Source organism: Equus quagga, chromosome 11 (assembly GCF_021613505.1).
Source record: "Equus quagga isolate Etosha38 chromosome 11, UCLA_HA_Equagga_1.0, whole genome shotgun sequence".
Classification (NCBI taxonomy): domain Eukaryota; kingdom Metazoa; phylum Chordata; class Mammalia; order Perissodactyla; family Equidae; genus Equus; species Equus quagga.
In genome coordinates, this window is record NC_060277.1 from 97,869,640 (window position 1) to 98,007,933 (window position 138,294).

The 138,294-nt window shown below is 52.3% G+C and overlaps 6 protein-coding genes and 2 long non-coding RNA genes across 15 annotated transcripts in view; 4 read left to right on the top strand and 4 right to left on the bottom strand.

Moving 5' to 3' along the window:
• Positions 1-19,585: 19,585 nt before the first annotated feature.
• Positions 19,586-32,251, bottom strand: LOC124246267 (uncharacterized). Of its 2 annotated transcripts, XR_006890455.1 has the most exons (4): positions 32,118-32,251; positions 21,711-21,809; positions 21,385-21,599; positions 19,586-20,448 (listed from the first exon to the last, which is right to left on the bottom strand). It is a non-coding gene; the product is annotated as an uncharacterized LOC124246267 (long non-coding RNA). The 2 variants fall into 2 exon arrangements; XR_006890454.1 differs by having other exon boundaries at positions 19,586-21,599.
• Positions 32,252-33,106: 855 nt separating this feature from the next.
• Positions 33,107-60,204, bottom strand: DCAKD (dephospho-CoA kinase domain containing). Of its 2 annotated transcripts, XM_046674787.1 has the most exons (6): positions 60,000-60,204; positions 58,150-58,257; positions 42,015-42,236; positions 41,438-41,641; positions 37,354-37,441; positions 33,107-34,418 (listed from the first exon to the last, which is right to left on the bottom strand). In XM_046674787.1, exons 3-6 carry the CDS (start codon positions 42,124-42,126, stop codon positions 34,127-34,129), a joined length of 696 nt encoding a protein of 231 aa, XP_046530743.1. In that variant the 5' UTR covers positions 42,127-42,236; positions 58,150-58,257; positions 60,000-60,204; the 3' UTR covers positions 33,107-34,126. The 2 variants fall into 2 exon arrangements, with proteins under 2 accessions (XP_046530743.1, XP_046530744.1); XM_046674788.1 differs by lacking the exons at positions 58,150-58,257; positions 60,000-60,204 and adding an exon at positions 53,100-53,164.
• Positions 60,205-60,412: 208 nt separating this feature from the next.
• Positions 60,413-89,643, top strand: NMT1 (N-myristoyltransferase 1). Its single transcript, XM_046674785.1, has 12 exons — positions 60,413-60,573; positions 72,030-72,138; positions 75,072-75,216; positions 80,461-80,579; positions 81,155-81,246; positions 82,113-82,229; positions 83,005-83,175; positions 84,030-84,138; positions 86,394-86,564; positions 87,176-87,343; positions 88,384-88,521; positions 89,279-89,643. Exons 1-12 carry the CDS (start codon positions 60,443-60,445, stop codon positions 89,297-89,299), a joined length of 1,491 nt encoding a protein of 496 aa, XP_046530741.1. The 5' UTR covers positions 60,413-60,442; the 3' UTR covers positions 89,300-89,643.
• Positions 89,644-94,725: 5,082 nt separating this feature from the next.
• Positions 94,726-113,397, bottom strand: PLCD3 (phospholipase C delta 3). Of its 2 annotated transcripts, none has more exons than XM_046677119.1 (15): positions 113,105-113,397; positions 103,186-103,347; positions 102,858-103,086; positions 102,393-102,522; positions 101,203-101,431; positions 100,689-100,890; positions 100,375-100,519; positions 99,549-99,668; positions 98,266-98,409; positions 97,986-98,136; positions 96,991-97,107; positions 96,240-96,406; positions 95,850-95,985; positions 95,593-95,742; positions 94,726-95,381 (listed from the first exon to the last, which is right to left on the bottom strand). In XM_046677119.1, exons 1-15 carry the CDS (start codon positions 113,253-113,255, stop codon positions 95,293-95,295), a joined length of 2,322 nt encoding a protein of 773 aa, XP_046533075.1. In that variant the 5' UTR covers positions 113,256-113,397; the 3' UTR covers positions 94,726-95,292. The 2 variants fall into 2 exon arrangements, with proteins under 2 accessions (XP_046533075.1, XP_046533074.1); XM_046677118.1 differs by having other exon boundaries at positions 99,549-99,701.
• Positions 113,398-113,852: 455 nt separating this feature from the next.
• Positions 113,853-121,125, top strand: ACBD4 (acyl-CoA binding domain containing 4). Of its 5 annotated transcripts, none has more exons than XM_046677121.1 (13): positions 113,853-113,921; positions 114,631-114,692; positions 115,059-115,137; positions 115,241-115,389; positions 115,500-115,629; positions 115,888-116,008; positions 116,078-116,162; positions 116,432-116,552; positions 116,800-116,886; positions 117,215-117,285; positions 117,374-117,453; positions 118,176-118,315; positions 120,842-121,125. In XM_046677121.1, the coding sequence occupies exons 5-13, from the start codon at positions 115,542-115,544 to the stop codon at positions 121,006-121,008; spliced, it is 960 nt and encodes a 319-aa protein (XP_046533077.1). In that variant the 5' UTR covers positions 113,853-113,921; positions 114,631-114,692; positions 115,059-115,137; positions 115,241-115,389; positions 115,500-115,541; the 3' UTR covers positions 121,009-121,125. The 5 variants fall into 5 exon arrangements, with proteins under 5 accessions (XP_046533077.1, XP_046533078.1, XP_046533082.1 ...); XM_046677122.1 differs by lacking the exons at positions 113,853-113,921; positions 114,631-114,692 and adding exons at positions 114,084-114,198; positions 114,728-114,733; XM_046677126.1 differs by lacking the exons at positions 113,853-113,921; positions 114,631-114,692 and having other exon boundaries at positions 114,752-115,137; positions 117,377-117,450; positions 118,174-118,315; positions 120,845-121,125.
• Positions 120,960-125,207, bottom strand: LOC124247633 (uncharacterized). Its single transcript, XR_006890782.1, has 3 exons — positions 124,711-125,207; positions 123,645-123,758; positions 120,960-121,037 (listed from the first exon to the last, which is right to left on the bottom strand). It is a non-coding gene; the product is annotated as an uncharacterized LOC124247633 (long non-coding RNA).
• A 402-nt stretch (positions 125,208-125,609) lies between these two features.
• HEXIM1 (HEXIM P-TEFb complex subunit 1) lies at positions 125,610-127,757 on the top strand. Its single transcript, XM_046677120.1, has one exon. It carries the CDS (start codon positions 126,295-126,297, stop codon positions 127,372-127,374), a length of 1,080 nt encoding a protein of 359 aa, XP_046533076.1. The 5' UTR covers positions 125,610-126,294; the 3' UTR covers positions 127,375-127,757.
• Positions 127,758-135,323: 7,566 nt separating this feature from the next.
• HEXIM2 (HEXIM P-TEFb complex subunit 2) overlaps positions 135,324-138,294 on the top strand; it is a 5,009-nt gene continuing 2,038 nt past the window's right edge. Inside the window, 3 exon segments of the mRNA XM_046676316.1 lie at positions 135,324-135,384; positions 136,314-136,351; positions 136,353-136,427. Coding sequence (XP_046532272.1) covers positions 135,324-135,384; positions 136,314-136,351; positions 136,353-136,427 — 174 coding nt within the window.

Below are 138,294 nucleotides of genomic sequence, written 5' to 3' on the forward strand. Positions count from 1 at the left end.
TCCCGCTATAGATCTGCTCTCCGGGAGAGGCACTAGTCGGCTGGCTTAGGCTCTGGCTGGGCTATTTTAGGAATATTCTTAACTCTTCCCATGCCACTGCCATCACCGGACCTCTGCTCCAGAGCACATGCCAGCTCCAGTCTCCTCCTCGTGATCCCTCCTCCTCAGTCCCTGCTCTCCCTCTGGCAGCTGAGAAGGTCAGAGTTTTCTTGCGGGTGAAGCCAGTTACCTTTCCCCAACGAAAGCTCTCATCTCTGGCCCCTGAGCCCCTGTTTTGCCCTGCCCTGTGACTTCTCCCTCTCCCCCTCATCACAGCTCTGGCCTGCAGAGATTGGCAGATTTCAGCACTGCCCAGCCTTCTTCTCATCTTTTTGCAATTTGGATTGTTAGACTCTGCAACCCTAGTGAAAACAGCTGGCCTGGGCCCCACGAGAGGAAGCTGGGAAGCCACAATCCCGGCCTCTATTCTCTGGCAGAGCAGCAGCCCGTGTCTGCCTGACTTTGGTGTCCCATTAGGGCCGAGTTTCCAGCTGGCAGTCCCACACAAGCAGCCAGAGCCCCACAATGTCATGGGGTTCCCTCTCCCTATTTTTTTCTCCCACGCCAGTATCTGACTTCTTGGACAAACCTAAGCCAGGATACAGGGATTACCTGGGCAAAGCCAAGGCGAGTTCCACTGGGGACTGGGAGGGTCCAGCATTAATAAATCTGAAATTCTAGCCAAGACAGGGGAAGAGGACTCAGCTCACTCAGGGTCAGGGGTTCCTGTGTCTGTGCTGGGCCTGCCTGAACTGGGAGACTGAGGACACCTCGAATTTTGGTGCTATTCCTCAGGCACGTGCCTTAGAGGACTAGGAGTTGGGAGTTGCCACCAAGTGCTGTTGGGAAAGTTTGAGTTGGAGATGCAGGCACACGGCCGATGACGTGACACAGATGCTCAAAGGTGTGCCTGACTCTGTGCTGGGCCCCGGGTATAGAGGATCAATAGTCAATAATCAATCTCTGCCTGAGAGAGGATACTCTCTTAGGCTGGTTCACCGGGCTGTCTTGATCACCAGCCTGGGCCACGGTGTTGATGGACTGAGGCAAGTGAGCCCTCTCCACAGGTCCCTCCTAACTCCCCTTCCTTCAGGTTCCCACAACCAGCCCAGCTCCAGAAGTGACAGGGCTGGCTGGGAGCAGAGAATGAAGCCAAATGAAAGTGCTTTAGCTCCCCTCAGGGGCTACAGAGGGGACTCTTGCAATGGTGGTCACTGAGCTGCAAGTCCTTCAGCCTCCAAATTAGAAAGATCCAGATGGATTTATCAAGGTGTCCTGGGGAAGATTTTGAGTTCAGAGAGACAGTGCCCTCCAGGGACTCAGGGAGAATTCTCAGTGTCTTTTAAAAAGTAAGAAGACCCCTGCCTTTACCCCTAACTGGGAGGCCTGAACGGGAGGCAGGGGGGTGGCTGTACAGGGGTCCCCATCTCCATCAGTTAGGGGTGGGGCAGGCTTCCTGAGACAGAGGTGGGGAGGGGGAGATTTGGGGCTGCGCAGTTCCTGGTGAGGACACACTGGGGCACTCAGGCTAGACTTTGGCAAAGTTAGGGGCTGAACCCAGGAGTCCTGGCCACCTGCCTCTCCGGTGAAGCCCCGCCTTTCCGTCCCCATGTTCCCTTCCCACCAGCTTCTAGGCTGGGAGCCCCAGCTGGCAGAGGATGCCTTGCTCCTCAGCAGCTGGGATTTGTAAATATTTATCGGAACATGGAACAGATCAGTGGCTGACAGGCCCAAGGAGCAGGCGGGGGCCCTGCCTGGAGCTCAGCAGCTTCGTTCCCCCTTCCACAACCTGACCTGATTTGAGGGAGCCCAGGATGACAGAGAAGGGGGGAACCAAGCAGGGCATGGGGCCTGCAGCCTCTGCATTCAGAAACACGAGTTCGGAGGATGCCTCTGTCTATTTGCCCCTGGCTCTGCTTCCACACTCAGAGTCACTCACCTCCTTCCACCCTCACTCCAGCTCACTCATGTGCTCACAGACCCATTGCCACACTGACCCCACACTCACACACCTGCTTTCAACACTCCTGTACATTCACTGTCACACTCGTGCATGTATACACATGCTTTCTAACTTCCACATCCGTGTTGATGCTCACTCTCATGCACATGTGCTCGTCTTTGCACACATACTAGCTTACACTCGCAAACCCATTGGATTCCCAGATCCCAGCCACTCCCCACAGGTCTTAATCACAGGTCCTGGGAGGGAACCTTCTGTTTCCTGTCTGAGGTGGAGTATACGTGTGTGTGTGTGTGTGTGTGTGTGTGTGTGTGTGTGTGTGTGTGTGTTCAGGGAGCAGGAGGGAGTCAGCCCTGAGGTCAGGGGTGAGGAAGAGGGAGGGGTGGAGAGAGGTGTGGACCAAGAGCCATTCAGAGCTGATATCAGCCCAAACAGAAGCAAGACAGAGACAAAGGCCAGCCGAGGAAATGGAGACTGACAAGGGTTGAGGCAGAGGGGGAAGGATCTGGGGACAGAGGGCCCCCCCGGATGAGAAGCTGTCACATTGCTGCTCCAGTGGCTTGTGAGACCAGCAGCACCCCCAGCTGGAGCCTCTCCCCTCTGGATCTTGTCACTGTGGCTTTGCTTTGCTGCTTGGGCAGCCGGGAGTGGTGACAAGCAGGGAAGACAGTGCCCAGGGCAGCTGGCTGTTCCACTCCGGCCCAGCTGCCAACTCACCCATCAGTGCCTATCTCATCCCCCAGGGGCTCAGATGAGACCAGGGACCGACCCAGCTGCCCTTACCTCGCAGAGCCACGGCAGGGGGAGGAAGGCAACTGGACCCCCCTCCCTGAAAGGTGGGCATGCTGGGCTTAGGAACCACGGACCAACTCTGCTCCCAGACACCCAGCACCCCTAGACAGACAGGAACTGGTGCATGAGGCAGGGGCTTGAGGAGGGCGTTGGGGAAGTTACCAAACATGTTTTTGGCATAAACTTTTGATTTCATCTGCTTCACCACGCACAAGAATGATGTCCCCACACCCGGTGCCCCTGGGTGCTATGTTAAATAATCATCCTTCTCGCCTCTGGTCTGTCTCAGGGTATTAGTTCTGGGGCATCAATCAGTCAGTTTGTGCTCTGCAATCTGGGAACAACCATTTCTATAAAATCAGAAAGGCAAACAAATAATAATAATAAAAAGCAGGAAAGTTGCATTGACTGCTGCTTTCCTGTTTTTTTAATCATCAGTGCAGCTTTCCACCAGCTTTTGACGTCCTGATTGATTCATGCTTTCACGGGTTCATTCATGTATTTACTCAACAACCATTACTCATCCAGGTGCCGGGCCCCGTGCTTTGTCCTGGGAGCCAGTGCAAGAGCCAGACAAGGTTCTTGCCTGCATGGAGTTTAGAGTTGATCAAAGAAGACAAACAAATGCACAACAAAGCATGATACCTCCAGGAGGCCACGGAGCAGTATCCGGGTGTCCTGCCTGAGGACCAGGATGCCCTGCTCTTCCAGCTGAATGCTTGAAAATGATGCAGAATCCCTCTCTCATCCCAGGATCAACATCGCCTTCTCACCCCTCCCCTGCCTCTGTAGGTCTGCCCTCTTGGGCAGCCAGGCCATCTTAAAATGCTGGAAAGAGTATGAATGTGAGACTGAATGTCAGCTTGGACACTCACTGGGTGACCTCAGGCAAATCACTTCATCTCTTCAAGATGCAGTTTCCTTCTCTGTTAAAACACAGTGACTAATATCCATCACAGTGGTACCATCAGCATCAAATGAGATTAACGATATAACACACCAAAGATGGTGTCTGGCTCATGCTGGCCATTCCCTTGCCCCTTTGCCAGTGGTATGTACTGCATCTCTCCTCACTGGCACGGGGAGGAAGCTTGGGCAGGGGACTGGGAGTGCAGGAGGACCCAGCAGTCCAAGCACCAGGAATCTGTGCTTCATGCCGTCCTACAAGGAAGTTGGGTTCTTCTCTGGAGGGAGCCTCTATTTGGAGGGAGGAGGGTGCAAAGGCCTGGCATTGCCTCCTGGACCACCTGAACATTCCAGAGAAACAGCGTCATTCTTCACCCTGTTTTCCTTCTCTCTGGGTCTCAAGTTGAAAAAAGCATTATTTTGTGTGTGGTGGTTGTGGGATAGTGGTAATGGTAGTGGTGGTGATGAGGTAGTTGAGGTGACAACGGTATTGGTGGTGGTGGAGGTGGTGGTGGTGAAGGCGGGGATAATGGTGTTGGTGACAGTGATGATGGTGATGGTGGGGGTGATGGAGGTTGTGATGGTGAGGGAGGTGATGGTGGAGGTGGTGATCGTATTGGTGGTGTTATTGGTGGTGATGGTGGTGAGAATGGAGGTGGTGACTGTATTGGGGGTGGTGGAGGTGGTAATGGTGGTGGTATCGGCTCATTTCAGAATCCTATGCTCAACTTTTGAGAGCTAGAAGAGAGCTCAGTTCCAGCTAGTCCATGGAGGGCCTACCAGGTTCCAGGCTGTGTAATGCTCACTTCATTTCCATAGCAATGCACGGAGATTACTGTCTTCTTTTGCAGATAAGGACACTGAGGCCAGAGATAACAAGTGACCTGACTACCAGCTCACAGCTAGTAAGACAGGGAGAGGTATTTAAGCCCTGGATCCTTTGACTCCTAGCCCCACACTCCTTTTCTATGCCATCCTGAAGCCGCCCACGTTTCACAGCAGGGGAAATGGAGCTCCAGGGAGGTTCATTGATTGCCCAAGGTCGTGCAGCAGTTAGAAGCAGAGCCTGGCTGTTTTCTCTGCACTTCTAGCTAGGTCTCAGCAGCCTTCCCAATCCCAGGACCACCAGCACGTTCCCCCTCACAGCCCTGACAGAGGCCCAGAGCCCAGACCTCCTCAGGCCCCGGGGCAGGCTCTGTATCTGCTGTCCTCCTGACCCTGTACCCTGTCAACTCCAGTCTCCTCCTCCAGCCTCAGAGTGAGAGTGACAGGTGCCCAGCTGCTGCCTGACCCTTTATACTTGACACCTCCTCCCCTAGATCTGACTGTGGGCCTCCTCAGGACTGCACACCATGCTGCAGCAGCTCTGACTGGCAGTGAGGCAGAGTGGCAGGGGCTGGCACCCCTCTGAGCCCTGAGGTGGTGAGCTTGGGGTCCAGTTGTCTTGCTGTCCTCATCCTTTTTGGGTCCTGGATCTTAGTCTCCTGCTCAAAAAAAAAATGGGTATCTCCACCTTGACCCCCCAGGAGTTAGTGAAAAAGGGAAAAGAAGAGAAAGGACTATGCCCAGGCTGCACATTGTCCACAGGCTTCCTCTCCCAGGAAGCCTTCTGGGACTCATCCCATATAATTCTATTCTCTCCCATCCCTCTGATCATCCCTTCAATCTCAAAGCTATGTATCTGACTCTAAGTCTGAATCATAGTAATGATGGTTGTGGAGGTGGTGGAGGCAGTGGTGATGGTGCTGGGGGTGGTGGAGGCAGTGGTGATGGTGGTGGAGGTGGTGGAGGCATTGGTGATGGTTGTGGAGGTGGTGGAGGCAGTGGTGATGGTGCTGGAGGTGGTGGTAATGTTGGTGATGGCAGTGGAGGCAATGCTGATGGTGGTGGAGGTGGTGGTGATGGTGGTCATGTTGGTGATGGCGGTGGAGGTAGTGGTGATGGTGGTGGTAATGATAGCTCTGGAATGGTCAGAGTACAGTATGGCCTCCTGGAGGAAAGAAGGTTGACTGGTCACTACCTTCCTATACATGTTTCCCCACCTCCTTGATAGTAGTTACTATTTATTGAGTGTCACTCATAAAATAGGTGCATGCTCTGTACTTTATATGTAATAATTCATTTAATCCTCCCAACAACCTTATGAAGCAAGTACTAATATTTTAGAGATGAGACAGCTGAGGCACAGAGAGGCTAAGTAACTTGCCCAAGGACATACAGCTAGCAAATAGCAGAGCCAGGACTCAACCACAGCCCCACAGCAGAGTCTTGACACCTGCCCTCTACTTCTGCCTCCAGAGCAGAGCTCTATACATAGGAGGAGAAGTACGTATATATATGTGTGTGTGTGTGTGTGTGTATGGGACTTCAGGAGCCTCCACTATATTGGGGTTTTCCCAGCCAAGCAGTACCATTCTATGTTCCTGCCTCCACCTCTCTCAGGAGCGAGGTGGAGATTGTGGATGTGTGGGAGGGGGTAGGTTCCATCAGGTGGTGGTAACAGAATTGGGGGATGCAGTTCTGCCTGGCCAGTGCCAGGCAGCTCACCCCAGCTCCTGGCTAGGGCTTCCGCTCGCCCTTGGGAGCTCCATCCTGCCGGCCTCCCTCCCTCCCAGGATCTCATTATATCCCTAAGAGAAACTGACAGCCTCAATATCTTACTTTGCAAATATAGTTTATTCCTTCAATAAAGCCGCCTGCGCAGGGGAATGTTTAAGCCCCGCTCTCCCCCGAGAGCCTCATTTGAATTTCTAAAGTCTTTAGCCGGTTCCTCCAATGGGGTAGCTGGGTAATGAAAACGCAGCCGCTTATAGCGGATTCATTTCCTGTCCGGTCTGGTCTGTGCCGCCACTGCCTATGGAGGAGCTGGACTGACCGAAAGAAGAACCGCTGGCTACCTGGAAGCTGATGGGAGGGAGCAAGGAGGCCTTGGCATGGGACCGAGCACCCAGGGACCCCTCCGCCACGTCTCTATGCCCAGGGTCCCTAGACAGGGTGCTCCCCACAGGCCCAGCCCACCAGCCCCTGTGGGTGAAGCTTCCTGCCTGGCTGGATCCCCTCACTCCAGGGCAGCCCCTAGCCCAGGCCCCCATGGGAGTCTCTAATTAAAGGATTGGCACGCCCCTCGGGGACTCATTAGGCCCGCTGTGCAGAGAACATTTAATCATTGCTCAGAGCATCGATTGGAAAATCAATTTCTTTGTCTCTCCGCACGCGGCGCTGGAGAAGTGGGGGGAGCGCTGACCTCCTTCTGCTGCCATGTAAAGTGCTGCACATTTAATCAGGGAACAGAAATCAATTAGCCACTTACGAGGCTGGCTTTAGTTACCGAGCCAGCCGGGCCCGCGACACTGCTCAGCCGCTGACAAGAGCGAATCTCCTCACACCCCACCCGCTCTCCGGGGTCCCCTCCCCACACTGGGCACCTGTCATCCAGACAGAACCCCAAAGGAGTCCGGGGAGGTCTCCCCAAACCTCAAGCTCACAGTCACAGCCTCCCTGCCAACCCCCTTTGCACTAACCCTGACCCCCTGCGCTCAGCTCTCCAACCCTGAGAAACCACAGACTCAGCGGAGGCCCACTCAATCTCAGCTTCGCTTCCTGCTGGCTTCTGTGATGTCAGGGGAGTTTCTTAACCTCTCTGAGCCTCAGTTACCTCCTGAGCGCTTTACTCGTGAAATGGGAATCATGCTAGTCCCTGCCGCACCAGGCTGGGCTGGGAATTCAGTGAGATGGTGGAAGTGCAGACCTTGGAGCGGAAGCTCCAGAAAGAGGTCTTTGCACTCCCACCAGCGCACCAGCAGGGTGTGTCCTTCCAGCCCCACGGTCAGCAGGTCAGACAAGGGACAGTGGGGGTGTGAGCTGAGGGGCTCTGGCCACTGTTCCCCTTCCCTTCAGGACAAGGCAGGTGGGCCCACTGCCCGCCTCACCCCTCCAGTTTCCCTGTCACTTTCTGGGCGCTTGACTCAGAACCAGCTCTGTCCCCATTCTCCCCGCTCCTATCCGTGCACCCCCACACGCCACACCTCTGTCTGCTCCCTCACCTGTGATGACGGCCCCCCTCACCCCCGTGCCCACCCTGCACAGCTCCAGAGGTACAAGCTTTCCAGCAATGTCTCACGCACCCAGAGTTATACACACCCAATTACACAGAGTTGTACAGTCTGCATGCCCCATTACACACAGTTTTGCAGAGTTTCACCCACAGTTACAGTGGCACGGCTCCCAGTCCCCTCACGCAGCCGCACACATTGCCTTCTTCATACACACACAGCTGCCCCCATGGCTGCTTGCTCACACAAGCCCCTTTACCCAGTGTCACACACACATGGGCTCACCCGCGGGTCCCCCACCCTGCAGTTGCATGCTGGAGACTCACGTGCTCACACGCACTCACACGCGCACGCACACTCATTCCGTAATAATATTAGACATGCCATTTCTTTTGCATGACAGTTCCAGTGGAGATGCTCAGAGCTGTCACTTGGATGAAAAATAATGCATAATCCTCGTCTTCCTTCCTTCCCTTCCCTTTCTTTCTTCCCTGTTTAATGAGCTCCTAAAAATATTCCTTGCTGTCTCGCTGAGGCTGTGGGCTAAGTGTGAGTCAAGCCTCTCTCCCCTTCCCCTCCCCCTCCCTCGTTCTCTCCCTCGGCCTCCTGAGTGGGCTGCAGGCTGAAGGGTCACGGTCAGTCTCGGTGCTTCGCCAAGCCGGGGTCAGGCGGAAGGGCTCTCGCTCAGGCCTCTGCATATCTCTGACTCGCCATCCTCCCCTCCCCTGGCTAGCCCAGCAGAGCTGGAGATGAGAGGCAGGTGAGACACGCGTGGGAACAGGAAGAAAGGCAACAGCCCTCATCTGGTTCCTGACCACCCCTTGGTGACCCCCTCCGCAGCTCCTGACCAATTTCACACCAACTGCCCCATCCATCATCCCTCCGCACTGAGGAGGGAGAGGCCTGCGTTAGCCGTTAGCCAAGGTCCCTTCGCCACCTCCCGGGCACACCTGCTGCACTCTCCCTCCCAGAGCCCAGAGGAGAAAGGAGGAAGGGCCTCCCTCAACCCCAGCTTCTACCAGCGCCTGAGCCTGGCTCTGCCAGGACGGTTGCAACTGCGGCCTCTTACCACACTCCCTTACACCCCTTACACACTTATCAATACATTTAGTTACAGCTGTCCTCACGGCTTCCTCCAATTCATCCTTCAAGCCCCAGATCAAGGTCACCTCCTCCCTGGAGTCTCCCTGATTCCCATAGAGGAGATATTTGTTCACTGTACATATCAACACACTTTAATAACATTAAATTTACAGAGGAGAGGCAATGGCATGTCGTGCCCAGTGGGAACTTTGTCTCTCTGTAGAACGCTCTCCACCCTGTGTTTTAGTTCCTGTTTTACGTGTGTCACTCTCACTATGTCTGAGCTCCTTCAGGCTGGGAACCCAGCTTGCCCACTTGGATGGGTGGATGGGAGGATGGGAGGTGATGTAGAGGGAACAGTCTGAGTCCTGAATGTTCACCCACTTTCTGGGAACACACTGTGCATTTGGGAAAGGCAGAAGCCCTGTCTGGGCCTTGGTTTCCCTCTCTGCAAAATGGGAGAGCTGGGCCAGGTGGCATCTGAGCTCTCCTGCAGCTCCAGCAATCCTCATTCTGTGATTCTCCCTAGTGTCAGATGGAGTAAACTGGTCGACAGCCTCTAAGGTCCCGTCCTCCTGTGCAAGGGGCTGGGGTCCTGTGATGAACGTGGCAGGGAGCTCTCAGCACAGCCACCTGTGGCTTTCTTTTCCCAGCGTTTCCTCTGCCTCCTGCCTCTTCCACACCCATTTCCTTGCTCCAGTCTCTTTAATCTAATTCCACGTCTTCCTTTCCTTCTCTGTCCCTTTTCTTGTTTTTCCTGGGCCTGCATCCTACCCATTAGTAGCTCAGAGCAAGTGTCCCCCGCTTTCCTCCCCCAGCCCCACCTGCTTCAGGACCCCCCTCCCCACGAGCCTCCCCATCTCATCCCAGCTGCTCCAGTCCCGAAAGGTTAAGCTAATAGCAACTCCTTTCCCATCAGCTGCTCTTGTTTGCTCTATATAATTGCAAGAGAGTGGGGCTGGCAGGGGGGCTCTCTGAGTGGGAGAAGGTGTGTAGGGAGGGGGCTGTGCAGCCTTGTCCCTGGGAAGGGGGCTGGGGAAAGGTGGCACTGACAGAGAAAGCATGGCAGGCTGTGTGGGAGCTGACCACATGGGACAAGAACTAGTCAGAGGGCCCAGCTGTGGCAAAGCTGCCCGGAGAAGGGGTAATGGGGTCGAGAGAGGGGCTATCGGAGACATTACTACTCTGGGGAGGGAAAGAAGAATGACAGCAACAATAGCCACGAGTAAAGTTTACAAGTGTGTACCGTGTACCAGGCCCTGTACCCAGCGCTTTACTGCCTTTGTCTCATTGGTCTTCACAACAACTCCAGGAAACAGCTGCAGCTCTTGGGCCCATTTTTTTTTTTTTTCTTTTGCCCATTTTGCAAGAGACTGAGACTCCAGGTTAAATCATTGCCCGAGGTCACCTGTTGCTAAATGGTAGTGCCTCAAGCAGAGATTGCTCTTAATCGCTCCTGATTAAGAGATGGAGAGAGGGGCCGGGCCTGTGGCCGAGTGGTTAAATTGGCGGAGCTCTCTTTTGTGGAGAATGACCTGCTTTCTGGAAAAACCGTCCTCACTGGAAGCCAAAATCCATCTCCTTGTGACTGCCCTATGTAGACATGATGCTCTCTGCACATCCGCCTACAAGTATGCAGTTTGCCCAGAGCTAGGGTGCTCCATTCCAGAGCCTGCCTACCATGGGTTCCCCAACTCCCACACCTGCAGCTCATTGCATGCCTGGGTGCATGACCTTACGTCACATCAGCACCACAGGGGGCAGCTGTAAGGGGCCAGGTGAGCAGATGGTCTCATTTGTATTCTGAGCAGCCAGGAGGTACCATGGCTTTTTCTGTGAGAACCCCTTCCTCTCCTCCAGCTCCATCTTTCTAAACTTCTCCACACAGCATCAATAGTGGGGATCGATTCATCAATGAGCTTCCTGGCCTTGAGGACCACAGCCCCTGTGGAGTTTTGCTGCATCCCTAAGCACTTCAGCTCCTGCCCATTCCATCCCCTATGCCCATGCATAATTTCTAGGGACCTGACCTTGATTTCTAATCTGCCACAGTCCCAAGAGACCAAGCCCCTACGTCAGCCCCAGACAGCTTTGTTGTGACTGAGCAAGGAATGTAGCTTGGGACTGGAGAAAGCCCTGGGGCAGGAACCAGGGGCTGAGCTCAGCGTTGCTTGAGCCCTATCAGGCACCATGCAGAGTGGGAGAGGGGGTGCGATGCCTTAGGGGTATGGGAACTGACCACTGTATCCCAGTCTCCAAATGCTGACTATCCAACAGCTACCTCTTCACATCGACTAGCCAAGTGACCATCCTCAGCAGTACTGACCACCCAGCCCCAACTTCCCAACACCGATGGCCCGTGCCCAACCAACTATCCAAAGTCAACCACCCATTACTGGCCAGCCACCCCTGATGGCCCAACATCAATATCCTAATACATCCTCTGAACACTGACCATCACCAATATCTCTACCTCAACATCCAGTTGTGACCTTCCATACAGATCTCCCCAAACTAACCACCCTAAATTAACCACCCAAAACCACTTCTCATTGGCCATCTAAGATTCTACCCAACAAGGACCCCCAATCATTGACTATCACCTGATGCTTTCTGCTGGGCCCTGTGCTTGATCTGCAGCTCCTCAGATGTCTGCTGGTCACAGCTGGACTGCTCTGACCCTGACTGGGCACTAATCTGAACTTCCTCCACCTCCTGGGACCTGTCTGGTCAGCCAGTGATGGAGCTGTGGTGTCTCCAGTCCTGTTCCTCTCCATCTGACCAGGCCCTAACGACTCCTCCCAGCTGTCACTGACCCACAGCATAGAGTTTGGTTGGGGAGGGTTTTCCTCACTGTCTCTGCGCTGTCCTTAGAGACGTGTGCTGCTGCTTGCTGGATGCCTCCACCCCACCCCCACCCCCAAGCAAGGATGTTAGTTTGTAGGAATGATAGTGTGTGGAGGATCATGGCTCTTGGCTGGGCTTCACAGGGAAAGCCCCAAGACTTTTTTTCCCCCCAAAGCCCCCCGGCACACAGTTGTATATTTTGGTTGTGGGTCCTTCCAGTTGTGGCATGTGGGATGCCGCCTCAGCATGGCCTGATGAGCAGTGCCATGTCCACACCCAGGATTCGAAGCTGTGAAACCCTGGGATGCCGAAGCGGAGCGCGCAAACTTAATCACTTGGCCATGGGGCTGGCCCAAGCCCCAAGACTTTTGATGTGAGCTGTAGGTGAAGGAGGCGCTTCTCCCTGCCCACACCCCTCCCAGAGCCAGGCGAGGGGTGGGGTCGGGGGTTCAAGGTGAAGGGGTCAGGGGAAGGCTCTGAAAGGGGGCAGAGAGTAGGATGGACTGCAGGTGAGAGGGGATGCAGAGGAGCCCTGTATGGGCAGGGAATGGGTGGTGGCCTAGGGCAAGTTGCTAAGAAATGGTGAGGGCAGAAAGGAGGACCAGAAGGGGAAGTGGGTGCTGGGTACCATTCTCAGCATGTCAGCCCTATGCGCTGCCACAGCCGTTCCGGATCCTTCCTGCCTGCCCCTGCTTAATGGAAAGCTCCACAGAGGCTTGAACAGAGCGACTGCTCACGATCCCCCTTCCTCAAGGACTCAGAACCAGGGCCATTAATTAGACGAGAGAGCAGCTGCTCTGGGCCTAGGGACTGAGTGACAGGAAATCACTCTGTCCCTAGAAGCTCTCGCCCAGCCCTGGTCTCAGGGTCAGGAGGCTGTCTGTCCACCCTCATCCTCTGCGGGGCCCATTTAGGGACCTGCACGTGCCAAGGGTGATCCCCTGCGTGGTGCCAACCTGGGAGTCAGGGCCCAGCAGAGCCCATACCCCAGGTGGGAAACTGGCTCCTGGATTTGACTCCGACATGTGTGTCCATGATCAAGTCACGTCCCTTCCCCAGGCCTCAGTTTCCCTATCATTCCAATGAGGAGGCTCAGTTCCTCCTTTGAGGAATGCTGCTGCCCCAGCTGTGCTGAGGGGTGATCTCTGGGCTCCTCCCTCCCGCTCCTGGGCACTGCCACACATTCTCTGTAACTTGTCTGGAGCTGAAACAAGGCTGAGCCTGATGGCAATGACTTCTCCTGGATTCTGGACCCTTTTTTTGCTCTCTAGCCCCACCTTGGGGATCCAGGGAGAGTCACCGTCTGCCCAGGTGGTGGACAGGAGGACGCTCACACCATGGCATGAAGGACGGGTGGGTTTAGGAACTGGACGGCTGGCTCAGGACAGAGGACAATCGGGGGAAACACAGGGGGCTTTCGGAGCTGAAGGAATTGGAGATGGAGGAGATGGAAGGAAGACCAGAAGTCAAGACACCTGTCATCCTCAGATGATAGGGCAGAAACTCCTAGAGTAATGCAAGGACTGCCCTCCATCACTAGAACTTTCTGAGCTGATGGGAAGGAGACAAAATGCTGCTATGGTTCCTTCCAGCTGCAGGAGTCTCCGAGGTTGTGAGTTTAAGGCCGACCAGGCAGCAACTGCAGGCAGTGCTGTCTGCTGTGTGGGTAGGGATGAGGGGGATGGTTAAGACATGGCTCCTGATGGCCAGGTCCTTACTGTCCAGTGGAGGAGATGGGAGTCTTGCTCAAGAAACGACAGGAGTGTGGCTTTCACTGAGCCTCCACATGTAGACATTCACACACACACACACACACTCAAAGGAGATGGCAGGAGTGAGGTTGCTGTGTGGGACAGATCAGAGGAAGTCAAGCAAGGAGGAACTGCAGGAGGCTGCCAACAGCTAGGAAGGTTTCAGCGGAAGGCAGGAGTTAGTCTGGGTCTTCAGGATTGCACAGGATGTAGGACTCGTGGAGAGCTGATGGAGAAGGCATTCCAGACAGAGGAACAGCCTGTGCAGACATGGAGGGGGATGGTGGGGGCGTGGGAAACATATACCCAATGCCAAGGAGCCTGGAGTGCAGGGAGGATGTGGAGGAAGCTGAAGGGGGGTGGTTAGGGGCCCTCTAAAATGCTCTTTCAAGGCATGAAGACTATTTTCTGATCCCCAAATCTGAGCATTTGGTGTGACTGGTTGTGTGTGCTTAAGGGCCTGATGGGGCAGGATGTTTGAAACATGGGTCAACTTGTAAAAGCAGGTATTTGGGGCAGTGGAGCCTTTTCCTCTTGTGTTTTTTCTACCCCTTCCCCAGCTGCAGGTCGTACCAGTTAGATTCCGGGGCCATCTTCCAGGAACCTGCATCCCCGGGGGCAGATGGAGGTGGGGATCCCACTTCCGCAGGACCACAGGCAAGGCCCTGGTACCTCTGAGGCCCAGGGGCCCTGGGTGTCCTGCCTCCTGACTTGGCCTGCCTGCCCTAGGCTGAGCTGCCCTTTCCATTTCTCCAGTTAAAACCCAATCCCACTCCTGCTGCTCCCAGGGCTCCCCCCATCAACAGGACAGAAATCAATGAGCAATTTGCTGCTATTTGTAGACCTCCTCTCCCTGCCGGCCCCCAACCCCACCCGATCCTGACCAAGTTCAGCCGTGCCTCCCTCCTCAGTCAGCTGGACTGACACTGCCCTCAGCCACGTGGAGCCTGGTACTCAGTACCTGGGGGGTTTAAGGGGGAAGTCATAGCATGCCTTGCAGGGGACAGGGCTGACCCTGTACCTGGGTAAACGCCTGAGAATCTAGAGGAAATAAGGACAAAGCAAAGCATCTGCCCAGGAATCTGTATTTCTATAAACCTTCCAAGGGATTCAAATGGGGTTGGTGCAGGTATTGCTGGGAAATCAACAGCTTTGGCAGCTCTCAGCCTTCCTTCCACCTGCGTGATGTGTGGCCTAACTCACCTTTTCTATGCCTCAGTGTCCTCATCTGTAAAATGAGGGCAGAAACAGCTCCGGCCTCCTGGTATTGTCCAGAGGATTAACAGAGAAAACGCAGGTGTAGGCTTTAACTCAAAGCCTAGCACTTCACAGGCTTTCAATAAATGATTGATGACAACAGCAAGCGTCACAGGGCTCTGAGCACCAGCACACTGGCCTTCCCCGGGGGTCGCTGGGTGGATAAGCCGGGTAGCTGCCCCAGAGCAGAGTGCCCACGCCCCCTCCCAGTGACCTGGAGGCCCATCCCCAGTCCCTTGGGTGGTGAGAGGAGAGAGGCCTCTCACGGGATGTGCAGAGGTGGAGTTGATCTCTAGGCATGGAAGGAAACAAAACTTTGGCTTCCTGGGGATTTCTGACCTGCCCATCAGGATGCTGCTTGAGAAAGCTGTAAGATGCTTCCTGTTGGAGGGGTCAGGGAGGGGCCCCAGTGAGAGACTAGACACTCCCAGATGGTCAGTTCCTTGGGTTACAGGGAAAGCCATAGAATGCCGGGGTGGGGGGCAGTAAGGCAGAGGAAAGCTCGCTGCTTCCTTCTGGTGGGGGCCATTGATCAATTCTAGAACCAAAGCCCTTGCTCTTTTTCAGAGGGGCCCGAGGTGCCCACTACTCACCTGCCGCTACCTCGAGAGACACAGGGCATAATAGTTACAGGTGGGGATTTCAACTCAGCTTGCTTGGGTTTCTTTTTTCACCTTTATTGAAATATAATTTACATACAATAAGATGCACACATTTTAATTGTTCGATTGGATGTGTTTTGACAAATTTCTATGCACATACAGCCGCCACTACAATCAGAATAAGAACATTTTTATCATCCCAAAAAGCTCCCTCGTGCCCCTTCCCGGTGGACCCCACCCTTCCCCCAGCCCCAGGCAACCACTGTCTGCTTTCTGTCACTATAGATCAGATTTGTCTTTTCTAGAGTTTCATATAAATGGGATTATGTAATGTGTACTCTTGGCATCTGGTTGCTTTTTGCTTTTCACAGTATTTATGAGATTCATCCACCTTGTTGTTTTGTCAATAGTTTACACCTTTTTATTGCTGAGTGGGATCCCATTGTATGAAATAGGACAATTTGGCCACGTGTTGATGGACATTTTGCTGTTTCCGGGATTGGACTGCTGTGAGTAAAGCTGCCATGAACACGTGTGTACGACTCTTTGTGTGAATATATGTTTTTTTTATTGGGTAAATACCTAAGAGTGGAATGACTGGGCCCCAGGGTCACTGTATGTTTGACTGGCAGGCTGTTTTCTGAAGTAGCTGTATCATCGTGCATTTCTACGCTCAGTGACAAGAGTTCCAGTTGCTCCACAACTTGACCAACACTCAGCTTGTCAGACTTCTGATGGGTGTGTAGCGGTACGTCATTGTGGTTTTAATTTGCATTTACCTGATAACAAATGATGTCAAATGTCTTTTTCACGTGCATGTCGGCCATCGATAGCTTCTTTTCACTGTTTTAAAATTAGATTGTTTGTCTTCTTATTTTTGAGTTGTAAGAGTTTGCTTCGTCAGATGTATCTATTGGAAATAGTTTCCCGGGCTGTGGTTTGCCTTATTATTTCCATAGCTGTCTGAATTTTGATTCTGCTTGTTCCACATGTGTGATCTTGAGCAAGTTTCTTAGTCTTTCTGACCCTTAGTTTCCTTATCAGTAAAATGGGAATAATAGTACATACCGTATAGAAGTGCTGTGACATTTAATTCAGTTCATGTATGCAAAGTGCCTGAACTCAGAGAAAGTTCTCAACCCATAGTGGCCATCACGGCTCTTATTGTCAGGCAGTGGATGCCTCTCCTTCACCGCTCCTGGATCTGCCCTGATGGGGTGATATCTCTTTTCTGTCCATCTGGCTCCAGGGGCAGGGTAGGGGGAGGATGACTTGTGTCATCATCCCACATGAAGGTGGGCCTCCATTCATACTGGCTGTTGGCCAGATACACAGATTTTGGGACCACGAGGTGCTGGGCCCAGGGGTCTATGCTTTTAGAGCTTCAGAGGGTGGGAAAGGTCTCTGGGAAGCTGTGGTCCCATAACTGTTCATGCACACCCACAACCTTTCAGTCACAAAATCTACACAAACAAATGCATGCAACCCCATCGCACTCCACCTGGCACCTGGCAACTGAAATGCATTTGCCAAAAACGGAACACAGTGGTCTCCTATTCCGAACCACCATTGCCACCAATCAGGACAGGCGGGCTCTGGCCAGACCTTGCATAATTCAGAGGCTTGGCCCAAAATAGTTCTATTCAGGCCCAGCTTCTCAGATTGGGGAGGAGGAGCAGCAGGAGCAGCAAAGGGAGGGGGGACAGTGGCCTCAACCCTGATGAAGACCCTGGGCCTGGGCAGAGCTGGGGAGAGAGAGGAGCTTCAAGAGCAGCCTGTAGGGCTCCCTTCTCAAGTTGAGGGGCCCCTGTTTCTCCCTTCCCCACTCACATCCCAAGTCCTCTAACCTGGGAAGACGGGGTCTCCTGAGGGCAGCTGGGAGAGCAGTCTGGAGTGCTGCTCTGCCCACACTGCTGCTGGGGCCTGGAGTCCCCGCCTGTGTGTCTCTGGCTCCCTGACACTTCCCCAGGGCCCACGGTGACAGGGACACTGCTCAGTTCTCAGGCGTCTTTGTCCTAGGCCTCTTGTCTTCACTTCACCAATCAATCAGTTGATAAGTCCACAAATATTTACTGAGCACTTGCCCAGGCAAGGCTGAGTCCTAGGATGTTGGAGGGCACCCAGGCTGTGCACAGGGGCTCACAACTTGCTGAGGAGGAAGGTCATTCACAGAAAGGGCCAGGACCCAGCCAGGGAGGGACAGGGGCTACCAGAAAGCTTCCAGCTGAAGGCCTGACTTGAATTGGGTCTGCCTGGATGAAGGGTTGGATTTGGGAGATTGAAAGGCAGGAGGGAGCAGTGTGAGCTGGACGAGGGCTGGAAGTATGAGGCTATCTGGATGTTAAGAAGAAGACTAGCTGATGGAAGCGGGGTCACATGAGGAAGTCATGGGGCTGGCCTGGCATGTCCTTCATCCTTCTATGGTTCAAAAAGAACAGGGACTGCACCATATACAACCCCCTGGGGGTTCCCCCAAGGTTCTGTCACAGGTTTTAACCACTTTGCTTTGGAGTCAGCCTGCTCGGGTTCAAATCCTGACACCGCTACTTTATTGCCCCATGACCTTGGGCAAGTGACCTAACTGTGCCTGTTTCCTCATCTGTTAAGCGAGGGTAATAATAGTCCCAACCTCACGGCCTTGTTGAAGAGATCAATAGGAAACGCCTGTCTGGTGCCTAGCCCAGCAGCCTTCCCCGCCCCCAATGGTCTCATCGCCCATGCTCTCCCCACCTGTGCAGAGAAGCAGCGGTGCAATGTCTCCAGGACCCAGGGAGCTGAGCAGGAGAGGGTGCTACCGCCCAAGGGGAAAGGGATGGAAAGCAAGAGAGCTTCCTGGCAGAGGAGACCTTTGAGCTATGATTGGATTCAAGGTACCTGACTCCAGGACACCAAAGTGTTCTAGTGGGCCCAGGGTTATGGGGGCCATGTTCTCCGTGGGGCACGAAACTCCCCAAGATGCCTGAGAGTCCCCTGGTGCTTTGGTTTTGCTTTGCTGTGTTTTCTCCTGAACAAAGACAGTGTGCGGGTTGCTCTGACCCTAGGTTCTGGAGGGCTCCCTGCCTCCTCTCCATCTCAGTCTCCATCCACCTCTTTGGGCCTCTGATTCAGTCTCCATCACTCTCTGCTTCCACCTCTCCTGGTCTCGCTAATTTTGTCTTTCCCTGGGTCTCACCCTCCCTCCCTTGTTCCACGTCTCTGTCAGGTTCTGATTATGTCTTCCCTCTTCTTTGTTCTCCTGTCTCTCCAGGGACCTCCCTAAAGTTCCACAATCTCTTCCTGGGACTGGAGGCAGCTGGGGAGTGAGGAGGGGGTCCCTGCCTCTGAGGGGCCCACCCCAGGCCCAGCCCTATCGATTAGGCTTTCTTCAGAGGGAGGGAGACATCAATGACTCTGCTACAAGCCTCGCCAGTGCTGCTAATATTAGCCCAGGAAGGCAGCTCACTGATGGATTAGGAGAAATTAAGAATTCAAATTCTGTAATTTGAATTGGAGGGCCGCTGCTTGCTGACAGCTAATACTTCCTCAGAAATTAATGAGTGAAGGAGGGATGGCAGTGCTGGTTTTCCTCTTTGACAATTTAATTTTCTCCCCGTGATCTGTGCCTTTGAAACCCCCATCCCCAAGCAGGCACTCACCTGTAGGGCTGGGGTCCTGTTTGTCTCAGATCTTATTCCCTGATCCTCATGGATCCCAAAAATCCCCCAGGAACCGGCCTCCTAATTCCCAATGGAGCCCTGGGCTTCTGCCTGCCGGTGCTCCCAGCATGAGGCCAGCCTGCTCAGGGAGAGGCGAGGTGGCCCCCGGAAAGGACAGGCTGTGGGGCACGGGCAGATCTTGCTTTCTGTCCCTCGTGGCTGTGTGTGGCCCTGGCAAGTGTCTGAACCTGTCTTGATCTCAGGACCCCCATCTGTAAAATGGAGATGACTGTTGCCCCCTCTAGGGGGTGTTGTGAGGCACAAGATGCAAACACGAGGGTTACCTTCTCTCTCCCTCCCTGCCTCTTCTCCCTGAGCATCTCGGCTGTGGGGTCCTTTGGAATGCCCACTGATCTTCCCATGGCCAAACCACGCCCCAGCCTCCTTCCTGCAGGAAGTCTATCTGGGCTTCGTCCTTTTGAGACTAATGGCTGCTGAGGCCTAGGGACTCATTTCTTCACGATCTTTTCTGCCAAGTCTCAAAGTTCCAGGTTATTCCGGGAAGGAGGTGTCCTGTCTCCCAGACCAGTTTGTCAGCTTCCCCATGGTGGCACTGGCTCCATACCTGGCACCCAGTAGGTACTCATTAACTGGTGAATGAATTTAACCAACACCTTTTATTCCTTTGCCCCTGCCTCGCTGTCCCTCCACCCATGCCCACCAAGTGCCCGGTAAATGCTTGCTGATGACTGGTGGATGCTGGAGTCTGCCAGGGCCTGGCCAGTCTTCTCCGCAGTCTCAGTGCCTATGTCTTGGTGGGGATGTGCGGGGGGTGCACATTCTTTCCTGCTCTGGGGAGCTCCCCAGAGCACATTCTCCACAATGGCAGCTTTCAAGCAATTTTAAAAATTGACATGGTGTTTGTTAAGGTGATGGGTGGAAGTAGGCAGAGAGAGAGCTCGAGACACATGGAATCAAAGGTGGGCCTTACATTGTGTCCTTCCTGGCGACCCCGCTACCTGTGGGACACACCCCACCCCTGCCCTCCTGCCCCAATCCGAGGCTCACTTTCTCTACCTGGCACCTGACTGAGCTCTGGCTCAGGGATGGGGAGGGACAAGCTTAGCCGCTGGAGCAGGCGGGCCCTGCAAGGCTGGGAGCCCACAAGCGTCCCCACAGAATTGGCCACCAAGGAGCTGTGGTTGGACTTCTCCAGCCTCATGGAGGACACACAGGGAATCAGCTAAAATAGCTTCCTTCAGAACTCGGAAGGGCCTTAGGGGTCACCTAGGACCAACCCTCTCTTTCATAGTTGAGGAAACTGAGGCTTAGAAAGATTAGTATGTAGTCAAATCCCAATCATCTGTCTAGGAGGGAGAAAGCTGGCAGGGTGATCCCTGGAGCAGATAATCCCAAATCGCTCTAGAAGGCTCTGCTGGATTCTGGAAAATCAGATGTTCTTTCCAATTCTGCTTCCTTGGGCTAGTGTTTGAGCAAAAATTTGCTCCCAGGTGGGCTGAGCTGGAAGCAGAGAAGGGAGATAGGCAGAAAAGCAGTTTTCTAAGTGGCTGAGGGCTGCTTTGGGCAGGAAACACGGCTGCTGGACTCCTGTCCCCCTCGCAAGCTCCCCTCCCCAACCTGCTTGCCCGGGAAGCACCCCCACCCCTCAAATTTCCTCTTTCCTGCTGAGGCTCACCCAGATCTGGGATGAATATCAGGGCAAGGCTGGGGGTCTGGGGGGTGGCTCAGAAGCATTCACTGCCTTTTACGGCTCAGGAGCTAGCAGGCATCTGCCTGACATTCCCATGCTGCTCCGCCCCCGCAGGGGCCCTCTGATGCCCAAATCGCCTTTTCCCAGATCCAATTAAAACAGTGTTTGGAGCAAGGTTGAAATAATCACATAATCATTTTCTCCGGTAAAGTTACTGGCTGGAGCTCGATGTGAAAGCTGAGCTGGAAATTGAATCTGAGGGGCAGCAACCGCAGAGGGGCTGAGGGGAGTGGTGGGGCTCTTCGTGGGGACCAGAGGCTCCTGGCTGTGATCACCCCTCCCACTGCAGGAGCGAGGGTGTCACAACCCCCCGCTCCTACTGTCCATCACCATCTCACTCACTTCCTCTGGTCACAGATGTCTCTTGGGGACTGCAGGGCTCCCAGGCCACAGGAGGACAACAAGTCCAGAGCCCATGTCATCAGACTTTCTCAAGTCACAGGCCAAACTGGAGAGGCCACATGCCCGAAGCCACCCAGAGGGGTCAAGCAAAGCCAGGACTCCAGGCAGGTCTCTGACTCTCCAGCCAGTGTTCTGTCTCCACTCAGGCTTCCTGTCTCCCCTGAAGGAAGTCCTAACACCCCAGAGCTACACCTTCGCCACTCTCTCCTGTCTGCCCCCCCATCTCCCATGATTTCCTGGGTCGGTCCCACACGTTCTCTGCAGAGGGGAGAGGGAGGGCTTACCTGCTTGCTCTTGGGTCAGTACACCAGGCATGCATTGGGTCCCTGTGCACCGACAGCTGAAATGTCCGCACTGGGCGGCTTTGCCCTGTCCTTTGCAGTGTCCTTCCTGCCAGCACTAGACTGGCGATCAGAAAATCTGCCACTTTGGTGGCTCATTCATTTCTTCCGTCCTTCCTTCAGCAAATCTTCCTTATGTCCTTCCTGCATGTGAGGCCCTGAGCAGAGTGCCAGGGATGAGGAGGAACAGACAGAGCAGCAGCTGCCCTCACCGCCCAGTGGCAGATGTGAGCAAGTTATCAACTCTAGCACAACAGGAGAGCCCTTACCTGCAGCTGGGGAGACCGGGGACCTCCTGGCTGAAGTGACCTTTAAGCCAAGGCCTCAAAGCTGAAGAGGAATGTGTTTTCCCAAGATAAATGCAAAGGCTGAGGATCAAGAAAAAAACAGGTGTGAGTTTGGGTATGTTGTGGTCTCAGTTTCCTCATCTCTTGAATGGACTTCCTGCTCTCTGCCTAGCTGGGTCCTGGAGGCAAATGGATGTGGATGTACTTTGTGAGAGGAAAATTTCCATTCAACTTATTATTGTTGTTAATGAAAGCAATTTGTGCCCCACCCCAGATGGGGGCACAGAGTCTAGGGGAGGGGGGAGGCAGTGGTCAGGGTTGTGGGGGAGGCCAGTGGTGGGGGGTATTGGAATTCAGGCCTCGCTCTGCAGAGCCCTTGTGGGTATTTGGGATTGGGAGCCAGCAGTCAGGCAGGGGAAGCATCCTGACCACATGATGGGAGCTGGGCTGCTGGCAGGGCTAAGCCTGGCCCCTATGGTCGGTATCCAGCTTCCACACGGCCAGTACCTTCTGGGCCTCGGGCACACCAGACTCTGGGAGTCCAGGTGAGACTCTAAGGGGATCTAGTCCCTCCCTGCCTTCAGCAGGGTTGGCGCTAGTTGTGCCAATCTGGAACTGACTGGCTGGCCAAGAGCAACCCCTCCCTCCCACCCTCCCCCAGGGGGGCTCTGGAGGAGACCCAGCCATGGGCAAGCTTCGTGCCTCCCCTACCAGTGGCACCAACCACTGAGCATCCTGCCCCCTGGGCCCTCCTAAGCCCATGCCTGTGGCCCCGTGCCCTTCCTGGCACGGCTGGCCTCCTGGTCAGCAGCTGCAAGGGTGAGTCACAGCTCTCATTAGAGCTTAATTAATCAATTGAGTTAATCAGACAGCTGGGATGTGCTGTGGTTGCAGATGGGGTTAGGAGAGAGAAAGAGCCAGCGCATGAAGGGCCAGGTTGAGTAAGCTGGGGCTGGCAGGGCCAGGGTTGGCAGTGGAGCCTGGCAGGTTGGCAAGGGATGAGGGCACTAGCCAAGTCCGCACCTGAGGTCCCTGGAAAGGAGGATGAATGGGCTCAGCAAAGGCCCATGATGGGCTGCTCTGAAAGGTGTCCTTTGCTGGGTGCCAGAGACAGAGCCTGGGGCAAGAGAAAGCAGGACCTCCTCTACCCAAGCTGCCTCTCTCATTTTTTATCTTGTCACATGTGTCTCTGAAAGCTGTTTGAATCCTTATTTGAATGGAGTAGGGAAAGGAAAGAAAGAAAAAAGACAAAAAAAATGTAGGTCCTCACATTCCTGGTGATCCCAGTCTGATGGGGGAGACTGGACCAGATGTCTACGGGATACAGACAGAGATCCAGACCCAGAGACGGAGAGACACACGTCTCTCCAGTTGAGCCACTCAGGCTCCGGACATCTGGGCGGGGGGATGGGGAGGGGCCAGGGGGACCAGAGCCAAGGGCGGGCAGGAGTCCAGGAAGAACAGGGGAGGAGGGAGCACTTGAGCGGAGCTTACACCATGATTTGCAAAATGTTGTTTCATCTATTTTTCTCACATCTGACCTTGGGATTACTTTGGTGATGGGGGGGCAGGGTGAGCAGGACAGGGAGTGTGATGATAGGAGACAGATTCAGAGAGGACTCATGGACTCCCCCAGCAGACCCTGCCTTCCAGGGGCTTACAGTTTCCACAGGGGGACAAGCTAAGTGCAGTCTCCAGTGACCCAGAGTCTGAGACTGAGAGAGATAAGGGTCCAGGGCCTGGGACCTGCAAGGGACTCTGGGAGATGGATTCGAGGAGGGCAGGCATTTCTGATGAGGCTGTGAAAGGCTTCACAGAGGAGGGGCATGTGAGCCAGGCCGTGCCGGCCTTCGGACTTCAATAAGCGGGCGTGGAGAAGGATGTTGCAGGAGGAGAAGACCGCTGGGGCCCAGGCAGGCAGGGTGGACTGCATACGGCAGGGTTACGAGTCCCACCCATTGGGCTGGAAACAAGGTTCCTGTTTGTGTCAGGAAGAAAGGGCTTTACGGTGGCGGGCTCTCCGGATGCCAAACGGAAGAGTCTGAAGCTGAATTTGGTAGGCACTGGGAATCGCTGAAAGTCTCTAATTGGGAAAAAGGGGCGTAAAGCGGTTCTGGAGAGAGGATGTCTGCGGAGGCAGTTCTGGGCAGGATGGAACCAAGACAGAAGAGACTTGAAAAAGGAAGAAAGAGAGTGTCTTTGTGTGTGTGTTGGGGGTGGGTATTTGTATATGTATTTGTGTGTCTATGTGAGTGTGTTGGGGCTGGAGCAGTGGCTCTTACTCTTTCAGGAGTCGTAGATCCCTGTAAGCCTTGACACATACTCACAAGGTTTTGTCTTCAATGATGGGGGACAGGAGGCGTGTTCACAGATCTCCCAAAGCCCATCTGCTGGACCTTCTAGGGTTTAAATCTCCTAAAATCCCAGCTCTCCCCCTTAGTTGCAGCATCTGCAAAAGCTGTAACTAAGGACTCCCCGTGGCTGTTGGAACCTGGCAGGTGTGTTTGCAGGACTTGGTCCTGGGCAGCCTGGCATGTCTCCCCACACCTTCCCCTGGCAGGACAATTCTGCAGCCAGGACGGTGGGTCATAGGGGCTGGGGCCATTTAGGGCATAGGACCAGCTGGCATGAGAGCTCCAAGCTGCCAGGCCCCCTTTCCTGGCTCCCAGCATAAGGAGAAAATGTCAGGCGAGACCCAGGAGGGCTGCCTCCCTGCCAGCACCAAGTGCCCTTCGCAATGCCCTGAAACAGCCCTGTTCACTCCTTCCTACAAATCCTAGTGCTGAGAGCAGCTGAGAAGTGGGACTCAGGTGTCCTGGCCTCAAACCAGGGAGCTCCAGCCAAGCCGTTTCTGGGTTTGTTGTGTGGCTCCTGGAGAATTGCACCCTTCCCAGGCCTCCGCTCCTACCCTCTTCCTCCGGCTGAAGCCTGCCTCCCCCAGGAGGAGGGTGGCCCCTGAGAACAGGCCCAGCAATAACCACCAAAGAAGGGGCGGCCTTGGAAGAGGCTCCCCTGCCTTTCCTCCTCAATTTCTCTTTTCCTGGAGCGTGCTCACAGCTTCCAAAGCATACATTCTTTGTAATTCTCCCTGCACCTGCTGAAGTGGGGGTGACCATGACCATCCCCGTTTGACAGACAGTGCAGCTCAGAGAGGGGCCTTGCCTCAGATGCCACAGCTGGAAAGCAGAGGCATCAGGAATGAAAAGTTTCCAAGTCTGGCTGGCAGCTTCTTCCCTCCACATAAGGCTGCACCAAGGGCTGGGGGATTCCGGAAAGTTCAGAAGAACTGGGGACCTACTGAGGGAAGACCACTGTCCTCCGTCTGCCTCCCCCAGAGAGCCTCCTGCCGGGGCCTTATGGCCCCTTTACAGCCATAAAGTGTCCCTCACACACACACAAAGGGGTGCTCTGCCTTGCAGTTCACAGGCACACTCCAGAGACCCCTCCCCACTGTCACGGAGGCAGAAGCCCCTATCGGTGGGCTTCTCGTTCCAGATCGGTGCTGGGCCAATGTGGTAGCCGCTTGCCACAGGTGGTGACTGAGCACAAGGTGGTTAGTGCCACACGTTGAAATGATGATATTTTAGACACATTGATTTAAGTAGAAAAATAGGATTTGAATTCATTTCACCGGTTTCTTTGAGCTTTTTAAATGTGGCTACCAGAGCATTTAAAAGCACCCATGTGGCTTGCATTATATTTCTATTGGACGGCGCTGCTCTAGGTAGCAATAGCCCTGCAGCCCTGTACAGTGTTTTGTATAATCTCATTGAAAACTCTGGAGATGGAGCCAGCCCCGTGGCTGAGTGGTTAAGTTCACACACTCTGCTTCGGCGGCCCAGGGTTTCGCTGGTTGGAATCCTAGGCGCAGACATGGCACTGCTCATCAAGCCACGTTGAGGTGGCATCCCACATGCCACAACTAGAAGGACCCACAGCTAAAAATACACAACTATGTACCGGGGGGCTTTGGGAGAAAAAGGAAAAATAAAATCTTTAAAAGACAAAAACAAAAACTCTAGAAATGAGAGGAAGGGGGGTGCCCTGCCTCCATTTTACAGATAAGGAAGGTGAGATTGTGAGGTCAAACGACACGGCCAATCAAGGGCATATATGCAGGAAGGGGTGGGGGCTGGATATGAACCCAGGTTTTCCTGACTGTAGAACTGAGACCCACTTTCCAAGACAATCCAGAGAGATGCCCCTTTCTCCACATTGAGGCTGACCTGCCCTGGGCCACTCACTGCCCCCAGCCCCTGCTGAAGCCACTCTCCCCTCCTCACGCCCGGGAAACTCCCACTAGAAACATCCCCTTGACAACCCCATTAAGACCAAACCCCCTCGGCCCTCCACTGAAGGCAGGGTCTGACCTCACATTAGATTCTGTGGCCTATGATTCCCCCCATCAAAGCTGGTGCCTTTGCCCTGTCATTAAAGCCATGTTCATTTGTACCTGCTGCCACTCACATAACTGCCCCTGGGCAAAAGAGGCAATGGCCACTGCTCCCTGGGACACACCCACTTTCCCTCCCATTCCTGGTCCTCTGCTCACCCCCTGCACCTGGGTTCCACCCCATCTGTCTGCCTCTTCCACGGAGATGAACATATTCAATGAGGCCAGGGGACTATTTCTTTAATTTCCCCCTCATCCGTCCCTGGAACGTGATAAAAATATCCAGCATTGATCTTTTTTCTTCCCCTTCTGCTGGGATAATGTTTACCCAGGTGTCAATCAGGAGAAGAATTTGGCTTCCTAATTTCTCTTCTCCTCCCTGGGGGCCTCGCATCTCCCCGCCTCACATGGACACTGAGCTGGAATCAAGGTTACTAATAATCCCCCAGCACACACAGACACCGAGAGCACATATATTAAAGTCACATATTGATTTATATTTTCGGGTCCCTCTGCCTTTCTGCCCAGCCTCAGCCTTTCTCTCTGCCAAGGAGAAAAAAGAATTACACAGCTATATTTATCGCCAGGATGTTTAGTGTAAAGAGCATTGTGTCCAAAGGTAATTCCCAATCCCCGCCTTCTTTGGGGGTATTTTTAAAAAATAGTGTGGCATCGCCTATCCATAAGCATTTATCTTTTGTTGTTTGTTCTTTAACTTTTCCCTGAAGGAAGCTATGAGAGATTTAAGGTAGACTGTCAGAAGGACTTACTGACTTGACAAATGGTGACTGCCATCTCCAAGGAGACTGGTGGGGTTGTCTTACTAGCAGAGATAATCCTGTTGCAGGTGGGGGTAGGGGTGAGTAGGATTCTAGAGGTCACCCACCAGTGCAACGAGCACCTCACAATTAGTAGCTCACCACCTATGGTCCCATCTCACAGTTGGGAAAACCAAGAGGCTGAGGAGTGAGTTTGCTTCCCACTGGGGATCCAGATTCCACACCAGCCTGGGCTTCCCATCTAGACTCTGAGCTTTTTTTTTAAGGAAGATTATCCTTGAGCTAACATCTGCTGCCAATCCTCCTCTTTTTGCTGAGGAAGACTGGCCCTGAGCTAACATCTGTGCCCATCTTCCTCTACTTTATATGTGGGACGCCTGCCACAGCACATCTTGACAAGCAGTGCGTAGGTCCACACCTGGGATCTGAACCCGTGAACCCTGAGCTGCCAAAGTGGAATGTGCGAACTTAACTGCTGCACCACCAGGCCGGTCCCTAGACTCTGAGCTTGATGGGAAAAACCTTTCCTCCAGCACGGTGACTCCGGCCCTGAGAAGTCAGCCAAGGTGGGAGCAGAGGTCTCTATCGGGGAGAGTTGGTGGTGGTGGAAGCTGAGAGAAGGATAGTCTGGAGGTTCTCTTTGTTTAAGGTGAGATGGGGAAGGAAGGGCCCTCAGAGCACCAAGCCTGGGACCCACAGCCTTCCTGCACAACTCTCCTCCCACCCAGAATGCCTGTCACTCTGTCTGGCGTGGCAGCGGTTTAAAATTGCCCAACTATTTGACTCCAGTTCCTGCAAGGGAGTGGAAGCAGCACTGAGCATGGGAACTCACACAGACTCAGCACCGTCTCCTTAATGCTGTTGGTGAGTTTCCAACCCTCTCACATTCATCACCTCCTTTATTCTTCACAAATGCTCTGGGAGGGGAGGGTGTCAGCCCCATTTTACACATGGGAAAACTGAGGTCAAATAACTTGCCCGGGAAAGGCATGCCTCAACTACCGCCCAGCTTCCTGACGTCTCTGCAGGGCTCACCGCCTCACCTGGGCCACAGGTGCAGCCTCTGGGTCCTCAGGCTTGGGTGACCTTCAGAACTCTCCAGCCTCCTTCCCTGGCCCAGCCTTGGGGTCATGGCTCTCTCGGCTCATCTACAGGCCCAGCTAACTTTCCATCCTTGGTACTGGAGAAGCAGTTCCTCTTCTGGTTTTGCCCAGACACACCTGGCCTGCGGGTCCGAACTCTCCCTGATGGAGCCTGACCGGACCCGCTGCCTGCCAAGCCTCTGCCAGGGACTCGGGGGGTGGGGGGGTTCTGGCTGCCCCCTGCTTTCCCTTTGGTATTTTCCAGTAGCTTGACTGAGTCACTTGCAACCAGCGTCCCTCACTTCATTCTGGAATCTATTTTACCCCGTAGCAGGGCTGAGAATGATCTATGGAGAGCCACCGTGTGCCAGCCCAGCGCAGAGCACTATCCCTCTACCTTGTTGACCCCCACACCAGCCCTGCAAGGTGAAGATTGAGCCCCATATTACAGATGGTGAAACTGAGGCTCCGGGAGCACGAGTAACTTTTCCTAGATGACCCAGAGGGTAAGAGGCATTACTGGGATTGAGTTAAAGTCCGTGTGACCCAAAGTCTTTGCTTGGAGCTGGCTCTTTGGCTCACTCCTATTCCTGGGCTGTCCCCACCAGCCAGTCCTGGTGAGGGTCCCGGCCAGACAGCGCAGGGCGCCGCAGGAATCAGCAATGAGGACCCCCCCGGGGGGTCTTTTCCCATTGAAAATCTGTTCCCCTCGCGGCCACGGGTGATGTATGGCTGGAGCTGATGAGAAACGTGCGGCGGAATGGAGGCGAGCCCCGCGACATTGAGATTCCGCGGGGCGGAGGGGGCGGCGCAGGCCCTGACACGGGCCGGGTAATTGATCTGGAGGTGCCAATTTGCAGCAACTAAATATTTGGTTTCTGCCTCTGCCCGCTCCGCGCTCTGCTCAAACAAACTTCAATTAAAAGCGAAAAGCGAGGGGTGGGGCGACGGCGCGCCCGGGTCCCCGCGGCCCGATCGATGGCACGGAGCCTGCGGACTGCCGAGCGCGATGCGCCGGGCGGGGGGGCACCGCAGACGAGGGCGGGGCGGGCGCCCTCTTCCGGATTGCCGAGCACCGGGCGCCTGGTCCGCGAGAGGAAGCGCCCGAGGGAGGGCCCGCAGAGGCGATGCTGATGCTTCGGGTAGGAGGCCGGCTTAATCTCAGTTCCACGTGCCAAACGGGGACACGAATAAGGCCAGCCTCGAGACTCCCACTCCAGATGCCCAAGCCTGGTACTCGGGCAGGGACCCTGGGGTAGAAGGAGTCCCGGGACGCCGAATCCCCTCTCCCAGTACACCCACCACAGGAACTTTTGATGGTGGCCTTGCCATTCAACAGCACCCACTCAGCATCCTCTCTGAGCTCCCCTGGGAGCCAGGTCAATCTCCTCTCCCGTGTCTGCCCATCGGGCCACATTTGGGTTGGCCCAAGTGCTGGGGGTGAATCCAATCCAGGCCCCAACACTGGAAGGGACTGAAGGAGAGGGTTTGGAAGTGCAGGAAGGAGCAGTGAGATCCTGGGAATTAGGGAGGAGCCTGGGGAAGTGGCTACAGCCTGGAGCAGGGGAAAGGGTCATTGGGTCACAGTTGCCTCTTTTTGGGGTTCAAGACAAACACAGCAACAATAGTCATTCACTGGACAAAGTTAGTCCATAAGGAAGTTTCTGTCTCTCAACGATCTCTCAGTACTTTGGGGGAGAGACCCCAGGGCTGGGAAGGGGAGCTAATCATTGGCGCTGGGAAGCAAGGGCGTCACAGGGTCTGCTGGGTGAGTAGCCTGGGGGTAGTTAAGACAGTTCTGGGAAAGATGTGATAAGGGATGGAGGTGGGGGCGAGGGTGGCAAAGGGGCATCCCGGTCCGTGTGGAAGGTAGGGATAGATTCAGACGGAGGGAATGTGGGGGGCAGTTGGGGTCCTTTCATCTGAGTGAAAGTTTCTTGAGGGCCAGAGCAGGGAGGTAAGGGAGAGGGGCTGGGAAGGTAAGTGAGAAGGCCCTCGTACCCTCCCACATTTCTGTGCCCCACCTTCTGAGGTGGCACGATGGCATGAGACTTCTCTCTTCACCAAGTGAGACTGATGCTGGTCCACTCAGCTGCAGGCTGCAGCCCTTTCCTACCCTCCTCCTTTTTGAGCCCCCTCTCCCTGGCCCCCCAGGACTCCTTGGTCCATGGCTGGCTGTGGAAGCACAGGCCCTGTGCCCGTGGGCCCCAGTTTCCAGGTACTCAGATGGCCCTGAAGGGCTCCTCTGGGCAAGGAAGGCCTGGGTGCCACCCCCATTCTCAAACACAGGGTTCTGCAGGAGGTTTGTCTCACCACCCCTCTTCTGTCCCCCTTCTCCTCCAAGCAGATGCCTCACCTCCTGGGCCCTCCTCATTAGCCCTCAGCCTCCAGGCCCCAGTTCTCTCTCTTTGTGGCTCAGGGCATGGGTCTCTCATCACAGGAGAGCTGGATCCAGAGCTCCATGTGAAGCTGAGGAAGAACCCCCAGCTGGACCATCCCCAGAAGCCGCCCTCTCCACCCCTGCTTTCTCACCCCAGCCCGTCCTAGGGGCTGCGGCATTCCCCCGAATGCCCGAAGCTCTGTCCCAGGCTGCAAGCTGGGTGCCTGCTCCCTCAGATTCCCTCCCTCCCCCTCCCCCTCCCCCTCTCCCTGGGCACTGAGCTGTGGAGCAGAATGATTTCCTGTAATTGGCCAGCAATCCGGCTGCCCGACTTGTTCTATCGACATGCTGGTTAGCTGGAAATTGTATTGGAATCTGAGCAACTGGGAGGGGAGGGGAGTGGGGGAGCAAAGAGAGGAGAGTCTTTGGGTCCCAGCTAGGTGCAGCTTCAGCTGGGTGGTGGGACAGTGGAGCCAACCAACCACATCTCCCTTTTCTGGGAAGAAGCGGGAAAGCAACCCATAACACCTCCTCACCTCCTTCATTGTGCTCCTTCTCTCTTGCCATCTCTGGGGGTCTCCCATGACCACTCGTGTGTGGCCCTGTGGCCTCGGGTCATCACTGCCACCCCATTCCCTCTCCTGCCCCTGAGACTGTTTCCTCCTGACCGAAAGCACCTTTGTGAGAACGAGGGTCACTCAGCAGACGTGGCTATTCTTCTCCCATCCAATTTCCAGCCATGGGGGCTCATTATGGAGTGTCCCTAGCCTTCTCCTGCCTCTGCCTTCACCCTCACCAAGGAAAGAGACAGACTGAACACCTGAAGAAGAGTTGACAGTACTCCTAGAAGAAGAGCCACCAGGGAATGGATCGGGGCTGCGGGGGCAGTGGGAGGAGCATTGTACCGAGAATCCAGAAGCTTTGGGATTATGCCTGTTGGTTACTTGGGCCCCTCAACCTCTGAGCCTCTGTGAAATTCTAGCCTGGGCTCCTCCACTCCTTTACAGAGGTGGGAGATTTCAAGGAGATAACCGAGTGAATGTGCTTTGTAAAGGATGAAGCTCTGCGAATCACCCCAGGGTCAGCTCCGGCCTGGTAACGGGGATGGTTTTAAGGGCCTGTCTGTCCCCTTCATCCCGCACCAAGAGGCCTGCGCGTCTGCAGCCTTCGCTGGTGTCTTCATTGCTCCGCTCCGGGGTGCTCCGGACCCAAGTGGGAGACTGGAGCCCAGGGTCCCGTGCCCGCCGCCCTCGCGGAAGGCTGGCATGGGGACACCTCCCTCCACCCCACGGCGGCATGAGCCCGTAGCTCCAGCAAAGAGGACGCGTGAGCAACAGTGCTTTATAATTAGCGCCCGGGGCAAGGCAGCGCTTGGCGGGGATCTGAGGCTGCCCGCGGCCCCGCAGAGGTGGCGGGAACACGGCCCGGAGAAAGCAACCACTCCGTGAGCGCTGCCGCCGAGGCTCGACCCCAAACCCGGGCGGGTGCTGCCACCTGCCGGCCGGAGGGGACGCCGCCCGCTCGGCACGGGGCTGGGGCTCAGGGCGGCCTGGCCCGGCTGCAGGCTGTACAAGGCTTCCACCTGGAGGCGCGGCCTAACCATGAAGTGGTCTGAGGGAAATGAGGCCTCCATCTAAGAGCGCCTCGGTCCACCCAGCTCGGGAAAGGGAGGCACGAGGGGCGAGGCATGGGGTGGTGGTGGCGGGGAGCTGTCGTGGAAGAGGGCACCAGGAGGGCTGGATGGTGTTTGCTCACCTTCTCGTCTGGCCATCCTCTGACATTCCTGCATCAAACTCAGCAGAGATGAAAATATTCTTTGGAACCTTACAGTTTGCAAAGGGTCTTCACTGTCCTCCATTTACCAAGTCCTTTGACGCAAGCATCACGAACCCTACTTGATAGAAGAAACCAGAGCCAGGTTGTCACAGAAGTAGGAGCCTGGGCCTGGACACAAACCCAGGTCTGCTCCTCCCGGGGGTGTAGTTCTAAAGCCTGGCTTGTGACCCACATCAGAGCCCTCCATCTCTCTGGGCCTGGAATGGGAATAACCAATGTTACCTTCTCTCTGGAGTGTGACACACCTAGCACAGTGTCCAGCATGTCACAGGCATGCATGAGGAGTCATTTTCTCAGTGATGAGGGGAATGGCACTGGGAGGGGTCCTATCTTTCCCCCTTTTCTCTGCTTACCAAACTGCGGAAGCAGCCACGTTCCACCATGCTCCCCCTGCCCTGGCCCCCACCCTGCAGCTCGCCACCTCCTTGCCCAGCCCTTGCCCCTTGGGAGTTTGCAGAGAGTTAATGAGCTGGTGTCTGAGGTATGAGCAGCTCTGGGAAAGGGGGCACTAAATATGGCTGCCACAGCATTCACATTTGTCACACTCATTTCTGGCCTTAATAAGCACTGGCCAAAGGATCATCACATCAGCAGGACTGACAGCTCTGGCAAGAGAAAGCTGACGTCTACACTGGTCTAATTGGGTTGGGGGAGAAAGATGGAATAAGTGGGCATGATACTGCCCCAGCCCCTCCACCCGCTTCTCACAAGGGTACACCTGGACCTGGCTCGATCCTCCTGCAGCCCCAGGAGAAATCAGAGGGCTACTATACCTTCTGGGGACTGGGGAAGTGAGGGGCCCAGGCCTCAGTGTGAGAGGAGGCCAAATGTAAGCCCAAATGCTATCTGTCAAGTCTGGGAACCTTGGTCAGTCCACGGTGCTAGGGGAGAAATGGCAGTGCAGAGCATTTCAGATCAACACACTTTATTAAGCACCAAGAGTGAGTCAGGCTCTGCACCAGGAACACAGAGATGAATAAGACTCCTTGCCCTCAAAGGGCTTACAATCTAGTAATAGAGACCAACCAGCTTTTGGCTGATTACTGTGGATTCAGGTAAAATGGGGTGGGGGTGTGGGGGTGGGTGGGTGTGTGTGTGTGTGATCCCAGAACATCTAACCCAGCCTGGGGCAGTGCCTGAGCTGGGAGTCAACCAGTTACAGAAAAAAAAAAGAGAAAGAAAAAGGGTATTCCAGGCGGGGGAACAGCAGGGCAAAGGCACAGAGGTGAGAAACTACCTGGTGCAAGTGGACGACCAGGAGCTCAGGGCTAGGAGAACATGGAGTGGGAGGCAGATGGTGGGAGGGGTGAGGAGGGAGTAGGGGCACAGAGAAACACCAAGGTGGGACGGCGGGTCATCCCAGAAGAGGCCTGGGCGCTGCCCGGCTATAGCATTACCCACAAGGGAATCCTCACTACATCCCGGCAAGGGCTTCAAGCTAGGGGAGAACCCTGCTTGAAGTTGGCAGGCCCTGGTCCCATGGTCCACAAAGGAGGTTTCAGCCATGATAAGGCATGTGCTCGGAGAGGGTTCAAGCCCAGGGAACCTCCCAGCTTTAAACACTGGTGAGGGCCACAGAGACAGTGTTCCTCACCCCCACCCACAAGAAATTTGTAAGAGTCTCCCACTGCTGCTTTCATGCCCCATCACAGACACTGTTCTGTAGATGGCTGCAGAGAGAGGGACCCTGGGGAAGGTGGGAAGGAGCATCTACTGACAGAGGGCTGTTTCTCTGCCTCAGACAGGACTCACTCCAAAGAAGGGTCTGCCCAGGGCAGAGCTCCAGCCCAGATCCAGAGAGAGAGAGAGAGAGAGAGAGAGAGAGAGAGTGTGTGTGTGTGTGTGCGTGTGTGTGTGTGTGTTGAGGGGGCTGGGAGGAAACAGGATGATTCCTTACCCAGCTTCAGGCTCTGCCTTGGAGGGCCCAGCTAGGGGGACGGCAGGAGGTAGCGGGTGAGCAGGTAGAGGAGGCCAGCAATGCCGGCCAGACCCGTGAGGACCCCAAGCCTCAGCGGCAGGTACTCCAGGGAGCGCTCCAGCTCGGCGTGCAGGAGGATGACCTGGCGTTTGGTGACGCTCCACTCGCCTGAGTTGTCAAGAACATGGCGGGCCATACGTGCCTTGTCCTTCAGGGGCAGCTGAGCCTTGATCCGAGCCTCTGCGTCCTCGCGGTTCAGGTTGTTCCGCTGCATCAGCCTTGCCAGCTGCGTGTCCCGGTCACTAAAGACAGGGCAAAAGGGCTGCTCAGGCATCGTAGGCCCCAGCCTCCCTCCCACTAGCAAGTTATGGGGGGGGCAGCCCTGGAAGCTCCCTGCCTCCCCCACCACACCCCACTCTTTGTGAGGACGCTGGGAGCACTATGGGCGAACTGAGCCCCTTAATATAAACAAGGAGGGAAAGGGCTGCCGCCACTGCTCTCTGCCATCTGGGGTCTCTCTGTTTTGCCACCAGGCCTGAGATTTCCCAGCTATAAAAGAAGGATTTGATCACCCGGAATCAGCTACCTCCTGGATCCCTGGACAGCTGACCTTTACTGAAAGGCCTGTGTCCGCCAGCTAAACACATCCTGCAGTTCCCCTGTGGCTGGGGATTGCTGCATCAAAAATAGCTTCCTGGGCCACTGCAAAGACCCCTCACTTTGTCGCCCCACCCCCACCCCTGCACATTTACAGCAAAAGGACCGCACCGAGATGGTGGCTGCTGTGCTTGATGCCACTGAAGAAGTGGGGCGGACCAGCCCCAAGGTGCTTCCAGCAGGAGCGAGGACTTAAGAACTGGACCTCCTCAGCCCTCGGACAGGACTAAGCACTGGAGACTAACACCCAGTCCCCTAACTCCAGAGGAAACTCCAAGAACACGTCTTGTGCCCATTCTGTTCTCCCCATCGGGATCCTTCCTCAGGAAACCCCCTGTCCTGCCTCTGCCTACACAGCTGTCCAGCTGTGCTCTGGAATGGGCTCATCTCTAACATCCCTGTAGCTCTACGACCACCTAAGCCCCTCAACGGGAACAAGGAGGAAAAGGGATGTAGGAGCTGTTTCTCTGCCATCCAGGGCCTCTGCTTCGCCTAGGCCTGAGTTTATAAGATGGGAAGATTTGACGACTACAATTTGGTCCCTTCTTAGGTGTGACCTCCTGGGATGTGAAGACAGACTTTCTAAGGACAGACATAATCTGAATGCCAGCCAGTTCCGATGCCATTCAGAACAGAACACTGCAGGTCATTTCTGGCTGGCTGATCGGGAAGACCTGGGAGAAGGGATGACATCTGTAATGGCTTTGCGAAGTAGGTAGGATTTCTGATTTCCTTTGTTATGGGGACAGTGGACTGTCGAGGTCATGGGCCAATCCCTGCCTGGATGAAAACAAGGACTACATCCAACTTTAGTCAGGAATACCCGAGAGTCTGTGGCTGGGAAAATCTGGGTGAGAGAAGGGAGATGGCTTAGGGCCACGTGTGAGTCACATCCTTCAGAAAGTGGGTCCCCTGGGATGTGAAGGCAGAACTCTCCAACAGCCCTTCCAGGGGCTCAGAAAGAGTCCCATATTTAGTTGAAGGATTGATGCGACTTGTGGTAATGGGTTTTTACCCAAATACTTATCCCACAATTGGAAAATTCCTCAAAAATGTGAATAATCATGTTTTGGTATAATCACGCTTTGGTAAATGCCCCATATTACTTCAAATGCACCAGAGGGCGTTTGCCAGCTAAAGGAGTCCACGAAGGGACCCTCATTTTTGTAAAGTGTAGATCCCTTTTACGAAAAGCAAATAATCACTCATTCATACCTCTCTGGCATCTCTCGTGAGTTGTACACCCACCTGTGCTGAAAGTGGGGCCTAAATGGCAGCCAGGCTTCTGGCAAAGGCTCCTCTGGCTGTGAGTGGGGCTGCAGGATCTCCTGGTGAGCAGGCAGAATCTACAAAGCCCCACTCATCTGCCAGGAGTCACAGCCATCTCTGCTCTTAGCAAACAGACCAACCTTGAAGGAAAGCCAGGAAGGTGGCAAGGGTAGGCGCAGAGTGATCTGGTGACTGCAGATGCAACCAGCCCCTGTTCTGTTTCCTCATGTATACTCTAAGGTCCCCCCCTTGGTATTAAGGCTCCAAGGGAAGGAGAATTCTAAGTCTTCACGGAGTTTGCTTGGCCTCAGCTGACAGTCTTTCACAAACAGGGAAGAAAGAACCCAGAGAGGCTGCGGGTTTACATGGGGAGACATGGGCCAACAGGTGAGCTGTGAGGATGCCCCTACGCCAGGCTCAGCAGATTTAGACTGGGCTTCAAATGCCAGCCCATGGTGGGGAGCTGTCAGGGAGGGCAGGGTGATGCTTAGGGCACTGAGCACCCCAGGCCCCACCTCCAGTGTGCTAGGGGCCTCCCACACATTTGTCTCTTGAGAGCCACTCTGTGCCCAAAATACCCATGGAGCCAAGTGCCCACCTCTGTGTCTGTCGTACTTGTGGGTGGCATCCAGGAAGCTTCTGGGAGGCAGAGACACCCTGCAGCCTTCTCTACTCTCACCCCGCTGGGACTGTGACTCATTTTCTCTGACAGTTTGATCCTCCTCTGTTTGCCAAACCTGGATCCTGGTTTGCTTCATGTTCTGGAGGATTCTGAGAACAAAGCTCCTTCCTTAGCTGGGCTCTGACAGTTTTCTCCCCGCAACTTTCTGTTCATAGGCGTTGCTAATGGGTGGCCCTGGACAAATTCTGAAACTCCCCCTGGAGTTTTCCGTAACTCAGAAGTATCAACTCATGCCCTGACTACCTCGTGTTGAAAGGTAAACTGATGAAGTAATAAAAGTGGGAGCTGTTTGGAAAGTTGAGAAGTGCTACAGGAGGGAAAAGGGATCCAGCGAATAACAACATGGTAGCCCAGGGCAAGGCCTGGCATCTGAGCTGAAGTGCCTCCAAGAGCCAGAAGGGGGAGCCCTTCCCAAGCACTAGAGAGGCTGGGAGCCATCACTTCCCACAAGAACCTGAGGGTCTGTCTGGGTCAGGCAGAGGCATTGGTTTCTACAGGGTCTGGGCTGTGCCTCCTGGCCGCCTGGTGGGCAAAGGGCAAAGTGATGTGGGCTATTTCTCAGGTACACGCCCTACTCCAGGGGTACTTCCTTCCGGCCTTGGTCAGGCTGGGCCATGTCGCACACTCACCAGTATACCACCACTGTGTGCTTCATGTACTTGAGCAGCTTCTTGGTCTCAAACAACAGAGGGATATCCAGAATCACGTAGCGGTATCCTGGGGAGAAGCCAGGAAACCTACAAGTTCAATTCTGCAAGCACACACTGAGGATTGACTATGGGTTAGGTGAGGGAACAGAGTTGGAGCCACTGGCCCCTACCATGGAGAGCTCCCCAGCAGAGGGGGAGACTTTCCAAGGACCGGCATATCCTGAACCAGCCAGTTCCAACGCCACTCAGAAGAGAATTCTGCAGAAAGCCATTTTTGACCGGATGACTAGGGAAGACCTTATAGAAAGGACGCCATCTGTACTGGCCTTGAAAAGCAGGTAGGACTTCTGACACTTGAAAATGAGTGGGTGGAGGTGGGGCTTCTCGGACTGGGGAACAGCAAAGCACAAGCAGCAGCGAGGTTCCACTGCTCTGGCTGAAGTGCAGGCCTCGAGCATGTGAGGCAAAGCTACGAGGGAGTTGGGGCAGGCACAAAGGGTTGATCGAGTTCACTTTGATCTTGAACCCAAAGAATTGTTATTTCTGAGTAAGGTAATGACACAGCCAGAGTTGTAGGAAACTAGGAAGAGTTTCCAGGAGTAACTGGGCCCTTTCTGCCCTACTTCACCCACATTCTTTTCTTTTTTTGAGGAAGATTAGCCCTGAGCTAACTACTGCCAATCCTCCTTTTTTTGCTGAGGAAGACTGGTCCTGAACTAAAACATCCATGCCCATCTTCCTCTACTTTATACGTGGGACGCCTACGACAGCATGGCTTTTGCCAAGCGGTGCCATGCCTGCACCCGGGATCCAAACCGGCGAACCCCGGGCCGCCGAAGCAGAACGTGTGAACTTAATCACTGTGCCATTGGCTGGCCCCAATACTTCACCCACCTTTGCTCAAAAAACCAAAACTAAACTGATAGGCTATTTCTCAAGAGCCAGGTCCCTGCCTGGCTCCCTGCTGAAGACTCCTGCATGGCCATCTCCACCAACCCTCCATGACAGACTCATATAGGGTGGCAGCAGCAGCCCCGAAAGGAAAGAGGCTGCTTCCCGGCCTTAAAGGCAGACCTCCAGCCAGGGACTGCAGGGACTGGTCTGGAGGTGTGGGGTGGCCATGACTAAGACTGTATAACTAACTCCGTGGAGTAAAAGGCACTGGCTGGCCCTTACCCACTGTGAGTGGGCATGTCCCTGGGCTGCTGGCCCAGAAACACCATAGGCTACACACTCATCGTTCTCTTTAGGTCAGTGCCCCCTGTGTGTGTGTAAAACATCTGGCAGGGGTCCAGAAGCATGGGGGAAAGGGATGGGCACTGCTTCTGCCCCGACACCCCTGCCTGGCTTGGATGGTGTCCCACTGTAAACACTTCCAACTACAGAACTAGACACATGTCACGCCAATCCCAGGGGTGGCATGGGGAAACTGACACTCGACGTGATGCAGGGAATACAGTGACAACCCGAGCCACTGAGTTTCTTGTTCTCCGGGACCTGCTGCTCAGGAAGCTGAGGAGAAAGCTTCAGTTGAACGCTGCATTAAGAGAATGGGGTCTGGGGCCGGCCCCGTGGCCGAGTGGTTAAGTTTGCGTGCTTTGCTTTGGTGGCCCAGGGTTTCACCAGTTCAAATCCTGGGCACGGACATGGCACCACTCATCAAGCCATGCTGAGGCGGCGACCCACATGCCACAACTAGAAGGACCCACAACTAAAAATACACAACTATGTACCGGGGGGCTTTGGGAGAAAAAGGAAGAATAAAACCTTAAAAAAAAAAAAAAAAAAGAATGGGCTCTGAGGACCTGCCTGGGTTGGTAGCCCTCACTTTCCCACCAGGTGACTTTGGGCCCCTTAACAAACCGCATCTGTTTAAATGAGTGAAAAGACTACCTTCTTCACAGGAAGGTAAGGATGAAATGAGCAAAGGCAGGTAAGCCACTCAGCGGCCCCTCATCCAGACCCTCACTAAGTGCCCCACCGATGATGGTTATTATCACATGGTTCCCTGGAGCAGGGAGGCCGGCTCCCCGGCTCCCCTCCCAACTCGGAAGAGGAGCCAAGACCAGATCCTCCCTGGGCCTCTTATCTCCCTTCCCTGCTCGCTCCTGTCCTTTCCTCTCCCCTCACTGTCCTTTCTCCTCAGCTCCTCTCGGGAGCTCGTGGCCAGCTCTTTGGTTCACTGGCAGAGGGCTATTCAGCTGTCACCTCCCTCCTGCTTGATAAGCTCTGCAAACTCCTGACTCTATGAAGACATCCGTCTGCCTACACGGAGGCCTCCCCAACAGCTGGTGATCTTATCTGATGTCTGATTATACCAACTTTGACAGTTGTATTTGTTATACTCATCAGGGAAAAACTGGGACTGTGGAAGCCACAGCTGTCGTCCCCATTTTTCACTTTATCGAGCTGAAAAGAGCTTTCTGGCTTTTATTTAAGTGGTGGTGGTTGGGGAAAGAGGAGGCTGGGTGGTGACACAGCGGGAGAACCTTGGAGCGGGTGACATTACCCGATGCTTCATTTGAGAAGGGGTGAGCCACTGCCACCTCAAAGCCCTGCAGAGGTACTTGCAACTGGCCTGGGAGCGAATGGAAAAGGGCAGGAATGAAAGGCAGAAGGCTTCGCTCCCAGTGGGGGACAGGAGGGAGGCCTGGCACAGACACAAGAGGCAGGACAAAGACAGAAAGAGTCCAGAGACTCCTTGAGGGAGGAGGAAGGGAGGGGCGCCTGCAGCAAGGTCCTGAAATGAAGAGCCAGAGCTGGTCCCGCAGGGAGGATGCCTGGAGCCAGCTCCCACCCTGGCAAAGCTGGGGGAGGCGAACGGGGGACAACTCATGGCTGTCTGTCAAGTCATCCCTTCCCTTCTGGAGGAAGGTACTGGCCAGAGCAGGGGGAAGGGTGAGGGGAGGGAGGTTCCCCGCTCTGTGCATGAGAATGTGATGCACGAGAGAATAAGGGGTTTGGCCATGCTCACAGTGTAAAAGCCCCCAAAAAACCTAGAAGGCTCCCCCACATCCTCCAGGAGGAAGGTCTCAGCATCATCACTGACAGTAGGGAGACAGGCAGCCAGGACTTCAACTCTGAGGCCCAGGCTGGGGGCTACAGAGGCCAAAGGCCGGAGGCAGATCTGCAGGGGTCCTAAGCCAGCCTCTCGCCTGATCCCAAGCCACTGCTCTCTGGTCTCCCACTTCTGGTGACTGACCGCATCCTGGACATTAAGTATCAGCCCAGCCCTGGCCAACACCGTCCTGAAGAACACGGCTTGAACAGTGGTCTCTGGCTTGGGAAAGGCTGCAGCAGCTGCAGAAGGTTCTTGCCAGCTAAGCACAGACCCCTGCTTTTCAAACACTCCCCGCTTCCTTCAGTCCCGGCACCGCCAGGCTCACTCTCTCCCCTGAGCCCCAGCTCCGTAGGATTATCCTCCACTTAGAACCCCCCCAACACCTGCCCTGGCCATCCTGGACCCTCCCCAATTTCCAGTCTACAGACTTACTCTCCCAGGTGGCTCAACCGGGACCAAATCTGACTCTGACCGGTTTCCACTTGTGTGGTGATCGATGTCGCTGACGTGGACTGAGCCCCCCAACAGCTTTCAGGGTTGGCATTATTAGCTTTACCATGCAGATGAGGAGAAGGCAGAGGGGCTGGCTCACTCGACAAAGTCACAGAGCTACACTGCGAGGGCCAGCACTTAAACTCAGGCCTTACGACTCCATTATCCATCAGCTGTCATTGCTCCCATCCCTACTAGGAAATCAACTTACTGCCTGGGGGTCACAGCTTAAAAGCCTCAAGTGTCTCTTCTCATTAAACTGTCAACCTCCTCAAGACTTGAGGGACACTGCTTCATTCCTCTGGGGCTGGTACGAGGTCTGCATGGTGGGTGCCAACGACCAGAGTGAACTCGACAGTCTGGATAACCAGCTCCCCTACCCTGGCCAAACTTTCTGCAGAGATGAAGGGCCCTGGCCCTGGCAGGAGAGGGCTCTGCCCCACCCTGTCCCAGGTCCTGGCCCTGGCGGGAGAGGGCTCTGCCCACCCTGTCCCAGGCCCTGGGTCTTACCCCGGAGGAAGTACTTGAAGGTCTCCTTCATCATCTCCTTGCGGATCTCAGGGTGGGTGATGGCGTTGAGCAGAGACCGTCGGTCAGGCTGGTTAAAGATCAAGTCCCCCAGGACCTTGCGATTGATGTCGCCATTCTCCAGCAAGACCTCAGTGCCAAAGGCCTCCACGATGCGCCGGTGGGCTGGGTATCCTGGCTGGACAACTGTGGCATGAGGAAGAGGCTGGGTCACTCTCCGGAGGCTCCAGGCCAGCCAGAGGACCCAAGTGACTAGAGGCAAAATGACAGGGGAACCCTGGGGTGCTTCTTTCAGTTGGAGCAAAAACAAAACGAGAGGAGGGAAAGCAGTGAAGGAAGAGCGCACAGCCTCCCTCGTGTTGGTCGTGGGTGAGGTGAGGAGAGTGGAAAGTTAGACAGAAAAGGAGAGGGCAGGCAGGGGCGGGGAGCAGGAAAGCAGACCAGGGCTGACAGGAAAGCCTTCCCTCCTGAGGCCTCAGCAAAAGGGGCGCACGATGGAAGAAAGGAAGCACAAGAGAACCGCTGTGGACGAGCCCACAAGCCACCCCCTCCGACTCACCCTGCCGGGCTATGACGTCGATGTCGATCACGGCGCAGCCCAGCTGCTGGAACACCTGAATCACGGAGCTCTTGCCTGAGGCGATGCCCCCCGTGAGGCCCACCAGGAACATCTTCCCAGGAAAGAGGTCAGGGAGCTACCCGACCAGGAGCCGCAAATCACTGGAGAAGGGCGAGCTCGGCGGGTCGGGATGGTCCACCGCGGGAATGCCAGAAGGACCTCCTACGGACAGATGAGAGCAGGCCTCATCAGCGCTGGGAGAGGGAGGCAAAGGAGGAAAAGGGAGACTGGCCTGGCAGGGAAAAGTCAAGTCCTGAGACAGAAAACTTTCCGGAAAGGCCTCCAGTATTCCTTTAAAAACACTCACAAAGAAGGCAAACTAACAGTCTAAATTTAGCAATCAAAATGCTGGGCAGGCAGAGCAAGGTCAGGTGCTATGAAGCAAAGAGTGCTTTCTGCAGGTGGCAGTACCCCAGTGCAGGCAAACTTCACGTAGAAAAGGGACACCTGACCCTCTGGTGGACCCAGGGCACTTTCCAGATGCCCACAGGCCGCCCCGTACCCCCAACCCCGACCTCCTCTTTCTAGTCTGGGACACCGAGGCTTCAGGGAAGAAAGGGCCTGTCTGCCCCAGCCCAGCACCAGCACTAGGACTGCCTGGGGGGCTAGTGTAAACCAAGATGAATATTCCTTCCCCCTCCACCAAGAACTGGCCCAGATGGGGAGCTCAGTGGCAGGCAGTGGCTCAGTGGCCATTAAGTCTGAGGATTAGAGAAATATGGATCTTGCCAAGAAGGGAAGTGAGGAAAGAATGGCAGGCTGTGGGGCAGGTAACTCTGTGCTGGTGTTGGGATCTGAAGCTCTCTCAGACTGAGCAGCAGTACAGCACAGAGGTTAGGAGCATGGAGCTCTTCAGGCCAGTTCCTCCATGCTGTGCAACCCTGGGCAAGTCATTTGCCTCTCGTTGAGCCTCAGTTTTCTCATCCATAAAATGGGGATGACAGAACCTGCCTCATAAGGTTGTTGTGCAGACTGAATGAGAAAGTGCATATAAAGGGCCAGCCCTGGTGGCCTAGTGGTTAAGTTTGGCACGTTCTGCTTTGGCGGCCCAGATTTGGATCCTGGGTGACCTATACTACTGGTCAGTGGCCATGCTGCAGTGGCCACCCACATACAAGAGAGAGGAAGATTTGCCATGGATGTTAGCTCAGGGCAAATCTTCCTCAAGCAAAAAGAGGGGGATTGGTGATGGATGTTAGCTTAGGGTGCATCTTCCTTGGGGGGGAAAAAGTGCATATAAAGCCCTCAGGACACTGCTATTTACATGGCAAATGCCCAGTAAGGGAAGTGAGGATGGTGATGCGGGATGGAAGGTGGAGGTCAAAGTCATATTGCAGGGCACAGAAAGAAAAAAAGTTATGAAGTTATGTCCCCATTCCTGCATCCTCAGACTATCTCACAACAGATTTTTTAAAAAGTCACGTTGGGGGGCCAGCCCAGTGGTACAGCGGTTAAGTTCTCACGTTCCGTTTCAGTGGCCCAGGGTTTGTCGGTTCGGATCCCGGGTCCGGACATGGCACCGCTTGGCAAGCCATGCTGTGGTAGGCACCCCACAAACAAAGTAGAGGAAGATGGGCACGGATGTCAGCTCAGGGCCAGTCTTCCTCAGCAAAAAGAGGAGGACTAGTAACAGATGTTAGCTCAGGGCTAATCTTCCTCAAAAAAAAAGACAGATAAAAAGTCATGTTGGGCCCAGCCCTGTGGCCAAGCACTTAAAGTTCCACGCACTCTACTTCTGTGGCTTGGGTTCACAGGTTGGGATCCCAGGTGCGGACCTACTCCACTTGCTGGCCATGCTGTGGAGGTGTCCCACATACAAAAAAAAAAAAAGGAGGAGGATTGGCAGCAGCCGTCAGCTCAGGGCAAATCTTTCTCAGGGGAAAAAAAAAAGTCACGTTGCATTTTCTGGAGTCAACAGGGTTACCATGTCTTGAATTTTGTTCCCAAATTGGAAGAAATTAAATCAAAGGCCAGGTCCCTCCGATCCTTCCTTCAGCATCAAATCACTTCTCCAGGACCTTGAAATCTGTCGTAGGACTCTTTTTTTGTTAAACAGCAGATTTACTGTCCTAATTACACTTTGTTTGAACTTATACTGAAAAGACTGCCTCCCCTGAGGACGCATCAAATGATGGGGGAGGCAGCTGCTCGGATGTGGGCTGAGTGGGTGGGTGGCTTGGGGCAGTGGGAGGACCAAACTAGAAGTTTCAATGTGCCCAGGCTCGTTCTCACTCAGGAAAGCCAAGGGCAGAGAGAGGAAAATAGCCACCAGAGTCATCGTCCAAATGGAGTGACCTAGCCAAACTATTAAACCATTGACAACATTTCTCCTCACTCTCTCTGAGAATAGAGTCACCCTCAGGTGGTCTCCATTCAGCTTACAAAAAGAGGAGTTAAGGGTAGGGTTCAGTTGTCAAAACTAAAAAAAAAAAAAGTTCATTCACTCAGCTGAAGCTTTGACATGAAAAACCTAGCAACACAGTTTTTAATGCCACCTCTGTCCTGTTGTTCCTAAAACAGTGAGTCTGCTCCTCGGCCAAGGACCAATCTGGAAGAACAGGCCACAGCCAAGGGAAGGGCCGAGGGCTGGTCCTCCACAGGCAGCCTCATCGTTGAAAGCAAGCCACTGTTCACCTGGTCATCCAACATTGCCAGACTTGAAGGGGCCTGGAGACCACGTGGCTGAGTGGACCTCAAGCCCCGCCATACCCAGAACCCGGCTCCCCCCGACCCCCGAGACCTCCTGGACCAGACTCTGGCAATGGAGGTATCAGGCAGCTCCGCTCTGTAACACGGCTTGCGATTGACTCTAACTCCTCACTTACAGTGGTAAGGACTGAGGAGAGAGGAAGGGACTTGCCAGGGCCACAGCTATTAGTGGAGCCTGGATGGAAATGTAGGGCTCCTAATTCCGAGTCTAGACCCTGCCTTACTGTACTCGGAATGAAAAGTTAATTTATCTTTAGACTAAGTAAGACAAATCAAGGATGGTGAATGTCTCTGTAGGCAAATCAATTCAGAGCCAAAGACAAATGATTGCTTGCTGATCATATAGGCATTTTCCCTCTGCAGGATAGGGGGCTGGGTCTCACGGGCAGCAACCAGGGCACAGCCATGAATTCCAGGCTTAGCTCCGTCCCAGGCTCCCCGGGTAACCTAGGGAATATCCTCCCTTCTCAGTGCCTTGGATGACCATCTGTAGAAACAGACCAACAGCTGCTTGGCCTCCGTCATGAAGGCCAAGGGGATGGCAGCACACATGCCTGGGGAGGCTGTGGGCCCCTGGCTTAAAGGGGCTGAACAAACAGCAGCTGTTCCCCTCCAACAAGCCCCTCCATAACTCGTTCCTTCACTAACCGCTGACCTAGCTCCTCTGTGCTTTGCAGCTCAGTGCCCAGCTCTCCCGGGCAACCAAAGGAAAATACAGGTCTTGCCCCTCAGGAAAACTGGGGAGACAGACAGTAATGAATGAAACCAGTGCCGACAGGTAAGTAAGAGCAGTCACGTGGGACTCACCTGAGCCTGGTGGCGGGGTACGTGGACCCCTCACAGGTCTGCTCACAGATCTGCCCTGGGAGGGGCTGCAGTGAGCGAGCGTCCACTGTCCCCTCAAGGCTTAGCCAGGAGGAAATGAAGGCTGCCTCTAAGTCCCACCTGGACCAGTCCGGCAGCTCCTCCCAGGCACCCTTGGAGTGACCATCTTTGATAACCTGTGTTCATGACTCTCTTCCTGCTCTGGCTCCAAAGTCATCACTTTCCAGAATCTGCTCATTTCCTCTCATTCCAATGCCTTTACATGGAGGTGGAGGGAACCTCACAGCAACTCCTAAGCCTGGCTCTGATCTGAATCTCCCACGACACTTCAGAAAAGGTAAGGCTCCACCCTGCCTGCTGAACCTGAATCTAGCATCCCAGCCAGCCAGGCACCAGAACGGCTGCTAAAATAGAGGGCTGTAGAGGGGAAGTTGAGAGGCCTGGGTCCTGGGCTCTGAACTCTGCCACGAACCTATCCGTGCGACTGCAGGAAGCCTTCTCACCAGCCTGGCCCAGGGTGGGGAGTGAGAATCTGCGGAGCCCCCAAATGCCTGCCCCTCTCTGAGCCTCAGTCTCCACACCTGTAACCGAAGGGCTGCACAATGCCAACAGCAGCATCAGCTCTGGGGGAGGCTATGAGTCACGATGGTGCTTTCCTCCTCCCTCCCCTTCTGTGGTTCAGCCCTCTTCCCAGAGCAGTCAACAAACGCTCCCTTGGGGAAACCAAAGAATGACATGACTGTTGGTGGCCCACAAATCTTCCTCCTCAACACCAAAAGCTGTTCACAGAGCTGGCTTGGCTGCAGGAGGAAGGACAACACCGAGTCCCATAGGAACAGAAAAGCTGACGCCCAGTGGGGGGAAACGGAAGCTGGATTCCAGAACTCATTCCAGGCCTGGGACTCGTCAGCGAAGGTGGGACAGCAACCCCAGGGGGAGCCACATCCAAATCCTTCCTTCCCCCTCCTCCTCCACGTCACTGGAGAGGCAGCAGAGTGGAAAGAAAAGGGTAAGGACTGGAGTCCAGGAGGTGGTGTCTGCACCTGTGACGTGGGCTCGAATGCTAGTGTACTCCATAAACGTGGGCCCTTTCACTGAGCTTCTCCAAACGGCCTTTCATTTTTATCTCTTGGGCCCCAACAGTCTGGAGAAGACAAAGAAAATACATTCAAGGAAGAACAGCCTCTCCTGGAATCTCCTCTGCCGGTGTTTCCTACAGAAAAATGAGTGGGCTGCTTCCCCGGCCTCCAGAGAAAAAGCCCCACGGCCCCGTGCTGTCTGTCCGAGTTCAAACTCCGCCAGGCCCACCCTGCTAACCCAGGTCGCCAGCACCTTGTTCCTAGACCTCTGTGGCAGCCTCGCGGTCTGACCCGTGAGTCCCTGCCTTACTTGTCCCAAGGCAGCCAGGGTCACAGCTTAAAGTGGACATCTGATCGTGTCACTCTGCTGCCTTCTTCCCCTTCCTCTTAGGCCCTCACAGAGGGCTCTGGGCTGCATGTGACCTGCCCATTGTCAACCCCTCAGTCACTCCTTGTCCACGCCTATGCCTGTCACATGCTGCCTTCTGTCCTTGGACACGCAGGCTCTTTCCTACCTCAGAGACTCCATGTATGCTGTTCCCCCTGCCCACCACACTCAGCTCCCAGCTCACTCCTCTTGATTGATTCCCCATTCATCCTTCAACCAATCAGGCAGCAGGCACCGTTGGAAATAAGAGTGCCTGCCTCCACCAAGTCTGCAGTCTACCAAGGAGAGCTCATGGTATGTGTGGTGGTGCTGAGTGGGGGAGCGCATCAAGAGCAAGGGGGTCATTGTTCTAAATGAGGGACCAGGGAGCTCTCTCGGAGTGAGGGCCTGCGAGCAGCGAGGGAGCAAGTCCCAGCTCCTCGCAGAGCAGCCTTGCACCCGCCAACTCAATCACAGCCCTGACATCTCTCACCGCTCACCTCCTTCCCTTCCCTGGCACCCAGCGTGCTTTGTACTTTTGTTTGTTTGCGTGCCTATTTTCAACGTGTTAGATAAAATAAGCTCCATGGCTACGAGCATCTAGCAGTGTTCGCTGTCTGCCTGTCACCTACCAGGTGAGGGATATTGGTCAAGTCACTTAACCTTTCTTCCCACCCCCACCCCCAATTTATTTTTTTTGCGGAAGATTAGCCCTGAGCTAACATCTGCTGCCAATCCTCCTCTTTTTGCTGAAGAAGATAGGCCCTGAGCTAACATTCGTGCCCATCTTCCTCTACTTTTTATATGTGGGATGCTTACTACAGCATGGCTTGCCAAGCGGTGCCATGTCTGCACCCAGGATCCGAACCGGCGAACCCCAGGCCACAGAAGTGGAACATGCGCACTTAACTGCTGCGCCACCAGGCCGGCCCCAACCTTTTTTCAACTCAGTTTCATCTGTAAAATGGAGCTAACGGCACCTACTCTGAGTTGCTGTGCAGAGTAAATACACGGGAAGTGCTGAGAACAGCACCTGGCACAGCCTAAGCCCACATCCGACGTTCCCAATGAGTTGCGTGAGTGTGATAACTATTTACAGAATGAATGACTGGATGACTCCGTGGCCCGGGAAGGGGAGGGGAAATACTTGGGGTCACATTCTCCTGTCAGGGGCCAAGGGGAGGATGGAACCAATGTCCCGCCTGCTCCTTTTTCCATTAGAACATGGTACTTGCTGCTAGTAAATCCCTCCTGGAAAAAATGGAAACAAACAAAACACCCAATGGGTTGAACAGAATAAGGAACTGCTATTTGAATGGACGCTCTCGCCTTCCTCCCTTGGGAAAGCTCAGGACTTAAGCTGGAAGCCAGTTTTATTGCTTTGCAGCTCCTAGTCACAGCTCAAAACCTGTCCCGGGGCCAGGACCTGGCTCCCTCATGAGCGTGCAGCCTCTCAGGATTTCACACCGGGCATGCCTGACCAGCCAGGCACTTCTCCTCGGAATTGCTTTCCAAAGACGATACAGCCATTTTGCTCCAATGATCAATATAATCATTCATGAAAATGAGTCATTCCCTGCCTTGGGACCCAATTATTTTCTCATGGAAGCAGTAGTTGCAAAAATATATTGTTTTCCAGTCAAGTGGTAAGTGCTATTTTTATCTACAGTTTCCACACTCCTCATCTTTCATTATTGGTGAGAGGTTGCTGTTTAAACCTGAGTCCAAATTCTCTTTGCTTGTTAGGCCTGTTAAGTCACTACCTCCTCCAGGCTGCCAATCACCTAGAGGAGCCACAAGAGAAGGTGCTGGCAGTCAGCCTCGCTCGCCAACACCAAGGAAAAGGAGGGACAGGTCTCTCTTCTAGAGCACTCTCCAAGCACAAACCATCCCTTCAGGGAGCTTGTATGGGGGGCAGGGAGGCTGTCTGGACTGGACTACCATGCTGGTGTTTATGCAGAAAAGGATCACAGGGAATCCCAAATCTCAGGGGCTTTGAAGCCACGGGGGCCTTGGCTGGGATCTCAGCTCTGCCCCTTAACTAGCCGTGTGGCCTTGGGCAATTTACTTCAGCACTGTGGGCTTGTTTCCCTGCGTGTAAAATGGGATTAATAATGGGTACTCACAGGGGTTTCGTCAGGATTAAATGAGATGACATATGCCACCATCACCTCATCTCCCCCAAGTCAGTGTGTGACACACCAGTCCCTGCAGTCTACTCCATTTCCCCAAAGGGCACCGACATTGTTTCAGTGGCTCAGGTCAAAAACCTCAGCATCCTCCTGGCTCATCTCTCACAATCTTCATCCAACCCACCAGCACCCCTGCCCCACCTCCCACCTTCACAACCTAGCCTACATGCCTGGTCACCCACCACACTGACTCACTCCTGGATTACGGCAGTAGAATCTGAGTGATTTCCTCGCTGCCACCTCTGCTCCCCGGCAGTCTATACACAATAGACTAAAAATGCAAGTCCGATCGTGTCACCCCTCTGCTCAAGACCCTCCAACGGCTGCATCTCACTTAGAGTATAAGCCAAGTCCTTAGAGTCCTACAGGGGCTTCCCGAAAGACACAGGCTGGCCTCTCCAGGCATCCGCTTGACTGGGACTCTCCGCACACACCTTGCTGCGCCTTGACTACGCTGAGCACACTCCCACCTTGGGCATGTGGACACGGAAAGCTCTTCCCCTAGAGGGGGCTGCATGGCTCACTCCCTTCTCTGCCCAACTGGCACCCTATTAAAGACTGTCCTGAATATATAGCACACCCATTTCACTCTCCATCCTCCTTACTGTTCCACTTTTCTTCACAGCACTTGTCAACTTATCACCACCCAACATACTATAAATCTATGTGTTCTTGCAATCTGCCACTCTCCCTAGAATCTGGGCACTACTGTATTCAGGGTGCTTAGAATAGGCCTGACAAGTAGGAGCCCCTCAAAAATTATTTGTTGAATGATAAAGCAAAAGGTCCAGCTCACAGGTAAGCAGGAACTCAACATTAACTATTTTAATATAAGAACATACCTGTTCCAGAAAACCTACTAGGACAATCACAAAGCCTTTTCCACATCGCTCCCCACCCCCACAATCCTGAGTTGATAGTATCTTGGGCTCACAAATGAGGAAACTGAGGCGGAGAGTGCCTAGGAAGATGAGCTGCCCAGCAGGCAGGAACTAGAGCAGAAGAGCTGCCACCCGCCCTTTGAGCACTCCCCACGTGTCAGGGACATCCTTGATGCCATCTGATCAGCACAACAACCCAGTGAAGGGTTCTTTGATTTACTCCCACTCTAGTGGAGAGCAGACGGAAGTTCAAAGAAGTATTTGCCCACAGTAGTTCCGGTAGTTCTGGATGGGCAAATGGAAGTTAAAGGAAGCATCTGCCCATAACACTTCCGGTAGTTCTGGGTGGTCTGTACACGGGGGAATGAGAATCCCTAGGGGATGCAGGAAATTATCCAAGGGGCACAAAGGCACAGTTTAAGAGGAATAAATTTCAACTCAGTTCCCCAGCATCTCCCAATGGGAACAGATCAGCCTTGGAACGTGCCTGCAAGGCTATCCTTTCCCAGGTCCCCTTCACACACTCGCCCATCTCCCACATTACAGGAAAGCCATAACTACCCACTCAATGCCAAAACTTACTAAGGTGCATTGTCCCAGCGTACAAAATACTCACAAAGGGACAATTTAAAATATCGTTATTCATGCTGAGATGTGACTGCCTATAGTGTCTATGTGACAAATCCTCCTGCTGAGTCAAACCCTTGCCTTCAATAAAGTTAAAGGAGGCCCTAAAAGAACTGTGAGCTGACACATCATTGACAATCGAATTCAATGATAGAGTGCTGTGATTTTTTTGGCCCATAACTCAGAAGATGCTCAAAGAATTGAGTAATATTGACACAATGAAATGACTTCAAGTCCGGTATATTTATTTATATTAACCAACTTTTCTTTTTTTATTAAAGATCGGCACCTGAGCTAACAACTGTTGCCAATCTTCTTCTTCTTTGTTTTTTTTTTATTCTTCTCCCCAAAGCGCCCCTCCGGACATAGTTGTATATTCTAGTTGTGAGTGCCTCTGGTTGTGCTATGTGGGACGCTGCCTCAACATGGCCTGATTAGAGGGGCCACGTCCATGCCCAGGATGCGAACTGGCGAAACCCTGGGCCGCCGAAGTGGAGTGCGTGAACTTAACCACTCAGCCACGGGGCCGGCCCCTAACCAACTTTTTCAATACTCACAGCCATGAAAGAAAAAAAGCTCTGCTCATTCTAGCAAATATACATGGATGCGTACATGAACTAAAAAAAAAAAATTCCACTCAGCTTACTAAGAGAAGCATTTCAAACAAAACAATGATCAACTATGTATTTTACAATTGTAAAAACTCAATCCAAAAGAAAATGTTTATTATGACCACAACACAATTTTCAAGTGTTTTAATTTTTTGTATGTATTTTTGTTGCAGAGCAGTAGGAGGACAAACCAAAGAGTTTCAAGTATAAAACCTATTATACTAGAAAAAAACGTTGTGGAGGAAATAAAGTGGAAATATGAATTCAAGGAGGACGACGGAACGATGTAAAATTTCAATTGTTAAAAACTGGTTCGTGTATTTTTTTCCAAAGGTGAGGGAAATCAAATCACTATGGCATTTAGATTCTACTGCAGAATTAAATGCCTGATGTAAGTTTTACTTTTAAAAGATCAATATTTACAATTAGCCAGAAATCACATCCTTTGCAACTACTGAATCTTGCAGAGAAAAATTTTAGCTATCTAAAATCTGTGAGTGGGTAGTTTACAAAACAAAGATAAACGTACTGCTTGCCTGCCTTCAGGTTCCAGCCCTGACCTTTTCTCCTAAGGCACAGGCACCAAGAGAGGATCTGAACCCTTTAAACGCATTACCCAGGAGGACAGATTCAGACCTTGCTCAAGAGAGAAGAGGATGTGGCAGGAATTTCGGGCCCTGCTAAGAAAAAAACATCCCAACCGGCCTGTCCACTTTCTATTCATCAGCCAGATCGCTAGCATCTCTTTTTCCCCAGGCTTATGTCTGCACCTGGCCAAACCCATCCGATTTGGGTAAAATCAGCCGCCACTGCCCCCGCCCCCCCAACATACTCAAAGGCTTCCACGTCTTTAACATTAGGACTTAACATCAAAGTTCATTTGGGTAACAATTTTTCCATAACTAAGGGAGACAGAAAAATCTGTGAAAACTTCATAAGCAAACACAACGTCAGAGGTGCCAACGCCTCCATCTGGGAAGCCGGGGAAGGAAGACGAGCAGGCGGTCTGGCCGCTCTCTTTCCCGGGAGTAGAAACGCCGCCGCCCAGGCCTGGGGGAGTCTTTGCTAAAATTTCACAACCAGTCTAGACTCGGAGGGAGGAGAACAGCGGAAGGGAAAGCTGTCCGAAGAGCGGCAAAATAGCAGCTACCCAGCAAAGTACTTTCCATCCACCGTGTGAGATAGGTTATCATTCCCATTTTGCAGATGAGCAAACTGAGAGTCGGAAAGGTACCCAAGGCCACACAACTGGAAGTGGCAGAGGCTGGATTCAAAAACCTAACTTAGGCCTGACCACAAAGTTCTAAAGTGTGATGGCTTTGGACTGAACCTGGGTTTGAATCCACGATTCCCGCCGCTTTCTGGTTGTAAACCCTCCTCCATTCCCATAGCTGTAAAACGGGAAATACCACCTCGCTTAGTAAGGCTGCTGTCAAGGCAATGAGCCATGGATGCAGAAGCGTTTGACCCGGTGGCTGCTACATAGTCCGTGCTCAACAAATTGTAACCAAGCCTTGAAAAAAAAGGCGCGAACTCTACGCAGCACCACGCAGCACGACCGGAGCGCCTCCGGCGGCGGTTCTGTGCGTCCCAAGCCCGGCCGGGCGCCGGGACACCACGCCCCCGGGGTGGATCCAACCCTCCAGGCTGCGTGGTCCGGACGCCGGAGAAAACAAAGGAGCCCCACGGCTGGCCCACCCCCGCTCCCAACCGCCCGCGCCGGGCCCTACGTACCCTGGGCCTCCGACCCGGCCCGGGCCGCCGCCGCTCGCCCAATCTCAGCGGCGCTTACTGGGCGGCTCCCGGCGGGCAGGCGGGGCCTTGGGGGCGCGAGCACGCGGACCGGACGTCCGGCCGGCTGCGGGGGGCGGGCCCGGGGAGCGGGAAGGCGCGCGGACCTTGAGTGCTGGGCAGGGTGGGGACCGCAGGATTACTCTTCCCTCCGAGCCAGAGCCTTCTCACGTCGCGAGGGGAAAAAACCAGAGTCCCAGTTCAAATTCAGGCCCAGCCATCACTAGCTGTGCAGCCTCTCGCAATGGCAATGATAACTACGGTGGTTAACTCTGCACCTCCTACCTGCCAGGTCCAAACAGCACTCTGTAGGCATTATCTCACTACATCTTCACAGTCCTTGAGGTAGATACTGTCACCACGTCCATTTTACCCAGGAGGAAAGCGATGTTTATAGGTTAATCAGTTTGCCCTCTCTTACCAACTCAGCTGGCTGCACAGCTCAGTCTGTCCTTACAAGCCTAGCAAGTCACTTAGCCTCTCAGCCTGTCTCCGTTATCAAAGTGTGAATAATCGCTACTGTGCTGCTTGTTGATAGGACTGGAAATACATAAAAGCATCTAACAATGCCTCACATATCGTAGGTGGCCCTCAACTCCTACTCTGCCTCCTTGCCCTCTCCCTAAACTGCACCTCTGCTCTCTGCTCCCTTTAAGGTAGGAATTTTATCTATCTTCACCACTAGTATCCCCAGTGCCTACAACAGTGTCCAGCATAGTAGGGATCCAGTACATTGAGGAATGAAGTAATTCAACATCTTTCTCTCATCACTTCAGTCCCTGAAACCTTTCTCCTTGACATCAACACCCAATAAAGGATTGCATCTCATGATCAAAAGGGCCATTTGGTCCAAACGCCCTTCCAGCATTTGAATCTCCTCCACATCATCTCTGCTGTCTATACTTGGACATGTCCAGTGTCAAGGAACTCACTGTCTTTCAAGACAGCTTCATGCAGTCCTGGGAGTGAGAAAGTTCTTCCTTAGATAATATCTCTTCTAGTTCTAATCCATGGGGTCAAGCACAATTCTAATACATATTCCATAGAAACAGATCTAATGGCCCTGTCCCCTTCCTGCACCAAACAACTTACGGATAACCTAGGTTTGTGGTTCTCAATCTTTTCCCTACTCCTGACACATCAGAGGGATACCCACGCTCCCATAGGTAACTATGGCTGGCCATGGCAGTGATGGGGATAGGAACATGCCTGTCCCTCCCCGGAAATTATAGGCTCTTCGTGGGGCATATTGTTTGGAAACCTCCATTGATGATCTTACTTTTCCCAGATACTGCCTTACAGTATTGTGAGCTACTGCTGTGCAAGTGGGGGCCTAGCCTTCTAAGTAGGCATCCTTATGGTCCAATTTGCCAACAGCAGCTGCATCTCTGCTCTGGGAGGATCCCAGAGGAAAGGCTGCTGCAGGGGCTTCAATCCAGGCACCTCCTGGGAACTAAAGCTCCACCTTTGCAGTTTTGAGGTGATGCCATCAAGGGCCTTTTCAACTCAAAAACATATCCTCCGTTATTCAGGCCAGCAAAAATAAACTTTGAGCTGGCTCTAGCTGCCTACACGATCTCATTTCATTCTAACAATCTGCATCTCAGTCCCCTCTGTGTCCTCAGCATCTAGCATGATGCCTGGAATATGGTGCTGCTTCAAGTTGCGTTTGATGAGCAAGCCTCTGAGTCCGATGGAGACGACTCCTTTGACTCCTGGGCCTTTGACTCTGGTTCTTAAAATTAAGCTTACTTTCCATATGTTTATTTTAAATAAATATTAATATCCAATTAAATTTATACCATACCTCACAAATACCATTAATATTTATCCTTTATTAAACAGCTTCCAAAAATAAAAACCTCCCATAAGTTGTCACCAGCTGGAAAATAAAGTCCAAACTCCTTAGCCTGAAACTTCACGCCTTCTGGGACCTGGCTCCTGATCATCCCTCCAGACATATTTCTCACCATCTGTTCCCCCTTGGGAAAGGCAAAGATCAAAGTAATTTAGTTACTGCACCACCCTTTGTGTTAAAACACCAGGTTCAAGTCTAAACTCCACCAAGTAGCAGTAAAACTTTGGACAAATCATTGAACTACTTGTTTTCTCATTGTAAAACAGGAACAACACCTGCCCTGCTCATCGCACAGGATCAAACGAGACAGCTGATGGTAGGGACTAACAAGACCGTGTGAGCACATTCTGTGAGCAATGAAGCACTGCACAAACATAAGGGGTCGCTCTACTGTGTGCTCCTGCCTCTGCCCTTTGCTTGTAGTGTTCCATGCCCTGAGGGCTTTATCCCTTCTTTCTCCCCATTCACTCGTATGTTAATTGATCCAACAAATATTAATTGAGGGCCTGCTGTGTGCTGGCCCAAGAGATACAGAGATGAGGAAAATCCAATTTGTTCTTTGTCCTCATAAAGGTAGAGTCTTGTGGGGGAAAATGGTTGGAAACTAAATAACCACACAAATAAAAGTAAACTTGCAGCTGTGACTCTAGCTCAGGAGTGGGTCCACAGGGCTCTCAGAAATTATAATTGGGATCCAGGACTTATGCTGCTTTCAAGGCCAAGTTCAAAGTCTGCTTTCTCCAGGAAGCCTTTTCTAACAATGCTGCCCCAAGAGCTGCACCCCCCTGCCCCACCCTCAACTTCAGTTAACTCATCTATCTAGCTCATTTAATCAGACCCAGTCATGCTTTGCTATTTTGTTTCCAGTTTGCTTGATTTTACTCTAAGCACCTTCTGGGCAGGGAATGCCTGGTACTCTCTTAAATCTCACAGCACCAAGCAGAAGGCTGGGCTGACTGTGCTGCCGGCCAACGTGTCAGGCACTGTCACAGGAAGGGAGGGTATCCTTCCTGAAAGTGAGCTCCAGGGAGACAGGAAGCTGCTGAAGACCATCTCCCATCCCTTATTTCACGATTGAGCCCACTAGTCCTTCCTTCTTCAGAGGAGAAAAACTCTCTTCCCCTGGACAGCCAGTCTGCTCCCTAGAGAATGATCTCCAACAAAAATTTGATCATCTCTCTCCCCAGTTAAAAGTCCTTCAGTGGCTCCCAAGTGTCTTCAGGATAAAGCCCAAACTCCTCAGCAGGGCATCCACATCCCTTTGTGGTCCGACTTCTGACTGCCTCTCCAGTCTCAACATCCAAAATGCTCCTCACACTCTAAGCTCCAGTCGCATCATTCCTGTTGCAGTACCACAAAGCACCCTACCCTCAGGCAGCTGGACGTTCATACCTTCTGTCCAGACCTGTTTGTCTGCTTCCCCTGTGAAAACTCAGCTCAGCCACCTTTTCCTCCAGGACCCTTTTCCCCAGGTGCAAGGTTCCTCCTCTAGGCCCCTGCTACACTCTGTGCTCCCCACTCTCTTACGCACTGTGCCATGTCAGTCTGTGTACCTACCAACTCATGGAGTGAACCCAGGCTGGAGACTGTGTTGTTCTCTCCCTGATTCCCTAGTTCCTGACATGTCATGAGTGCTCCACCGTGTTGAATAAATGAACCACAACATGGCTCATGCCTTCCTAGGCCCATTAGAAGAAAGGGTATCTCTCATATGCTGGGAGTGCAGCAAGGGCTTTGATCTGTGATGCACATCATGAGAAAGTTTTCCTTTGATTATCACAGCAGTAAGCCTGACTTCCTGGGAAGGGAAATAATAATTTATAGGGTATTGACTGTCCCAGACACTTTACTAAGTGTTTTTCCTGCACTGTCTCATTTTACAGATGAGGACAGTAAGGCTCAGAGAGGTCAAGTGACTTGCCTAAGGTCACTCTTTAGGCAGACGCAGAAGCAGAGGCAGGATTTAGAACCCAGGAAGTCAGACTCTGAAGCCTATTCTCTTAACCACTATGTTCTACTGTCTCCAGTAATAACTGTGAAGGGATAATGGAGGTATGTACACTAGGAGCAAATTCCAGAATCTGGAGAACTTCACAGACACGTCCCTCAGTTACCCTCTGGGCCCTGCTGTACCCCACTACCTTGGTATAATGCTCCTGCCAGAATGGGTGGGTAGGCAGAGCCAGCAGAGCTGGACAGGAGAATCCTGCCATTTTAGTGTGATGAGGCACTCAGAAAGTGAGAATGTTTACTTCGGGAAAAAGAAGAATTTTAGGGAATCAGATATTAATTATAAAATATGTAATAACTATCTAGAAAGCCACAGGATTATAGGTTTCTACATGATTCCAAAAGGCAAAACTTGACCAACTTTCCACCAGTGAGAGCTGTCTGAAAGTGGAAGGCTCTCTTGTGGGGGTGTGGGGAGGGACAAATATGAGAACTCTTGAAACCCCAAGAAAGCATCCATAGACCCAACCTAGGAAACTACATTGCATTGCTTTGAGTGACCATTCTGCACCGTGACTGTAAACTCAAAAGTACACTTAGGCACCAAAATCACATGTGACAATATTTAGTTATCAAGTGGTCATTTTAAAAAAGTGTCACAGGGCCTGGCCCTGTGGCCAAGCGGTTAAGTTCGGGCGCTCCACTTTGGTGGCCCAGGCTTTCACCTGTTCGAATCCTGGGCGCGGACATGGCACCGTTCATCAGGCCATGCTGAGGCGGCATCCCACATGCCACAACTGGAAGGACCCACAGCTAAGGATACACAACTATGTACTGGGGAGCTTTGGGAGAAAAAAGGAAAAATAAAATCTTTAAAAAAAAAAGTGTCACATATACCCAATTTCTTTCTAAAAACATAAAACTTACATTTTATTGTAGAGAAATCACGGGTCCTACAAATCTAAGTGAGGATTCTAACTTGAAAAATCCTAAAGAGAGAGGGAGTAAGTGCCTCTCAGGTCCCCTCTCACTCAGAAATTCTCAGAGATGCTGGATTCTACAACTCTGGACTTGTACTTGTATTCTGAGCTTGACAGCCACATTGCCTGCCTACCTCCCCAGAAAGGCTCTCCACTGAGCAAAAACTGCTCAGTTTGCAGTAAAATACAAGGCAGAGTATCTTACTTAAGCTTTGAACTGCAAGAACGGCAGGGTCCACAGAAACCAGCACCTTCATTCCCTATTATCACTCTTCCTCAAGGCTTCTTTAGCCTTCATTCAACCTCTGTGTACCTGTGAGAAAAGAAAATATCAGGATGGGAATTAGAATACCAGATGTGGGTCCTGGTTCTGCAATGAGATATCATTGTGATTTTTTTTTTTGCAAGCACGATTTTCTTCAGGTCCCCTTCCCTATCTGCTTCTCAAGGTCACATGTGCTACAACAAGTGAAACACTTAGAAAAGCTAAATCCATCTAACACATGTAAGGCTTTATTATCATTAACTCTGACCTCCTCTTCTTGCCTGCAGATGCATATACTGCACCATGTTGACAGCAGTCTTGGCCCTGGTGAGGAGACTGCGGGAGACAGCTCTCAGCCTGAGCAGGGATCTCTGCCTGCCTTCTAAAGTCAAATATAGGGGCTGGGCCCATGGCCTAGTGGTGAAGTTTGGGGCCCTCAGCTTCTGTAGCCCAGGTTTGGTTCCCTGGTGGCCATGCTGTGGTGGCAACCCACATACAAAATAGAGGAAGACTGGCACAGATGTTAGCTCAGGGCGAAAATTCCTCAGCAAAAAATAAATAAATAAAGGTAAAGTAAATATAAATGATCAGGGATTATCAGCTGCTTTGGATCATATTTACTTCTGCTCTTGCCACTGATATAAAAACAAAGAGTTAACTATTATATGTATATATATATATTTATATATATATTCCTTTTCTTGTATGTGAGCCACCACCATAGCACGGCCACTGACAGATGAGTGATATAGGTCCACGCCCAGGAACGAAATGCTGGCTGCCAAAGGGGAGGGTGCTCAACTTAACCACTAGGCCACCTACCCACTAGGTCACTCGGGCTGGCCCAAGAGTTGACTACATTTAGCTCTGTTTTCTTTGTTTTGTTTCCCTGAGTCAGATGGGACCTGTTTCTTCCCACCCTATTCCTCTTCCCACGTTGAGAGCTTCCCAACAAGGCAAAGATCATTTTCCTTTTTGCCCAGTAGAGCTCCCTGATGATAAGAACTTGTCTGCCCCTCACCATCCACCACAACCCAACTTGAAGGGAAATCTCTAGGAATGGGAACTATGTCTTGGGCTCTCTTCTCAAGACTCAGGTGCCATTACTCAATCACAGGGGCGAGGCTCAAGGGATTGAAGCATTCAGTCAAGGCTGAAAATAGATTAAGATGTCACAATTACCTTCTAAAAACTGATTTCCCTTATCTGATGTATCAGACAATGGGACTTCGGTAATGGTAAAGAATTCAGACGGCCTAAGGGCAGACAGGTCCAGATTTGTATATGGATTTTGCTACCTAGTAGCTATGTGACTGTGCAATTTACCAACCAACCTGGGCCACGTTTCCTCGTCTGTGAAAAACGGGAATAATGGCACCCTCATTCGAGGCTTGTTGCGAGGATTAAAGGAGATGTACGAAAAGCTTTACCACAGAGCCTGGTATATACCTAAGTGCGCATTAAAGAGGAATTGTGGAAGGCTGCTGTGGAGAATGAAAGGGACACTGTGCAGAAGAGCTTCGTGGAGACCAGTACCCGCAGGCCATGAAGCGGCAAGGCCTGACCGAGCCGTCAGGTCTCCTTGCTCAGGATCAGTGCTCCGCGCACCACAATCCACTGCCTCGCATGAGGCCCTGACCAACCAACGGCCAGAGGCCGCCCAGGGTCCCGAATGAGGAAAGGCAGCCAGGAGCCACCTCGGCTTCTTGCAAAACAGACTCTCCAAGAAGGCCCGACGCATTCGGGCTCCCAGTGGGTCGTACCCGCGGGTCTCAGACCCTCTTACTTACCCGGGAATGGTAATGGTCCTTAACTGCAGCCAATAACGGCTCACATGTGGCCCAGGAACTAGCAAGGGCAGGCTGAGGTCAAACCTTGGATTTTGGAGCCCACGCCCGAAACCTTAAACCTGATCGAACTACAATTCCCAGCATGCTAGGCGGCCGCCCGGGTCGCAGAGCGTCGGGCCGCCAATCTTGGGGCCCTTCTTTCCTCAAAGCGCGGCTGAACGCCCAGGACTTCCGGGTAGTGCTAGCCCCCAAACCAAGGTAGCCTCCCCTCATGATTTCTGGGTATTGTAGTCCACCTTTCCGGTTTCCCTGGAAAGAGCGGCTCCTAGTTACGGCTCCCCTCGCCACAAAAACTACAAAACCCAGAATATAGCGCAAGTTCCCCTCGTCCAATAGGAACCCCCCATGTAACGAGGCGCGGAGGCCGGCTCTCGCAACTCAAGATGGCGGACGAGAGTGAGACAGCAGTGAAGCCGCCGGCACCTCCGCTGCCGCAGATGATGGAAGGGAACGGAAACGGTCATGAGCACTGCAGCGATTGCGAGAACGAGGAGGACAACAGCTACAACCGGGGGTAACGAGATCCTCGGAGTCCAATTCTTGTCCAGTCTCCCACAACCTGGGTCTCGGGGGTGCGGGGAAGTCACCGGGAGCTTAGTGTAACCCCACCCCCATATTCTTATTGGCTGAGACATTGGGATCCTGCCTGGCGATTGGTTACTGTCTTTGTCCTTTACCAGAGGTGGGTGCTCGGTATATTAAGGGCCGGAGACATCAGTACTTTTATTATATAAAAGTTCTTCTGTGTACTGTTCCACTCGTGTGCTTCAGGCACATCCGGGGAAAAGAGCACGTTGAACGATGGTTTTCGATGGCACAGCACGGGTCAGTCTAGCGGTACAGTTCAAAGGGAAGTTACTTAAAGAGGTGTTGTTTCACTGAACAACGTGATTAGCAATAAAGGAGTAATAAAACATTTAGGTGCAGTTTACCTTCAATGAGGAAATTCACCAGGCTATACAAACCATAATTATGTTGTAAAATATCACTACCAGAGCATCTCAAAATATAAACTCACCTTATAAATCCTACGTAATTACTGTATGATAATGTTTTGATGTATACGGTGTCCGTTGCTCCAAATAATCCATAAGTTTCCTGAACAATACGTAATTAGGTCTTCCAGCGTCTTTGCTCTGTTAACTTTGCGAAGTAGCCTCCAGCCTCGAGAAACTGAGTGATGGTGCTTCTTGGACAGTGTTTGGAAGTGGGTTTAATACTGTATCTTCTGTACTTTAGGGTCTTGCCTACTAGTAACTATTTACTCCTCAGGTGGAAGAAATGCATCAGACCTTTGAGTGTTGAGTTCAATTCTGAATCAGTTTTCACTCTTCTAAGCCACACCCTATCATTCCTCTTTCTTCATATTGTTGCAGTGGCCCACGCTGACACTCACTCTCCCTATCTGTCTATATTTACTTACTATGTGTTTTTTAACGGAAGGTCATGAGAGTCTGTTTTGGATATATAACTTTGGCTGAGTCTGTGTTAGTCTGGTTTTTATAGCCATCATGTCATTGGCCGTATTGGTGGTAGCCCTGGAGGTAAAAGTAGAAGGTTGAGGTCTTTGGATAAACTTTAAAAAAAATTCTACCTTGTAGAGATGGGAGAACAAAGGATTATTTAGATGGTTTATAATCTGCTTGTGATGAATCCTTAGGTTAAAAGATTTAGCTTTTATGTTCTTCGACTGGCATAAAAATCACAAGAAGAACATAGAGGAAAAGGAAGCTTGTCAAATTTGATTTTAAAAGACTACCTTCTTGTGCACACAGATCTAGTCATAAAGCCTTATTTTGAAATTTGAGATTCCTAAGAATGGAAGAGGTGAGAAAGAGGAAATAGGAAGAGGAGGAAGAGGGAGAGTAGCCCTTCTGAGGAGGATCCCAACCATGGTGGGAGTTATTGAATTCGAAAGTCATTTCAGAAGTGAAACTACTGCTTTCTTCTTTGCTTTGTGTGGTTGCTTTTAATTTTCTCTGCTTGGCTGTTGCTCTGACCAATGTCTGCAGCTCTTTAATTAGTTTTATTCCCTATAATCTATGAATCACTTTGCAAAACTGTTTGACAGAAAGTTCTGTGTTTTATTTATAGTACAACAAAGTGGTAACCTAAAAAAACTTTGTAGGTGTTTTATTGTTGTTTTTGTACGTGGTTATGGTCTGGGTGAACAAATTATTAGCGTCCTGAATCTAGAGACCTGAATAAATGTATTTGGAGGTGACAGGTGAAAAACAGAGGACCCAGCCTGGAGGACAGAGTCTAGTTCTGGCACTTAGGACCTGAGGTGGAGTCAACGTTTTTCCATTAATTGTCAGAGGAAACAGTTTGGGAAGAAGCTGTGTGGCAGCGTGGGAAAAGCTTAGACTTTGGATTCATTCAAACCTGGGTTCAAAGCCTGGTTCTGACATTTAATAGTCCTGTGACCTTGGGAGAGTTACTTAACCTCCAGTTGTAGAGATTCAATGAGATAACATCTGGAAGGCTGCCTTCCCCCTCCCTCCGATTCCCTCTTCAAATCTTCCCTGCTCTCCTTCCCTCCTTCTCTTTCCCCTGCTCTTGTCACATACTGTACTTTTTGTGGCTTTTATCATAACATTAGTGAAATAGCATGTGGGTCCAGTGCCTCCCTCACCTGACTGTCAGGTGCCTTAGAACAGGGACCGTGTCTTTGAGAAGGCTGGCACTTAGTGCGTGTTAATGAGGACTTAGAATGGCAAGTGTTAAAGGTCACAGCCCAGCGTTAGTGGAGTTTTATTTCCCCTCAGTAAGGGGAAGGATCTCAGATTTCTCTTACATACACGCTTTCTTTCCCCACTTAAGTCTCATTGTAAGCCTCGCTATAGTTTTTGTGAAATACCTACAGAAATCAAGGATCCACCAATTTGTCATGGAAGTTTTCCATTATTTTTTGGCTTGAAATTTTTCTTGTCTTTAGTTAATATCATTCAAAATATTTTCAAAAGCGATCGAAGAATTGACGGGGAGTATCTTCTTTTGATTCTAGTGATTGTAAAGTACAGTACACAATAAAAGTTAATAATTGTTCGAACTAACCCTTATTTTCTTAGGCCTTTCTTTCAGGATGGGCTCACACAGTGCTTTACACTAGTGAAATGAGCTACGTCCAGGCACTGGCAGAATAGGAAATGCAGTCGTGCAGTAGTTTCTTATGTCCCTTTGCGTGTAAGTTTAGTTTAGTCAAGTGTTTCTTCCATAGTTAAGTAAACATTTAGTGAATATACATTTCATTTATACATAAAAACAGACATGTGCACATGCATGCATGTAAGTATATGTATATGTGTGTGTATGTGTATCTATACGTGTATCCGTCTAGTTTTTCTATCAGCTTTTTCTTTCTTTAAAAAAAGGTTGGCACCTGAGCTAACATTTGTTGCCAATCTTTTTTTTTTCCCTTCTTCTTCTCCCTAAAGCCCTCCAGTATGTAGTTGTATATTCTAGTCGTAGCTCCTTTTGGTAGTGTTATGTGGGACGCTGCCTCAGTATGGTCTGACGAGTGGTGCCGTGTCAGTGCCTGGGATCTACACTGGTGAAACCCTGGGCTGCAGAAGCAGAACGCATGAACTTAAAGACTTGGCCATGGGGCTGGCCCCTCTCTCAGCTTTTTAAAAAAAAAAATCCCCTCAACAGAGGAAAGGAGGGCAGCATTTTTCCCCCAGTTACTTGCCTGACATAAGTTACCCTGAGCAAGTGGGAGTAGAGTCAGACCATGCTCATTCCCCTGCAGCTCATGATTCAGCTGCACGGTTTAATTTGCTTGCTTTAGTGAAAGGCTTTCCAAGAAATATCACTAAAGAGTGAACCTTATCAGCTGGCAGATTTTAATTTGGCGGTAACAAGCCACTGAAGTTTATATAGGTGTTCTGGAACAGGAAAGGACTTTTAGACTATTTTGTTCCTGGGATTCTTTTGGAATTTGTTTTGCGCTGTCATCGATACCATGGAGATGCTGGTAAGCCGTGGGTCAGGAAGCCTTTGTTAGGGGATGTCTCTCCCATCCTGCTCCCTTACTCCAGGAGGACAAGTTAAAATGGATTCTTACAGGTTTTCCTCACTTCCTAATCAGGAGATGTTATCCCTTATGGAGAAACTTGAGGGAAAAGGAAGGTCTTCTTGAAAGAACTCCATAAAGCTATCCTCATTCGCTTTTGTTTTCTTCTTCAGATCCTCCGGGAGTGGTCCTTTCCATATTTATTTGATGGCTTATAGCTGCATCTAGCTCTTGGAAAGAAGAAATCTTTTTAGTTCCTTTTTCTTAATTTCTCCCTTCAGCTTTTGGTTTTTCAAAACTAGATCAAAGCAGAAATGAAAAGAGAAACCTCATCACTGATATCAAATAAGTGTTCTAATTTTATTTCCCAATTAAGTGGCAATTAAAAAAGAAACTAATCAAGAGCTGCTTCAAAGAGAAGAGACTGGAAAGCAGAAGAAATGAAGAGTAAATGAGAGCCTATTTCAGGGCGAGTGCTGCTCATGGCAACCCATTTTTGCTGATTTTTCACATTGTTTAACTAATGTGCTCACTCTGAAATTCCCCAGCTTTTTGAAGGCTGCAATTAACCCTTTCCCTGCATGGTCCATAGATTTTTGGACCGTAGATATAGTAACTTTAGGAGGCTGTTTCTTTAGCTCTTCCTCTTTAACCTTTTATCTGGAATCTGCCTGACAAGCCTCTCTTCCAGTCCCTCAAGGAAGGTGCTCTTGTGCTTGCTGCACTTAAGGCACGCAAAACATGGCGTTTTCTAATGAGAGCACCAAAAACAATAAACGAAAATTCTTGAACAGGGTCCGTACTCGCTTCAGAAATTTTTCTGCTGCTGCTGACTTTGAGAGGCAGCTGAGGGGATTCACTGTTGTTGAGTGTGTTCAATAAATGTCATCTTTTGCTATTATTACTGTGTGCTGGGCCCTGTGCTGAGCCCTTTCTGTGGATTATCTCGTGCAGACTGCACTTACACAGACTGAGCTCGCTTCTGTAATGAAGCTTGGGGTTTGCATGTCCACCTCTTCCTTTGTCCCCGCTGAGGATCCGTTCTGAACTTGCTGGATTTTTTGTTCTTTTTTTTTTTTGAGGAAGATCAGCCCTGAGCTAACATCTGCTGCCAGTCCTCCTCTTTTCACTGAGGAAGCCTGGCCCTGAGCTCACATCCGTGCCCATCTTCCTCCAACTTTATACGTGGGACGCCTACCACAGCATGGCGTGCCAAGCGGTGCCATGTCCACACCTGGGATCCGAACCTGCGAACCCCAGGCCGCCGAAGCGGAACGTGTGCACTTAACCGCTGCGCCACTGGACCGGCCCCTGGATTTCTTTTCCCTCCTGCATTGGCTTCTACATCCTAACTCTACACCAGTGAGAATCTTCTCTTTGGATCCATTCAGGAACTGATGGACTTTCCCAAACTAGGGAGCCAGTTGGTGATGGAGGCGGCTGGCCTCTTTAAACTCTCCTTGAGGGACTAATATCTTTCTCAGAGGTCATTCTGGTGTGTGAAATTACTGCCAGCATTGAGTCATTGCTCAGAACATCACCGAAAATGGTTTCTGAGTAGCATTTGATTTGACCTTGGAGTTGCCAGGTTATAGTCTAGCTCACCAAACCAACCCAGAGGGTGTGGAATTTACGTTTCTGTCTCATTCCCATTGTAAATTGTTTAGTATATCAGAGTTTTTGTGACCCCTAAAAAACAAGTTTTCCTCCATGACAGCGATTGGTTTGTTCCGCCTCAAAACTCTGGTTAACTATCCCAGGGAGGGCAGAGAGTGGCAGTAAAAGCAGTCTTGTAATCCCTTGCCACAACCTGCTTCTCTTTTCACAGGCCTCCTAGGGCATCTCAATGGCAGTACTAAAGTGTTTTTATTTCTCCCGTCATTTAGGATTCACAAGCAGTTTTTTTTTTTTTTAAAGATTTTATTTTTTCCTTTTTCTCCCCAAAGCCCCCCCGGTACATAGTTGTATATTCTTCGTTGTGGGTTCTTCTAGTTGTGGTATGTGGGATGCTGCCTCAGCGTGGTTTGATGAGCAGTGCCATGTCCACGCCCAGGATTCGAACCAACGAAACACTGGGCGGCCTGCAGCAGAGCGCGCGAACTTAACCACTCGGCCATGGGGCCAGCCCCCTCACAAGCAGTTTTTTATATAAATTACTAATTGGTGGGAATTTGCCGAATTTGGGTACTGCATTGTGATCCTGCAGTCATGGCAGTGCAGAGGATTGGTGCTGGTGTGCATGCCATGTGCTCTCCACCTGGGCACCGTTGTAAATGCCGCTTCCTTCACCTCTCTTTGGGCCTTCTGAGTACTAATGGGGTTGCTGATGAAGGTATATGTCAGGAGTTAAGTGACTTGCAGAAGGATTTCCTGATGTCTAAAAGTGGAATCAAGAGGATATTAGAGGCTAGGATTTATTTAGTAAGTTTCTCTGGAAATTTTGAATTTTAGCCCAAAGAATTAACATATAGTTTTTAGGGGTGGGAAAAAAGTGACCAAAAGTTGTGTGTTTTATTTTCTGAGCTTTTTTCTTTTGATCTCATAATCAAAACTAAGCCTGTGGCTTGTGTTTAGGACGTTGGAACCATTTGAAGTAGCTACAGTGGAGCTTTTTTGTTTTAACTCTTATAGGACTAGGACAGGTCCTAAGGAGGGAGAAGACAATGAATAGGAAAGTTGATAATTTAATAAGAAATATGATAATTTAAAGTCTCAACCAGTGTTTCAATGGATCACAGCCTCTCCACTGCTTTCATAGAATATTAACCCAGCTGTCCTGTGGAAATATTCCAAAGATGTTTTGCTGACCTGTTTTTGGGCTCCAGCTTTTCCAGGTTTTATTTTAGTCCATTATGCCTGGAAAGCATCAGTCAAGCACGTATTTCTTTAACTCTTAACTGCGTATTCAGCACAACTCGAGGTGCTGTGGGAATCAGCTGCGTAAGATGTGGTCTCTGTACTCAGGACATTTTTAATCTCATTGGGAAGTCAGGAAGCAACACGTTATTAATATAAAGTATTAAATTGTTTGGGTGATCCTAATCTTAAAACCGACAGGCATCCGTGAGCTAGAGGAGGCTTCCTGGAGCAAACATGGCTCATTCCCCTCATGGCTTGAATACCTGCTCGTCTGACACACAGAAATTTGTGCTAGGGCCCTCCCTCTGTAATGAAACCATGTTCTTTTGGCTTTGGAAGAGTCTCAGGTAAATTCTTACAGGGAATGTTTGCGGAGGAATGGGCCAAGTCTTTAGAGATTAGTGGCTTGTCCCTGGGTACTAGTTGGTTAGTTGAAGACCGGTTTGCCTCACGTCTCTGGCCTTGGTTTCCTCTTCTGTAAATAACAGGTTAAGCCAGATGGCCCTGAATTCCTTCCAGCTCTGGTGGTTTAGCTCCCACAAAAACAGCTCCTCAGTTCCTCAGCCACACACCTTTGAGTGGATTTTGTCACCCAGTAGGAGTGAGAGGACGCCTCTGTTACGAACCCTTACTGCTCATGTTGTCTGGAAGTTCGCTGCTTGTGTCAGCTGGCCCTTCCCTCCCGCCCACTCATACACCCTGCCACTGCATTCTGTTTCTGGAAATAAGTACTGCAGTTCATTTTCCATCTCCTCCCCCAGCCCTGACTTTATACCAGAGCATCCATAGGATTGCTTATATGTTTGAACTTAGAATATTTTGCCTTTCATTAAAAAATGGCATTTCTTAATTCCTTTTCTTCCCTGTTCCTGGGCCTATCATTCTGCTTATTCACTAGGTTAGTCATTAATGACTTGAGTTGATCAACTTTACTGTACTTTACAATGTAAATTTCAAAATTTTTATGTGAACTCCCATCTCCTTTTCCATTGTAGGCACACACACACCCCTGATAAAAGGAGGCAAGTTTGACTAGTTCTCTGCTCGTTATTTTGGAATCATATGAACCAAAGTTGGACTTTGATTTGCTGTATTCCAGGGTTCTGGCCAATCTCTTTGGAGTATGTTAGGTGACTGGCAGGCTTAGAAAGATCTCTGAGAGATTTCTGTTTCAATTTGCAGAATCCCAGCATGCCCTGGGATACCCACCCAGTGGGTATGGACTTGAGGTCCCTTTGAAAATGATGCTGAATTCTTAGAGAAGGTCTAGCCTGGCTTCTGTGGGGTGCTCTGTTTTGGTTCTCCTCCACTCCGAATTGAGGGTATTCTTTTGTGAAATGGTATTGACTTCCTAGGATGCTTCTTGAGGACCTACTCTCAAGGGCTCTGAGCTTGGTTTCTTATGAATAAGTAAAATTATTATAATCACCTTGAAAGCTAACCCTAGTGGGCTCCTTGGAAGTCTCTTTGCTGAGTCAGTTTTCCTGTTTGGGGTGTTGACTCCAAGACCAGAGTGAGCTCATAATGTGTTCTCGTGGACGTGGCTCAATACCTGGTAGCTTAGTAAAAATGACCTTTTTTTTTTTTTAACTTGTCTTTCCTTTGTTCTTCAGCTGTCTCTGTATGCTTGATGTGCAAGTTGAAACAGGATTGTTGTTCAGTAGCTGCATATGCAAATTCAAGCCAATGCAAGGAAAATGAAGTTCACTCTCTGGTTTTAGTTTGGGTCTTGGAGTTTGCCAGGCACTTGTATTAGTAATGCATAAAACAGAGCGAGAGTTCAGCCCAGGATCCTTCCATAAAACTGGGGTCCATGAGGAGATGGCTGCACGGAAGTGTCTCCACTGAAAAGCAGGAGCAAAGGCAGGAAGGTAGTGTTTCAGTGATTTTGCACATTTATTTATTTTTTTTTTTTTTAAGATTTTATTTTTTTTCCTTTTTCTCCCCAAAGCCCCCCAAGTACATAGTTGTATATTCTTCATTGTGGGTCCTTCTAGTTGTGGCATGTGGGACGCTGCCTCAGCGTGGTTTGATGAGCAGTGCCATGTCCGCGCACAGGATTCGAACCAACGAAACATTGGGCTGCCTGCAGTGGAGCACGCGAACTTAACCACTTGGCCACGGGGCCAGCCCCGCACATTTATTTTTTTTTAATTTTTTTTTTTGAGGAAGATTAGCCCTGAGCTAGCTGCTGCCAATCCTCCTCTTTTTGCTGAGGAAGACTGGCCCTGAGCTAACATCGTGCCCATCTTCCTCTGCTTTATATGTGGGAAGCCCACCACGGCATGGTTTGCCAAGCAGTGCCATGTCCGCACCCTGGATCCGAACCGGCAAACCCCGGGCCGCCGAAGCCAGACGTGCGCACTTAACCGCTGCGCCACCAGGCCGGCCCCATTTTGCACATTTATAAAGACGTCTAAATTTGGAGGAATTTCTTCTGTTTTCCTTATCTGAAGTTGTGTTTAGTAAGTATCCAAATGGTTAATGTGCAGCAATTCTTCACGTTGGCCTTTTTCATTCTTTTTTCCACAGAATTATAAAAAATGATTCTTATGGTAGTTCATGGACTGGGACGAGAAAATTCGTTCCTTAAGCTGAGGTGAATAAAGACTTCTCAGTTGTGCAATAGGGGGACGCTGCTCTGTCTCCTAACAGCAGCCAGTTTAAACCTTATAATGCTGCATGTAATCCTGAGACTGAAGTCAGACTGTCTCTGGAATAAGAAAACTGCATAGAGTTGTTGTCATAGGCTGCAAACGGGCCTGTGTGTGATAACAAAATTGAGTTATTAAGAGAAAAAAATTATCTTCAGGCGATAAATGACTTTATGGTTCCTGTTCTCTGCCATGGCGTGGGAGTTTCGCTGAGCATCTGGTTTTTAGGCATTCAGCTTATTCCCCCTCTGAATGTTGTCTGTCTTCCTTGCATGGTAGGCCTTCTGTGTCATTAGCATAATGCCTAGGAGGTGCACTTGCATCTCGACTTCAGGACCTTACATTTGGACTAGAGTAACCTCTGTGGGGCCAGCCCCTTGGCCAAGTGGTTAAAAGTTTGTGCCCTCTGCTTCGGTGGCCCAGGGTTTTGCCAATTCGGATCCTAGGTGTGGACATGGTGCTGCTTGTCAGGCCATGCTGAGGTGGTGTCCCACATGCCACAACCAGAAGGACCCACAACTAAAATTTACAACTATGTACTGGGGGGATTTGGGGAGAAAAAGCAGGGAAAAAAAATTAAAGTAACCTCTAGGCTTTACTGGCTCTCCCTGACTTCACAGTCTTTGTGTCAGGGGCCTCATGAAAGAACCTGCAGATGGGTGCAGAGCAGAGGGAGGTGAGGGTGGATGAGCTAGATGGGAACTGAGTGTGATGGGCCTCGGGAAAAGTTGGGCTTGATGCCTTCCAGGTTAAGAAGCTGCTGTCACTGTAGGCTTTCAAGCATGGGAGGGCCACATGGAAAGCCATTTTCACAGAGGTGAGTGCCACACCTGTATAGAGTTTAGGAGACGCAGAAAGGTTGTGCAGTCAGGGAGCTCCAGTAAAGGCTGGAGGTAACGTTAGTCCAAGTGTAAGGTCATGAAGTCTTAACTGCCAGAGCTCCTCCCAGCACTAGGAAGGGGTGAGTCTGGAGACATTCTACAACAGGAAATGGCAGCTCGTAGTTGCAGACTGCCTTCTGCCTACACAGTACCACTTGCTATGAAATGATAATTAATATTCATAATAACCCCAAGGCATTTTAAGATCATGAAGGCTTTCTGAATTGTAAAATAAAGCTTAAATGGTATTTTTCATAAGAGTATGGGAAAATGTATTTTATACTGTTTCAATTATTTCAAAATTATTTATCTAGTACATACAGCTAAAACCTTACCCTGAGTTTAGCTGATCCTGCAGATTATGGTTCACTGTACTCTCAAATTGGATTCCTAATTTTGACTTTTTAAATGGAAGATTTCCATGGAGAATGGCAGAGTGATACTGGGCATCACTCCCAGACTAACAATGCCACAATCAATTTAGACGTGGCAGAAACCAACTACAGCAGTAATTAGGAAAGCAAGCTGTGAGATGAACCTTAAAATTCATCAGTAAAATGAAGGAAACCCAGAATCAGAACCATCATCCTAAAATCAACAAGAATTGGGAGAAAACATTAGGGAGTGAATGAATGGAAAATGTCAGAGAAACACAGTATAATCTGTGATTTGTCTTTCAATAAAGATATTGAGAGAGAATACAGAAAATGATAATAGAAGATAATAGGAAGCTGTTAAATGTGCTAAGAAACTGTTTTTGCTGCATTCGTTGTGTGTGTCATGCAGAGGGAAAATGAGATGAGGAAGTCCCTTTTACCATGTTGGCATGCACACGCATGTTTCATGTAATCTCTTCGTGGCAGGAGTGGCTGGGTACTTCATTGTTGTCGTTTTCCCCAGATTCCTAGTGCTGGGTTTTGCCTGTGGTGATCACCCGGTCTGAGCCAACTGACAGTTGTCCTCAATCCTGCAGGCCTGATTTAGGCATTGCTCATGATTATTTGACTCTTTTGGACACAGAGCACAGCAATGGTAAACTGCTTTTTGCCCATTCTGCGCCCCCTTTCCAGTGCCGCGCTGTGCTTTGGATCCAGTTGCGAAACTCATTAAACCTGATCACTGGGAGGGTGGGAGTGAGGATGAGGAAGGGTTTCCAAAAAGACCACTTTGGGCTGACATTCTTTTAAATTCGGGGCTCTGAGGAAGAGTTGGTGGTGTGAATGCCCTGTTAACAAGTATCATTTGCCTTTGGTGCCAGCAACCTGGCAATCTAAAGAAAATAAACACGCAAAATAAAAGCAAGAAGGGAAAAGGTCCTTTCAAACAAATAGGACATTCCTTGCACAGTGTTCCCTCCCTGGGAGCTGGTGGGAATGGGGAGGAGAGCTGTGTTGACTGGTGGCCTCCAAGTGTCCCTTCTGGGAACCTGGATTCTCTAGTCTGCTTCTGAAGCCAAAGACTTGGTGAAGGAGGGTCTGGCTCCACAGAAAGCTCTTTGTCAGTGTAGCTCAAAACAGACGATTTTTTAAAACCCTGCATCAGTATTTGCTTTCTCTTACAGTGGTTTGAGTCCAGCCAATGACACTGGAGCCAAAAAGAAGAAAAAGAAACAAAAAAAGAAGAAAGAGAAAGGCAGTGAAACCGATTCAGCCCAGGATCAGCCTGTGAAGGTAACAAGGAGGCTCTGTTTGCTTGGGACTGAGAGTCGCTGTTTCAGAACAGACAGTTTTGGGCTAGATGTATAGGAACGGTTTAGATTGACAGTCTCCATGGTGTTACTTCAAGATGGAGGAGTTGGATGCCTCTGCTGCCCCAGACCTAGGTGATGAAACTGCTCTCGTACCTTAAAAGACACAGCAGGTCAGACGTTGACTTGCAGGCGTGGTGCCCCTCAGATTGTCCAGGTACATAACCGCGTGTGGCGCTGTGCTAGGTGACATGGTGATAGCCCCATTGCCTAGAGCAGCGGTTCTCAGCCTTTTCTCTCTTAAGCCCCCACCGCTATGAGAATGAAAGAGCTGTTCTTTTTAAGGCCGACCTTTATATACTGCCGGCGTCCTCTTACTGCCATGGTCATTGTAATGGAAACCGAGAGTCCCACCGAGTCACTTTCTAAGTTCCACGGTTGAGAACCACTGGCCTAGAGCTTACGACCTGAGACTGACACACTGACATGAAACCCAGAGGTATGGGAAAGGATTGTTTTGCTTCATAAATAAAACATTAAAAAAAGAAAACCTTTTCTTTCAGGTAAGTGCTCTCCTCTTCAAAGTAGGCCCTGGAGGAAGCTCAAAACATATCCAGAATTCCTCTTTCAGGATTGCCTCCAAAACAGTTTGTAAGCCTCCTAAGAAATCCAGTCTCGTTCCAGTATGCACACACTTGACTTAATGCCTCAGATGTTGTGCTCCAACTTGAATCTCCTACCTTATTGAGATATGGCTTCAAGTAATTTTTTACTAGTTTCAATATCAAACCCACTATAAAAAAAAAATGCCACCATTATTGACCACCATGTTGGCTAGGCTCTTGTCAAGCACTTCGTTTAAATTAACTCAAACCTTCAGCATCCCTACAAGGTTAGGTGGGGCATCTTCGCATTTTCAAGATAAGAGAGCTGGCCTAGCCAAGTCTTTCAGTCAGAAGTTCTAGCCTAAGCCCATGTGTTAAGCTTTAGGGATGTTTGTCTGTCTGTCTGTCTGTCTGTCTGGAGGTGGGCGTTTGGATGACTGCAGGGGGATTTGAGAGCAAGTCTATATCAAAATGGTTCACTTTGAAATTAGACAATGTTAGGGCCCAGCCCAGTGGTGTAGTGGTTAAGTTCACGTGCTCCACTTTGGCTGCCTGGCACTCGTGGGTTTGGATCCCGGGCATGGACCTACACACTGCTTATCAAGCCATGCTGTGGTAGGCATCCTACTTATAGAGGAAGGTGGGCACAGATGTTAACTCAGGGCCAATGTTCCTCAGCAAAAAAGAGGAAGATTGGTGGCGGATGTTAGCTCAGGGCTAATCTTCCTCAAAAAAAGTAAATAAATAAAGTTTTAACAAAACACCATTTATATAGTCCTTCTGTTTTTCTCATTATGAGAGTAATGCAGTTCATTATAGAGGATTTAGGAAAAAAACTAGTAAGACGAAGAAAATTAAAATCACATATTGTCCCACCTCCCAGGAATAAGCAATATAAACATGTTGGTTTATATTCTTCCTTTCCTTCACAACCTAAATGAAGAAAAAGAAGTCGTAAAGTAAAAGTACTAGAAAAAATTAGGTGTTTTTATCATCTTAATTAAGCCTGACATAAGACCCACAAGCCATAAAAGGAAAATTGACTATTTTTTTAATTGACAGTTTAAAACTTTTCTGTAAAAGTCAAAATGATAAACAACAAACTGGGAAATACTTACAATACATGAATCAGTCAATTTAAATAATGAAATGAGTAGGTAGTTTACAAAAAAATGTTCAATCATTATATAGAAAAATAGTTAAACTCACAATGAAAGAAATGAAAATTAAAGCAATATTCTTTTTCTCCTAGATTGGCAGAGATTAAGATTTGGTAAATGTAAGGCTGAGGGTCTGGAGAAACACACCCTCACTGACTGTTCATTGGGTTATTAATTGATATTCTCTTTTTAGAGAGTAAGTTGATGATGTATATAATTAATTTCAAATGTGCATGTCCTTTGGCCTAGCAAGCCTCCCTTCTTAGACTTTATCCCATAGAAATACATATCCCAGTGGGCAAAAATAGATGTACAAGAAAGTTCATTATAGCATTGTTTGTAAAACGGAAGAGCAATACCACCAAAATGCCCATCTGTAGGGGGTTGGCTGAATATATTGTGGTCCATGCACAAGGTGGACTCAATTGTTAGAATGGGCAGGTCTCTGTGTCCACATGGAAAGGTCTCTAAGACATAATGTTTAAAGAAGAGCAGCTTGTAGAATAATAGTATATAATCCAATTTTAGCTTTTGAAAATTTTGTATGTGTTTGGAACTTGCATGCAAAAAAATCTGAAATTGTGTTTGCCTCCTCTCAACCTACCTCCCAGATTAAGACTGTTGATGACAAGGATTATATTTGAGTGATGAGGTTGTTGGGGTTTTACTTTATGTATGTATTATGCATTTCTGCATTGTTTGAGGTTTTATACTGAGCATGTATTACTTTTTTTTTGTCTCCCCAAATCCCCCCAGTACGTATTTTAGTTGTGGGTCCTTCTAGTTGTGGCATGTGGGACGCCGCCTCAGCATGGCCTGATGAGCAGTGCCATGTCTGTGCCCAGGATCCAAACCGGCAAAACCCTGGGCCGCCGAAGCAGGGCGCGTGAACTTAACCACTCGGCCACGAGGCTGGTCCCCTCAGCATGTATTACTTTTGCCATCAGATGTCAAAAGACTAAGAAGGAGAGGAACCCTATAGGAAGCACCCACTCTTTGTCCAGTTGGCATACAATGTGTGACCTCTGGGATTAGGACAGAGGAACCGCACCCCTTCTTTGAGTTATACCCCTTAACTCTTGAATTACAATTAATCAAAAGTGCTTATTAACATAATGGGCCTTTTCTCTCCACAACTTTGTCTTGTCCAGATGAACTCTTTGCCAGCAGAGAGGATCCAGGAAATACAGAAGGCCATTGAATTGTTTTCAGTGGGTCAGGGACCTGCCAAAACCATGGAGGAAGCTAGCAAGCGAAGCTACCAGTTCTGGGACACACAACCTGTCCCCAAACTGGGTATGTATGCGCTTTCTTCCCTGGGCGAGGGTGAGGGATATGCCTTAGCCATGCTAAGGGTTCCATGCTAAATTTGTGAGGGAAGACTGTAGACTCCTGGAATTCCTTGGTGGTTATTTTTAGAGGGTAGTCTTCAAAACACAGTATAGAAAAGACTGTTGTTCAGAGACCATATTGTTTCACAGTAGCACACATTGAGAATAAATAATGATTCTTTTAGTCCATCATCATCCAGTATAAATCTACAGAGAAAAACAATACATAGGCACATGATGAGTAGGGTTGTGTGCCCATGGGTCTCTCTTCCCACATAGATTTTATAGAAAGACTATCTGGTCTATCTGGGCAAATGTTTAATCCTGGACTGGGCCCAAGTCCCCAGCTCCTTTCCTTCTTCTCAGCCAATGCATGCCTGCTAAATGCAAGGTAATGTGACATTTTGTTTAACAGTGATGGTTCAACACCTGGCCTACCATATGCAGGTTTGTTCTGCACCCCTTAAAAAAGCTGTAATGAGGGGCCAGCCCAGTGGTGCAGCTGTTAAGTTCATGTGTTCTGCTTCTCAGGAGCCCAGGGTTCGCCAGTTTGGATCCCGACTGCGGACATGGCACCGCTTGGCAAAAGCCTTGCTGTGGTAGGCGTCCCACGTATAAAGTAGAGGAAGATGGGCATGGATGTTAGCTCAGGGCCAGTCTTCCTCAGCAAAAAGAGGAGGATTGGCAGCAGTTAGCTCAGGGCTAATCTTCCTTAAAAAAAAAGAAAAAGAAAAAGCTGTAATGAACTCTTAAAGGGTGGTAAAGCAGAAAATCTAAAAGGATTCCAGAAAAGACTGGAAAAATGTGTTCCAACACCAAATGTACGTGATCTTCAGGTTGTCCGTGTTACTGCTCCCTTCCAGAAACACAGACTTCACAGTATGTTTCGTGGGGAGGAGTGGGCAGCTGTGACAAGGAGAATCTACTACTGAAGTAGGGAGTATGCAGTACAGAACCCTGCTACCCAGCGAGTACCCCTCAGCAGCAGGATGGGCTTTGCTTAAGAGCGGGTAGAAAAGCACAGTCTGATTCCAGACTTGCGGAATCAGAACTTACAGGGGAATTGTGTCCACTTTGAACGTTTGAGAGGCTCTGCTCTAGAGCAGATGCAGTTCTAAGACAGCTTAGTCACAATCCAGAAGGATGCTGAGATGTGCCTCCACGGGGTGGAAAGCAAAGCACTGCCTGGATGGGTCTGAGTAGTGGATTGGCAGCAGGCACTATTCCAGAACTCTGTCGCGATCCAGGCTTGTCTGTCTGGCTGCACGGGTCAGTCAGGTCCCAGGCCCACTGGATAAGCCCTCCCACAAGGCTTTGGGTCACAGTAATGCTGGACTGGAGTCCTGGTGACCACTCTCTGCCAAGGAGCAGGAAGAATGCAGAGAGCCACACACTCCGCCTCTGAGTGAAATGCATGAAGAGGCATTTTATGGTGGCTGCCAGGTATCTTGGGTCAGTTTGCAGATAGGGTTTTGGGGTTTTGGTTTGATTTGATTTTTCATCAGGAATTTGCAAATGGGTAACTTAGCTCCATTCTTCATAGGCAGTGGGACCTAGTGAAGAGGCAAACTGGCATTAATGGACTTTTGTTCCTCTTCAATCCAGTTACCCTTTGTTGTTGGCCTCAGTTTCTCTCCCTGTAAATGTAGAAAGTGTTCCAGTTTTGTTCTCAGAAAGTTCTTGAGAAAGCCACACAGTTGCTCACAGGGGCCCTGATGCTCTCAGGAAGGTGGAACAAAGCTCAGTTCCGTTCCTTCTGGCTGTGCCTTGTGTGCAGCATGTGGTGTGGGTCTCCGGGAGGGCGGTCGCTCTGAGCTTCTGACCCGTCTGCCTTTCAGATCTGTGGTCGGTCAAGCCCAAATGAAGGATTCCTTTGTGTCTGTGAGTCAGCCTTTAGGCAGTCCCGCATTGCAGGCATTGGTTGGTCCGCGTGGCTGAGGTGTCATCCTAGTTCTCCGGAGTTTCCTTAGGGTAGTGCAATTTAGAGCTTCTTGCCATAAGTTTTTCACTCAAGTAGGGGCTGATGATTGTAAAACTCATGCATGCCAAGTGTACAGTGTTGACAGCACTTCCCACCTTGTTGGGAGAGTTCTAATTAGATTGTATTCCACTAAAGAGACCTAGAATTCTTGAGTAATTTAAAATCATCCTAAGTTCACCATTGAAAAGCCTTCTAAACAGCAACTGTTTTAGACTCTATAACAGTTCTCTGTGCTCCCAAATAAACTCTCAATCCCTCTTTTCAGATCCTATTGTTCTGCTTTTTAAAAGTCACCCATTTTCCCACTCTAGTAGAGGGGCGCAGAATACCTTTTTTTTTGGGTCTGACCTCAGTGAGTTGGCATCTGGCCACTCTCAGATGAGCGTACAGAAGGGACCAGCAAAGGGAGAGTGTGGGCTTGCACTTGGTTGCTCTGGGTTCTGAGAGAGAAGCTTCCACACTCTTACCTTGTCCTCGGCCTGCTCGTGTGGTTTACAGTCTCCCAAATTTCAGGCAGTCTTTTCTCCCAAGTCCTTCACATTTGCACTGTGGTGCTTGGTTTTGGATCTTGGATGTTGGAAGGCAGAGAGAGAATTTTAGGGGAAGACTGTAGAGAAAGAAACCCATTGGAAAGTCCAGGATTTTCTTTTAAAGTTCCCAGTGTCCTCCTCAGTTGGTCACTGTTCTCTGTGGCCTGGAGATAATTGGCTGCATTCCTGCGGTGCTCTGCGGAGCCTCCCGCACCTGCTCCACAGGAAGTGCTTGAGAGCCGTTAGGAGGTGGAGGGCAGGCCACTCCTCACAGGCAGAAGCCATGATGCTGGGCACTGGCAGGGGGACAGTGTGGGAGCTTTGAGCCACTTCTCAGTTTCACAGGCACCCCAGACTGTGGGTCTGTTAAAAGTAGCTTCTGCTTTCTCAATGTTTCCTATAACTCTGCTTTGTCTGCATGTCTTACAGGTACCAAACAGCCTTCAGATAACCTATGAGAGCTGGCTTTTCAAAAGATAAAGTCTTACTATTTGAATATTGTGTAAGAGTTCACTCAGTAATGACACTTGACAAGCACTTATTCATTGGTTGTTGTAAAATGCAAATCTAAAGATGTCAGTCTTTTCCTCCCCTGCCCCTTAAAAACCTCCTCAGGATGTCCTGCGGCTCTGAGGATAAAGTCCAGCCTCTGTGGTAGCTTGCAAGGCCCGCCATGATGGTTCTGAGCTTTCCTCTCCAGCCTCATGTACTTGCACTTCCCCTCCTTCATCTCCAGTCCTTTACATATACTAACCCCTCTGTGCACACACCCTCCCTATCCCACCCAGTCCACCTCCCCCTAATTCCTAATTATCCTTAAGGTCGCACTTTTAGATAATTCCTGAGAGGTCTTTCCTGACATGCCCCTCCCTGCCCCCGCAGGTCCTGTGGCACCCTGTACTTCGTTGTCATGGGCTCTCATCATGCCGGCTTACTTGTCTGTTTGGTGCCCATGATGATGAGGACCTGTGTCCATTTCATTCACAGCTTCTGCCACAGAACCGGCATATTCTAGGATTCTGTGAACATGTGGTGAAAGCATGAACGGAAATGCTTGTTGTATACAGGATGTAGTAACTGGCCTAAATGGAAAGATTGGACCTTGAGATTATTATAATACAACGGGCAAGACCACCAGTATCTTATCTGTGGAAATCATTTAGGGAAAAAAAAATTAAGTAAAAATATTCTGAAGTTAGAAAGTGTATTTTGGAAAAGGTGTAAATTTAAAACAAGGAAAATTGCCTAGCACCTAGACAAGACTAGAGTAGGAATCCTTGGTACTTTCCAAAGGTCTGGCCCTCTGCCTTGTAGGCTCAGAAATTATACGTGGCAGTGAACTGGAAGTGGATTGACTTATATTAAACTAATTCAAAAGGGCTACTTTGTGAATAAATCAACAGGCCAATTTCTAAACTGGGGAAGAAAAATATAGCCTCTCCCCAGCAGACCTATTTGGGAGCCAGGTTATAAATAGAAAGTAGCCAAAAGCTTCCCTGCTGTGTGTCCCTGTCACTGCCTGAGCTTTCCAGTTTGTGATCCTGAGCACCTTGATAATGTCTCATTTTTCCCCTGCTATTTCCTAGCCCACAATGTCTGATGCACTGTTGGTGTTCAGTTAAAGGGTTGAGTGAAAGAAAGTTAGATGGTCAATCCTGACAGTGCTGTCTTCAGCTCAGGCTGATGTAGCCATTTCCACTTCATCTGCCTCACGGATCCGTTACGGGGGCATCTAGAGCCGCCTGTTACACAGTCAAATGATGTATTTGGGCCAGGAGTCTGGAAGTCAGTAAAAGCATGAACTGAGTGCCTAGCGTGTACAGAGTCCTTTCCTAGGAGCAGTCTAGTGAGTGGGTCCCTTTTGAAGACTCCATTTTCAAAATGTAGTAAACACTGTATTCTTCCAAGTGTGAACATGAATGAACTCTGAATTATAGAAACTAAATAATCCAAGGGTCAAAATTAAGTGGTTGATTTGTCCAAGTTTATCAGATGAGTCCAATTTGGCTGTGGGTGGGAATCGAGGCTGTGTCTTCTGAACACCCCCGGCACTCCCTACACACTCCCCAGAGAGGTGTCTCTCCAGGGTGGGGATTTTGTGTCAGAGGGTGACCTCCCGGCAGCATTATGTAGATTCAGTGATTTGCCTAAAGGCGCTCACAGGCCTCTATAAACACTGAGAGCCCAAGTTGGCAGCAGCAGTTAACTGGCCCGTGTTGCTGAAAGCTAAGACTGGCAGGGCCAAGATTGAGCATGGCGCCTAGATGCCATCATTTGGTTCAGGAATGGACCCAGTACATTATTATTGCTGATGACACAAAAGCAGCCTTGTTTAGCTCCTTAAAAATCCATCCAGGTCGATGGGCCCGGGCCAGGGCCATGACAGCACTCCATAGCAACCAGGAGGCAGGAAGCCAAATTAGTCAAGATAAATGTTTGTCATTCAGTAGCCGAAGGGAGATTTAGAAGGATTTCCAAAAAACCAACCACCTTGGATCCCAGTGATTGTTCTAAAGTTGTGCCAAGAATTGGCCCTCAGTTAGGGGCCAAGGGTAGCTGGAGAGATGGTAAGCACTTGCCAAGCACAGAGTGTTCTTCAGATGGAGAGTGCTCAGGGACAGGAGGTCGATTTTTGAGCGGAGTCCCTTCCCTCCCCCAGGAGGCAGAGGGTGAGGCTCATGGCTTGCTCTTCTTCCAGGAGAAGTGGTGAACACCCACGGTCCCGTGGAGCCTGACAAAGACAACATCCGCCGGGAGCCCTACACCCTGCCCCAGGGCTTCACCTGGGATGCCTTGGACCTGGGCGACCGGGGTGTGGTGAGTAGGCCCAGGCAGGGCACAGGTGTGGATTGGCACCACTTTCATAGTGAGCCCTGCCGTCATACCAAGACAGCTTGTACTTAAGCCTTCCTCGAGGACTCTCTTGAGAGCTGAGCCAAGCAGGTCGGAGCAGACCCCCCATCTGTTGCCTCTGGGGCCTGCCCAAGACTCCCCATAAATAGTACTCAACTTTTCTGGCAAGCTGAAGGTTTACCTCTGTAGCACCCCAAGGTAGATACCCTTTTTTCAGGCTTTCATCTTCCTTGTCCATCCCTTCATTCATTGCCATGTCTTAAAGGTGGAATTGTTGGTTAGTTGGATGACATTCTTGGTCTGCCACTGTAGTTAAGTCCATCCCTCCACCCCTTCCTTGGCAGCTCAGTCTCCTCTTACAGCTAGGGTGCTTGTTCCAGAAGAGCCTCTGCCATGCCTGGGCTGCAAAGGGTTTGGGAGAGTCAGTAGAGGTTTTGGTATTTTGCCTTCTCCTTCTGAAAAGCCTGGAGCCCCAGGGTACTGGAGTTGGTCCCCTGTCTGGCAGAATACCTCCAAGGCGGCTCCTTCTTTCTCTACAGCTGAAAGAACTGTATACCCTCCTGAATGAGAATTATGTGGAAGATGATGACAACATGTTCCGATTTGATTATTCCCCAGAATTTCTTTTGTGGTGAGTTGTAAGGGCTTTCTTATGGTTCTGGGGCAAGGCATAGAGGAGACTAACCACAGGGTGCCAGATTTTTCATCCCTGCTAAGAGCCAACCTTTTATGGGAAATTAGTGTGTAATTTTTGAGTTCCTGCATCTGAAGGAGGCTTGCTTCCAGGGGAGCTTAGAATAGAAACCTTATTTAAGGTAGAATGACTGGGTGAGGGAGACCTTTGTGGAATTGGTACCCAGAAGAAAAGAGCATCTGTTGTATGGTGACTTTATGTAAGAAGGGAAGGAGGGATGGGACTCACTAAGATGGAAAGGAAAAGCAGGGTCGTTTTCTATCCAGGTCCTGAGCATGCTCAGGTGTATGAAAATGGCCTTGCCTGGCTGAGCCATCCACCCTCCTGGGCCACGTTTAATATCCAAGAAGGTAGAGGCATGAGGCTGAAATGGAGGGGGAAAGGACAAATGGGCAGAAAGCTGAGTGGGAATGATGGTACCCAGAGGGCAGTTGGAGATCAGAGCTCCAGGGGTTCCACAGTCGACTCCCAACCACGAGACCCACTGGACTCGGAGCCAAGGAGGCCAGTCCTCTGGCTGTCAGAGTGAGTGAGCACAGAGAAATTGGATCGGGTGTGAAATCCTCAGTATGCCAGCTTTGGATTGGGTGAGTAAGTAGGCCAAGTGGGCTGAGCAGCAAGAAGGGGCTCTGGCTCGATCCCATTTGTGTCCAGGAGGGCTTGGCTCTGAAGAGAATTTAGCTGTTAACTCCCAGTGAGGTGGTAGCACGGGGTTAGAAACAAGACTCAGCTGTGGAGCCCAAACAGCCTGCCCAGCCCGCTGGCATGCAGCACCGCAGCCACAGCCCCTGTCTCTCCTCTAGGGCTCTCCGGCCGCCTGGCTGGCTCCCCCAGTGGCACTGCGGGGTTCGAGTGGTCTCAAGTCGGAAACTGGTTGGGTTCATTAGTGCCATCCCAGCAAACATCCACATCTATGACACGTAAGCTCCTACACCACCCCCCACCCCCCATGTCCCCACCATCCTGCTTGGTCTGGGAGGGAGAAGAAAAAAGGTACACCTTCCACAAAAGAAAGAGGGGAGGTCCCATGAAGGGAGGGATCTCAGGTCCTAGGAATAGAAATTCATAATAGGAACCACCTGTTTTGCTGTGAATTGTTGCTGCTTCTCATCTGTGTCCTGGGCTGGAAAGGCTCCACCTGGGGGCCAGTGTGCTACCTGAACAGGAGCTCAGTGTTTGCACTGGCACCAGTCACACGCTGAGACACTTGGGCAGCTTCAGAAATGAGCTGGAGCCAGTGTGACTCACATCCAAATGGTCACAGGGCCTTTGAGCTGTGCTGTTCATTTTCCCTGGAAATATCAGATTCTTCTACCACAGCCGTCTGGGCTTATAGGCCATGGATTCTTGTAGGAGTTAGAACCCCTGAAATCCTAGAATAGCCCTTGACTTGCTCTGTGGGGTTCCCTGCCTGCTGTTGGGAATTCATCAGGGAGATGCTGGTGGTGCCTCCAATAAAGGAGTTTGCTTGAGTCCCACTTAACCTCTAGACACGGAGTCTGTGTTGAGAGTGGGGTCCCTGCCTGGTACAGCAGAGCAGCGGGAGGGAGTTGAGTACTGACCACGGAGTGCAGGTGGTGCCGAATGCATGCCTGTGCTGGAGATCCCGGCCCTACAGGGGTGGCTCCATGTACTTGAAGGGATTACCTTCCGTGTTAAAAGCCTCATCGCTGGATTTTTCTCCCCTCTCTCCAGAGAGAAGAAGATGGTGGAGATCAACTTCCTATGTGTCCACAAGAAGCTGCGCTCTAAGAGGGTGGCTCCCGTCCTGATCCGAGAGATAACCCGGCGGGTTCACCTGGAGGGCATTTTCCAAGCTGTTTACACTGCCGGGGTGGTCTTACCAAAGCCTGTTGGCACTTGCAGGTAAAAATCTCTTGCATGATCCTAGAAATACTGGCATGCCTGCTCTGGTTGAGCCATGTCACTGAGTCACAACTCTGCCCCTCAGCTCAGTATGTGCCCGGGAGCATCTTGCTTCTCTAGCATCTGATAAGATGGGTGGTGGGTGCCCACAGGATCCAGGTAGGGAGCGTGGAGGCGTGAAGAGGGATCTTGTAGGAAGGGCGGACTGGAGAGTGTGTGCCCTGCCCAAGGGGGTTAGCCATTCCCAGTTGCTGCTGATTCCTGCCATTTGGAAATGGGAGGGGTGTCAGTCTGCTGGGGGGTTTTTTTAGTTTTTTAAGGATAAACCCAAGTCTGTATTTTTACAGTAAGTGTCCAAAAGTTTTAAATGGTTGGCTCAATTTTGTTTTGAATATTGTGTGGACCAAAGAGAGCATGTCTGATCCCTCTGTGACCCAAGACAGCTGCCTCAGAAAGTTGTTTGAAAATTGAACATTCCCTGCCTCAAGAACTTCAACAGTCAAAGCATCAGGCAAATGCATCAGAGGAGGGAGAGGAGGATGAACGTTCAGAGAACTATGTCTCCCGTTGACTTGATTCCAGGAGTGAGGAGTGCTCTTCCCAGACAACTGCTGTAACAGAGGAGTGGCTTTTGAAACTGAGAAGGAAAAGCAGGGAGAAAGAAAATACAGGAAGAGCTGTGCCGCTCTGCATTCACTGGGGGGAGGTTGGAGAGTGGGGCGACGCCACTGGCTCAAATGGAGCCCGATGTGTCTCTCACGCCACCTGCTGGCCATCTGGAGATCTCCATCCTGTCGTCCTCTTAATGGAACTTGCCAGAATCCTCTGAGGACAGGACATTTGTGTCCCCACAGGTACTGGCATCGGTCCCTAAACCCCCGGAAGCTGATTGAAGTGAAGTTCTCCCACCTGAGCAGAAATATGACTATGCAGCGTACCATGAAGCTCTACCGACTGCCAGAGGCCAGTGGTGCTCTGGGGTGATGGGCAGGGGCCAGAGAGAGGCCGAGGAGAGCCTGGTCCTCAGAGGAAAGGAACAAGGCTTTGGGGTGGGGCTGGGGGGCCAGAAAAGTGACCTGACCTGTGGTTTCCAGATTCCTAGACTTTCCATATCTGTTATCTATAGCAAGAGTTTTGTTTTAGTGTGACTTTCTCAGTTCTCCTGTGCCTGCATCTGGGCTAGCTTCTCCGTCATCTGGTGATAGGCTCGGATCACCTATTCTCTGTGACTTGAGCCTTGGTGAAGCATAAATAGAAAGCTGAATCCACTCACTGGGCTGCAGCACATCCCGGAGCCCAGTGACAATAGGCCATAGAGCGTCTGCCGCTCCCTCTGTGCAGTCAGATGAAGGAGGCGTGACCTGAGCTGGCGAGGGAAGCCCAGATTTGTAATCCCAGTTCCCCCATCCAGATTTTGCCATTGAAGGACTGGGCAACCTGGAGTGAGCTGGTTTTCTATTCTGGGTCCCAGTTCGCCTAGCTGCCCAATAAAACAAATGCTCCTTGTTCTCCACTTGTGCCTGGTTCAGGATCCTCACAGGTCTTAGAATCGCTTCTCTTCACTCAGGGCTCTTCTGGTCAGTGTCAGCACAGTTATTGGGTGCCTGCCCATCAGAGGGCTGCCCGCCTAAACTGGATTAATCCTTGGAATTGGGCTAATCCCCCACTGGATTGGGGTCATTAGTGTCCCATTTTGAGAGACCACTGCAGCGTAGTTAGACACTGCCCAAAGAACCAGATTTGGGGGGCCATGATGGGTGTCTTCTCCTTTCTGGTATTATGACAGATTTGCCCTGAGTTCTAGGCAGGCAGAGAGCGTTCTTAAAGTGGTGTAGCAGCTAGAAGAGTGTCTCTGGAGCTCTCCTGTGAGCGAGAACCCCAGCCTGGCTGCTTCTCTGTCCAGGATTTGAGGTGTCCTTGTAGGAGCTACCGTGTAGAAATGAGGTCAGTAAGTGTTCCCTAGAGATATCACCATCAGCAAGGAAATTTGGTGGCTAGAGATCCTGGAACTCCAGTTTTAAAAGCAGTTCCTACACTGAGAAGCACTTGTATCAGACAGAGACTGTGGTATATAACTCCGCCCTGTTTTCAGACTGGCTGACCCCACCTTTGTGTGTTGAGCCTTTGGGGATGTTCTGTCAGCCCCCCTATTTACTCTAGAGCATCACATGGCTTCATTCCACTGAAGCGTTTTTTAAGAAACAGCAGCTGTGGGGTGGGATTCTGGTTTGAGATTAAATCCCAGCAGTTCATGCTTTCCTTCTGAATTTAACTGGCAGCAGTGTCCTGCTGGGGGCACTCTGGGTGGCACTGCTGTCCAAGTAGACAGACAAAGTGGTCATCTAGTGCAGACTCTGCTGGGCCTAGGGGTTCCCCAGTGCCAGTGGCTGGGAACGTGTCTGTGCAATGCTCTAGGTCTATAGAAGAGACCAGTGTAGAAAGAGGTCAGCTACCTTCAGTGGGAGGAGGTTGTGAGGGCTTGGAGGAGAGGGGCCAAGAAAGGCTTTGCTGAGGCCCAGGAGTAGCACTTGGCTGGACCTAGCCCAACACATCAATGGGGGTAGTCAGGGTTTCTCTCCATTATGGCACCATTAGCATTTTGGGCCAGGTGATTCTTTGTTTTAGGGGTTTGTCCTGTGCGTTATAGGATGTTTAGCAGCATCCCTGGCTTCTACCCACTAGATGCCAGTAGCACCCTTCCTCCTAACTGTGACAACCAAAAATGTCTCCAAATATGGTTAGTTGTCCTCCGGGGGGCAAAATTGCCCCCACTGAGAGCTACTAGGTTAGTGGGACAGAAGGCACAGTCACAAGAGCCAACTGGTCCAGAGGGTAGAGGGTCTTGTGTTCTGTGTCAGAACCTGTGGAACAAGGGAGGAGCATAATGGGTTATGTTTTCTTAGGAAGACAGCCTGGGCCATATGGATAAGAGATTGAAGCAACAGCCTTAGCCAAGGACGACAGACAGCCTTAACTAGGAGGGAAGGGGCCAAAGACACCGAAGAGGCAGGACATGTGCCTGAGTGGATATGGACAGTGGGTGAGAGGGAGTTGCCAAGGGTGACTGAGGATTCTCTCTTGAGGGCCTGGGTGGATAGATCCAGGGTCGAGGTAGGAAGGGAGACAGCGTGAAGTTTTGGGTGTCTGGAGGACTTGAGAGGGAGCCAAGATGCTCACGGTCAGCACATCTGATGCTGTCTCATCTTTCTTCCCTCCAGACTCCCAAGACAGCCGGGCTGCGACCAATGGAAAAAAAAGACATTCCAGTAGTGCACCAGCTTCTCACTAGGTACCTGAAGCAGTTCCACCTCACGCCAGTCATGAGCCAGGAAGAGGTGGAGCACTGGTTCTACCCCCAGGAGAATATCATCGACACTTTTGTGGTGGAGGTGAGTGGGGAGGGGTGTTCTGGTCCTCTGACCCATTTGCAGAGAGGCAGCCTCCTCAAGCGGCCAGGTTCCCTGGGCTTGGTGACTGAAGAACTGACTGGCAGGATTGTTGGCGCTGTGGACTATCTTGAGCATCCACACTTGGTCCTCCCTGGAGACAGAAAGTTGTAGCTTACACTTGCTAAAAGGATGCCCTCTGGACTAGGCATGAGCCCTTCTTCCCCGCTCCTCCCCAGTCCCCGTTGGTGACCCAGAGTAGAGAACTGAGCCCCCCTAGTCAGGTAAGCCTTCGATTCCCTGCCCGTCCCTGCTTGAGGTGGTGCTGGCCAGGCATTGAGGACACGGTTTGGGGGAATGTGAGCTGCAAGAAGTCCCTGGCAGGCAGGGAAGGGGAGCTCGGCAGGTTCAGCCGACAGTCCTGCTTGGATTTTCCTCCTGGCTCTGTCCTCAAGTGCCCTTAGCCAGTGTATCTTCTCCCCGCATTTCACCCATTCATCTAGAGGAGCAGAGCTGCCTGAGGGTATGGGAGCAATTGCAAGCTTTGTTCCCAGGCTGCAGGATGGATCCTCGTGCACATGTGACGTTGCCTCCTTTTGATGTTTTCCCTTCAGAATGCAAACGGAGAGGTGACGGATTTCCTGAGCTTTTATACACTTCCTTCCACCATCATGAACCATCCAACCCACAAGAGTCTAAAGGCTGCTTATTCTTTCTACAACGTTCACACCCAGACCCCTCTTCTAGACCTCATGAGCGATGCCCTTGTTCTCGCCAAAATGGTGAGGAGAAGCCCGGAGGGTCTGGAGATCTGTGGGGAAGGGGCGGTGGAGCAGTGGTGAGCACTGCTCATGGGAGTAGCTGCCCCGGTGGGGTCTTCGAGCCCTCCTCGCCCTCCTGCTCCCCTTAGGAAGGGGCCCAGCAGTTTTCAGCCAGCAGCTCAAAACTAGGAGAGAGCAAGGGGCATCCACATGAAGGGAAGCATTGAACTCTGATTCATTACGGTGAGTTCCATTCTCTCGGGGCATGCTGCCAGGGAGCCTGAATAGCCTGGCCTGCTCGGGCAGTAGAGGGATTCCCCTTACGACTTCCCGAGCAAGAGAATGGGGAAATTGGTCTCTGTTGTGGTGAGTCATTGGCGCGGCCACTGTAGAGCATGAGGGGCGGGGCCTGGGCTTCTGTTACACCTGGGGAGGTGATCGTCACTCAGTCCTTCATTGTGGGTTCTGCCGGTACTGGACCCAGCCTCCTGTGGGCTGGCCAAACGATGGACAGTCCAGTCTTTGCCCTGTGAGAGCTTCTGACTGAGTTGGTGAAATTTAGGAAGTGTCTTCGTCACAGTCTCAAAGCAGCATGAGGTGCCGTAAAGTCACATGGTGCACACTGAAGGCCTAGGATTTGGGTGTCTGGGGAGCAAGGGAACAATGCACATGCCAAGTAGCTGACAGGAGCCAGCTTCTCAGAGGAAGGGCTTTGGGGCTTGGTCTCCAGAGAGGACTGTGGAAATTTCTGGAGTGTTTCAGAGGCTTAACAAGGAACAGTTGTTAACTGCAGTGGCCTGACACTGAGAACACAAGTGTATACTTGGAGGGACACTGAGGAGAGGCCGGGTGGAGTGGCGCTCAGAGTGTCGTGAGAACCACCACTGGAGAGCAGGGCACTGGCTGGAGTTTGGAATTCACATGGAGGCAGCCGGAGCTTCGGAAGGAGGAGTGCTCTCATGGCTGCCTCTGTGATGGTTTTGACGTGATAGAAAAGGGCAGAAAGTGAGGCAGCGTTTACCTGTCTTCATCTATTCGTGTTTCTCCCTGCTGCCGTGCAGAAAGGGTTTGACGTGTTCAATGCACTGGATCTCATGGAGAACAAAACCTTCCTGGAGAAGCTCAAGTTTGGCATAGGGGATGGCAACCTGCAGTATTATCTTTACAATTGGAAGTGCCCCAGCATGGGGGCGGAGAAGGTACGTACGTGCCGTGTGCAGCCTCCACCAAGGCCCCATTCGGCTGCCTGGCTCAGAGAGTTGGTGTCTCCAGCAGAAATAGGGCCACACATCTGGGATCCAGCATCAGTCTCGGCCCTTGTTAAGTGGTGTTTGGGCCCTTGTAAGGTCCCCTTTCTGTGATTGCCAGACTAGCAGGGTCAGTGTTCCCCTTTCAGCATCTGGCGTGAGGGTGGCAGAAGGGAGGGGCCCCAGAGCCGCACAGAAGCAGGAAGGTGGTCTCCAGCTTCTGTTCCCACCAGGTGAGCCACCTCAGCTGCTTGGGGGCAGGGCATTCGGGACAGTCTCAGGAAACTGCAAGTCAAGTGGCCCCTGGTTAGCCAGGAAGGTTAGAGTCTGCAGATCTGAGGGATTTTTCCTCTGCTGGGCTGCCTGCCTCCTCCCAGTGTGACCCTTCCTCAGCTCTTCCTCCACCAGCTCCCAATGGCAGCCCAGGGCTATGGCTGTTGCCAGCATTTACGAAATAACTGACAGATGAGCTGGAGGGAGCCTCGTGACCAGTGTTCCTCAGGATGCTGGCAGCTGCTTTCCTTGGAGGGCCTGATGGATGTATAAAGCCTCTGTGGAGGTGGGGTGAGAGTCCCGGCTCGCCGTGACCACTCCCACAGCCCAGTGGCCCAGGGGCTCAGTCATCTGGAACTTCAGGACTTGGGGGGAAGTGAGAGAGTCTTCAGACAACTGTCGACTCAACTCTGCCTCTCCCCATTGGCTCTCCTAGGTTGGGCTGGTGTTACAGTAACCAGTTGCCAGTGAGATTCTGGATAAAGCCACTGAGAATTCAAACCAGGAAATGGAACCCCACCACTTGTTGGTCCAATTTTCACAAACGTGAGAGTCCCAGGCAAAGGGAACAGAACTGAACCGGCTTTACCAAACCACCACTGAACTTGACAATTGTATTGCAAGCGTAGGCTGCGTGATGTCACCTCTGGCCATGTCTCTGGTCTCCCTGTTTTCCAATTTATCACATTCTTATGCAGCCGTGATCAAGGGAATGTAACTGCTGAAAGCTAGCTCGTGATTGGCATATTATGGAGTTAACGGGTGAATAATAAAAGTATATATATATATTATATATATAAATATTTTAAATATCTTTCATGTTCCAAATGTACAAGGATGTTCGGTCTCTAATGAAAAACTGAATCCAGATCATTCCTCAAAATTAGAAGCCAAGGACAGTGCCAGACAAACATATTGGTACAGTGAATTTTTTCCTTCTGAAAGCAGGCATTGACTTTTCTTGGTGGAGCAGGAGAAAGAGGATGTGGGGAATCTTAGCCAGTTTCCCTTCTGAATTGGCTGGAATGATTGGCTTCGAGAAGGCAGGGTAAGGTGGAGGGACTGTGCCGAGCTTTGGGGAGCGCTCGGATCTCACAGAACGGCAGGGGGAGTCCTGGCGGGGCTGACCCCACGCAGAGGCGTCCCTGCAGAGGCCGCAGCAGGCATGATCTGGGGAAGCTGATTTCCTTAGTTGAGTCCCTTCTTCCATCCTCTCGGCCTGCTCCCTGTAGGAAGTCGTCCTGCCAACTGATTTAAAAAGGCTCTTTAGCCAGCTGTTGCCAACCTTATAGGGATGAGTCCGCTGTGAGACTGCATTTTTCCACTGCCTGGGGTGACTGGCAGTTTGAAGGAGACCTCGGACCTCCTTGTAGCATCTGGGACCTTGTGGGGACCATATCAGTGCCAGCCCTGCTTAGCTCATCTTAGAGCAGAGGGCCAGCATCTTGATGCCCCCAGGGTGGTTGGGCAAGGACAGCGTGGGGCCGATACCCAGGCCCCTGCAGCTGCCTGGCCCGTGCCTTCCAGCCCATTAGCCACATCTCGTTGTGCTCCTTTTCAAGACTCTGCCCGCAGGGAGTAGAAGGAGTGTTGGTTAGACGCTGATCTGGACTTGGCAGCAGAAATGACTTTATGTTGCCATTGTCTGAGTCTCATTTTCTCTGATGATGTTTTGTGGATTTTTGTGGTGGTGGTGATGGTTATTAATGCTGCCAATTTCCCCAAAAGTAATGGAGCCTCCGGTCACGTGGTTGTCCGTGTGGGCATTCCTTAGTTGTGCTCAGCCAAGTGGCTTGGGGAGGACTGGGCTGTGGAATTGTCAGTGACCCACATCCAGGTTTCTGTGTAGCTTTTGCTCTAGGAGAAAGTAATGGGTGGATAGGGCGGCATGTGGTGTGGGGGGTGGTTCCTGGCTGCTTTCGCCTCTCGGCTACTTGTAGGGGAAGGAAGCCTTAGCCAAGAAGCCAGGCTCAGCCGAGTCCCACTAACTGAAGCCATGCTCTGTAGGCCAACAGAGCTGTGTTTCAGGCTCTAAGTTTTGGTGAAGTTTGCCAGAGGCTCATTCTGCAGAGTCCCCAAAACTGGAGGAAATTGTGTGCTTGGGATGGGAGCTGTGCCACCTGCGGGAACGCTGCCCGCTCTGCAGCCTGCTGCTGGAGCCTGCAACTCCACTTATTGGATTTTCATCAGAGGCCTCTAGGGGCCTCCCTTCTCCCCATTTTCCCTGTGCTGCCAGCCCCAGGCACCAGCAGTCGTGGCTGACGTTTGACTCCTTGACTCCAAGATACCCAGACCAAAGAAGCTGCTGTTCTTAGCAAGATGTGCCCTGCATTCCACAGACAGGAGGAGCTGGAGAGGCAGGGGCTTGCCTTCACAGCTCACAGACGTCAGACCCCCGGCGCCCCAAGTCCTAGAGCAGCTCACCATGTTTAGGGTGCACAGCAGCCCCTGGAGTAAGCTTTGCCTTGGTTGGCCCAGGTCATGGAATGGAAAGTGTGAGGCCCGTGGCTGCTCTGGAAGAAACAGATCTCCTAGGTCTCCCTCCAAAACCATGTGGCCTGCTCCTTGGACTCTGCTGTTGTCTCACGGGACCCCGCCCAGCCCTCCGCACCACTGCCCCCATCTGCAGGAGTCGGTGGCTGCTCTTAGTCTCCTTTTTGTCCAAACAGCCCCTGGGTTCTTCGCTCAACCCCTTCCAGGACTTCAGGCCAGAGAGCTCAGACAGAACCGTTGCTTGGGGTTCAGGGCCTCCCCACAAGGAGACTTGCAGGATGGTGGGGCCATAGTTGGTTTGAACCAAACAAGGGAAGCATCCTGGAGCTTCCAAGCCCATCACCTGGGACCTGCCTCAGGCAGCGCTGTTGGAGGGCCTCCCGGCCTGGCCCTCACTCTGCCGCCAGTACTCCTTGCTGGCATTGGGCTTTTGGATTCTGTGTTTCTAGAGGTTGACCTCTTGCCTTTGGATTGACTCTGCATTTGACCCCTGACCCTGTGGCACATTCCCACGGCTTCCGGTCTCTGGAGGGAGAAAGCTGGGTAGAAAGGAGGCCTCAGCTCTGGAGTGAGGTCTCCACAAGGCTCATTTCCCTCACACGTGCCTCCTTCTGAAGACGCCAACGTCTGATTTGAAGGCCAGCCCACACCAAGCCACTTCAACACCTAGGTTTATGGAAAATTTCAGGCCTTGCCTGCAACTCCCTTGTAACTGCCATCACCCCTTACTTGCTGGCTCATTGAAGCCAAGGAGTAGGTGTCCTTGTGGTCTTGAATTCTTTACCAAAAGATGACCAGCATTTAACCAATCAAAGGGATGGCCCAAAGGCCTGGATAGCTTCACGGAGCTGCAGTCGAGGAGAGGGTAAGGGACTGACTGGCAGGCCAGAGGAGGGGGGCGGGAGCGTATCTCTGGCCAGTGCCTACCCACCAGGGGGCAGCCTTTCTGTGGCCTGGCTCACCTGCCCCAGAACCAGAGGAGACCCAAGGCTTTAGTTTTGCCCTACTTCAAAGTGAAGGCAGGCTTGCAAATAGACTGTTCCTAGGGAGGCTGTGTGGGACAGTTTCACTCAATTAAAAATATTGACCGCAGGCAGGTGCCGCATCTGGGAACAGGGAAGGCGGACGCTTCACCTTTTTGTCTTGGCTTTTCTCTGAACTGCGGGAGGGGCATCCATTTCCAGGGTAGGGGAAGAAAAAACAAATGCATTGTTGTTCTGCTCCATACATCTCACTTGTTTCTAATAAAGGAAGCAGCTGAAGAAAACCCTTCTGCCCTCCTGGTTTTCCTCTGGTCTGCAGGTGGCAGTGGGACAGATGGAGTCCCAGCCTGGGCTTGAGTGGCCTCTCCTTGAGGGTGATAAGCCCTTCAGGAAAGGCCCTCAGGACTACTGCACCAGGCAACTTGTGCCTCCTTCCTTTGGCAAGGCTGCCCTTTCAGGGCAAACTTGGCTCTTTTCCCCTAACCTCTCCCACCCACCAGCGAGGAGCCAGTACTGACGCAGCTTCACTCCGTGTGAGAGGAGTGGCTGGGCTCCGGGCCAGCACCAGGGCTCCCACGGCTGGGAACAGAGCAGCCCCCTCGGGCAGCAGTGGCTCTTCTGATGACACTGCCCCTTCCCACTGGTCTAGATGCCACATCTCCCCTTCTGGGCCAGGGGCTGGGTGGTTCTGTGGAGCCACCAGGGATGCCTTTTAACACTGCAGTCGCCAGGCCCCACTGCACTCGCTCTGAGGAGGCCTGCACAACTGCGTTTAGATTTCCTATTCCCGGTTCTCTTCCTCCTGGAGCTTTCCATCCATGCCCTGACCCCATGGTCCTTTCAGGACCCCCATGGCTGGTGCCTCTGAGCCCCTTTCCAGGGAACCTGGGCCCTGAGCTGCAGCCAGCGAACCCAGCACCTGCCCCCGGGATCATGTGAGGGCTTTCCCAGAGGACTCCTGACACGCCTAAACCCACCTCCACCGTTCGCTCTAGCTCCTGAAGGCTCAGGCCTTCACTCCCGCCCTTAGATTTGGCTGGGAGAACACAGCCCTCTGGGTGGTCTGTGCCCAGGGACCTCCAGAGTTGCAGGCGTGATTTCTTTGCCTGCACCTCCCATGTGCAGTTCCCATCGCTTTTCCTGCATTAAAGACTCCTGCCCTGTCAAGGTGGTCTTCCCAGCCTTGGGGCTCTTATCCCAGCAGTAAACCTTCCCCCTGCTACACCAGACCACAGAAGAGGAGCAGAATGCGGGGCTCAGCCCAGGGTCCAGTGCTCACCGACAGGCCCCCAGCCCAGGCCCTGACCAGAGCTGGCTCTGTAGGGCCAGACAAATTGCTCTTCATGAGCTGAAACTGGCCTCGGCCTCGCCGGGCCTCCCACCCGGGGCTGCAGTTTGGCTGCCTGACCCTCCCGACAGTCCTGAGTACTGTGCACCCAGGCTGCCCACCCATTCCTTCATGGTTCCTGGACAGGGAGCTTCTCGGCTCCTGCAGAGTCTGCTCATCCTCTTTCAGACACACGAATTCATCAGAACCAAATGCCACTTGGCGTGAACTGAGAGCAGGGTGAGGCTGTCACTTCCTGCCCCAGGTCATGGGGTTGCTGGAAGGTGGAGACAGCCCAGCCCTGGGATCTGTGGGTACTGATTCAAGCCCTAGCTCAGCCCTGCTCCCAGGCCGCCCTCCGGGAGCTGCCATGAAGCTCTGCTCTGTTCAGTGTCAGTGTGGTTGCCTGATGAAACCCCAAATGCCAGGGCTCCACTTTACCCCAGAAAGACAGCTTTCTGACAGGTTTTCTCTGGATCCTGTCATCCAGTGTCTCCGCACGCTCCTAGCATCTCTGGAGGCAGCTGGAGCAGCCTGCTGCTTTCCAGGTCTGCGTCTAAAAGGCTGATTGGCTGGTGGAAGGAGAGCCCCAGGTCTCTGGGCTTTGTCTACTGAGCAGACAGGGGCCTTGAACCCAGCTCAGCCTGGAAGGTAGGGGTCTGTCTGAGGTCCCTCAGAGTCCTGTCCCACTCCCTTTAGGGCCATAACAGTTCTGCCATGGCAGAAGCCCACCCACCTGCCCCCTTCCCATTCAAGGCCCGTGTGTGTGTGTGTGTGTGTGTGTGTGTGTGTGTGTGTGTGTCTGTGGTGGTGGTGGGGTGTGTGTGTGTGTGTGTCTGTGGTGTGCTGGTGGTGGTGGGGTGGCCTTGTGAATTGGTGCCCCCACAATCCTGATACTGGCAGCAGCTTTAAGTCAGAGCTATCTTGGGCTGTGGCATCTCCTCCGGCACCCGCTGGCTGTCTTAGACAAATTCAAGCCCTGCTGGGTGAAGAGGCCCAAGAGACTCCCTCTGTCCCCATCCCTCCTCGTGGGCCTGTGGGTGTGGCCTGGCTTCACAGGTGCTCTGGGGGTGGCAGTGGTTAAATAAACTTGCTTCTTTATTTTTTAAAACAGATAGTCTTGTTCTCCTGCCCTCTCCACGGCTCTTCTCTGACACAAGTTAAAAACCTCCTCCTAGGTTTCTCAGGGCTCCAAGCCTCAGCTCTCGCTTCTTGCTTTAAGAAGAGAGGCGAGCTCAGGTTCAAGAGCGGGAGGGAGGAGGCCAGAAAAGCCTCGGGGGTAGGAGGGCCTTGGGGGATGACTAATGCCTGGGGGGAGCAAAGGGAGATGGACTCCTGTGGGGAAAGAGGCTGGGATGGCCCTGCTGTGAGGGCTCACGTGTCCTGCCCCTCAAGTCTCCTGGCAGCAACAGGCCTGGCTCTTCATAAGCCACGATGAGGGGTGGGCCGAGGACCCCAGGAGCTGGAGGCAATGGCAGGGAAAAGATCAACCGCCTGTTTTCAGGAGGGGCCGAGGCCACCTTCACCCAGTTGAGACCAGAGTCTGGAGAGCAGGCAAAGTGGGCAGGCTGGAGGGGCTGGCACTCCCACCGCCCCTCCACTCCAGAGGAGGAGAGGGTCTCTGCCCAGAGTGGGTCACTTGGGCCCTCAGGAGCACTGGATGCGGATATGGACGAAGAGCGTGGCTGGGGACAGTGAGGCCCCATCCTTGGAAAGCAGGTGGATGTGGCGGTACCCTGTGGGGAGAGTAGCCATGTGTCAGGTTCTCTGCCCACCATCCTACAGGACCAGGGCCGAGTGGGGCGCAGAGCACATCCCAACGCTAGGGGCTGGGCCCCCACTCGGGCCTGGCTCAGGGCAGGCTCTCAAAGGAAATTCGCAGCCCAGGTGAACAGGGTCTTGGAGGCCTGGACCCCCATCCCTTTCCATCCCCCCCAACCCACCAACCTTGCTTCAGGCTGTTGAGAGGCAGTGTAAACTGGCCCACAAAATCATTGGGGGAGGTGGTGTCATAATCTTCTACCACGAACCGGACCAGCACCAGCTCCGGAGCCCGCAGCTGGAACTGCAGGGTCTGCCCCCAGCGGGGGTTGAAGCCTAGGACACAGGCATGGCAGTCAGACCAGCTGGCCCCCAGGCCCGCCTGCACCTCCCTCCCTTCTCTGTGTCTGCCCTGCTTCACTCCCACTAGCAGGGCCACCCACCGTTGTTGAGCACATAGTTGGTCTCCTTTCGAGCACAGTCTGCAGGCACGCCATGGATCTCCACGCGTACCAGGGGGTCCACGATGGAGTTTGGCTTCTCGGCATTCAGCTTGGGCAGCTGCTGTGCAGTCAGCACCTGTGGGGGGACGAAGGGGAGCTTCACTGTGGTCCCTTCCAGGGCCCATGCCTGCCCTGCCCCTCTGCCAGGTAGGCGGCCCCTTGGCCTGGCCACTCCCACTGACCCTCCCTGCACGGGACTCAGAGTACCCTCACACCAAGCCGTCCCCAGGCCTCTGCTGTCTTCCTCCACTTGAGGCTGGCACCCTGCAGATCAGGACCTCTCCAGAACTAGCTCTGACCCCAGGGTAGGGCTCGGTCCAGGCTGCTGACCTGGATGGTGAGCGTAGTTCTGGGGGGTCCAGGACACTCAGGGTCAAAGGTTGTGTCAGGCTGCCGCAGGCAGGCAGGTTTCAGGACGTAGCCACACTGTCCGTTGATGAGGAAGCGCCCAGCATTGAGGTCCATCTCATAACCTGGCGTCTGGAAGTTCAGGGCCACTGTGGACACAGCAGGGTCAGGGCAGAGGCTCTTACTGGCCCTCTCCTCACTGCTTGGTTTCAGGGGCCTCATTGCCTCCCCCACAGACAGACCTGTGGGGACAGGGCTCAGTTCCTCTCTACAGAGGGCCCAGGGTCCTACTGTCTGGGGAGTGCTGCCCCACCCCCACCATGGCTTGAGGGGTGCGGCCAGGGGACCCAGCCCCTACTGTCACTTGTACTTATTCCTGGTATCCCTCCAGGCTAGAGGGTGGGGCTGGGCCTAGGCCTGGGCCAGAGCCGGGGCCCAAGGAAGCCTGGGTTTTCCATACCTACCCCCAAGGGGACCATACTCCCCTCCTTTGGCACAGCTCAACGTCCCTCCAGAATCCATCCTCGTCAGCGTTGACTTAGTGGGACTGCCAGGTGTGTGTGTGTGTACGTGTGTCAGAGGGACATATGGGAGTGGAGGTTTTTAATTTCTGCCTTCATAAAAAATGTGAGACTTTTACACTCATCACTGCTGGGGCCTCCCATGGCTCCCCAGAGGCCACCCCAGAAAGCGGCACCCTGCCCATCCCTGCTCCTGCTGCACGCCAACTCACCCAGCTGACAGCCCGAGTTCCACATCTCCTGGGGGCTGTAGTTGGCCGAGTTCATCCGCAGCCCCAGCGGGTAGACACGGGTCAGCTGGCGGGCATTGTGCCTGACGAAGCTATTCCCTAGGAAGGGCGGAGTTAGGGCGGGGCTGTGACGGCCAGCGGGTGTGTCCCTCACCCAGCGCCAGCGCCTGTAACCTCCCCACCCCCAACTCCAGGGACAAACTAGGAACATGGGCTGAACTCCCCCATCTCTAGCTCCCCTGGCCCAGCTCCTCTTCTCTCTGACCCAGGGGTGGGGGCTGGCATGGGGGCGGGGGCATGGGGGAGGGGCCAGGGCTGGGATGCCGGGGCGGGACACGGGACCTCACGAGTAGGTTGCCGAAGTCCAGAGAGGGGCAGGGACCCCTTCCCGCAGCCTGGCACTGCATCCCAGCCCCAAATCCCCACATTCCTGACTCAGTGCGTCCAACACCTGGCTGACATCCTCCATCTGCCAGCACTCCTCCCACACCCACTCCTCCAGCCAGGCTGTGGTTCCGGGAAGCCTTCCTGTAGGTCTCGCCTCCAGGCTTTTGTCAGCCTGCTCCTCCTGTCTGGAAATCCCTTCCCCTCTTCCCCTGGCTGCTGTCAGGTGTCTTCCCTGCTCAGGAATCCTTCCCCGATCTCACCCTTCCGTGGGACTTCCCCAGCCCCCATCATAGCCTGATGGCTCACCCCACACCATAATTATGCCTCTGTCTGGTCCCCCACCAGGCTGTGAGCGTGGTGAAGGCAGACAGTAGCCTGCGCCCTCCCTCCAGCCACGCCTGGCCTGGTGCTGGGCCCGTGCTGGGCACTCAGCCCCTGAGCCCCTCTCTGGGCTCCTGACCTCTTTACTGCCGCTGAAGCCCTCTCATTCTCCTTTCCAGACCAACTTCAGGATGTCCCGCCCACCAGGAGCCTGCAGGCCTGCACTACCCTCCTGCCCCGGGATGTCCGCCCGATGCCCCGGCTCCTACCTGCCTCTCGGATGAGCTTCTTGGCCTTGCGCTCGCTGAGGGAGCTGACCTGGCAGGGCTGGGGCAGGGTGGGGGCAGGGCGCAGGTTCCGCAGGCGGGTGGCACAGCAGTACACAGCCAGGGCCGACAGTTCCGGGGAGATCTGCTTGGCCTGGGAAATGGGCATCAGCGGGCTCCAGCCCCTAGGCCTCCTACCTTCCTTCCGGTCCCCACCCGCCCCAAGGTCCACAGTAGTATCAAGCCCCTGCCCAGCCCGGCTGGCCCACCCAGGCCCACTCACCAGCCGCCTCTGTTCTGCAGCCTCTGCCTCCTCCTCTTCCTCCTCCTCTTCTTCCTCCTCCTCCCGGTCAGATAAAATTCGGCCATCCTCACTCCGAACAGCTGGAAGCTTCTTCCCCTTCACCAGGACCCGGCCCTTCAGCTGCTGTAGACGCCAATATGGAAGGATTAAGCCCTCTTGCCCCTATGTCAGTCGACTGGTCAGTCATTCAACTAGCATTGTGTGCAGGGCTGGCAGGGGTGGGGAGCAGGCAAGGAGACACAAAGACGAGTAATGTTTCTAATAGGAAAAAACGGGAAAGAACTTATGAGGCCACCAACGGGTGACTGGCTAATGACGTCCCTCCAAACATCGGAACACAGCAGCCATTAAAATAATGAAGCAGCTCAGGATCGAAAGAAGAGCCCTCTTCAAAACAGATCTCCCACGAAAGAAGCGAGGGTAGAAGATGTAATCACACGATCTTCTTTGTGTAGCATTTGAAAGAGAAGACAGCCATGTACATAGGTATACATGCATGGGAAAATTCTGGAAGGACACACAAGAAACTATTGAAGATGGTTACTTCTTGTGAAATAGGACAGGGGTGAGCCTGAGCAGAGGAAAACCCATTTTTCATTGTATACACTTTTGTACAGCTCGTCGTTTTTTTTTTTTTTTTTACCATATATATGTTATTTTCATGCTAATAAAAAAAAATCACATCACCCCCACACACACACAAAGGTGAACCACCATTCTGTGCATATTTGGGACAGGAATGAGGAAAAGAGTTTTCTCAAGGAGGCAGAAAAAGATAAATGTCCTGAGGGAGCAGATAAAACGCTCTGGGGTTTGGGAGGAAAGAAGAAAGGACCACCTCTAGCCAGAGAGCAGAGGCAGTTTTTAAGGGCGCAGGAAGAGGTCGTTTAAGGGGAGCTACAATTCTAAGAGGTGGCGCCTGGCAAGCGCAGACAGTTGGGAAAGACACTCCAGGTGGAGAAGACAGTGTCAACCAAGGCCTTAGAGCGGGGGATGGCTGAGCCTGTGGGCAGGGAGGTCAGAGCCAAGTCATGGAAGGCCTTGAATGCCAGGTGAAAGGTGGAGGTGGGTCTAGTTGAAAATGGAGGGCAGGAGAATGACAAGACCATGGGTGGCAGATGTCAGATGGACGGACAAGCAGGGGAAGGTTAAGGCAGAGAGAGGTGAGGGGTCCTGAACTAGGGAGGTGGCATGAGCGGGGGTGGATGGAAGACCTCAGTCAGACCCTTCCCCCACCCAGGCAGGGGGTCTGGGAGCATCACCTCTGGGGATGGCAGCTCTTCAGGGTTCTGGGAGTCCAGTGCCTGTGTCACCAGCATGTCCCCCAGGATGGTGCGGAGGTGGCGGGCCATGGCAGCCTGCTGCTCCAGCCCACAGTGGTTCTCAAGGGACAGGATGACAGGGTATGGGGACAGCTGTTGGGGGGAGGGACAGCAGCTCGGAGCCACTCTCCCCTCCCCCCCACCAGGACCCCTGCTCCACCTGGCCCCCAACCCCTTCAGGACAGGCAGGCAAAGGCAGGGCTCTGTAGAACCCACCCTGGGGGGACTGAGTCGATGGGATGTGGGACACACATTGGGGCCAGTGTGTATGTGGAGGGCAGAGGTCAGAACCGGGGCCGCAGGTAAAGGGTGGACTGTCTGGGAGGCTGAGGACGCTGTAGGAATGGTTTTCTTTCATAAATGCTCTTTATATGTTAATGACTTTGACCATGTCTTTTTAAGCTGCAAACTTTTCCGTCCAGCCCATCATTTGTTGGTGGTAAGATTTGTATAGCTTGACAGAAATTGCAAGTTTACGTAGACAGCATGGTGAGCTTCTCTTTAATGGCCTACTCTTTGGGAGTCATGATTAAAATGTCCTTCCCTCCTCCCAAAGTTTTCTTCTGGAAATTTTGTGATTTTAATACAGTTACTAAACATGAGGATGGGAGACAGGAGCATCTCAGCTTTATTCTACCCCATTGGCCAAGTGTCCCTGAAGCACTTGGTGAATGAGAGACTCTCCGGGCAGGGGTTTCTTTTGGGAAGACTAAGGACAGCGGGGGTCACTGGGAAGGCGCTGGGGCTGGGGGTCCCGGAAGCTCACTGTGAAGGCGTGGTCACGCACAGCCTGGACCACATCTCGGAATAGGATCTTGGAGGTGAGCGTGTGGCCGTGATAGATGACGGGCTCCCCTCCAGGCCCCTCCCAGCAGTCCAGCTCCACACAGCGACATCCCTGGGCAAAGGCCCTGTGGACAGACAGAATGATGGGCAAGATGTCGTGTGGGTGACATGGAGCAGGGCAATGGACAGGCTGAGCCAGGTAGGTCCTGGGAAGCCCACAGTGGGAGTTGAACCCCATATCCTTCCAAGCTGGACTCCCAGATGTGTTCACCCCACCCTCCCCCACTACAGTACCTAACATAGGCCTCGGTGCTGCTGGGCCCCCCGATCTGAGAGTCGGTCAGGTAGGTGTTGTGGGAGGAGGAGATGAAGTAGTGGGCAAGGGGCTGGTCCATGTCCTGGAACACACACGTGTGGGCTGGGTCCAGGGCAGCCCCGTTGGGTGACAGCAGGTACATCATGAAGCCATCCAGTGTCATCAGTTCATGCTGCTTGGCTGCAGGGATGGGCAGAAGAAAGCATCAGGCCTAACGAGGGACCCCGGTGTCCAGCCCTAAATGCCCCCAAAGCTCACTCAACTGAGTAATAATGAGCACCTGTCTACTGACTGGACTCTGTAAAAGTTATGTCAATTAATCTTCAACCAAACCCTGTGAGGAAGGTATGTTACTATCCCATTCTAGAGATGTGGCAGCTGAGTCTCGAAGAAGAGAGGTAACCTGCCCAAGATGGCACCCGCAGTCAGTAATAGCAGAGCCCAGATGCCAAGACAGGGCATTGACCCCAGCCCCATCTGTCAGACCCGCACCTGTCTCATTGAGCTCATAGGTCTGGATGAGGTGCTGAGCGTGGGCTAGCGTGGCGCCATCCTCGCCCTGGTCCTCCAGGAACTCCCGCAGCTCAGGGGCACTCAGCACATGGTCCTCGCCCGAGTACTTATAGAAGATCTCCTCCAACTCCGGACGTTTCAGCAGCCGCCGCAGAAACTCCTCGATCTCAGTCCCCTCCAGCCGCTCGTTGTTGGAGTGGTCACACTCCTAGAGAGCAGGGGGCAGCAACTCAGAAGAGGGGGATCCTTGGGAAAGCTGGCCTGCACTGACACACTTGTCATCTACTATGGCTGGGAGGGTGGATGTCCCCCATTTCACAGTAGAGAAACCGAGAGCTAGCGAGGCTCCGGGTCTCACTCAAGCTCACACAGCCGGTAAATTGCAGGGCTGGGAGTCTAAGGATGGTCTCTAAGGTTCCCTGCCTGTCCTTCTATACTAAGACCTACCCCAAGAATCAAGATGTTGGGGGAAAACAGTAACCCTGGGGCAGGACTGAGCCCCTGTGCCATAATCCCCCTCATGTGTATACATTACCATCTTCACATTCCCACGTCCCCACTCAGGGCCAGTGGGCAGCAGATAACTGAGGATCCATGTGGAGCAGCCCACATGGAGCTGTCGGCTCAGGTGCTCAGGTGCCACGGCTCTCCTGTCTTTCAGTGTCACAGGCTGGCCACACAGTCAACATCCACACAGGCGTCTGCGATGTGCTCCGACTGGGCCACGGCTGCAGAGCCCACCCCCGTGTGCTCCTGTCTGTGCTCCCACACGTGGGGGGTACATGGTCATGTGTGGAGGAGGGTGTGCACCTGTGCCTGTGAGCCGACTCCTGCCTGGGCTCCCATGTGCAAGCCACGCACGGTCACCTGTGCAAAGGGTGCCCTCCAGACTCAGACAAATGAAAACAACAGCTTCACTGCCTACTTTGGAGGGGTGGGGAGGCCCGAGTCCTCCCTACCCTTGGGCTGTGCCTGCAGGTGAGGAGAGAAGTTCTGGGTTGGCACTCCCATCCTGGCCCAGGGGCCTAGCGGAGGGTAAAAGGGTAACTGGGCCCAGATGTCGCCTTTCTGCAGGGAGAGGCCACTCTCTCCACAAAAGCTGGGGGGAGGCAAGCTGATGACTCAGATGGCGGGGGAGGGCAGAGGTCAGAGCGGTGGCCCGCGCCCACCTTGAAGAGGCGGTAGGCATACATGTCATTCATGTCCACGTTGACCATTCTGAGCAGGCTCTTGATCTCCTTGAAGCTCATCTTACTGTCCTGGTCGGAGTCTGCCCGGTGCAGATAGGTGTGGATCCAGGTGTGAGCGCTCAGGAAATACCAGCGACGGGCTGGGCCCCGCCCCCAGCTGACCGGGAACTGACAGGTAACTGACAGGTTCGGCACCACCCCCTTGCTCTGGGGGCTCCCGGGTTAGGGGCTGTACTTTCCCCTCAGCCTGTGGGCTCCCCGAGCCCAGCAGCAGCGTGTCCTCCATGGGATCACCACCCTCAGTTCTGATGACAAAAGGCACTGTCTCAGACTATGGACCCCGTAAGGATGGCGTCATGCCTCCCCTTGGCCTGGGGTCCTCCATGGGCAGGGCCAGCCCTCCCTCCCGCCTGGGGCCCCCTCCGCCCTCCCTGGGCAGGATATTGGTCGAGGCGCTCGCGCTGGGTCATGGCGTCGAGGCGCGCGCGCAGCTTGGCCAGGCCGCGCACCCAGCGCTGCGCCTCCTCGGCCGTGGGCGCCGCCAGGTCCAGGTTCTTGCGGCGGCCTCTGAAGGCGATGGTGAGGCAGCGCGCCGGCGCGAAGGCGCCCCCGAAGCGCCGCAGGCCCTCCGACTGGTGGCCCTCGCGGACGGCCTCGATGTGCTGCAGGAAGACTGCGGGAAGGGACGCGACACGCGCGGCCCGGTCAGGGCGGCGGGCCGGGCTCGGGCACTGTCCCCGGCCCGCCCCGCGCCCGGCCGACTCTGACTCACAGATGTGCTGCGACGGCGCGCGCGGGATGCGCCGCTGGAACCACACGCTCAGGCCGTCCTCCTGCAGCCGGTACAGGCGCTCCTTGTGCCACGTGCGCGAGCGGATCTTGCGGAACCGGGAGCCCCGCAGCATGGCGCGCACGTCCTCGTCCTCCGTCAGGCCTGCAGGGGTGGGAAGCCAAGGGACGGCGGGGTCGGCCTCGCCCGGATGCTCCCCCGCCCCGCTCCTCTGAGCTGGGAGCTGCGGCCTCCCTCCCCGAGCTTCTCCAGATCCTCGCAGGCCTCGCTTTCTGTCCTTACTGTAACATGCCCCCAGTACCGAGTCTGACTTGAGGCTTTTCAACCCCACGCCTGTGCTTGGTATGCCTCATGCAGGCCGCCCCCAAAGCAGCCGCCTCTGGTGGCCCTCAGGCAGAGCCTGGACTCAGGCCTTGCTAAAGGTCACCCTGTCTGCCACTCTCTCCGTCACAGACGCCAGCCTTCACGCCCAGAATCTGCCACCAGCAGCCTTTCCTCTTGATGTGAAACCCTGACCATTAAGAACACAGTCCTGCTATCTAACCTAAATCTCTCTTGCTGCAACCCAAGCTCCTCACCTCTGCTTTCCCAAAGACAAGGGAGGACAGCCAAGGCCACTCGGGCTCCAGGGTCACAGGCCCAGGACTCCAGGACCAGCCCTGCCTGGCCAGCCTGAGGCTGATCTGCAGGTGCCCTTCTTGTGCCCTGGGGGGGCCCAGCTGAAAGCACAGTCTCCTGTCTCATTTGGCACTCCCCCCTGCCAGCCACTGTCACAGACCCATGCAACCGCCCAGCCTGCGTGTGTGCTCTGGTCACAGTGTTTGCCTTCCTTAGTAAGACACAGTGCTCACGGAGTACGCACTGCACGCCAGCCCCTGCTCGTGAATTAACTCATGAGAACACAGGCACAGAGAAGTTTCAGGAACGTGCCAGAATTCCATGGCTAGGGAGTGGTGGATGCAGGTTTCAGCCCTGGGGGTCAGGCTGCCGCACCATCGCCCTTGGCCACCACACTGAACCCCTCTGTTCCTGCTTCTGTCTTCCTCCCGCTCCCCTCTCTACCACCACCCTGGGTAGGGCGAGGTAGGAAAGAGCAGAATTTATTTATTATTTTCATTCAATTTATTTAAACTAAAAAACCACAAACCATTCACCCACTTCTCCTACTCCCCACCCCCCACCTCTTGCAACCACTAATCTGTTCTCTGTATCTATGAGCTTGGTTTTTAAAAATGTATTTATTTATTTTTAGATTCCACATATAAGAGAGACCACATGGTATTTATCTTTCTTGTCTGACTTATTTTCACTCAGCATAATGCCTTCATGCCTTCCAGGTCCACGCATGTTGTTCAAATGGCAAGATTGTATCTTTTCGTAGGGCTGAGTAGTATTCTACTGTATATTTCTACCGCATCTTCTTTATCCATTCATCCATCGATGGACACTTAAGTTGTTTTCATATCTTCGCTATTGTAAATAATGCTGCAGTGAACATGGAGGTGCATATATCTTTTCAAGTTAGCGTTTTCATTTCTTCAGATAAATACCAGAAGTGGAATTGCTGGATCATATGGTAGTTCTATTTTTAATTTTTTGAGGAGCCTCCATACTGTTTTCCATAGTGACTGCATCAATTTACATTCCCGCCAACAGCGCACAAGAGTTCCCTTTTCTCCACATTCTTGCCAACGCTTGCTATTTCTAGTCTTTTTGATAATTGCCATTCTGAGGTATGAGATGATATCTCATTTTGGTTTTGATTTGCATTTCCCTGATGATGAATGATGGAGAGCATCTCTTCATGTACCTGCTGGCCATCTGTATCTCTTCTTCGGAAAAATGTCTATTCAGATCTTCTGCCCATTTTTTAATCAGATTGTGGTTTTTTGCTATTGAATTGTAGGAGTTCTTTATATATTTTGGATATTAGCCCATTATCAGATAGACAGTTTGCAAATATTTGTGGAAACAGCAGAATTTAAATTCTGGGGTCTGGGGAGTCAAGTCCCAACTCTGTCACTTCCCAGTTACGTGGCCTTGGTGGCACTAACCTGTGACTGCTCTAAGCCTCATGTTCTCTATTCATAAAGTGGAGACCACAGTAGTACCTGCTGCAAAAGCTGACATTTGGTCACGACACTGTTCATCCTAGTGATGACACACCCTGCTTGGGTTCCCCTCAGCAGGGGTCAGAACCAAAGGTTTATGAGCCAGGGGACAATAGGAGGGTGGAAACCAGGCAAACTGTAGGGTCCACGCCCTTTGGAAGAAGGGGGGTAGCCAGGGGTGGATGATGGCCCAGAGTTTCCAGAGAACCGGAATTTGGATTTGTATGTGAAGCCTCCAGATTCTTCAATGTTGGCAACAAAATCAAACTGAAACCAAAAAACCCCCAAACACCATTGTGTGGGCCAAAGGAAACAGGACAGTGGGTCCTTCTTCCTCCCTTTATTTAAAAAAGTCCCCAGTACCAGGTTTGGCTTCAGGCTTTGTGGCCCCAAGACCCCTGCTTGACCAATTACAAATGCTGACCTAAGGAATCAAGTCTAAATCCCTAGGCCTTCCTCTCTCACTCTCTCTTGGAGCCTTTGTAACATCTCCCTTCCCTTCCTCACACCAGATTCCTTCACGAAGCAGCTCAAACACCATCTCCTCCAGGAAGCCTTCCTTGATTTGTCCTCAAATGGGAGTTGTCCCTTCCTGACCACCAACAGCACATTTTACTTGGATTAAAACAAACAAACACCGCATCTAAATTGTAATTGCAGGGGTCTTTAGTAAACCTGAAGGCAGGGATGAGGTCTAATATCCTCACCTCAGCGCTTATCCCAGAGTCAGGCTTGCAGCCAGTGTTTTCTGGAAGGAGAGGCAGATGGACAGACATCTGGGGGACTAAGTGCATTCTACCCGCAGCCCTGCCCCATCTGGCCCAGGTTCAGGGCAGAGGCCTTGCGGGTCAAGGTTTCTCAGCCCTGGCTGTGCATCAGAATCACCTGGGAGAGGCTGCAAGCCCCACGCCCAGAGACTCTTGTCCAGCAGGCGTAGCTTGGGGCTTGGGTGTCTGTAGGTGGAGAAACCTCCCTTGTGACTTTGAGGGCGACCGCGACTGAGAATCAGGGTCTCAGGGGCAGAAGGAGAAACACAAATCCTTAGGAGGCTATGGTCCCCTTGGGGCCAGCCCGTGGCCCTAAAGGCTCCAAGGGGTCTCTTGGGGTTTAGACTGTGGCCCTCTGGAAGGGCCAGTGCCCACTTGGTACCCCCTAGCCAGGAAGGAGAGGTGGACAAAGAGCTGGAATGTGGCAGACACTAGGCTGAGAGACTCACCAGCCCCTCAGCCCCCTGTCCCCACATCCAGGCAACCTCTGGATTCTCCCGTCCTAAGAAACAATGGGGTGGGGGGCAGGACAGTCAGGGGATCCTGCAGTGCCACCACGACTGAGCCCACCCCTCCTCCACCTCCTTAGCTGTGGGAAAGGGGACCCCTCGTTCCCATGACAACCAGGCTCTGCAGCTGGGGCCACCTCCCCTAACCCAGCCAGCTGTCTGATGCCAAGCCCACAGTTGAGGGGGTGGGAAGGAGGGGGGCTGGTGAATGACTAAGGCCGGAAATGGAGGTGAGTCACTGAGGGCCTGCTTTGTCCAGAATCTTCTGCAAACAGGACATTGAGACTGGCAGCCTGAACTCCTGACTGGCCCCCCACTGGGGCAGAGTCCCAAGTTGAGAGGATACCTGCTCCTGGCCCTCACCCCTAGGAGCCTGTTGGAGTGAAGGGGTGACATTCCAGTATGCCCACTCAACCGACACTGGCCCCTGGGTCACACCGCCCCTTGGACTACGCTGTCCCCCAACCACACTCCCAGTGGAAAAGCCAAACAGAACGAGGGTGCAGAGCCGGGCTGGGCCAGGGGCTGAGTCCCGGGGCAGGGGTACCTCTATTTCCACATTGCTTGAGCTTCTGAACCCTGGGGTGGTGAGGGGACTGAGATGTCAGACAGGAAAGGCAGGACCAACACAGGTAAGGGGTGAGGTCAAGAGGAGGGTCCAGGCCCTGGGCAGGGATGCCGAGAGGGGCCTGGCTCTCTGCCAGCCCCCAGTGAACACCTATAGGTCCTGCCAGGCCCAAACCCACAGATATTTCCTTGACCTCATTCCTACCTGCTCAGAGCAGGTGCACAAGCTGCCTGCCTGAGGTTTCCAGGTTCTCAATCTATCCTCTCTGCCTTGAGCCTGGAGCTGGGCTGGGCCAGTGCCATGGCCACATCGACTGAGAGGGTGGGGAAGCAATCATGAAGGAATAGCAGTAAAAATGAGGATGAACAACAGCCAAAAGGTGGGAACAACCTAAGTGCCATCAACAGATGAATAGATAAGCAAAACGTGGTATATACACATACAACAGAATATTATTCAGCCATAAAAAGGAGTGAAAGCGGATCTATGCCACAACATGGATGAACTCTGACAACATTATGCTAAGTGAAATAAGCCAGACCCCAAATGACAAGTATTGTAGGATTCCATTCATGTGAGGAACCTAGAATAGTCAAATTCTTAGAAACAGATTATATGTCACTTAGAGCTCAATTAAAAAAAAAATCAGAGACAGGAAGTAGATTAGAGGTTACCAGAGGCTGGAGGAGGGAAGAATGGAGAATTACTGTTTAATGGTTACAGAGTTTCTCTTTAGGGTGATGAAAAGTTCTGGAGACAGATAACACGACCTTGTGAACGCACAACATTGTGAATGTAATTAATGCCAGTGAATTAGCCACGTAAAAATAGTTGAAATGGCTAATTTTATGTTATACCTATTTTACCACAATTAAAGAAATTTAGTAATGTATGATGCCAGAAACCACTGTACATTTTAAATGGGTGAATTGTATGGTATGTGAATTAATTCTCAGTAAAGCTCTTAAAGAGGCACAGAGCAGATGACTTCTCCAGGGTTACCCGGTCGGTAAGTGGCGGAGCTGGGATGCATTGAGAGTTGGGGGGCCTGACCCCAAAGGGCTGTGTGTAGCTTGAATGAGCTAAGCACATAGGCACTCAGTTTAGGGCCTGGCCCACAGCAGGCACTCAATAAATGATCATAAAGGGGGAAACCGAGGCAGTGCCCTGGGAGGGAAGAATATTCCACTACATCTGTCCTTCTTGGTCCCCTGGCCTCCAGCTGGGCCTCTCTCCGGGCCAGCTGGGCTCAGACACCTTCCCTGAGCCGACTGCTCATCTCAGCCCCCAGGGAGGGCCAGGAGGTGGTGAGGAACAGGCAGGCCCACAGGTCCCCACCTACCACCTTCAGCCTGGGCGGTTTGGGCTGTGTGGCCTGGGGCCTGAGTAGTTCTGTCTCAGTGGCCAAGGCTGGGGGCAGGAAACTGTCTCAATGGCAAAGCTGTAAGGGGCCATGGGGAAGACCACATCCATCTCTGACCCCAAATCCTACCGTTTTCACAGATGGGCCACTGAAGCTCAGCGAGGGCAAACCGTGTATGCTGAAAGCAGTGTGGATGGCCCAGGACAGGGATGGACCCACAGCAGGGGCTGCGTAGGGGTGGGCAGAGGCCAGAGCAGGCCGGTGAGGGGGTGAGGGAGGGGTGAGAGGTGCTATGTGGTCACAGGGCGTGTAGATGGAGGGATAATATGCAGAGGGCAGGGTGTGTAAGGAGTGGTAGGTCTCCAGTGAGGGTGTGTGTAGGGTGGTGTGTGCACATAGGATGTGTGTGCTGGTGTGTGTGTGTGTGTGTGTGTGTGAGAGAGAGAGAGAGAGAGAGAGAGAGAGAGAGAGAGAGAGAGAGAGAGAGCCAGCGCACATCAGGACGGGCACGCGGGGCTCCAGCAGGAATGCGAGACATGCAGGCAACAGCGGCAGCGACAGCTTCATGCCAACGGGGGAGGGGAGGAAGAGCAGCTTTTCCTGGTGGCTGGGGCCATGAGGCTCTGGGAGGGGACACACAACGAACGGCAAGGGGTCTCAAACACCTTCCCACCCGAATCCTCTAGCCAGCAGGCAGCCCCGGCACCTCAGGTACGGAGCGTGTCCCCCTTGCCCCAGCTGGTTGCCACACCCAAGGCTGGAGCCCAGAGGAGCTCAGCGCCAAAGTCCATAACATTCCTTGGAGAATCAACAAAGTCAGGAAAGCAGGCGGTGTTTCCCCTGGCCCGGGGCTGGACACAGTGAGATGAGGTGACAGCCCCCTCCTCGGCAGGGCCAGAACGGGCATGAAACCTGTTTGGGGGCAGAGGTCGCAGCAGGGGTGGTAGGGGGGCTCCCCAGAGCCCTTGAAGGAGGAGAGGTGAGGGGGGGGCCCACAAAGCATGACAGAGCCAGCCCCCTAGTCCTGCCTGGCATGCCCCTGCTTAACCAGGAGGGCTACCCAGGCCTCCCCACCCCCTAGGCCAGGCACCTGCCAGGCGGGGGGCTGCTCTGAAGACCCCCACCTGCGAGCTCCACTCACCCTGCAGGAGACATCCTGGGCAGGCCATCCGGGGAGCCCCGAGAGCCCTCTAGGCCTGTGGCACTTGGTGGCGCATGTAGGCCAGGGAGCGGGATTCTGCCTACTCAGTGCTCTGCTCACTGGGAGGCTTAGGGGCAGGGTGGAGCCCCAGGGGCACAGGCAAGGACAGGGGCTCTGGGGAGACAGGGGTGCCTGATAAAATTCAGGATGCCCAGTTAAATTCAAATTTCAGATAAACAACCAATATATTTTAGTATATGAGTATGTCTCAAATTATTCATTGTTTATCTGGAATTCACATTTAACTAGGCATCCTGTATTTTTTTTGGCAACTCTGTGAGGACACCCCTGGAAGCTAGCAGGGCCACCAATGGGGGAGGGGAGTAGCAGGCCCCTCCCAGACATAAATCCCTGGTTCATTGATTGTGTTATGAGCCTGGACTCTGGCCCAGTCGGCCTGGGTGCAAATCCTCTCTCAGCTATTTCCCAGCTTGGAATCCTCAGTGTTACTGAACGTCTTGGAACCTCAGTTTCCTCACTTGCAAAATGAGGCTGATGGTGCCACCCGCCTCATATGACTGTGAGCGTTAAACGGCTAACACGTGAATAGCGCTTGCACAGTGTCATAAAGGGGGTCGTAGTGTCCATTAATCCCAGCAATAAAGAGCCATCACTGAAAATGAGGCTCTCAGGGCAGCAGACGCTGCAGCTGGGGACTTCACACCCTCAGCCTGGAGTCTGTCATCTGTAATGTGAGGACAGTGCAGCACCACCCTCAGGGGTGGCCCAGGATTACACAGGATCCCACCTGGCCTACTGCAGGTGCCCGCGGTCTCCTCCCCTCACTCAACCATTCCCTGGCCTCCTGGGGGCAGGGGCAGGAGAGGAGCAGGACCCCAGGCTCCACAAATGACTCCACACGCGGGGTGCTGCAGTTTCCCCTCTTCCCCCCAGTATGGCCCTAGAGGCCCTTTCTTTTCCTTGGGCCCCTCTGAGCCCTTGACCTCTGAGCCACTCCCTGCCTTGTCTCTTGATCTGAACTGAAATCAAATCTGTTCTCTGTTAGCCTAAGGGGTGTGGCCATGGCTGTGATAGGACACAGGAGGGGCAGCTACCTGGGTGGTAGGCCTAGGCCTTGGCCTTGATAGCCTGAGGGGCTGGGCCTCAGGACACCTGGGTTGCCTCTCCACCCTGTTTCTGGACGCAGAGCAACCTGGGGAAGGGGCATTCTTCTCTTGGCAGTCACTCACTCAGCAGGATGGTGGCCCAGATGACATTATGACACCCACATAGTTCCCAATAGTGTCACTGTGATGGGATGCGTGGAGCAGCCGTGCGGCCTTACTCAGCCTGGGCTCAGCTGTAATTATTTGTCTACAAGTGTCACCTGCTACTAAACTGTGTGCTCCCCGAGGGCAAAGTGCTGTGTTATTCATTTCCGTAGCCCCAGACCCTGGCACGGCACCCTGGCACACATACGGGGCTCAGCAAACGTGTGCACAACGAAGAGGCGGACAGGTGCGCCGGCACATCCCCTCAGCCCTCCCAAGGAATGCGTAACCCCTGTGGCGGGTGACTCCCGGGGTGGCTTCTCTGGTCCAACACCAGCCCTTGGCTCTCTCTGGGACACCTCAACTCCCACAGCCTTCCTCCTCTCCCCAAACACCACTGCCCAGAGAATGACATGGCCACCCACCAGAGACGCCTTTTGGATCCTGCCGACCGCAGAGTCCAGCCCAATCTACCTCCCAGGTGGTTCTGGAATCCATCTTGGCTATACTGCCCCAGTCTGCTCCCATCACAGCCTGCCGAACTGGCTCCTCGGCCTCCCTCCTACACTCTCCCTGTTGCACCCCTGCCTTGGTCCAACCTGCCCCTACTCTGCCCACCTCCTGCCTGCCTCCTGTGCCTGGGGCCTTTGCGGGGTCCCTGCTGCCCTCCAGAGAAAGTCCACAACCTCACCAGGAGGGGCCTGGAGGGTTTGGCCGCACTTGCCTTTCCCCTTTGGCCTCACTCCAGTCTCCTCCCACCCCTGGCTCTGGGGTGCAGCCGGGGTCCTCGCTGGCTCCTGGCATCTCCCTTGCTCTCTCCCTTCACAGTCCAGTTTCTCTGCTTCCTTGTCTGCCCTCCTTGCTGGTGCTTCAGCTCTGTAAGGGCCAGGACTGTGTCCGTCTTGTTCGTTGCTGAATCCCCAGGGCAGAGCATAGGTACTCAAATGTTTGTTGAATGCATGCATGATTGGTGGAGGGTAGGACAGAGATCATGTCTTACATCCCTGTGAGGAGAGTGCCAGGCTAGGTGCTCAGAATATAGTGCTCAGTAATTTCAGGTCAAATGAGTGAGAGGAGGTAGAAGTAAGAACAGGGTGTGGGGGCAGAGGCAAAGAGAAGCGTGGTAATCAAGACCTCTGAATTCTGCCCCAAGATTCACACAGGTCTCCTGGGCAGCCCTGCCTGTCTGTCCCTGAGCCCCACCCCCACGTCTCCATCTTAACTTTCTACCAGCAGCAGCTCCAGTACAACACTGCAGTCTCACGGCACTTTACATTTCATAAAATATTCTCACAGACACATCCTCTCATTCATTCAAGCCCCTCAACCACCCAGTCAGTCCCACTTGGCCAGGGTCTGAGATGGAGCACAGCCTGCATGCCAACCACACTCTGCCCTTTACTAGCTGTGTGCTCATAGACAAATTCCTTGACTTCTCTGAGTCAGTTTCCTCATCTGTGAAATGGGGATTATCCCACCTGCCTCTCAGGAAGGTGAAGAAGACTGAATGACACCATATGCGGAACCTCCCAGGGCTGGCCTGTCTCTGGGAGATGTCTCAGGGAGATGCTTAATGAGCCACAGCTACATTCCTTCCCCCCAGTGACCTCCCTCAAATCTGAGATGGAAACTCTGGCTTTCTGACTTCAAGGGTAGTGTTCTCACCAGTTAGACCAGTCCTACCAGTGCTTTGTGGCCCTAAAGGGGCTTCAGGGTTGGAGGCCTGGCCTGAGAGGCCAGCCTCTGCCACAACCCTCACACCCAGGCTGTTCTGAGGCATCTACAGACGCTAGAAGGCACATGGTGTTGGGCAGGCGGGTGAGGGGCACCCCCAGCCTGTCTCTTCCCCTCCGCTCTCCGGGTCCTTAGGGACCCTAATTCACACCCCTCGCCCAAACTCCCGCTCCAGCACGCCCCGCGGGCGCCTCCCCCCGGTGGGAAACAACGGCCATCCTGGGCACCTCGCTCGGCCGGGAATCTCTGGTGACCCCAGATGCGACCCTCAGCTGGACCGGTGCTGGCATTCCATCTGTCGCCATACTCCCCACACCCCCATCCAGCCTTGGAAGCCCACGAAGAGCTCGCGGGGACACCCCGCCCTACCAGGCTGCGCCTCTGGAGACTGTCCGCACCTCCCCACGCCCCCGGAACGGCCCCTGCCCATCACTGACCCATCTTCTTCAGCGCCCGCAGTCCGGGTCTCTTGGTGCCGCCGTCCGGGGGCGCTGGCGGGGACGGGAGCGCGACCGGCGCTGCGACCTGGGCCGGCACCGGGGGCTCCTCTGGCCGGCGGCGGCTGCTCCTCCAGCGGCCGCACAGCATGGCTCGGTGGGGCCGGGGCCGGGCCCGGGGTCTGCGCGCGGGGACAGGGCAGCGGGGGCGCCGCTCGGGCCCGGCCCCAGCTCTGCGCGCGATCCCGAGCGAAGAAACTTAGCGGCGCCGGGAGGGAGTCGGGAAGAGGAGGTGTCGGGAGGAGGGAGAGAGGGAGGGACAAGGTTCAGGGAAGGAGGGGCGGGGCCGAGAACAGCGCCGCGAGTGCGAGAGCCGTGGAGGGGAGGAGGCCGGTGACCCCAGGCCGGGACCTGTGCCCTCCCTGAGGCGTGGGGAGGGGGCCGGCCGACCCCCGACCCCGAGTCTCAGCATTCGTCCTCTTCTCAGGAGTCCGCCTCCCCCTTCTCCGAGCGATCCTCGGATCCCAGCCCATCGATGTCCGCAGCCCCCATGAGGCGGAAGGATGGGGGCACCGGAGGGGACGAGGGCTGCCCTCTGGCACAGTCACCCTCTTCTTTTCCTGGACCCTGACTCAGTGCGGACGCAGGACCCCTCTCCACCCTCCCCTTCCCCGTGCCTCTGGAAGGCCTCGGAAGGGAGCCAGACAGGGGACTGGGTCTGCGGGGCGGCTCGTCCTAGGCCAAGGGTCTTCGGGCCTGGAAAACCGAACGAACCCCGGGAGCTGAGCGGGGCAGCAGGGCAGCCCGAACTGCAGAGGTAGGGGAGCGGGTAGGGGGATAGGAAGGTAGGAAGGCTCTGGCTGTGACGTCATATGATTAACCCTCTCCGCGCCCGGCCAGTTGCCGTCCCCTCAGTGGTAGAAGTCTTGAAGCTGACTGGTCTGGAGAAGATGGGGTGGTGCTAAGTATAGAGTCCCCAGCAGAACCCCGATTCTGGGGTTCGAGGCTTGGACGGGTTGGCACCCCAGCAGGCGCCCAGTCGTCCCAGGAAGGCCGCTGCACGCTTCGTAGATGTCCATGACATCAACCAGTGGGTGAGCGTCGAGTGCGGGTTCTGATGAGCGTGTCATGTGTTCATGTACTATATATGAAACCACCTGCGTATTTGTGCGTGAAGGGTGGGATGAACGGGAGACTAACGTTTGCATGTGCCCCCCACCCCCGCACCCCGTCTGCGTTGTTCACAGCAAGTGCCTGGGTCGGGGGCGGAGAGCTGGGTGCACACCGCCACTCGGCGGCAGCCAAGAGCGTGGCATCTCAAAGCTTAGTTTTTCAGGACCTAGGTTTGCCACCTGCTTGCCCCAGGCTCTATCCCATTCTCAGATATCCCAACCCAGAGATTTCGCATACTGGTTTGGGTCCCCACCCCTCTCTGGACATTCTTGCTGAGGGTCAAGTCTTCGCCTCTGAACTTTTGATTCTGCGATTCCTTCCTCCAGTAATTACCTTCCTCATTCTTCTCCTAGCTTACACTTAAGTGTCCCAAAACTCAGCTCCAATGCACTTCCTCCAGAGCTCTTAACCCCAGGTATGACTCCCTTTTTCTTTTTTTTTTAATCCCAGAGCCTGGTAAGTGTCTGAAGAACTGCCTTGAGGCGCTCGGATCAGTGGGACCCGGGTTCAGCTGATAGACGCGGGTTTCCACCAGGGGGCGCGAGGACTACGCGTCTTTTCACTAAGTCCACCAGGGGGCGCCTCCGCCCGCTCCTGGCGGTCCGGGGTTGGGGAGTCGACCCACGGAATCGCCCCTCCCAACTGGGAATCGCACAGCTAAACTATTTGCATAATCTTGAAAGGGCCGCTCTGAGTGGTTGAGACATATAAACTGAATCTGAAACGGGCTCTCTCATTGGCTTAAATTTTCCCCTCCGCTCCGCGTCCCCATCCCGGCCAGATTGGGCCCGGAGGTCAGTCGGAAGCCTCCGGCTAGTGGCGAAAGAGGACTCAGGTGTCCCAGGAGAGGACTCCGAGGGGTGAGTGCCAGGGGGCCGGGCGGCCGGGCCAGGGTGCGGGGTGCCAGGCTGGGAGACTGTTCGCCCCGCCCTGACTTCTCGGCTTGCCCGTTCCCCTGTCTAGGAGTTGGAGAGGTGCATCTAAGTGGGACTGCGACCCTTGCCACCTGCCACTCCACCCACCCGCCGAGGTCCTCTTCATCCACCCTGGCTCAGCCACACTGGGGTAGGAAGGAGTCTCCTCAGCCGCAGTTTCTGACCTGACTTCCCGAGGTATCTCACTCAGGCCTCTAAAGAGCTTAGTTTGCCCCTCTAGAAAATGGATCAGTGGCTTACGGAGGTGTGAGCTGGAGGCCTGCTCACACAGAGACTTGTTCTTGCAGAATCGCTCAAAAGTAGGACCCCAGGGATCTGTGCAGCTGAGTATGGGTACCGAGAATGAAAGCCCAGAACCGGACTGCCAGAAACAGTTCCAAGCCGCAGTCAGCGTCATTCAGAACCTGCCTAAGAATGGTGAGGGCACAGGGGCTCGGGTTTTGGGGGTCAAGACACTGAGGTCTGCTTCCCAGGAGGTGCTGATCTCTGAAGTGTTTGCAGACAAGTCCCTGCCTGGGCTTCCCTGGGAGTCCCCTCTGCCTCCTGCCCCTGTCCAGCTGCCTCGGGTGGACCCCTCAACAACTCTGCCCTCTGCAAGGGTGGTTCTCCCCCCACCTCCATCCTCTTGGAGCTGGGGTTGATGCTCTGCCCTCCACTTCTTAATCCTTTGCCCAGGCTCTTACCGCCCCTCCTACGAAGAGATGCTACGATTCTACAGCTACTACAAGCAGGCTACCATGGGGCCTTGCCTGGTCCCCCGGCCTGGGTTCTGGGACCCCATTGGACGATACAAGTGGTGAGCTCCCACCGGCCGGGCAAACATGCTCAGCTGTCAACCAGATTCTCACAGCCCTCTGTCCCCCAGGGACGCCTGGAACAGCCTGGGCAAGATGAGCAGAGAGGAGGCCATGTCCGCCTACATCACTGAGATGAAGCTGGTGGCACAGAAGGTAGGGAGAGGCTGTGGGCTCCTCTCTGTCCCCAAACTCCCAGCCAGGTGGCCTGCCCCCACTCTTCCTGTGCTGACCCCCATTATGTTTCCTGCAAGCTGACATCTCCGTGGGAATTACCACCGTCATGCTGTCCCCCCAACCCTGACTGGGTACAAGGTGGAGGGGTATGAAGGCAGGAACAGGGTGGAGGGGGCCCAGCTCAAGGAGGATAGGAGGGCAGTGGTGGGAGGGGCCAGCTGCTCCTCAATAGACCCCCTCCCCTACAGGTGATCGACACAGTGCCTCTGGGTGAGGTGGCAGAGGACATGTTTGGTTACTTCGAGCCCCTGTACCAGGTGATCCCTGACATGCCGAGGCCCCCGGAAACCTTCCTGAGAAGGGTCACAGGTCAGGCCCCCAGGTTGAGAGCTCCTCTGCAATTGCTAAACTGTTTTAGGTCCAAGCTGAGGGGGCTGATCAGTGGGAGGGGGCCTGGGGGCAGAGGGCTCCAGGTGATGTCTCTGTAAGTCCCCCAACCATGGCCCCTGAGGGGTAGGTCTCAGGCAGAGTCCTAGCTAATGGGGAACAGGGGCCTGATCTCACTAGGGGTTGCCAGTTTCTTCCCACCCCACATCTGCGTGCCATGTCTCCGCAGGCTGGAAAGAGCAGGTACTGAATGGAGACGCTGGGGCTGCCCTAGCGCCTCCCTGCCTCCCCAAGGAACCAGCACCCCCAGGCCCAGGTCAGTGTCTGAGCAGGACGGGCAGAGGGCCAAACCCAGGCAGCCAGGGTTGGGGGTTCCTCCAGGCGGGGTAGCGGGAAGAAGGCTGGATGCCATGCTGTGCCCATCACACCTCATGCCCACAGACACTGAGACCTCCTCTGCTCCCAAAGGCCACAGGGAAGCTTCTGGGACTCCTAGGCTTCTAGGGCCTAACTTCTGGGACCCATCTGCTTCCTGTGGAAATATCTCTAGTGTCCCCTCAATAGGTGCCTCTGCCTAGTTGCACACCCCTCCCTTCCTTCCATAGCCTCCCTCTTGTCACTAACCCTACCTACCTCCTCCCCAGAGTCCCAGCCACCCAGGGACCTGGATTCCGAGGTTTTCTCTGATTCCCTGGAACAGCTGGAGCCTGAGCTGGTGAGACCCCCCCCCCATTCCACCCTTCCTGCCTCCCTGAGCCCTGGCTGCTCCAACAGCCCCCCTTGGACCTTGTGGCTTGTCTCAGCAGGTTTGGGCAGAGCAGAGGGGCGCCCTTGGAGGAGAGCCTGACAGCAGAAACAGCCCTGTGCCCCCCCCCAGAGAAAGGTGAGCCCCTGCCAGACCCTCACCCCCTTCTGCCTTCCCTGTCTTTCTGGTGCCCCAAGCCTTCCGCTGGCTGCCCACTTGGGGCAGAGGTGAAAGTCCACCACTGGGCACTGGAGAGAGCAGCCTGTGCCCAGGAAGGGTTGCCAGACACCAGCCTGGATGAGCAAAGTCCCTTCCTGGCCTCCTCTCCCTGAGGGCCACCAGGAGTCTGTACCCTTGGCTAGCACTGAGGAGGGGCAGCTGGGGTGGGAACCCTAGCCCAACTCTCTCACCTACAGGTGCATGGCCTTGGGAGTCATCCTTTCTCCGGGCCTCCCATTTGGGACTCTCAAAGAACAACGAGTTCTCTCCTATCCCTTTCTAGAACTTCCACTGTGCCATGTCCCATAAGGGGCACTTTCATAAATATTCTCTCCTTTATTCCTCTGAGCAAGCAGCCCTGTGAGGGAGATGACATCTTCCCCTAGTTTTCAGATGACAAAATGAGAGTTCAGAGAAGTGACTGACTTGCCCAGAGTCACACAGCTAAGTGGCAGTGCTGGGATTCAAACCCCTGGCAGCCCTGTGACTCAGCCCCATGGGTGGAGTTTACAAGAGTCACACTTGGTATTGGGACTATGCTGTCCTCTTACTCTTCCCTGGACCTGCCCCAGCCTGCCACCACCCTGTCCCTAGCTGAATCGCCTCCTGAGTCCCCTTCCCTGTGTATCTGTTGTCTGCAGACGGGTTGGATGGCAACCTGCTGGGGCCCCAGGAATTGGACGCATGGCTGGTGGGGACAGTTCGGGCCCTGCAGGAGAGCATGCGGGATGTCCAAGGGAGACTGCAGAGCCTGGAGAGCGTGTCTGGTCCCCGCAAGCAGGTAAGCCCCGCTGAGGCCCGGGGCAAGACGGGGGCAGAACTCTGAGGGTCTCTATTCTGGGCTCCTCATCCAGCCACTTCTGTCTTTGTCCCTAACTCTCTACCTGCCCACATCTCTGCCTTCTCGAGGATGGTGTCGCTCAGGTTGCAAGCAGAGAGGTCAAGGGTCTGAGGCGCTTCCATCCTGGAAAGGAGAGAGGGAAGGGCCCTCCTTTCCTGCTGTAAACTCCCTCTGCCTCAAGAGAGACTGAGCTTGAGGACTAATTCCAGCAGTTTGGAAGGGCCAGGATGTGTGTGCTCTTTGCACTGAGGCTGGGGGGTCCCTGTTGCCCTGTCCGTCAGGACTTCTGTTCTCAGATTTAGGGCTTGCCCCTAAACAATTCAGCACTTGCATCCCCCCTCCTTGACTCCTAGATCTGCTCCCCGCTTACACCTCTGCTTCTGCAAAATACATAACAGCTGCCGCTTCTGGAGCCCCAGCTGTGTGCCAAATGTTACTTGGATTATCTCATTTAACCTACACAAGAACCCAATGAAATAGTTCTTTTCATTTCCCTTTTACAGATGAGGAAACTAAGGCTCTGAGAGGTTGAGTAATTTACCTAGGGGCACACAGCCTGGAAGAGTCTCACAGAGCTGCAGTGAGAATTAGATGGGACAGTTCATGTAGGTGCTTGCCCAGTGCCAACACACAGGAAAGCCTTCTCGAATGGGGTTCATTGTTGTTTTTATTATTATTAACAGTAAGTAATAGAGCTGAGAGTGGCCCCAGGTCTTTCTCCCTCCAAAGCTGGCCACCATTAACTCTGGGTGGGTCTGCTCTTGAGAAGCTTGGGGTGGTGGGGGCAGGAGAGGGCTGAGTGCTGGATGTGGGGATCCCCGATCTCCCCTGCACAGCGGGTGTCAGCCAGGGTGGCAGGAATTTCCTCAGCTCCACGGTGGCTAGCCTTTCAACACCCACCCCCCAGGGCTTTATTTATTTTGTTTACCTTTTACTAATTTTATATGCTGAAAATTTTAGATTTCTACCCTGAAACACTTGGGTTTGCATCACTAAAAATAAGAACATTCTACTACCTAGCCCAAACCACAACATTTTATCACACAATAATTCCTTCATATCATCAAATATCCAATCCAAAATCGATTCTCCCCAGTTGTCCCGAAATTGCCTTTTCCAGCCGCTGTCTGCCCAGTCTAGGAGCACCTGCTGCATCTGGTCCCTCTGTCCTTTAAGAGTCTTTTAGACTAGACTAGTCCCTTTTCCTCGCTACTGACTTGCTGGTGAGACTGGCCAGTGGTCGTGTAAAATGTTCCGCTTTTTGGGTTTCTCTGATTACACCCTCATGGCTAGTTTACATGACCAGATTACATCAGAGGTGATGTTCTTCACATTAGGGGACACATATCTGGAGGTCCCACCATTAATGATTCTAATGTGGACCACTAGCATGGATGAAGGAGTAACAGTCTGATGCCCCCATTGGAAAGTCACGTTTTCCTCTCGCAGCCAGGGAATGTCCAGTTCTCCGTCAACCCCATTTGCCACATGGTTTTTTCTAACAGTTGATAGATAATCCATGCCTGGATCAATAATTTATTTGGTGGTTGCAAAAAAAAAAAAAAAAAAAAGGTAACTTTAAATTCTATTATTCCTTTAACATTTATTAGCTGTCATTTTTCTGTCCAGTTTCCCTGATCATCTAGGATCTCCCTGAAATACAGTGCCTTATGGAAAGACAGAACAAATGCTTAATTCTTTTTCTTTATCTATTTTTAAAGCAAGGAGTTGACTTAACAATCACCTCGATAGTGACAAATTTCCAACTTTCTCTTTTTTTGAGTATCATTATGGACTCATGGATTGTAAAGATTCAGTATTTCAATCAACTGCAACCATCATTCTTTTTGATGCTCAGATTGTCACAACTTGGGTCAGTGGACACCCTTTCAAGCTGGGTCCTATGTTCTCATAACATGACCTCATTAATCTTTAAAAGCTTCCTTGCTTTCTGGTACAAGATGTCCCACATTCACCTCTACCTTCCCTTCTCCACACCTGGAATCAATCACTTCTCCAAGGTGCCCTGGCTCCTTTTAACAGAAAATGATATTTAGAAACTAAAATCTGAGCACGGAAGGTCCTCATTTGAAATATGTGGCCCATCATTTACAATATGGGGTCTTCCAACCATACCAACAGGGTCATTGCTTTGTGGCCCAGAGGAGACAGCCTATAAGCCAGTCTGTCCACTAGACAGCCCCTCCAGCCTTCTTGGCACCTGGGATTGCCCTGGGAGGAGGATGTGGGAGGCAGTTGGAGCTCAATCCTCAGGGACACAAGGAGCCCCAGGATCCCTTCCCTTCTAGTGGTGCAGATTTGGGGGGAGGGTCTTCTCTGCCCCAGTCCTCACAATCTGCGGGAGGCGGAAGCTCCCCCCCACCCCCCGCGTTCCGGAAGCAGGTTACTAAGGAGGGCCCAGTCTGTGCTGGCCTGGGCTGCCCCTGACTCGCTCCCTCTTGGCAGCAGAGGCCCCAGCCCAGTGCCCGGCCTTGGCCCCTCAGGCTCTCGGGTCCCATGCTGCTCTTCTTCCTCCTGTGGCCCTTCATTGTCCAGTGGCTCTTCCGACACTTTCGGACCCAGAAGAGGTGACTCAATGGCGGAGTCTCTGCAGCCAGTTGAGGAGGCTATGAGCCCCTGTCCTGCTGTACCCTGAGCCTTCCTAGGGTTTAGGAGAAGAACAGCATTAACGCGCGCCCTCCTCGCCAATCGGTGTTTGCCTTGGCACCCCTCCCCTAATGCAGGGGCCGGAAAAGACCCCACCCTTCCCTGCAGCTTCTCTTGGACGCTTCCTCCCTTCCCCTCAAGCACCCCAGGCTTCCTTGGGAGGTTGCATTGGTGGTGCACGGCCCCAAGTCTGAGTTGGCTGGTGACTCGGGGGCGGGGCTGCTGGGTCTCAGCCTCTGCCCTCCCCACCCTTTGGGTCACCTGACTCTTCTCCCACCCCAGCCTCTCCCCATGGACGCTCAGCTCTTGGGCAAGTTGGGACTTGGGCCCGGGCCTGGAAGAATGATTGGCTGGGAGGCTGCGGGAGGGAGGCCAGGAGGCCCGGCCGAGTTGGGGGAAGGCGGGGAGAGCAGGCCCCGGGGGAGGGGAGTGAGGTCCGTTTTGCCGGCCTCCCTCTCCAGCCGCCCTCCCCTACACACTCAGGATGCCTTCACCGAAGATTCCCTTACAAATGAATGTTTCACGAAATAAAATAAAATCTTAATCTTCTGCCAACTGGATCCCCACGGAGTGAGGCGGGAAGCCGGTTCCGGGGCGCGCGAGGTCCAAGTCCCTTCCCTGCCCCTCCCCCAGGGTCCCTGCGGACGGCCCCGAGAGGCCAACGGGCGGCGTTCCTACGGGAGGAAGACTTTCCGTCCTCCCTGGGCAGCGAAGGGACACAAGGGCTGGAGGAAACGCGGACCTGGAGGGACAGCCGGGGTCCGCCGGAGGGGCGGGGCGCGGCGCGGCGCCCGGGGGAGGGGCCAAGGGCACGGCCCCGCCCCCAGACCCGTCGGGGGTCCGGCGAGCCGGGGGTGGCGGGGAGGAGGGGAGCTGGGCGGAGCCGGGGCCTGGGTTCCCTCGTCCCCGGAGAGACGGCCGCTGCTCCCTGCCCCGCGCGCTGGGCCTAGGGTCGGGGTCCCGAGACCGCGGCCTCAGGAGTGCCCATGGCCCGCTTCCCCCTCCTCTGCTGCTCGCTCCTGGGGCCCCTCCCCGTGACCTCCGCGCTCCGGCTTTCCCAGGGAACTTTCTGGATGGCCAAGACGCGGCGGGAGCCTCGCCGCGCCCCACCCTGAGGAGTGGGGGCGAGACCCTGCGGGGGAGCCCCGGTCCGGGGCGGCGAGCGCCCGCGTGGGCACAGACCCCCGGTGCCGCCGCCTGCTGCAGGCTGCTCGGGCTCCGAACTTACTTCCCTCACTGCCTGGCGGCCTTGGCCTCTCTCTGGTCAATGACAGTCGGGTCATCGCCCCCTGGGCCGCCCAGGCTCTAACCCTGGCCCGTATTCGGTGGGGAACCCGCCACTCAGCGCCTCCCAGCGTTGGCGTGGCAGAGGCCCTTGCCAGGGTCCCCACCCGCGGAGGGCTGCAGCAGCCTTGAGGCCTCTGCAGCTGTCACCACCTGGGCCCCAGGCCCTTCCTGCCCCTGGGTGAGGAAGAGGCAGTTCTGAAGGTCCCTCCTTGGAGACCCTTAAACTCATGAGTTCCCTCTGTCACCCCCTGGCCTTGACCACTTCCTCAGGCTTGGCCATCATTCGTCCCACTGGAAGCCACCGTCACTCTGTCAGTCCTTTTCTCAAGGCGAGGAGGGCATCCCTCAGAACAAACATACAGGCCCTCCTGCTCCGCCGTCTAGCCCAGGGTTATACGCAGAGAGGCTCAATATAAACTCCCGTGTTAAGGGTGGACAACAGCAGGGCAGTGGGAGGGACCAAATTGGTGCTGGGGATGCAGTCGTGGGACAGAAGCCTGCTCCGCCACTTGCACACACTAGCTGTGTGACTTGGCAAGATTCTTAACTGCTCTGAGCCTGGGTTGCCTTGTTTGTGAAATAAGGATGATCTCTTCACCATAAGGGAGTCCTGGAGTTTAAATGACCAGGACTGTAAAGTGCCTGCCAAAGGGTTAAAACTCAGCCAATATCAAGGTGCTGGGCCTCGTTTGATAGAATTCCAGAATTCCACAACATATGACACCACCTAGAATCCCACCCCTGCCCCAATATGACAAATGAGCCCATACAGCTGAGCCCTGTCCAGCAAACTGAGGCTGGGCTCAGCTGGACCTTCCAAATCTCCTGCTTGAGGGTACCCAGGAGTCCTCTTGAGTCTGAAAATGTAACAATTTGGAGGTCTCTGACTCCTAGTGAAATTCGCCGCAAAAACCCCTTTCCCCAGGGAGCTCCCAGTGTGAGGGGCAACTCTTGCTCCCAGAGAGCCTCCTGCATGACTGATGGAGGAGGGCAAGCTTTTCAGATAGACCTGAGTTCTTGGAAGCCGAGGGAAAACAGGCTGGGATGGTCAATTTCAAAACACCTGGACTGCCCCAGAGGCACTCTTGCTTGCCTCTCCCTTTGGGCATGCCGGTCACTACCTCCCCACTGAACCACTCCTGAGTTCCCAGACAAGTCCTTTCTTTGGAGGCGATGCTTGCTTTTCACAGAATGCCCTTCGTCATGCCACGGTTGCCCGAAAACTCTTCATCCTTCAGAGACAGCGAAAAAGTCCCCTCCCCCATGAAACCTGTCCACAATGAACTCCTAAGCAGCTTGGCTCACCAGCTCCTACCGGGATTTTCTGCACTTGCCATTTTGGCTCGCTGTGGTTTGATGCTCTCCACACAGTCCATGAGCAGCAAGGATGACGTTTTATTTATCATTGTGCTCTCCTAACAAGTGTTTGCTAAAGGAAGAAATAAGGGCCTGAGTTAGGCTGGTGCTGTTAGGAATGAACAGGAACTAAATCCAGAGTTCTTGAGAAAAAAGGGAATTTTGTGTTTAGGAGAAAAAGTAAAATGGCACAGGGGTCACAAAGACCTTTGCTCCTGCTGGAATTGTCACTTAGTTGTCCCATGACTTTGGACAAGTCACTTAACTTCTCCGAGTCTTAGAGATTTCTTATCTTTAAAATGGAGACAATAATTCCAACCCTAACTCACTGGGCTGTGGCGGGGGGTCAAATGGTTCTGTGTGTAAAAGAACATTATACAGTGGAGAGTGCTTGGAATGTAACACATTACTGTGAAGGAAGAATTAACCCAAACGGGTCACTGGGTGTGTGGCAAGAGAAAGAAACTGGGATTATTCCGAGATTTTAGGCCTAAGTGATTAGAGTAGAGGGTTTAGGCTACTCCTGGGCCCTGTCCTCTGGGCAAGAGTTTGTAATCTGGAAAATTTTCTCAAGGATAGTATGTGCTCCTACCCCCCTGCGCGCGCGCGCACACACACACACACACACACACACACACACTCTCCTGGGCCAGAATCCCCTGCCCCCATTTCTGGGCAAGGCCTCCTCCTTGTGGCTATGCCTCCTTCTCCATGTTGCTCAGCGCCCTGTGATGAGAAAGAGCCTCTGTGGATGATACCCCCTTCTCTCTCGCCTAGCCAGGGTTGATTTTTTAAACCTGTTATTAATTTCGAACCCCTCCCCAACAAAGAGGCTCGTCAGCCTGCCCCGACTCCTGTCTGGGCTCAGAAAATATTCCCGGTCACCTCGGAAGTGAAGAGACCAATTCAGCCCCAGGAGGCCATTTTCTTCGGCAGAAGCTGAGGCCCAGGAGGCAGAGGCCTCCCCGCGGGCGCACATCCCGCGTTTCCCGGATCCCAGCCCAGGGGAGAGTCTCACGGCCCACCATTTTGCACTGGTCCCTGGGGCGGCGGTGGCCCTGAAAGTCTAGGCTGGGGCTGGGATTCGGTCACTTTTCGCCCAAGGGTCCTGAAGCCAGTCTGAGAGTGGACGTCACCCGGGACTCGAACCTGCCTTCTCATCTTCCGAGGCCTAGTCCGAGGCTACTGTGCTAACGCGGTCACACTGTCCCTTTAAGGCGGCACTTTTTATTCTTCATTTGTTTACTTCTTCATGCGCTTTTCGTTTTTTAAAAAATGTGTTCACAATTTCCTTCCGCAAATGTCAGTTCCAGGCGCTAACCACATACCTTGAAGACATTCCTGTAATATTACGAATCGAGAGTTATTAGCCGTGGGCCAATATCTCTCTTTATAGGATTTAATCCTCTTTTACACTTTAGGGACTACTTTTTAGGAATAAACCATTTTTGCTTTAGTTAACAAATGTTTATGACCTTCAGAACCCTTCCGCTGAGGACACAATACGATAATAGCCTTTAAAACGCACCTTTTCATAAAAATATTCTCTGTGGGCCCTCATAGGCCATGGAATCTTCTCGTATTCCTGAAGCAGAATGGTATGGTCCAGAATCCGCCCCATCTTCTCTGCGATTGGTCTTCCTTCCGCGGGGAGACGCGTGCCTCTTAACCAATGGTCGCTCACGTTTCTCCAGCGAGGGATAAGCGATGGAAGGAGGCGGCCTGGAAGACGCCCCCTACGCGTTTTGGGATTGGCTACGTCGCACGGCGCGCAAGGACGGCGGGCCTGAGCGATGAGAACTACGACTCCCAGCTTCCTGCGATGGGGACTCTGTTACGCATGCGCGTGGGCGGGGCCGACAAGCTTCTATATAAAAGGGGCGCAGAGGGCTGGGAGGCAGCAGTTGGAAGTTGGCAGGTGGAGAGGCAGGTTGGGAGGGGAAGTCGGGGGAGGAGGCGGAAGAGGCGCTGTCGGAAGGGGGAGGAGGGAGGGAGGAAAAGAGGAGGAGGCGGAGGAGAACTGAGCTGAACAGAGCATCGAGCCAAAGGGGAGATGAGTTTGTCTGTCCTCGGCTAAGGCTCCGGCCGGGCCTAGGGAACTGGGAGCTCGGGTTGGAGCGACACCCGTGGAAGTGGGAGGAGGTGGCTCTGGGACTTTAACCCCTTGTGGGCTCTGCGGCAGGGGATTTAACCCTTTGTGGATCCGGCCCCTCGGAGGCAGCGTCATCGGGTAGTTTTAACTCCTTCGGGGCTGGGTTTAACCCGTTGGACGCAACCTTATCTCCTTGCCCACCAACTCCTCGATCGTGGGGGCGCTCTGCGGGGACGCTTGAGGCCCACCCCCTCTCCACATTACGTACTGTTCCTGCTGCTGCACCCCTTTGGACCCGCTAGCTGGCTGCGCTGTGGGCGCTTAACCCTTTACTGACTTGAGCTCCCCAAGTTGCAATTGGAGTTTGCTGACAGAAGGACTGGCTGAAGGCGTCACTGCAGGAATTACAGACCGAAGAAGACTCGGTTGGACATTTTTTAAAACAAAAGAAAAACCTCTTTTTTTAAGGACCTACAGCCAAAATTTTTCAAACTTCTAGAAGAGGACTCTCTTAGCCATGGCCGAACCACTTTTGTCGGAATATCAGCACCAGCCTCAAACTAGCAACTGTACAGGTGCTGCTGCTGTCCATGAAGAGCGGAACCCCGATCGCCCCCCAGGCGCGGAGGAGCGGGTGCCCAAGGAGGACAGTAGGTGGCAATCGAGAGCGTCCCCCAAGTCGGATGGCCGTCCGGGGCTAGAGGGGGAAGGGAGCCTGGAGCCCCAGCCGCCTCCCCTGCAGACCCAGATGTGTCCAGAATCTGGCTGCCTGGAAGCGGGCGAGAAGAGTCATAATGGAGACGACTTGTCCGCTGGCGGCGCCCCCCCGCCGGTGGCAGGAGGGGAACCGAGACCCGGGGCCGAGCCGCTCGCCCAGCCATGTCCTGACTCTGAGGCTAACAAGTTGGGGGCTCCTGCCGCAGGGGGCGAGGAGGCGTGGGGACAGCAGCAGAGACAGCTGGGCAAGAAAAAACATAGGAGACGTCCCTCCAAGAAGAAGCGGCATTGGAAACCGTACTACAAGTTGACTTGGGAGGAGAAGAAAAAGTTCGACGAGAAACAGAGCCTGCGAGCTTCGAGGATTCGAGCCGAGATGTTCGCCAAGGGCCAGCCGGTCGCGCCCTATAACACCACGCAGTTCCTTATGGATGATCACGACCAGGAGGAGCCGGATCTCAAAACCGGTCTGTACCCCAAGCGAGCCGCCGCCAAATCCGACGACACCAGCGATGAGGACTTTATGGAAGAAGCGGGGGAAGAGGATGGGGGCAGCGACGGGATGGGAGGAGACGGCAGCGAGTTTCTGCAGCGGGACTTCTCGGAGACATACGAGCGATACCACGCGGAGAGCCTGCAGAACATGAGCAAGCAGGAGCTCATCAAGGAGTACCTGGAGCTGGAGAAGTGCCTCTCACGCATGGAGGACGAGAATAACCGGCTGCGGCTGGAAAGCAAGCGGCTAGGCGGCGACGACGCGCGAGTGCGGGAGCTGGAGCTGGAGCTGGACCGGCTGCGCGCCGAGAACCTCCAGCTGCTGACGGAGAACGAACTGCACCGGCAGCAGGAGCGAGCGCCGCTGTCCAAGTTTGGAGACTAGACTGAAACTTTTTGGGGGGAGGGGGTAAAGGGGACTTTTTACAGTGATGGAATGTAACATTATATACATGTGTATATAAGACAATGGACCTTTTTATGACACATAATCAGCAGAGAAAATCCCTCCGGCTTTGGTTGGTTTGGTAAATTTAGCTATGATGTAGCTTGCTGTGCTTTCTCCTGTTCTTCAATTATGTGAAACTCAAGGGTTGCTTTTGTTTTCCTTTTTAGAAGGTCTTTTTTTTTAATGTGTAAGTAATTTGACCAAGTTATAATGCATTTTTCTGTTAAAAACCCCCTCCTTAAACGGATCAATAAGGTGGCCAAATTTGAGAACCATTAAATTCATTCTAGTTATAATAAATTTAATATTTGTAAATGTAACATAGTCTGTGTGATTTCTAGAGCTAATTCAAAATAGTACTGATTTAATTTTATGAGATTGCACTTGGGGGGTAAGGGAATTATTGTCAGTTTGCAAAAAGAATTTTTAATGGGAAAATTTTCAATTTGCCCGAGTTTTCCCTTGAATGGGTTTCAGTGTGCAAAAATATACAGTTCAGGCAAAATATAAAGTTTCATTATCTGCAGTACTTAAGTGTGCTTGCTTTCTAGTGCCTTGGTTTTCTTTCTTGATGCTGGAGAAATAAACCAGCTTTGGGTGTTTGGGGAGTAGAAAGTGGCTACAATCAGAAGCTTAAAATTTAATTCTGCTTTTCAATAGCCTTTCAAAGCTTAACAAAAATGTAAACCTAACTTGGAAGTTTGTTAGGTTAGACAATTTACAGCTTCATTTCATTCTTACAAGTAGGTTTTTAGTGACCACCCCCTCCTCCCCCAATAAGGCTGGAATGAGTTCCTTGATGCCTGGAAGAGGCTCTTGGTAAACCTCTTGCTTAGTGCAAGCAATGGTTGGATAAACCTGGGCAGCTCTTTATGATGTTGAGAGGTAGGGAATATTGGATTTATAGAGGAAATGGCTGTTTGGGGCATTCCAAGGACTTACCCTAATTGTCCAATACTTAGGGGCTCCCTATACCAAAAAAAGGAATAGGAGCTGTCCACCTTTCCATGAGGGTCAAACTAAAATTAGAAATGCCCCTCACTGCAAACCAAATGTAAAGCTTCTGGTTACGGAGCTAATTTAAGTCCTTAGGGGCTGAGTGGGAACCCTGTACAGCCGCTATTTTCAATCTCCTGCACTGATAGCTGCTTAGGTTCTTGAGAAGTTCTGCTCTTGAAAATGCAGGGAGGCCCCTAGGAATTAATTTCTGCCTCAAAATTAAAGTAGTAAGAAATTAGATTCTTCCCTCCTGTCACCATCATTAACCCAGCCCATCTTTACCTGCCCTGTGTCAGTGTTTCCCTAGGGCAATGGCATCGCTAGTACAGGGGTTCTGGTCTTTAACTGAGGGCCTTAGAAATGATAGGGGGCCTTGGGGTCCATGAACCCCACGAAATTACACATAGAATTGTGTTACATGTACATTTTTCTGGGGAGAGGGTTCAAGAGAATCATGAGATTGTCAGACTCCTTGAAGGTTAAGCACCCCTGCAAGGAAAGAAAAAAAACCCTTCCACTGGGAAGCTTGCTTTTGCAGCTAAACGAAATAGTGGAGGTGGTGGGAACTTCAGGAGAGACATGCATCTTACGATGCATAAGAAGCATATACAAATCAATGAATCAAAGGAAATTATGCTGGTCAAGACTGACTCAGGGCCTTCAAAGCTGGACTGAGCTGGCTCTATTCTGGCAGATGGTCCACTGGAGACAATGTATAACCAGTTTTTCCTTTGGCCTAAAAATTATATTAAATGTCTATTTTGAAATAGTTTTCTTCGTGTTTTTAATTTTCCTTCTGCTATGACGTCATGCAGCAGTCCCAGAAACTCGGCTGCCCAGTGGAAAGGCAGCAACACTGCCCTCTGGCTTCACAGTGCAGAGCAGAAGCCTCATTCTGACTGTCCTGTAGGATGCAGCAGTGTTAACCTCTGATTCTAGAACCTCTTCTTAATAAGATGGATTTAAGTATAACGATCTTGTTTCCCCTACTATTAGTCTTAGAAAGACTCTGTAAGTGCATTTATCATCAGAAAAAAAGTGTGTTTTAGGAGAAAAATTCGGTCCAGTCTTTAAAAAATACAAATACTTAATTTTTAGTAACTCTCATAAATTACTTTGATTTACCCTGAGATATGCAACTTTCTGTCTGAATTTTGCTTTCAAAGGCACTGGCGTCTTACTACATTGCATTTATGTTCTTAGAATGGTGAAGTTTGTGGGAAATTTCAGTTTTACGTCAACACTTTCTACATTGAAACACCTGACTAGCATATTGCTCTCAAAGCAGAGAGAAAAGACTTTTAATTACTATATTAACAGGAGTGTGTGATGACAAATGATCCTCAAGGCCGCTCTAGCCTTAACTAAAGTCCTCTCTGCCAAACATTTTAATTGAGCTGCTCAAAAGACCATGCTTACACACTGGCAATTTCAGTTTGTTCCCTTTCTCATACTGGGACCTGGTTAATCCAGCCAGGGCAAAGCACTTCCCAAACGTTGAGAGAGCTGGCTGGACAGCTTAATCCTCCTTTGAGTAAGGAAAACTTTTCTTGGGCTAGCCTGTAACATAAAGCGGCCCTCAGGAGACAAGACCCTTTAGATTTCAGTTTGTGGGACAGAAAGCCAGGCAGTTCCAGACTGATTTAGTTCTGAAAAACAGACTAGGCATCTCTAAAGAGAGGAAACATCATAAAAATTAGACCAGATTAGGAGTCAAAAACTAGAGTCCTAGTCATACCTTTAACATATACTAGCAATGCAACCCTGGACACATCGCTTATGCTCCGAGCCTCATTCATCGTCAGCAAAATGGGGCCGTGGCTACTTTACATAACTGCTATAAGGATTAACCAAGATAGCATGAAAATGTGCTATACAATAGTAAGGTACCATTGGTATGATTATTATTGGTTCTTTTTAAGACCAGAGCAGTTGCCCACTTGATCAATATTTTAATTTTCACTTCATCCAGAATAAAATAAAAATCCTTTGCTTGGGGAAATGTAAATAAATATACTTTACCCTAATGAATTCAAAAGTTAGAGAAACCAAAGAGGAAATCCACAGAGATAAAAAACAAAATCCACATCTGAATAGTTCACCTTCAGAAAAATCAAGAGCTGGCTATATTTAGTCACATATTAGGTAAGGCACCACAGGTATCCCCCTGGCCACTTACCAGAACAGCTGGCAACAAATATTCACACAGTGTGATGGAAAAGTTGGCTAGAGTTAAGATAGCACTTATACCTAAGTACATTTAAGTTTGTGGGTTTGGGTTTTTTTTGACATTAATTATTTTTCACATTTGACAAAATCATTGGAGTAAAATTCCACTTTACTATTCTTTCGCACATAAAGTAGAAATGTTGGATGCTAGAAATGAAAAGTAATTCAAATTCAGGCCCTGAACAGTGGGATCTGCTGACCAAAGGGTAATAGTCATACTTTGCAAGTGGGACAAAATATACAGTCTAGGAGGCAAAGATTCAATCTTTGGCCAATTTTGCCAGTTGTCTTTGAATATTGGAAAGGTTAGAACCTCATTCCACTTCTTGTTGGAAAAACAGAGGCTGCGTTTATACAGATCAATAATTTAGCTCTCACAAATCCTCCTGAATAAACTCCTTCTTGGGTTTACTCAGAGGCGGTTCAATTATGACAAATGATGTAACAACATGGACAAGAGCAGGAATTATCGTAGTAATTTACTAATAAACCTTTGCACACCAACAAAATTCTTTCCAATGGTTGAGCTGCTACACGAAACTGTTGGAAAGTGTTTTGATAGCCAATGTGATCTTTTTCTCAATACAACACCAAGAGCAGTTACATTTAGTTAAAATTTTTTTCAAAGAGCAAAAATTCAGAAGGGAATTGTAAACTCTCATCTGAACTCATATTCTATTTGACACATCCACTGACTTTGTGTGAAGCGTTAATAAGCCCTGGGTCTGCAGTGAGCAAAAAGGATATTCCTGAAGGAAAATGTGAGAGTTTCAGAGTGCTCCAAGCACAAGAATTTGAGAAAATGATAGCATCACTGCTCTTGTAAGCTACTCAGCAGAACTTGTCCCAGCCTCCAGAGGGTCAGAGGAGATTAATCTGAAGTTCCGAAGCCTACTTTAAACACATAATTCTGTATACCTGAATAACTCCAGTACAACTTTCAGGCAAACGCAGAAGATGGAGGATGGAAGGGAATGTCTAAGAGGTTAGTTCTACTTCCCTCCTTAGTTATTACTAAAAGTGTACTTAATGAAACAGCAAAACATTTGAACTTAGAAAGGACAGGGCTGGCCTGGTGGCACAGTGGTTAGGTTCACACGTTGAGCTTTAGCGGCTGGGGGTTCATCAGTTCAGATCCCGGGTGTGGACATGACACCGCTTGGCACGCCATGCTGTGGCAGGCATCCCATGTATAAAGTAGAGGAAAATGGGCACGGATGTTAGCTCAGGGCCAGTCTTCCTCAGCAAAAAGAGGAGGATTGGCAGCAGATGTTAGCTCAGGGCTAATCTTCCTCAAAAAAAAAAAGAGAGAAAGGACAGAGGAGGATGGTGAGAGCTAAACACAAGAGAGTAAAAAACTGATTAAGTGTGGAAATCAAATAGTTCAGAAGCAAGCACCTTCATCTTGAAGAGGACTGCTGCAAAGAATCACTCCTACCCGTCAATGAATCCTGCTCACACACAGCCACTAGTCCCCAGGGGATGGCCATCAGGGAAATGTAAAACATCGAGGACTTCACAATGACAACTGCTTGGTACCCCCAAGAGACTGACCCTTGTTAACCCTATTTGGATGGCCACCCTTTGTGCTGCCATGGGCAACCAAGGCCACACTTTGGTAAGGCAGGCCTCCCAAATAGCCTTTGAAGCAAAAGTTCTGAAGTTCCCAAATAACGAAGTTATAGCAAGTAAATGTTTACATAGCTACTAAGGAGTAGTGACTCCTCAAGCTATTTATGAGGGAGGCAGCATTGATACCATTTTTAAATTAGGAAACTGAGGCATATAGGGTTTGTAGAATTTGTCATAAACCACAAAGCAACTCATCTGAAAGGGAAGAGCTAAGGAGGAAGTTGAAGGGCTGTTGAACATTAGGTGGATAGACTCAGCAGCAAAACGACCAGTTTGGCCTCATCTTCAGGATTTGGCCTCTAGTCAAGCCAACCAAGTCAGTGATAGCACACACAGAAATTGAACTTGGAGTTCCTAACTTCCAGTCCTCTGTTTCAGTCAGTAGATAACCAAGGGACCATTAATTTTATTCCCAACTTTTCTTATCAAGGAATGGAAAAACTTATGGGTCAACCTTAAGGATAAGCTTTCTTCTTTATAAATGAGTAACAAATTTCTGCACCTGGTACAGAATTCTCCACTTAGGAGCATCCAAAGGTTTAACTAGATTACTTCACAATGGAGGATGAATCAGTCTGGGATCCTCCTTCATTAAATTCTTCACAGAACCACAAAAATAATCTTTAAAGCCTTTTTCAGCTCCTATGACTAGTTAACTTAACTCCTACCAAGTTAGTGTCAGCATTTCCTAACTTGCATTATCTCTTGATCTGGAGAACAGTGTAAAATGAACATGACGTAGGTCAAAAGTCAACGTACGGTATGAATCAAGTACACTAACGCTTCACTTAGGAGTAAAGGGCTCAAATTTTGGATTAAGAATTGGAGGTGACCTTGATATTTTTGCAATCCAGTTCTAAGACTTTCTCTGAGAACAGATGGGGGGGGTCAGAGGGAGAAAACAGTTAAAGCTATGAACTGTCACTCTTACAACTTACAAAATTACTTTAATAGGAGGGGCAGGACTTCAATTCTGAAGAACCTTTCAAGGTTCTTACTATTAAGGCCAAAGGCTTAGGATGAGCTGACTATCTGTAACTGGCAATGAGATTCATCACAGCGCACCCGCAAATGTAAAGTTCACTGCCCACTCTCCTATTTGAGTCTACCTACGCATAATTTTTTTTTCCTTGAGGATTAGCCCTGAGCTAACATCTGTGCCAGTCTTTGTTTTATATGTGTGTTGCCACCACAGCATGGCTGAGAAGGGGTGTAGGTGCAGGAACGAGGGAACTGGCTCCCAAAGCTGAGCAAACCTGGACTTAACCACTAGGCCACAGGGCCCGCCCCTACCTAGGCATAATTTTAACTGACTTTTTGGAAAAAAATTAAGACATCCCTAAGCAATAAATCTCTCTGAATTTAGATTTCAAGTAGTAGGAAACCAGCTGGTTTAATCGGCAATTCAAGAAAAGAATTTCACATCAATCTTCAATCTTTAAGAAGCTGCTACAGCTGTAACATAAGGTTGAGTGTTTATTTTTTTCAAAGCAGGTCTCCCCCACCCCGCAAACGCCACATAGATGAAGTAGCTCAAAACTGTAATTTCTATTTTGGCAGCACCTAGGACCTACAGAAGTGATTTTCTATTACTTGGAGTTTCAAAATAGATTCCCTAACAATGCACCAATGGCAAAATACTCCCCCACTTTGTTTAGTTTGTGGCAGAAAAGTTCTTCAAACCGGAAAGAATTGGTCGTCTCATAAAGATTACATTGGAATTAGTTCTTTTTCTCCTCTCGGAGGACAGCCATTTCTCCTAAAGTTTTGGTAAAAAGTTATGGCTCAGATTTCAAAATGCAAACAGATGTTCCTGAAGCACCCAAAATGCGCCGCTCCACTTTTATTCCCAGAGCCATGGTGACTCTAAGTTATTTTGTGTCCCAACCCTGTAAAGGCCAAAAACCCATCCCCCTCTGGTGTAAACTTTCAAGAGAAGTGGAACAGCACACTTTCGGAGTTCCCCAAAGTGGCTGGCGACGTGCGAGGTCAGGTCGTTCGGAGAACGGGGGCTGGAGAGGAGAAATCTTGAGGGCAAGAGCGCTCAGAGATTTCCAAGCACTGGGCTCGTCACGGTCTCCACGTGCCCCTCTCGGGCGGGTCCCAGGGGGGTTCGTGATTGCTACAGGAGGAAGGAGGCTGTGCTTGCCGCAGCCCGGGCCGCGGGACGGCCTGGGGGTACGGGGGAGACGGCGGGGGCACCGGGCTCTCCGCCCTCGGGACCGCGGCCAGTGCTGCGACCTCCGTCCTCCCCCGCGGCGCCAGCCCTTGGGACCTGACGTCGCCCCCACCTCGCCCGTCGAAGTGAGGGTGCCGCCATGCCGGGCCTCAACGCCATGCCCAGGCCGAATGGGGGTGGGGAGGAACTTGGCAGAGCTCGGCCTCAGGATCTGCGCCCCAGGGGGAGGACGGCAGAGGGGAGTCGTTTCACCCGGTCTCTCCCTAACCGGGGTCTCGGGAAACACGCGGTAATTACCCAAGAACCCCGCCCTCCGTGAGAGGCGAGGCTGTGGGGCTGCCGGGACGGTTTGAGGACCGGGCCCGGCCGGGGAGACGCCAACCTTCACCCCCCCGGCCCCCGGTCCCACTCCCCGCCGTCTCCCGGCGCCGCCACTTCAGGCAGCCCACTCGGCCCGGCCTCTCCCCGCGCCCGGACCACCCCCCATGGGGTGCTCTCACTGCGCAGCGAGTCCCTCCGCTGCCTCCTCCCAGCCCAAAATGGCGGCGGCGGCCACCGATCTTCTCGTCGCCTTCCTCTAGGGCCGAGGATCCCTCCGCGCCCACGGCCCCTCCCCCCTCAGCCGGATCTATTTTCTGCCCTGTAAAGATTAACGCCATCAATGAACTCTTTAATTGAGCTTGGAAAGGCGGATCTCGTTGTCCTTCCGCACAGCTAATCGTTGACGAAAGGGGGAATATTGGCAGACGAGTTGGCCAATCAAAGGAGGTATCGGTGAGCGCGGGACGCCGCTCGCGCAAGGATGGATGGGTCTTGGAGTTCTCGGTGTGGCTGTTGACGTGACAGGATGTTGATCCGCCTGCCCAAGCTAGAAGAACTACAATCCCCAGCAGGCATCGCGCTGCCAGGTTGTCCCCTCCCCCCAACCCTAGTGCCTGAGCAGCTTGACCAGAGAGCTGCTGTAACTGCAGCGAGAGTTAGGGCTGAGGCGCTGGGAATTGCACAGACAGGCGGTCGTACAGAAAGACACATAGATGTAGTCGTGTGCATAGCCCCTGACGGCAAATAGGTCAGTTCCGCCTTTGCAAAATCTCCTTCCCGGACCATTTCCCCGTTTCCAAGGAATCCATCCTTTATCCCAGTTGGGTTTCCTTCCCAGCTGCTTGTAGTGCAAAGACTTCTCCTTCCCCTTTTCTGTTTCCCGTCCTGAGAGGAAGGAGGGAGGCAGGCCAGGCACTGCGGATGGAAAGACCTCAGCCCCAGGCTCGGCCCAGGCCCCAGCCGTGTTTGTTGAGGCATTGATTTGAGCCCAGCCTTGGAGAGGGGGGAAGGAGGAGGGGGGAAGGGGGAGGGGAGAGGGGAGACTGCAGTCCAGGTTGGGGCCTCCGGAGGCAGTGGGGAAAGGACGCCTTCTGAGCCTGCTAGTATTTTCTCATTGGAACCACTGACCCACTCCACTCCCAGCCTTTCCCGGTCATCGCTGTATATTCGCCTCTCCGGGCAGGCAGTCTCCTGGTTGTTGGGGGGAACAAAGCTTAGGCCTACTTTCCTAGCTGCCAGCCTGGCCTCAGTGACTTCCAGAAGAACAGTATAGGATGTAAGCTCTGGCCTGGGGCCTGAGGAACAAATCTGGGAAGATAGCCCCTTAATTCCCATTTGGCCCCTTGCTGGCTTGAGGTGTGAAAACCAGGGTGTGGAGGCGGCCATCAGAGGCTTCATATGAAAATGAAGGTCTTGCTACAAAATGGCTGCCACTGCCTTGGTAAAAAATACCGGGGCAGCCAGAGTCTTCCTGAAAATTCTACTTCAGGACTTTACTTTCTGTTATTTAAAGCAGGTGTCACTAGTTAAAGGCATCTGCTGAAAGATTTGGAACTTTCAGAAGAAGGTGGCTACTCCGAAGCAGACTAACTGTAATACAGAGTCACCAGCAGCCCTGGAGGCGGCCAAGGTAAGCCCCACCCTCCCAACCACCCAGGTGCCCTGGACATGGACCTGCCAACTGGGATCCTGGCTTCTTGTCTCAGATGTGTTGGCAGATTTGGAAAAACCAGTGCTTTTAAGTGAGTCTCTACTGTGCTCTGGGCAACATGTCAGATGCTAAATCTGTGGTATCTCATGAAATGGTTTCAAGGTAGGAATGACTTTTCCATTTCGAAGAGGCTAGAGTTCTGAGAGCTGAAATACCTAGAACCACGCAGCCAGCAAGCAAAAGACCGAGGGTTTAAACTTAGGTTCTCTGACTACAGAACCCTGCCTTGTGTTTTGTCCAGGCTGAGAATCAAGTTGGAAGCAGGCAGAAGAGTTTGAACAATTGGTTCATAATTTAGGATGGGGGTGGGTGGCAGGATGTCACCCAGGAGAGAGGGGAGAGACAGATTATATCAGGCCTTCAGAGAACATCACCTGCTCATCAGGAAAGAGGAGCCCAAACCCTCTGGGCCCATGTGTTCTCTCATTGCTCCCACCTAGCCCATTCTTCTCCCCTAGCCCACAACTCCTATAGGTGAGGAAGGAACTCAGCTCGCTGACCCACCTACTTAGCCACTTCCAGTGTTTTCTGGATTTATTTAATTTGGAGTTCATGGCATGTCAGGGCTAGAAGGTTCAGAGAAGGCAAATGACTCGCCAGATCACACAGCTTATCTGCAAAGTGGTAACTGTGGTAGGGGGACAGGCCTTCAGGAGGGAGGCAGCATGTGGAGCTGAGGGGCAGGGCTGGCTTGGGTGGAGGAAAAGATCACTAGGGGACGTTTGCTGAGAGCTGGGAGCAGGTGAATGATTGTGCACGCACACACAAGCCACCCTGCCTCAGAGTCCCAGCAGCCTTGCCTTTTTCTCAGGGACAGAAGCTCTGTCTCACTTGGCCAAAGACACTGGTGGAGCCAAGGCCTGTCACTTGATTGATGGTCTCCCTGCGGGTGAAGTAACAATACAAGACAACAAACACCACACACACCCGCACTCTCCAACATTCCCCGTCCCAAATTACGAAGAGAACTTCCGAGACTCCAGAATGCACAGAATACCCCTCCACTCTTCCAGGGCTGCCATGTCACCTGGTACACACTCTGTGCGCGTGTGGACCCATGCTTGGATGCCTCTGAACCATGCGTTGTACATTATAAAACAACATGCCAGTGGTAGTGGTTATTATTAGAATTCCCCAAACCACAAACTTCAAGCAATTCATTCTCCATCCCCCACACGCCCACCCTCACCACGACAGATAAACAGATGCCCTGAACACACACTGTCTTGACAGAATCCTTCCCACCTCTTAGATATATTCTAGAATTCTCTCATCTTCTTCACCCTAGAATGACTGAAAGGAGAGTCTCGTGTTCTAATATCTTTTGGATCCCCCTCTCTTAGGGGTTTATGTCATTTAACATGTATTCATTGAGCACTTACCTTGGCCATGTGTAGGGACACAGTGGTGAACTGCACAGATGAGGCACATTCTTTTTTTTTAAATTGAATTATAATTGATGTACAATATCCTATTAGTTTCAGATGTACATCGTAGTGATTCAATATTTATATACATTACAAAATGATCACCACAATAAGTCTAGTTAGCATCTGTCACCATACAAAGTTATTACAATATTATGGACTATATTCCCTATGCTATCCATTACATCCCTGTGACTTATTTATTTTATTTTATTTTATTTTATTTTATTTTATTTTATTTTATTTTATTTATTTTTTTTTTTTTTGAGGAAGATGAGCCCTGAGCTAACTGCTGCCAATCCTCCTCTTTTCGCCAAGAAAGACTGGCCCTGAGCTAACATCCGTGCCCATCTTCCTCT

What these genes read in the sequence shown, in the direction of transcription:
- HEXIM1 (XM_046677120.1), top strand. Translation starts at nt 126,295, where the DNA reads ATGGCCGAACCACTTTTGTCGGAATATCAGCACCAGCCTCAAACTAGC.
- ACBD4 (XM_046677121.1), top strand. Translation starts at nt 115,542, where the DNA reads ATGGGTACCGAGAATGAAAGCCCAGAACCGGACTGCCAGAAACAGTTC. An exon ending in CCCATTGGACGATACAAGTG is followed by an intron (nt 116,009 to 116,077) that starts GTGAGCTCCCAC and finishes TCTGTCCCCCAG; the next exon opens with GGACGCCTGGAACAGCCTGG. An exon ending in TGTCTGGTCCCCGCAAGCAG is followed by an intron (nt 118,316 to 120,841) that starts GTAAGCCCCGCT and finishes CCCTCTTGGCAG; the next exon opens with CAGAGGCCCCAGCCCAGTGC.
- PLCD3 (XM_046677118.1), bottom strand. Translation starts at nt 113,255, where the DNA reads ATGCTGTGCGGCCGCTGGAGGAGCAGCCGCCGCCGGCCAGAGGAGCCC. An exon ending in AGCACCGAGGCCTATGTTAG is followed by an intron (nt 100,520 to 100,688) that starts GTACTGTAGTGG and finishes GTCTGTCCACAG; the next exon opens with GGCCTTTGCCCAGGGATGTC. An exon ending in TGCGTGACCACGCCTTCACA is followed by an intron (nt 99,702 to 100,374) that starts GTGAGCTTCCGG and finishes TCCCCCCAACAG; the next exon opens with CTGTCCCCATACCCTGTCAT.
- NMT1 (XM_046674785.1), top strand. Translation starts at nt 60,443, where the DNA reads ATGGCGGACGAGAGTGAGACAGCAGTGAAGCCGCCGGCACCTCCGCTG. An exon ending in CCCAGGATCAGCCTGTGAAG is followed by an intron (nt 72,139 to 75,071) that starts GTAACAAGGAGG and finishes TGTCTTGTCCAG; the next exon opens with ATGAACTCTTTGCCAGCAGA. An exon ending in ACCTGGGCGACCGGGGTGTG is followed by an intron (nt 80,580 to 81,154) that starts GTGAGTAGGCCC and finishes CTTTCTCTACAG; the next exon opens with CTGAAAGAACTGTATACCCT.
- DCAKD (XM_046674787.1), bottom strand. Translation starts at nt 42,126, where the DNA reads ATGTTCCTGGTGGGCCTCACGGGGGGCATCGCCTCAGGCAAGAGCTCC. An exon ending in CGACGTCATAGCCCGGCAGG is followed by an intron (nt 41,642 to 42,014) that starts GTGAGTCGGAGG and finishes CTCATGCCACAG; the next exon opens with TTGTCCAGCCAGGATACCCA. An exon ending in CACACAGTGGTGGTATACTG is followed by an intron (nt 34,419 to 37,353) that starts GTGAGTGTGCGA and finishes CCCTGTCTTTAG; the next exon opens with TGACCGGGACACGCAGCTGG.